This window comes from Coregonus lavaretus (genome assembly GCF_964263955.1).
Source record: "Coregonus lavaretus genome assembly, chromosome: 27".
NCBI lineage: Eukaryota > Metazoa > Chordata > Actinopteri > Salmoniformes > Salmonidae > Coregonus > Coregonus lavaretus.
This window is the reverse complement of record NC_140014.1, coordinates 20,051,141-20,176,234: the sequence shown is the minus strand read 5'-3', so window position 1 is coordinate 20,176,234 and position 125,094 is coordinate 20,051,141. Positions and strand designations below refer to the sequence as shown.

Here is a 125,094-nt window from a genome sequence, read left to right as displayed (position 1 = left end):
ACTTCTCCAGAGTTGTACAAACTAGTACAAACTTTTTTTTGTCCACTTCTGTGACTGATTTTTTAGGTCAGCGGTCCATTAAATCGAGTTTAGGAAGAAACAGACGCCTTTGCAGCCTGAATGGAGGATGTTTTATGTAAGAGCCGATCGCCGGGGGGACAGGAGTGTATAGCCGTCTGGGCACATTAAAGTCGGACACAAATGACCATAGACGGAAAAGTAATAATAGTGCCATCTGATGGCTAGTTCTAAAAACTTTTCCTCTTACTGCTAGATAAACTATATATACAAAAGTATGTGGACACCCCTTCAAATTAGTGGATTCGGCTATTTCAGCCACACCCGTTGCTGACAGGTGTATGAAATCGAGGACACAGCCATGCAATCTCCATAGACAAACATTGGCAGTAAAATGGCCTTACTGAAGAGCTCATTGACTTTCAACGTGATACCATCATAGGATGCCACCTTTCCAACATGTCAGTTAATCAAATTTCTGCCCTGCTAGAGCTGCCCCGGTCAACTGTAAATGCTGTTATTGTGAAGTGAAAACATCTAGGAGCAACAACGGCTCACTCGCGAAGTGCTAGGCCACACAAGCTCACAGAACAGGACCGCCGAATGCTGAACCGTGTGTTGCAACCGAGTCTGTCCTCGGTTGCAATACTCAATACCGAGTCCAGTGAAGGGAAATCTTAACGCTACAGCATACAATGACATTCTAGATGATTTTGTGCTTCCAACTTTGTGGCAACAGCTTGGGGAAGGCCCTTTCCTGTTTCAGCATGACAATGCCCTTGTGCACAAAGCGAGGTTCATACAGAAATAGTTTGTCGAGATCGGTGTGGAAGAGCTTGACTGGCCTGCACAGAGCCCTGACCTCAACCCCATTGAACACCTTTGGGATGAATTGGAACGCAGACTGCGAGCCAGGCCGAATCACCCAACATCAGTGCCCGACCTCACTAATGCTCTTGTGGCTGAATGGAAGTCCCTGCAGCAATGTTCCAAAATCCAGTGGAAAGCCTTCCCAGAAGAGTGGAGGCTGTTATAACAGCAAATGGGGGACCAACTCCATAATAATGCCCATGATTTTGGAATAAGATGTTCGACAAGCAGGTGTCCACATACTTTTTGTCATGTAGTGTTAGACAAAATATCACACGCGAGTAGAAATCTTTAACAATGTTGATTTTGAATTTAAGTTACACATTATCATCGACCTGTAGGCTACTCACCACTGCGGATTGTCTATATGGGCTTATTTGGAAAGTGCGGCCAGTCATGTCCACTACTTATCCAGCAGGTGTGCATGCTCAGTAGCCCTAATTATAATGTACAGTCTATGTTGAGTTGTTTAAAATATCTTTATTCGTTAAAGGTATGTGATATTATGTCCAGATATGATTAAATGTATTTGTCACGCCTACTTCCGTCCCCTCTAGCTCGACGTCGCTTGACGTCACCTATCTACTAACCACCGGTCCTGGCAACCATCATTACGCACACCTGCTCCCCATTGTTATGCACACCTGGACTTCATCATTACCTTGATTACTTCCCCTTTATTTAGTCCTCAGTAGCCTCAGTCTTCAGGCAGTAATGGTTTTGTTCACGTTCAGTACACTTCTCCTGTTTTGTTTATCTGCTTATTCTCATTATTAAACTCACCTTCTGCACCTGCTTCCTGACTCCTAGCGTATACATTACAGAATACTGCCTCTGAAAATAATGGAAACAGCAGAAAATAACACCATCTTCTGGACGGTCGAGGAACAGGGTAATCTACTCCACCAACACCACAACCAGCTGGCTCTACTGGGTAAGACCATGAAGGAGGTCCTCCGCATTCTCCTCCGCCTCGACACCACCAGCAAGGTTCTCCATACCTCTGACGGAGGGCCTCCTACCACGGGTCGTCATAGTGAGCCAGTCCTCCAGCCTACCAGCCGTCCTCCCAGGTCAGCGATGCCCGACTGTCCCTTCCGGTGCTCCATCGAAATGCCGTGGCTTCCTATTCCAGTGCTCCCCCTATTTTGCCTATTAGACGGGAGCCCCCACCACCGAGAGGTCCAAGGTTGTCATGATCATTTCCCTGCTGACAGGATGGGCGTTGGAGTGTGCTACGGACGTCTGGGAGAGAGGAGAGGAGGAGCTGGGTTCCTATGAGAGGTTCATGACTCTGTTCAGGGCTGTCTTCGACCATCCTGCAGAGGGCAGAGAGGGAGGTGAGCATCTTTTCCAACTTCAGCAGGGTGCCCAGACCGCTGCGGAGTACGCCCTCACCATTCTGACTGTGGCAGCCTCCAGCAGATGGAATGAGCCAGCGCTCCGCACTCTATTCCGCAGTGGACTGCGCGAGGAGGTCCAGACAGAGTTGGCATGTCGGGATGACAACATATCCTTGGACGCTCTCATTGTGATGGGCATCTGTCTGGATAACCTTCTTCGGGAGCGCCGGTGTCCACCTCGCCACTCGCCTCCCTCCTTTGGCTGTCCTGAGGCAGAGCCTGAACCCATGGAGGTAGGGGCCACACACCTCTCCGCGGCAGAGCGGCATTGCCGGAGACAGCTGGGGCTCTGTCCCTATTGCGGCCAGGAGGGGCACCAGCTTCAGCAGTGTCCGGTGCATCCCAACCCGGGGTCCACTAGAGCAGAGGGGCAGCCCCATGACCTTCTGTCTCCCAGGGTAGGAGTGAGTATTCCGTTATCATCGTTTTCCGCCAAACCCTTTCTGGTTCCCATTTCGCTGGCTGTCCCTCAAGTGTTGTCTCTACAGCTCTAGTGGACTCCGGTGCCGCTGGGAACTTCATCGACCAGGCCCTCGCCTCCTCCCTGAACTCAACTTCATACCCGCTCTCCTCTCCTTTTCCTGTCCAAGCCCTGGATATGCGACCATTGGGATTCGGCACAATTACGCACATCACAGCACCACTCACCCTCACCGTGGGACCCATGCACCAGGAAAGCCTTCCCTTCCTCATCACCACCGTGCAATACACAGTCATCCTCAGCCTCCCGTGGCTCCAACTTCATAACCCCAACATTTCCTGGTCGAAGATGAGAATCACCGCCTGGGAACCAGGATGCCGGAGGACCTGCTTTCCCGCAACCTGTGGTTCAACATTGGTGGAGGGTCCTGTGAGTGCACCTCCAGCCTATCAATCTGTCCTCCCGAATCGTTGGCCCCATGTGTTGGGACGTAGATGTGGACATCCATCTACGTCCCCACGGACATCCATCTACGTCCCCACTGGGGTGAGAAATTGGCTGTTGACCTGGGCGCACACATCCCTCACCGCTGGACATCCAGGTATCACCTGCATCATCCAATCCCTCGCCGATAAATACTGGTGGCCCACCTTGGCGCAGGACGTCGCCCACTATGTCAACTCATGCACCATATTATCCAATCCAAATCTCCCCGGCATGCTCCAGCAGGGAAACTACTTCCCCTTTCCATGCCTCAGTGACCTTGGTCACATCAGCGACCTTGGTCCATAGACTTTGTAACTGATCTCCCCCTTTCTGATGATTTCACCACTATTACAGTCGTTGTTGACAGATTCTCTAAATCCTGCCGTTTTATCCCTCTCTCTGGTCTACCTACTGCTCTCCAGGTCGCTGAAGCACTATTCCAGCAGGTCTTCCGGCACTATGGCCTTCCGGAGGACATCGTTTCTGACCGTGGTCCCCAATTCACTTTGCAGGTCTGGAAAGCCATTATTAGCTTTAATAGTGCAGATAGATTTTAGATTCTATCAATGTAATTGTCTGCATAATATCCAATCCCCCATATATTTTTTTTTGTGTGTGTATATATCTACCTTTTAAAAATATATTTTCTCCTAATCGGAGTAAACTAATGGATAACAACACTTCCACTTCCAGCTTATACATGCTATATACACTACCAGTCAAAAGTTTTAGAACACCTACTCATTCAAGGGTCTTTCTTTATTTTAACTATGTTATACATTGTAGAAGAATAGTGAAGACATCAAAACTATGAAATAACACATATGGAATCATGTAGTAACCAAAAAAGTGTTAAACAAATCAAAATATTTTTTATTTGAGATTCTTCAAATAGCCACCCTTTGCCTTGATGACAGCTTTGCACACTCTTGGCATTCTCTCAACCAGCTTCATTAAGTATTCACCTGGAATGCATTTCAATTAACAGGTGTGCCTTCTTAAAAGTTAATTTGTGGAATTGTTTTCCTTCGTAATGCATTTGAGCCAATCAGTTGTGTTGTGACAAGGTAGGGGGGGTATACAGAACATAGCCCTATTTGGTAAAAGACCAAGTCCATATTATGGCAAGAACAGTTCAAATAAGCAAAGAGAAACAACAGTCTATCATTACTTTTAGACATGAAGGTCAGTCAATACGGAAAATGTCAAGAACTTTGAACGTTTCTTCAAGTGCAGTTGCAAAAACCATCAAGCGCTATGATGAAACTGGCTCTTGTGAGGACCACTGTAATGCAGACGCTGGGAGACGAGAAGCAAGTACAGGGTGAGGGTTTAATAATAAATAAACATAGAACAAAACAAGAACAGCGTCTGGACATGAGAAACATAACATCAATGCTGACTGAGGAATGAATTAATGACGTGATGGAGCCAGGTGAGTCACTTAATTAAGCGCAGGTGCACGTAACGATGGTGGCAGGTTTGCGTAATGATGAGTGAACTGGTGACCTCGAGCACCGGAGAGGGGGAGCGGGTATAGACGTGACAGTATCCCCCCCCCCCAACGCACGGTCCAGCCGCAGGACGACGCCGACCAGAGGGACGGTCGAGGACCACGGGTGGATAGGTTGCTTCTCCTGAGACCTGGCGGCCAATCACCTCTGCTGAGGCGTGGGTACCTGTCGAGCCAGCTGAGGCATGGGAGCCTGACAAGCCAGCCGAGGAGCCACAGGAAGACGCCGACCAGAGGGACGGTCCCGAGGACCAGGGGCGGAACAGTCGCTTCTCCTGAGACCCGGGGACCGGACGCTTCTGCTGAGGCGCGGTAACCTGTCGAGCCGGCAGAGGCATGGGAGCCTGCTGAGGCATGGGAGCCTGCCGAGCCTGCTGAGGCATGGGAGCCTGCCGAGCCGGCTGTGGCATGGGAGCCTGACGAGCCGGCTGAGGCATGGGAGCCTGACGAGCCGGCTGAGGCATGGGAGCCTGACGAGCCGGCTGAGGCATGGGAGCCTGACGAGCCGGCTGAGGCATGGGAGCCTGACGAGCCAGTTAAGGCATGGGCGGTTGCTTCGGCTGTGGCATTTGGACCCGACGTCACCAGAAAAATCCCTGTTGCTTCCAATTGGTGAGTCAGCATTATGTAACGACAGATGCTGGGAGACGAAAAGCAAGTACAGGGTGAGGGTTTAATAATAAATAAACATAGAACAAAACAAGAACAGCATCTGGACATGAGAAACATAACAACATCAATGCTGACTGGGAAATGAACCTGAGGGAGTGACAGATAGAGAGGAGGTAATCAATGACGTGATGGAGTCCAGGTGAGTTCCATGATTAAGCGCAGGTGTGGTAACGATGGTGGAAGGTGTGCGTAATGATGAATGAACTGGTGACCTCGATGTCACAACCGCCACAGGAATGGAAGACCCAGAGTTACCTCTGCTGCAGAGGATAAGTTCATTAGAGTTACAAACCTCAGAAATTGCAGCCCAAATAAATGCTTCACAGTGTTCAAGTAACAGACAAATCTCAACATCAACTGTTCAGAGGAGACTGTGTGAATCAGGCCTTCATGGTCGAATTGCTGCAAAGAAACCACTACTAAAGGACACCAATAAGAAGAAGAGACTTGCTTGGGCCAAGAAACACGAGCAATGGACATTAGACCGGTGGAAATGTGTCCTTTGGTCTGGAGTCCAAATTTGAGATTTTTGGTTCCAACCGCTGTGTCTTTTTGTGAGACGCGGTGTGGGTGAACGGATGATCTCTGCATGTGTATTTCCCACCGTAAAGCATGGAGGAGGAGGGGTTATGGTGTGGTGGTGCTTTGCTGGTGACACTGTCTGTGATTTATTTAGAATTCAAGGCACACTTAACCAGCATTGCTACCACAGCATTCTGCAGCGATATGCCATCCCATCTGGTTTGGGCTTAGTGGGACTATCCTTTGTTTTTCAACAGGACAATGACCCAACACACCTCCAGGCTGTGTAAGGGCTATTTTACCAAGAAGGAGAGTGATGGAGTGCTGCACCAGATGACCTGGCCTCCACAATCCCCTGACCTCAACCAAATTGAGATGGTTTGGGATGAGTCGGACTGCAGAGTTAAGGAAAAGCAGCCAACAAGTGCTCAGCATATGTGGGAAATCCTTCAAGACTGTTGGAAGAGCATTCCAGGTGAAGCTGGTTGTGATAATACCAAGAGTGTGCAAAGCTGTCATCAAGGCAAAGGGTGGCTATTTGAAGAATCTCAAATATAAAATATATTTTGATTTGATAAAAAATGTTGGTTACTACATGATTCTATATGTGTTATTTCATATTTTTGATGTCTTAACTATAATTCTACAATGTAGAAAATAGTAAAAATAAATAAAAACCCTTGAATGAGTAAGTGTTCTAAAACCTTTGTCCGGTAGTGTACATTTTACGGACACAATGTATTTTAAAATAGTTATCTTTTGTTTGTTTTAAATCCCATCCTTCAGCTACCATCAACCCCTCCCATCCATCTCTGAAGCTCATCCAGTTTGATTTCTATTTTGCCATATGTTTTTAGCTGTGCTGTTTCACAAAAGTTCTGAACCTACAGTTGAAGTCGGAAGTTTACATACACTTAGGTTGGAGTCATTAAAACTAGCTTTTCAACCACTCCACACATTTCTTGTTAACAAACTATAGTTTTGGCAAGTTGGTTAGGACATCTACTTTGTGCATGACACAAGTAATTTTTCCAACAATTGTTTACAGACAGATTATTTCACTTATAATTCACTGTATCACAATTCCAGTGGGTCAGAAGTTTACATACACTAAGTTGACTGTGCCTTTAAACAGCTTGGAAAATTCCAGAAAATGATGTCATGGCTTTAGAAGCGTCTGATAGGCTAATTGACATGATTTGAGTCAATTGGAGGTGTACCTGTGGATGTATTTCAAGGCCTACCTTCAAACTCAGTGCCTCTTTGCTTGACATCATGGGAAAATCAAAAGAAATCAGCCAAGACCTCAGAAAAAGAATTGTAGACCTCCACAAGTCTGGTTCATCCTTGGGAGCAATTTCCAAACACCTGAAGCTACCACGTTCATCTGTACAAACAATAGTACGCAAGTATAACCACCATGGGACCACGCAGCCGTCAAACCGCTCAGGAAGGAGACGCTTTCTGTCTCCTAGAGATGAACGTACTTTGGTGCGAAAAGTGCAAATCAATCCCAGAACAACAGCCAAGGACCTTGTGAAGATGCTGGAGGAAACAGGTACAAAAGTATCTATATCCACAGTAAAACAAGTCCTATATCGACATAACCTGAAAGGCCGCTCAGCAAGGAAGAAGCCACTGCTCCAAAACCGCCATAAGAAAGCCAGACTACAGTTTGCAACTGCACATGGGGACAAAGATCGTACTTTTTAGAGAAATGTCCTCTGGTCTGATGAAACAAAAATAGAACTGTTTGGCCATAATTACCATTGTTATGTTTGGAGGAAAAAGTTGGTTGCTCACAAGCCGAAGAACACCATCCCAACGTGAAGCACGGGGGTGGCAGCATCATGCTGTGGGGGTGCTTTGCTGCAGGAGGGACTGGTGCACTTCACAAAATAGATGGCATCATGAGGAAGGAAAATGATGTGGATATATTGAAGCAACATCTCAAGACATCAGTCAGGAAGTTAAAGCTTGGTCGCAAATGGTCTTCCAAATGGACAATGACCCCAAGCATACTTCCAAAGTTGTGGCAAAATGGCTTAAGGACAACAAAGTCAAGGTATTGGAGTGACCATCACAAAGCCCTGACCTCAATCCTATAGAAAATGTGTAGGCAGAACTGAAAAAGCGTGTGCGAGCAAGGAGGCGTACAAACCTGACTCATTTACACCAGCTCTGTCAGGAGGAATGGGCCAAAATTCACCCAACTTATTGTGGGAAGCTTGTGGAAGGCTACCTGAAACATTTGACCCAAGTTAAACAATTTAAAGGCAATGCTACCAAATACTAATTGAGTGTATATAAACTTCTGACCCACTGGGAATGTGATGAAATAAATAAAAGCTTAAATAAATCATTCTCTCTACTATTATTCTGCCATTTCACATTCTTAAAATAAAGTGGTGATTCTAACTGACCTAAGACAGGACATTTTTACTAGGATTAAATGTCAGGAATTGTGAAAAACTGAGTTTAAATGTATTTGGCTAAGGTGTATGTAAACTTCCGACTTCAACTGTATATAAATTTTATGGACACAGTATATTTTACATTAGTTATCTTGTTATTTTTAATCCCAACCTTCAGCTCCACTCAACCCCTAACATCTATCTCTTAACACCATCCATTTTTTTCTATTTGCCATATATTTTTCAACTGTGCTGTGATGTTTCACAAAAGTTCTGAACCTACCTATTCTCATAGTTTCTACAGATTGTAAATTAAAGAAACATTTTTGCTGAAAGTATTATTATATTATTGATCGATTGACTATGACTTTTCAAATCACACAGCAGTGCTATCTGCAGAGTTAGCTCCAGGTAAATTTACATTTACGTCATTTAGCAGACGCTCTTATCCAGAGTGACTTACAAATTGGTGCATTCACCTTATAGCCAGTGGGATAACCACTTTAAAATGTTTTTTTGTTTTTTTGTTTTAAAAAATTGGGGGGGGGGGGTAAGGGGGGGGTAGAAGGATTACTTTATCCTATCCCAAATATTCCTCAAAGAGGTGGGGTTTCAAATGTCTCCGGAAGGTGGTGAGTGACTCCGCTGTCCTGGCGTCGTGAGGGAGCTTGTTCCACCATTGGGGTGCCAGAGCAGTGAACAGTTTTGACTGGGCTGAGCGGGAACTGTGCTTCCGCAAATGTAGGGGAGCCAGCAGGCCAGAGGTGGATGAACGCAATGCCCTCGTTTGGGTGTAGGGACTGATCAGAGCCTGAAGGTATGGAGGTGCCGTTCCCCTCACAGCTCCGTAGGCAAGCACCATGGTCTTGTAGCAGATGCAAGCTTCAACTGGAAGCCAGTGGAGTGTGCGGAGGAGCGGGGTGTCATGAGAGAACTTGGGAAGGTTGAACACCAGACGGGCTGCGGCGTTCTGGATCAGTTGTAGGGGTTTAATGGCACAGGCAGGGAGCCCACCCAACAGCGAGTTGCAGTAATCCAGACGGAAGATGACAAGTGCCTGGATTAGGACCTTTGCCGCTTCCTGTGTAAGGCAGGGTCATACTCTGCGAATGTTGTAGAGCATGAACCTACAGGATCGGGTCACCTCCTTGATGTTAGCGGAGAACGACAGGGTGTTGTCCAGGGTCACGCCAAGGCTCTTCGCACTCTGGGAGGAGGACACAACGGAGTTGTCAACCGTGATGGCGAGATCATGGAACGGGCAGTCCTTCCCCAGGAGGAAGAGCAGCTCCGTCTTGCCAAGGTTCAGCTTGAGGTGGTGATCCGTCATCCATACTGATATGTCTGCCAGACATGCAGAGATGCGATTTGCCACCTGATTATCAGAAGGGGGAAAGGAGAAGATTAGTTGTGTGTCGTCTGCGTAGCAATGATAGGAGAGGCCATGTGAGGATATGACAGAGCCAAGTGACTTGGTGTATAGTAAGAATAGGAGAGGGCCTAGAACTGAGCCCTGGGGGACACCAGTGGTGAGAGCACGTGGTGCGGAGACAGCTTCTCGCCACGCCACTTGGTAGGAGTGACCGGTCAGGTAGGACGCAATCCAAGAGTGAGCCGCGCCGGAGATGCCCAGCTCGGAGAGGGTGGAGAGGAGGATCTGATGGTTCACAGTATCAAAGGCAGCAGACAGGTCTAGAAGGACAAGAGCAGAGGAGAGAGAGTTAGCTTTAGCAGTGTGGAGAGCCTCCGTGACACAGAGAAGAGCAGTCTCAGTTGAATGACCAGTCTTGAAACCTGACTGGTTTGGATCAAGAAGGTCATTCTGAGAGAGATAGCAAGAGAGTTGGCTAAAGACGGCACGCTCAATAGTTTTGGAGAGAAAAGAAAGAAGGGATACTGGTCTGTAGTTGTTGACATCAGAGGGATCGAGTGTTGGTTTTTTGAGAAGGGGTGCAACTCTCGCTCTCTTGAAGACGGAAGGGACATAGCCAGCAGTCAAGGATGAGTTGATCAGCGAGGTGAGGTAAGGGAGAAGGTCACCGGAGATGGTCTGGAGAAGAGGAGGGGATAGGGTCAAGCGGGCAGGTTGTTGGGCGGCCGGACGTCACAAGTCGCAAGATTTTATCTGGAGAGAGAGGGGAGAAAGAAGTCAAAGCATAGGGTAGGGCAGTATGAGCAGGACCAGCAGTGTCATTTGACTTAACCAACGAGGATCGGATGTCGTCAACCTTCTTTTCAAAATGGTTGACGAAGTCATCCACAGAGAGGGGGGGGGGGGGGGATTCAGCAGGGAGGAGAAGGTGGCAAAGAGCTTCCTAGGGTTAGAGGCAGATGCTTGGAATTTAGAGTGGTAGAAAGTGGCCTTCGCAGCAGAAACAGATGAAGAAAATGTAGAGAGGAGGGAGTGAAAAGATGCCAGGTCCGCAGGGAGTCTAGTTTTCCTCCATTTCCGCTCGGCTGCCCGGAGCCCTGTTCTGTGAGCTCGCAATGAGTCATCAAGCCACGGAGCTGGAGGGGAGGACCGAGCCGGCCGGGAGGATAGGGGACATAGAGAGTCAAAGGATGCAGAAAGGGAGGAGAGGAGGGAGAATCAGGAGATTGGAGGGAGAAGGATTGAGCAGAGGGAAGAGATGATAGGATGGAAGAGGAGAGAGTAGCGGGAGAGAGAGAGCGAAGGTTGCGACGGCGCATTACCATCTGAGTAGGGGCAGAGTGAATAGTGTTGGAGGAGAGCGAGAGAGAAAAGGATACAAAGTAGTGGTCGGAGACATGAAGGGGAGTTGCAGTGAGATTAGTAGAAGAACAGCATCTAGTAAAGATGAGGTCAAGCGTATTGCCTGCCTTGTGAGTTGGGGGGGACGGTGAGAGGGTGAGGTCAAAAGAGGAGAGGAGTGGAAAGAAGGAGGCAGAGAGAAATGAGTCAAAGGTAGACGTAGGGAGGTTGAAGTCCCCCAGAACTGTGAGGGGTGAGCCATCCTCAGGAAAGGAACGTATCAAGGCGTCAAGCTCATTGATGAACTCTCCAAGGGAACCTGGAGGGCGATAAATGACAAGGATGTTAAGCTTAAATGGGCTAGTGACTGTGACAGCATGTAATTCAAATGAGGAGATAGACAGATGGGTCAGGGGAAAAATAGAGAATGTCCACTTGGGAGAGATGAGGATTCCTGTGCCATCACCCCGCTGACCAGATGCTCTCAGAGACTTGTCCTCGAAACCACTCCTGCATTGTCCTGGCTGTGTTTTTAGGGCTGTTTTCCTGTTGGAAGGAGAACCTTCGCCCCAGTCTGAGGTACTGAGCGCTCTGGGGCAGGTTTTCACCAAGGATGTCTCTGTACTTTGCTTCGTTCATCTTTCCCTCGATCCTGATTAGTCTCCCAGTCCCTGAAAAACATACCCACAGCATGATGCTGCCACCACCATGCTTCACCGTAGGGATGGTGCCAGGTTTCCTCCAGACGTGACACTTGGCATTCAGGCCAAGGAATTAAATCTTGGTTTCATCAGACCAGAGAATCTTGTTTCTCATGGTCTGAGAGTCTTTAGGTGCCTTTTGGCAAACTCCAAGTGGGCTTTCATGTGCCTTTTACTGAGGAGTGGCTTCTGTCTGCCACTCTACCATTAAGGCCTGATTGGTGGAGTGCTGCAGAGAAGGCTGTCCTTCTGGAAGGTTCTCCCATCTCCACAGAGGAACTCTGGAGCTCTGTCAGAGTGACCATCGGGTTCTTGGTCACCTCCCTGACCAAGTCCCTTCTCCCCCGATTGCTATGTTTGGCCAGGCGGCCAGCTCTAGGAAGAGTCTTGGTGGTTCCAAACGTCTTCCATTTAAAATGATTGAGGCCACAGTGTTCTTCGTGACTTTCAATGCTGCAGACAGTTTTTGGTACCCTTCCCCAGATCTGTGCCTCGAAACAATCCTGTCTCGGATCTCTACGGACAATTCCTTCGACCTCATGGCTTGGTTTTTGCTCTGACATGAACTGTCAACCTTGGGACCTTATATAGACAGGTGTGTGCCTTTCCAAATCATGTCCAATCAATTAAATTTACCACAGGTGGACTCCAATCAAGTTGTAGAAACATTTCAAGGATGATCAATTGAAACAGGATGCACCTGAGCTGAATTTCGAGTCTCATTGCAAAGAGTCTGAATACTTATGTAAATAAGGTACATGTCACGATTTCCGCCGAGGCTGCCCCCCCTCCTGGTTCAGGCAGGCTTCAGCATTCGTCGTCACCGGAGTACTAGCTACTGCCGATCCCATTCTCATCACTCCACTTGTCATGTCTTGTCAATCACACACACCTAGTGCTCATTCCCCTAATTAGTGTGTGTATAAGTGTTCCCTCTGTTCCCCTTGTCTTTGTGAGTGATTGTTTTGTTGTGAGAGCGTGTAGCTCGGTTGAGTTACATTTCACTGTGTTTTTGCCAGGTGGATGTTTTCACTTGTACAGTTTCATTTGATGCTTGGGGCGTTTGATTAATGTAAACGGATTAAACCCTGGACTTCAGTATTTTACCTCCTGCGCCTGACTCCTTCTTTCACACCTCGTCACAGAATCACTCACCTGATCTGATATGGAGTCAGCAGGAGAAGACCGCATGCCTGGAGTTGTGGCAAGGGTCCAGGAGCATTCCTCGATGTTGGCCAGCTTGGGAGAAGTGATGGATCGGGTTCTACAGGTGGTAGAGCGCCTGGAGAGGAGAGGATCCGATCTATCGAGACCAGCTGGTCAACCGGATCCAGCCACCTACACCCCAGTCCCTGGAGGGATCCAGATATCCCGGCCACCGGCATTTGACGGGACTGCAGCGCTATGTAAGGGATTCCTACTCCAACTGGAGTTGTATTTCTCCAGCATCAGACCGGAGCCCCGGGAGCGGGAGAAGGTATCCGTCCTCGTTTCCTGCCTTTGTGGGAGAGCTCTGGAGTGGGCCAACGCGGTATGGAATGAGGGAGGTACCACGTTGGAGAACTACGGGTAGTTTGCTCGCCACTTTCGGGCCATTTTTGATCACCTGCCTGAGGGTCGAGAGGCGGGCGAACAACTGGTTCATCTAAGGCAGGGGTCGAGGACCGCTCAGGACTACGCGCTGGAGTTCCGGACGCTGGCAGCGGGGTCCGGGTGGAACGAGCGGGCCCTGATAGACCCTTTCTGGTGCCACCTAAGGGAGGATATCCGACGGGAGCTAGCCTGCCGGGATGCCATGCTATCGTTCTCCCAACTGGTGGGCATAGCCATCCGGCTGGACAATCTGCTAGCAGCCAGAGGATGTCCTGGTAGGGGTCTGCCCGTTCCTACTCCGGAAGACTATGACCCCGAGCAGATGGAGCTGGGGGGAGCCGCCGGACGAGAGAACGCAGGAGGACAGCGACAGTGCCACTCTGGTGGCACGAAGGGACAATCCACCTCACGTCGTAGTCAACGTTCTTTTGGGTCTGGAGGCGGTAGGCAGGGTACTCACGCATCACCCCAGGTAACGAACACCCAAATGTGTTCAGAGCCCTTTGCGGCGAACTGTACTTTATCTATCTCCTTTCCAGATCACTTGGTAGGTTGCCAGTGTAAGGCGCTAGTCGATTCAGGCGCAGCTGGGAATCTTTGTGGACAGGGCATTTTCACACCGTCAAGGCATTTCATTGGTTCCCCTAACCATTCCACTCCCCATCAGAGCACTAGATAGTCGACCATTAGGGTCCGGGTTGGTTAAGAAAGTTACTGTACCAGTCACCATGATTACGCAGGAGACACATGTTGAGCAGATCCCCTTTATGATTATTGAGTCTCCTGCTTACCCTGTAGTCTTGGGTATTCCGTGGTTAAACCTTCACAACCCCAATTTCTCATGGCCGCAGAGGGTTCTTACGAGGTGGTCGCGTGAGTGTTCGGGTAGGTGTCTAGGTGTTTCCGTTGGGGCGACCACAGTGGAAAGTCCAGACGGTACCCCCACCGTGCGCATTCCCCCCGAATACCATGATCTGGTGCTCACGTTTTCCAAGACGCAAGCAACTAAATTACCACCTCATCGTGAGGGGGTTTGCGTGATAAACCTTTGGGTAGCCGCTGTACCTCCCAGGAGTCATGTGTATCCCCTGTCGCAGGCTGAAACGGAGGCTATGGAAATATATTTCACAGAGTCCCTGCGCCAGGGGTATATACGTCCCTCCACTTCACCTGCCTCCTCAAGTTTCTTCTTTGTGAAGAAGAAAGATGGCGGTTTACTGACCACTGAATAATGTGACGGTACGATTTAGTTATCCTCTTCCCCTCTTTCCTTCAGTGATTGAGTCAATGCATGGGGCCCCTTTTTTCACCAAATTAGACCTCAAGAGTGCCTACAACCTGGTGCGTATTCGGGGATGAATGGAAAACAGCATTCAGCACAACCTCGGGGCATTATGAATACCTGGTGGTGCCCTACGGTTTGATGAATGCTCCATCTGTTTTCCAGTCCTTTGTGAACGAGGTGTTTCGGGACATGCTTCGTCGTGGTGTGGTGGTCAACATCGATGACATCCTGGTGTATTCCGCTACGCGCGCCGAGCATGTGTCCCTGGTTCGCAAAGTACTGGTCCGACTGCTGGAAAATGATCTTTATGCCAAGGCAGAGAAGTGTGAGTTTTTCCAGCAGTCAATCTCCTTCCTCAGATATCATATTACCACCACAGGTGTGGAGATGGAGGGAGACCACATTGCAGCCGTGCGTAATTGGCCGACTCCAACCACGGTAAAGGAGGTGCAGCGCTTCCTTGGCTTTGCCAACTACTATCGAAGGTTTATTCTGGGTTTTGGCAAGGTCGCAGCTCCCATTACCTCCTTGTTGAAGGGTAGGCCATCCCGGCTCCTCTGGTCTGCTGAGGCTGATTTGGCATTCAGTAGATTCCAGGGTCTGTTCACTTCAGCCCCAGTACTGGCTCACCCCGATCCATCCCTACTGTTCGTAGTGGAGGTGGATGCGTCCGAGGTAGGGATAGGAGCTGTCTTATCCCAACGCTCGGGCACGCCACCAAAGCTCCGCCCCTGTACCTTATTTTCTAAGAAGCTCAGCTCGGCGGAACAGAACTACGGCGTTGGTGATCGGGAGCTGTTGGCTGTTGTCCGAGCTTTGACGGTGTGGAGACATTGGCTCGAAGGGGCGAAACACCCTTTCCTCGTCTGGACAGACCACCATAACCTGGAGTACATTCGGGCAGCGAGGAGGCTGAATCCTCACCAGGCCAGGTGGGCCGTCTTCTTCACCCGGTTTGATTTCACACTCTCATACATTCCGGGTACGAAGAACGTGAAGGCAGACGCACTGTCTCGGCTGTATGACACAGAGGAGAGGCCCAGAGACAACACCCCCATGCTCCCGGCCTCATGCATTGTGGCGCCGGTAGTATGGGCGATGGACGCAGATATAGCGCAGGCATTACGCACAGATCCATCTCCACCGCAGTGTCCAGCTGGGCTGCAGTACGTGCCTGCGCTTATCCGTGATCGTCTGATATACTGGGCACACACGTCACCCTCCTCTGGTCATCCAGGTATCGGTCGTACAATGCGCTGCCTGACCGAGAAGTACTGGTGGCCTACCTTGGCTAAGGACGTGAGGGTGTATGTTTCCTCATGCTCAGTGTGCACCCAGAGTAAGGTACCTAGGCACCTCCCAGCGGGTAAGCTACAACCTTTACCAGTTCCACAACGACCATGGTCTCACCTGAGTATTGATTTTCTCACTGATCTTCCCCCCTCCCAAGGTAACACCACGATCCTGGTCGTTGTGGACCGCTTTTCAAAGTCCTGCCGCCTCCTTCCTCTGCCCGGTCTCCCCACGGCCCTACAAACTTCGGAGGCTCTGTTTACTCACGTCTTCCGGCACTACGTGGTACCAGAGGATATAGTGTCCGACTGAGGTCCCCAGTTCACGTCTAGAGTCTGGAAGGCGTTCATGGAATGTCTGGGGGTCTCGGTCAGCCTGACCTCTGGTTTTCACCCCGAGAGCAATGGGCAGGTGGAAAGGGTGAATCAAGATGTGGGTAGGTTCCTGCGGACCTACTGTCAGGACCGGCCGGGGTAGTGGTTGGTGTTCCTGCCATGGGCAGAATATGCTCAGAACTCTCTCCGCCACTCCTCCACTAACCTAACACCCTTACAATGTGCTTGGGGTACCAACCGGTCCTGGCACCGTGGCACCAGAGCCAAACCGAGGCTCCCGCGGTGGATGACTGGTTTCGGCGCGCAGAGGAGACTTGGGACGCTGCCCACGTTCGCCTCCAGCGCGTTGTGCGTCGTCAGAAGGCCAACGCTGACTGCCACCGCAGGGAGGCCCCAGTGTTCGTACCGGGGGATCAGGTCTGGCTCTCGACCCGGAATCTGCCCCTCCGCCTGCCCTGCCGGAAGCTGAGCCCGCGGTTTGTGGGGGCGTTTAAAGTCCTGAGGAGAATAAACGAGGTGACATACAGGTTGTTAATCCACCCTGATTACCGTATTAACCCCTCGTTTCATGTGTCTCTCCTCAGGCCGGTGGTAGCTGGTCCGCTCCAGGAGTCTGAGGAACGGGAGGTTCCTCCACCTCCTCTGGACATTGAGGGGGCCCCGGCGTACTCGGTCCGTTCCATCCTGGATTCGAGGCGTTGGGTGGGGGGCCTTCAGTATCTCGTGGAGTGGGAGGGGTACGGTCCGGAGGAACGGTGCTGGGTCCCAAGGCGGGACATCCTTGATCCCTCCCTGTTGAGGGATTTCCACAGTCGCCATCCGACTCGCCCTGCTCCGCGTCCTCCTGGCCGTCCCTGAGGCCGGGGTCGACACACTGCTGGAGCCGCGCCTCGGGGGGGGGGGGGTTACTGTCACGACTTCCGCTGAGGCTGCCCCCCCTCCTGGTTCGGGCAGGCTTCGGCGTTCGTCGTCACCGGAGTCCTAGCTACTGCCGATCCCATTCTCATCACTCCACTTATCATGTCTTGTCAATCACACACACCTGGTGCTCATTCCCCTAATTAGCATGTGTATGTGTTCCCCCTTGTCTTTATGAGTGATTGTTTTGTTGTGAGAGCGTGTAGCTCGGTTGAGCTACATTTCACTGTGTTATTGCCAAGGTGGATGTTTTCCCTTGTACAGTTTTGTTTGACGCTTGGGGCGTTTGATTTATGCAAACGGATTAAACTCTGGACTTCGTTATTTTACCTCCTGCACCTGAATCCTTCTTTCACACCTTGTCACAGTACAGTTGAAGTCGGAAGTTTACATACACCTTAGCCAAATACATTTCAACTCAGTTTTTCACAATTCCTGACGTTTTAATCCTAGTAAAAATTCCCTGTTTTACGTCAGTTAGGATCACTACTTTATTTTAAGAATGTGAAATGTCAGAATAATAGTAAAGGGAATGATTTAATTCAGCTTTTATTTCTCTCATCACATTCCCAGTAGGTCAGAAGTTTACACACACTCAATTAGTATTTGGTAGCATTGCCTTTAAATTGTTTAACTTGGGTCAAACGTTTCGGGGAGCCTTCCATAAGCTTCCCACAATAAGTTGGGTGAATGTTGGCCCATTCCTCCTGACAGAGCTGGTGTAACTGAGTCAGGTTTGTAGGCCTCCTTGCTCGCACACACTTTTTCAGTTCTGCCCACAAATGTTCTATAGGATTGAGGTCAGGGCTTTGTGATGTCCTTAAGCCATTTTGCCACAACTTTGGAAGTATGCTTGGGGTCATTGTCCATTTGGAAGACCCATTTGCGACCAAGCTTTAACTTCCTGACTGATGTCTTGAGATGTTGCTTAAATATATCCACATACGTTTCCTTCCTCATGATGCCATCTATTTTGTGAAGTGCACCAGTCCCTCCTGCAGCAAAGCACCCCCACAGCATGATGCTGCCACCCCCGTGCTTCACAGTTGGGATGGTGTTCTTCGGCTTGCAAGCCACCCCCTTTTTCCCCAAATATAACCATGGTCATTATGGCCAAACAGTTCTATTTTTATTTCATCAGACCAGAGTACATTTCTCCAAAAAGTACGATCTTTGTCCCCATGTGCAGTTGCAATCCGTAGTCTGGCTTTTTTATGGCGGTTTTTGAGCAGTGGCTTCTTCCATGCTGAGCGGCCTTTCAGGTTATGTCGATATAGGACTCGTTTTACTGTGGATATAGATACTTTTGTACCTGTTTCCTCCAGCATCTTCACAAGGTCCTTTGCTGTTGTTCTGGGATTGATTTGCACTTTTCGCACCAAAGTACATTAATCTCTAGGAGACAGAACGCATCTCCTTCCTGAGCGGAATGACAGCTGCGTGGTCCCATGGTGTTTATACTTGCGTACTATTGTTTGTACAGATGAACGTGGTACCTTCAGGCATTTGGAAATTGCTCTCAAGGATGAACCAGACTTGTGGAGGTCTACAATTTTTTTTTCTGAGGTCTTGGCTGATTTCTTTTGATTTTCCCATGATGTCAAGCAAAGAGGCACTGAGTTTGAAGGTAGGCCTTGAAATACATCCACAGGTAAACCTCCAATTGACTCAAATGATGTCAATTAGCCTACCAGAAGCTTCTAAATCCATGACATCATTTTCTGGAATTTTCCAAGCTGTTTAAAGGCACAGTCAACTTAGTGTATGTAAACTTCTGATCCAATGGAATTGTGGTACAGTGATATATAAGTGAAATAATCTGTTGGAAACAATTGTTGGAAAAATTACTTGTGTCATGCTTAAAGTAGATGTCCTAACCGACTTGCCAAAATGATAGTTTGTTAACAAGAAATTTGTGGAGTGGTTGAAAAACGAGTTTTAATGACTCCAACCTAAGTGTATGTAAACTTCCGACTTCAACTGTATTTATGTTTTTAATTTTTTATAAATGTGCAAAAATTTATAAAAACCAGTTTCCGGTTTGTCATTATGGGGTACTGTGTGTAGATTGATGAGCCACTTTCTAAAAATCCATTTTAAAATAAGGCTGTAACTTAACAAAATATGGAAAAAGTCAAGGGGTCTGAATACCTTCCGAGAACACTCTATAACATTCTATTGGTTGCAAAATTGTTGTTTTGAATCCGCCGTTGTTTTGCATATCAGTTCATACACCTTGTGTCATGGAATCGGTACATCGCAAATCTCTTCCGAACTATTTTGCCATCTATATGGCACAACTGTCCATTTTTTGGTGCTTAAATGAAACTTGTATACTTTTTTATTTATCACAATTTTCTTTAACCAATGATGGTCTTTAATGCAGGGCCAACAGACAAGTTCCTTACTTTTTCCCCCTTCCACTTGCCTCATCCATTTTTGCGGTAATGCTGCAATTATTTGGTTGTAATTTTGGGTAGAACAGACATTTCCATATATTCTTGTTATCTGCATGTGTGACATAACTCCACCAGTCCTATTTATGATATCATTTACAAAGATTATACTTTGTTAAACATATTTTTTTAAAGATACTGTTTAAAAAAAATCAATTTGTATATTTGAGTTTAACCAAAATATTTGTTGTATTATTTGTTCTGTTTTTTCTGGTGCAAAAAACTGAAATTACAACCAACTTTCTATGGAGATTATTTTATTTTCAAATTACCCAAAAGTGAGAGGTTGTAATCTGAATAAAGGGGAAAAGGCCATTATTGAACATGGGGTGAGACATTCTTACTAATCTGCTAGAGAACCAGTTTGGATTTAAATATAACTTTTGTATGACTGATGCCTTTAGTCTAATGCTTTAATATATTTAATGATTTCTGCCCTCTGAATTCATATTCATTATATAAATAGGCCCGTTTAATTTTGTCTGGCCCACATTTTGGTGTTGATTCTTACTATTCATGTGCCAGTATTAAGACACCAGTCTATTTCAGGGTGTTTTGGGTATGATTGCAGTTTTACATTGATGGCATTGGCATCAGTACTTTTATCTTAGCAAATAAAATGAAATACGTTTTGCTCATATCATTTTAAAAACAGGTCGCTGGGTGTAGGCAAGACCATAAGCAAATAGGTAAACTGGGATATGACTAAAGAGTTAATCAGGGTGATTTTTCCACAAGTTGACAGGTATTTTCCTTTCCATTGTAGCAAGATCTTATCTATTTTTGCTAACTTTCTATTAACATTTATTGGAGTGAGTTCATTTCATTCCTTCGGGATATGTATACCGAGTAAGTCCATATCACCATCAGACCAGGAAAGCCTTTATGGAGAAGCTGGGGTCCATAGTCAGCCTCACATCCGGGTACTGGCCTCAGTCCAATGGGCAGGAAGGAGAGGACCAACCAGGAGCTGGGGAGGTTCCTAAGGAGTCACTGTCAGGACTGGCAGGGGGAGTGGGCCCGGTTCCTTCCATGGCGGTATACGCCCAGAACTCACTTCGTCACTCCTCCACCGGGCTGACCCTTCCAGTGCATCCTGGGATATCAGCCGGCCCTCCGAGCCCTGCGAGCCAGACTGTCACGCCTACTCCTGTTCCATCTCTCTGGCGCTTGACGTTGCCGGTCTACTAACCACCGGTCCTGGCAACCCACATTACGCACACCTGACAACCATCATTTTGCACACCTGCTCCCCATCGTTATGCACACCTGGACTTCATCCTTACCTTGATTATTTCCCATTTATTTAGCCTTCAGTAGCCTCAGTCTTCAGGCAGTAATGGTTTTGTTCACATTCAGTAAGCTTATTCTCATTATTAAACTCACCTTCTGCACCTGCTTCCTGACTCCTAGCATATACGTTACAGTATTATGTGTTCACCAGAATATTTGCCATTTAGATTATTGTTTGTTATTTATTACATTTTGTAAGGCTATAACCTCGTCCCCAGGCTAATTGCAATTATTTTGGATCCACTTTTTATTCACCTTCTGCAACTGTAAATAAATCCCACCATTTGCACCTGAATCCTGCCTGACTCCTGATGCTTTGCACTGCACCGCCCTGACCAGACAGTAAGGTCCATTATTTTACACACTCATTGAAGTATAGTCTAATTTACAGGTAGGCCTACCGTAGTACAAATCATCATAATTGTCTAAATGCATTCATTTTAGGAGGAGGGATTCAACTTTATATTCAAGTAGATATAGTTTACCCAATAGCAGTTTTGAATTTTTACAGGAAGTGGGTAAAGTTGGTAATCATTTTATGAGCAGAATGGTATGGTCGGGAGGAGAAGCTTCATTTCCAAAAGTTAAAGCGGTCAAAACCATTCATTTTTGAGACAGGGGTGTCACCAAAGCTGTTTTGTATTCATTAGGTATGTCATAGCTAATATTCAAAGATGCATTATGATGCATTACAAGCATAATTTTGTTTTCAACAAAAATAACAATTATGACAATAACCATAACCATTCGCATGAAAATTAATCGTCACCCAAAATTAATCGTCACAGCCCTAAATTCTGTATAATAAGGGAATGGTTGCTGGTTAGATCCCTCTCTCAACATGGTTATTATTTGCCATTTTGTCAAAGTGCTGGTTGAGTTGCCTACTTTGTGTATCAGAGGATAAAACTGATCCATGCAGGGTTCAGGGAGAGAATCAAGTACTAAGCCCACAGTTTATTAATTTGATAAAATCCACTTTTAACTCATTCTTAGCCACAATGTGACTCATTTCACATAGCCTAGTAATATGACTCCTCCTTATACACCTAAATAGTGACAGTAATATGAGACCTATTACCATTTCATATACCATAGCCTAGGGGTCACATGGGGGTCACTTATTCAGAGTGTTGAACTATAAGAGAATGTACAGCCCTGCTTGTCCGCCAAATTCGAATTGGCTATTTTGTTAGCGTTTCTTATCATTGGTGTACCTGAGAACTTGCCTGGCTACCCAGACTCCTTGCTCCAGCCGAACACTATGCCACACCCACAGACGTTATTATGTAGCGAATGACAGAGCAGCGGAATAATTGAGAAGGGTGCAATTGCAGCCTGTAATTCAGGGCGTTCCTGCATGTGGACATTCCTACATCAACGGTAGCTAGTCCTTCGTCCCTGCCTATCGGGCAATGTTTTCACGCAGTTCTGTTAACATTTACATTACATTTTACATTACATTTACATTACATTTTCGTCATTTAGCAGACGCTCTTATCCAGAGCGACTTACAAATTGGTGCATTCACCTTATGATAGCCAGTGGGACAACCACTTTATTTTTTCTCTCTTTGGGGTGGGGTAAGGGGGGGTAGAAGGATTACTTTATCCTATCCCAGGTATTCCTTAAAGAGGTGGGGTTTCAAGTGTCTCCGGAAGGTGGTGAGTGACTCCGCTGTCCTGGCGTCGTGAGGGAGCTTGTTCCACCATTGGGGTGCCAGAGCAGCGAACAGTTTTGACTGGGCTGAGCGGGAACTGTGCTTCCGCAGAGGTAGGGGGGCCAGCAGGCCAGAGGTGGATGAACGCAATGCCCTCGTTTGGGTGTAGGGACTGATCAGAGCCTGAAGGTACGGAGGTGCCGTTCCCCTCACAGCTCCGTAGGCAAGCACCATGGTCTTGTAGCAGATGCGAGCTTCAACTGGAAGCCAGTGGAGTGTGCGGAGGAGCGGGGTGACGTGAGAGAACTTGGGAAGGTTGAACACCAGACAGGCTGCGGCGTTCTGGATGAGTTGTAGGGGTTTAATGGCACAGGCAGGGAGCCCACTCAACAGCGAGTTGCAGTAATCCAGACGGAAGATGACAAGTGCCTGGATTAGGACCTTTGCCGCTTCCTGTGTAAGGCAGGGTCATACTCTGCGAATGTTGTAGAGCATGAACCTACAGGATCGGGTCACCGCCTTGATGTTAGCGGAGAACGACAGGGTGTTGTCCAGGGTCACGCCAAGGCTCTTTGCACTCTGGGAGGAGGACACAACGGAGTTGTCAACCGTGATGGCGAGATCATGGAACGGGCAGTCCTTCCCCGGGAGGAAGAGCAGCTCCGTCTTGCCGAGGTTCAGCTTGAGGTGGTGATCCGTCATCCACACTGATATGTCTGCCAGACATGCAGTGATGCGATTCGCCACCTGGTTATCAGAAGGGGGAAAGGAGAAGATTAATTGTGTGTCATCTGCGTAGCAATGATAAGAGAGGCCATGTGAGGATATGACAGAGGCAAGTGACTTGGTGTATAGCGAGAATAGGAGAGGGCCTAGAACTGAGCCCTAAGGGACACCAGTGGTGAGAGCACGTGCTGCGGAGAGAGATTCTCGCCACGCCACCTGGTAGGAGCGACCTGTCAGGTAGGACGCAATCCAAGAGTGAGCCAAGCTGGAGATGCCCAACTCGGAGAGGGTGGAGAGGAGGATCTGATGGTTCACAGTATCAAAGGCAGCAGATAGGTCTAAAAGGACGAGAGCAGAGGAGAGAGAGTTAGCTTTAGCAGTGCGGAGAGCCTCCGTGACACAGAGAAGAGCAGTCTCAGTTGAATAACCAGTCTTGAAACCTGACTGGGTTGGATCAAGAAGGTCATTCTGAGAGAGATAGCAAGAGAGTTGGATAAAGACGGCACGCTCAAGAGTTTTGGAGAGAAAAGAGAGAAGGGATACTGGTCTGTAGTTGTTGACATCCGAGGGATCGAGTGTAGGTTTTTTGAGAAGGGGTGCAACTCTCGCTCTCTTTAAGATGGAAGGGACATAGCCAGCGGTCAAGGATGAGTTGATGAGCGAGGTGAGGTAAGGGAGAAGGTCTCCGGAAATGGTCTGGAGAAGAGAGGAGGGGATAGGGTCAAGCGGGAAGGTTGTTGGGCGGCCGGCCGTCACAAGTCGCAAGATTTCATCTGGAGAGAGAGGGGAGAAAGAAGTCAAAGCATAGGGTAGGGCAGTGTGAGCAGGACCAGCGGTGTCATTTGACTTAACAAACGAGGATCGGATGTCGTCAACCTTTTTTTCAAAATGGTTGACGAAGTCATCCACAGAGAGGGAGGGGGGGGGGGGGGAGGATTCAGTAGGGAGGAGAAGGTGGCAAAGAGCTTCCTATGGTTAGAGGCAGATGCTTGGAATTTAGAGTGGTAGAAAGTGGCTTTAGCAGCAGAAACAGAGCCCTGTTCTCTGAGCTCGCAATGAGTCGTCAAGCCACGGAGCAGGAGGGAAGGACCGAGCCGGCCGGGAGGATAGGGGACATAGAGAGTCAAAGGATGCAGAAAGGGAGGAGAGGAGGGTTGAGGAGGCAGAATCAGGAGATTGGAGGGAGAAGGATTGAGCAGAGGGAAGAGATGTTAGGATGGAAGAGGAGAGAGTAGCGGGAGAGAGAGAGAGAAGGTTGCAACGGCGCATTACCATCTGAGTAGGGGCAGAGTGAGTAGTGTTGGAGGAGAGCGAGAGAGAAAAGGATACAAAGTAGTGGTCGGAGACTTGGAGGGGAGTTGCAGTGAGATTAGTAGAAGAACAGCATCTAGTAAAGATGAGGTCAAGCGTATTGCCTGCCTTGTGAGTAGGGGGGGACAGTGAGAGGGTGAGGTCAAAAGAGGAGAGGAGTGCAAAGAAGGAGGCAGAGAGAAATTAGTTAAAGGTAGACGTAGGGAGGTTAAAGTCACCCAGAACTGTGAGGGGTGAGCCATCCTCAGGAAAGGAACTTATCAAGGCGTCAAGCTCATTGATGAACTCTCCACGGGAACCTGGAGGGCGATAAATGATAAGTATGTTAAGCTTGAATGGGCTAGTGACTGTGACAGCATGGAATTCAAATGAGGAGATAGACAGATGGGTCAGGGGAGAAAGAGAGAATGTCCACTTGGGAGAGATGAGGATTCCTGTGCCACCACCCCTCTGACCAGATGCTCTCTGGGTATGCGAGAACACATGGTCAGACGAGGAGAGAGCAGTAGGAGTAGCAGTGTTTTCTGTGGTAATCCATGTCTCCGTCAGCGCCAAGAAGTCGAGGGACTGGAGGGTAGCATAGGCTGAGATGAACTCTGCTTTGTTGGCCGCAGAATGGCAGTTCCAGAGGCTGCCGGAGACCTGGAACTCCACGTGGGTCGGCCTCCCTAACTTACGTTTCACTAAAACACTCAAATATAACTCTCCCAACTTCCACTTTAGAAATTATAATTGTTGTAAACTACAGTGGTTCAATGTTTCTAGGAATAGACTAACTTAGTTTATTCATCTAGCTAACTTGGTACAGTATTCTTCCGTGAAAACCGTTCAGGGCACCGAATCCTATGACGCCATAGCCAAGTAGCATGCCAGCCTCCAAAAACACGGTTTAGCACCAATACTCGGTTACAACAAACCACCAGTGTGTCAACACGCCAAGCAGATCATTTGTGTCCGTGTCTAATGTTGTGTAAAGTTTTGGGTTAGTTTTGACAGTTTGATTGAGTCCGTCGTCAACTTGTTCAGCCAGTTAGTTAGCTAGAATAGTTAGCATGCTAGCTAGCCATTGCTCTCTGCCAACGAAAAACCCCTCCTTCCACGGCTCGAACACACAGAGAGAGCCAAGCTAACGTTAACTAGTCACCCATGTCCCGAATTCCCTTGAACGACTCTGGTTACCAGTATGTAAAAACAAAACACAAATGTAGGTTATAGCTTACCCTTAGTAGCTACTGTTAGCCAGTTAAGTGCAAAGCTAGCCACTGAATCGATTCAGCCAGTTCGCATCTGTTCGCTAGGTCGTTCCAGCTATTGTTTAGTTAGCTATCTAGGTAGCAACAAGCTAGCTACATTTCGAGTACAGTAGCTACTAACTATCTAACGTTAACACTTCAGATAATGATGTTATAAAAACAGCTGAATGGTAGGCAGCTAGCTGCCATAATTACAGGTACTCTTAAGCGTGAAATAACATTGGAAACAACTATCCACAGTTGCTAATAGTTACCAGTAGCTACCCGCTAGCTAGTCCAGCTAGTCCAGGTAGTGGGTTAGCTAGCCTCGTGCTTCACCGGGCTCAGCCGAATACAATACAATACAATACTTACCTACAATAACCTACGATAACTACCTAGATAAACTACCTACAATACCGAACTACAATCTAAATACATGGTTTAAGCTTTACTCTACACCATATAAGCCAAGCTTACCAAGCCTACCATTCCCCATATGTACCACCAGCCTGTCTATGTTAACAGCGGCGAGTCCGATACACAGCAGCCAGCTAGTCCGGTACACAGCAGGCAGGAGGCGACACCGTGTGCTAGCTAGCTAACTAGCGTTCTAGCTAGCTAGCACACGGTGTCCCTAACTAGCAAGATAGCTAGTTAGCTAACACACAGTGTCGCCCCAGCCTCCCGCCTGCTGTGCAAGCGGGAGGTGGGGGTGGTGTCATTCGCCCCTGCCTGTCGGGTACTGTTTTCCCGCAGTTCTGTTAACGATGGTGAGGGCAGGCGAGCGAAGGACACTGTCCCGCTAGCTAGTAAGGAGGACTCTGATAATACTTGTATTTCTCTTTAAACCCACATTCAAAAGTGTCACAAGCATTAAAATGTGTTCGAGGGCATGCAGGAACCAATGGGGTGATCGAGGGGGGTGTTCATGAAGGAAGCAACGGGATGCTCGAGGTGGGTGTAGGAACGCCCCGAATTGCGGCCTGCAGTTGCACACTATTGGAATAATTCAGTGTGAGATGTCAGGCTACCTGAGAACTGCTGCTGCTCAGACTCAGTATGCTAGGGCGGGACTGTCCCAGTGCACAAATAAGAGAGCGTCAAAGAAACGCTGAGCTCTCCAATTGGCCCAAACGCTTGTCTGTCACTAAGGATAATCGCTGCTATCCGTTGGCTGCGGTGGTCGCTGGCTGCAGTGAGGAGAGAAGATGTAGAGAAAATATTTGCGTTGCTTTTGCTTTTGACTGTTGAATAAGGACACTGGAATCCTTCCTATTGGAGAACATTTAGAGGAGAAGCTCAACTTAATGCCATACTGTTTTCCCTTGGGTATGGAATTTAATAACGTAAGGCATAATGGAATAGTTTATTTTGAGGATATATATTGTGTATAGTTTGTGAAACAGGATAGAGACGCATGTATTAAATGGCTTGCTGCTTCAAGGTGAAATCCTACGGAGGCGGTGATGTAAATAGTTAAGCTCAGAGATGTACAGTACAGATACATTTATTTAGTGGGGACATTATCACTCTTTTATATAATCATGTGCTACTAACATATTGCGTATGCCTGTGACTCTTATCTTCACCTTGTGGAACATCCTTGACGCAGCTTGTGAAATGTTGATGGGAATGCCTTTTAGTAGGGTTGTCAATGCTTCAATAAACATTATAGTTTGTTTTGATGATGATGATGATGATGTGGGTGAAGACTTCAACAATTAAATAGAGTAGTGATGAGAAATGTCTGTCTTTCTAGGAATCCGTCAAATAACATGCCATTTTTGTTGGTAGATTACGATTACATTAGTTTGGAAGGATGGCACCGCGAGACTAGGATTGCATTGGTATACAATACTTAGTCAATAGATCCACTGTCCACTATTGACGAATTTCTACGATGTTAATTTACTAGATCCTGACTGCTTTGTACTCGTGAATGAGCCCACTTATTTGACCAGCAGCCTATATAATGCATGGCCCCATGCTATGATCTGATCTAATGTACAGTATGGTGGATATCAGAATGATCTGTGTTACACTAGTTAAAGACAATCATCCATGAGTTTGCTGTAGGTGCATATGTAGGGTATACTGTATATCTGATAAGGAGATTTATCTCACAAACCCCTCATCTGTGGAAATGCTTAGCCTAAATGTAAATGAAGTACATCCATATTCAAGGTTACATTCAAGACTGCGGCAGTGGGGTGCATTAAATAATGAAACTAAGATGTATTACTTGATGTAATGCCAAATATAGATATTTTGTTTAAAATGGTCTGGCTTATGTTGCTTATTTGTCAGAAGCACAGACTTCTGTTGTGCTAAGCATTTCCAATGGTGCACCTGTTATTTTCAATGGAATAACAAAGCCTTAAAGATTTTGTTCTTTCTTTTTGTCCTTTTGTTCTACCTTTATGTTGTATTCCCTCATAACAAAGCAATGTTTACTCTGTAAACACTGGCCCTGTAGGACATTTAAAAAATACTTATTTCTGCCCTTTGTCTTGAGGGACCTTTGATGGTAATATTAGGCTCTTGTATTGGTGGTACTTTAAATATAAAAGACAACCTTTAATTTTAAATGTCTAACAAAACGCATGAATTTTGTATCATGACTTGTTTTAATTGACTTGAATTAATTGACAGCTGTTACTGCATAGTTATTAACATGCTTTACATTTACTCAGACAGATTTATGACTGTTTGTCTCAATGAAAGCCTCTTTTTCTTTGACAGGAGTTCGATCAGCCAGGTTATGCACACCCAGAGCTCCTCAGACTCTTCCTCTGCAGTCCAACTCCAAACACACCAGCATCTGGGGACAGCAGTCCATTTAATTAAAGTGCTTAAGCGATTAGCATGGCGCCCATAATGGAGGACAGGCATACTGTCCTGCGTCTCTACGAGCCCATCCACGAGCTGTGCAGTATCAGCCTCTATCTCCCCAAGGGGAGGGCCCCAGGGTTTACATACAAGAGCCACGCCCCTCTGTGGGCCCAGCCCAGTAATGACCAAGACCAGGGAGAGGTGGATCCCACGGTAGCCAAACAAAGAGGCCAGTCTTATGAGTCCGCAGGCGAACTCCTCAACTCCTACCAGGCAACAAAGGAGGCTGTTGCTGAGCTCTGCTGGCTGGCCGCGGAGCACCACCAGTTGCTGGCTGATCTCTTATCTCTGTGCGGAGACTGCGCCAACAAAGTCAGGATGGGTAATCAGGACGGGAAGCTCCAGGGTCACAGGGAGGGTCGTGGGAGCTTCTCAGGACATGTCCTCAGCAGCAATGCTCAACATGCTCTCTCCATGTCCCCAGAGCACAAGAGCGCCTCCTCACGGGGCAGAAAGCTGAAGAAGCTGGGTGGGAAGAAGTTAGACAGTGCAGAGGAGTTCCTGCACAGCAAGATTAAGAAGAAAGTAGGGCTAGGGAGCACTGCAGTCCAGTCTTTATCTGTCCAGTCCTCGGCTCAGACCCAGGATCAATCCAATCTTGACCCAGTGGTGGAGGAGCAGAGGATTCCTGGGACCCCAGCATCTCTCAGAGCTCCGGACACACCAATGTCAGGCTCCTATGTCAGTGTGGCCAGCAACCCCATCCTCCCTATGGAGAAGCACTTCCATATTGCCAGGGAGGGCTGGGACTTCATGGAGGATGACTCTCGTGCCTCTGAGCCAGACCTGGACTGCCCTGACATGTCTGAGTATGACAGTGAACTCTGCTTGGGCTACGAAGCTTCGTCCTGTAGTTTATTAGAAGACGTGCAGGATCATGTCCAACGAGAGCATATGCTGAGTGGGAACAACATTCGTCCAATGTGGTCTGAGGACAAGTCAGCCCACCAGCTGTATGATGAGATCAACAGAAGGGACACAGGGGTTAGGGTGGTGGCCAAGGTGCAGGAGGTTGAGGGCACAGTTCAGCGTGCTAGCCATATAAGCCCAAACAGGTCCAAAGAGTTCTATCCAGAGGCTGAATCAGCTGTACCTCAGCCGAGGACCAGCAGCTATCAGCAGGAGTTTGGGGAATGGAGGAGTCTAAATGGGGACATTAGGGATACGGTAGGGAACAAACCTCCAGAGGGGCTAACGCTGCCTCTCTCACACCCTACTGAGGCCTCCTCTGCCAAATCCCACAGTAAGAGCCCCTGTTCACCCTCTCTGTGCGGGGTGTTCAACACCTCATACCCTGCCACCAACAGTCTGCAGAGCATGTCTCCAGTGCTGTCCCCTCTATCGACCAAGCTCCCCAGCCCCCAGCTCAACCACCGCATCCTGCTCCTTTCTGATGAGGACGTTGGCCAGGGTACGGACAGTGACAGCCCCCGGACTGGATTCAAAGAGGAGCCCAAAGTCACCACGGAGGTCATAGATAAGAATGGCAACAAGCGGACCATCACACGGCTGGACCTGAACCTCAGCAGACTACCAACGACTTCCAAATGGAATTCCTCCAGCCTCTCCACGACAACAGGTGAGTTAGTGTTATTAACAATCACAACAATCCTCCTACCGCTCACATTCTTTCCTGACACTAACATTGACATGTGGTCCTCTGTAGCTCAACTGGTAGAGCACGGCGCTTGTAACGCCAAGGTAGTGGGTTCGATCCCCGGGACCACCCATACACAAAAATGTATGCACGCATGACTGTAAGTCGCTTTGGATAAAAGCGTCTGCTAAATGGCATATTATATTATATTATTATTACATCAATGCTTCACTCCTCCGTGTGACGTGTCTCTCAGAGTTTGTCCTTGATCTGGCTTCAGTATAACACTGTAATAGAATGGCTGTTATGTTTACTTAGCTGTAAGAGATATTATAGAATGATTGATGTGTAGAATACAGCATCTGAGCACTATATCTGCAGTTTTTCACCCAGCCTATACAGCCTGGGGATGTTTTGTAAATGGTCTGTTACTGCAGTGTGGTAGCTGTCAAACAGCAGTAACTGTTTCTACTAAACACTGTGGGAGTTTTCGGACTGACTCAAGCTATTTGCTCTCTGTATTTCCCCCCTCTAGGAGACAGAGTAAACAGTGTCCCAGTGCTAGCTGTCGCAGTCATCCCTTGCCAATCTGTCTAAATGATTTCTGATCGTCCTGTTTTGGTTGTGACTGACCTGATGTGCTTGCTTTGTCCTTGGCATGTGACTCAGTATTAAAAGATACCCAACAGACAGAGAGAGAGAGAGCAAGAGAGAGAGAGAGAGAGAGAGAGAGAGAGAGAGAGAGAGAGAGAGAGAGAGAACAGAGCCTGAGACTGATTTGATTTCTATCCCATGCTGATGAGCCTCTCTTAACCATTTCATCTCCGGGGGGCAGGAGTGGCTGTGATGGGGTCCCAGATCAAAGGCTCAGGGTTGACATGCAGTTCAAATCCACTACCGCTGTCATGAAAATAATGTTAACTGAAGCATTGCCAATTTGTCCTCTCAGTGCTCTGCACCTCCTAAACCACTTCCTACCGAGTTCACAGGCTGCCAGCTGACAAAGACTCACCCTCAACAGGCACATGGGTTATAGAAAGAATAATTAGGATTAAGAAGCAGAAGTGCAGCAGAACTTCAGAATTGCCTGACCGTCTCTTAGTTTTGCCCTAATAAACTGTATCTCATGTTTACATTGACAAGCCTTGGGTCGTTAAATAATGTGACATTGACTGTTAGCCATTGCACCTCATATGCCTTGTCGCTGCAGCAAAGAGTTGCCTGCTCTTACATTGTACACTGAGTGATCAAAACATTAGGAACACCTGCTCTTTCCATGACATAGACTGACCGGGTGAATCCAGGTGAAAGCTATGATCCCTTATTGATGTCACCTGTTAAATCCCCTTCAATCAGTGTAGATGAAGGGGTGGAGATGTTATACCCTTGAGAGAATTGAGACATGGCTTGTGTATGTGTGCCATTCAGAGGGTGAATGGGCAAGACAAAATATTTAAGTGCCTTTGAACGGGGTATGGTAGTAGGTGCCAGGCGCACCGGTTTGAGTGTGTCAAGAACTGCTGGGTTTTTCACACTCAACAGTTTGTATCAAGAATGGTCCACCACCCAAAGGACATCCAGACAACTTGACACAACTGTGGGAAGCATTGGAGTCAACATGGACCAGCATCACTATGGAACGCTTTCGACACCATGCCCGACTAATTGAGGCTGTTCTGAGGGCTAAAGGGGGTGCAACTCAATATTAGGAAAGTGTTCCTAATGTTTTCTACACTCAGTGTATAACCAGGATGTCTGGTAGTGCCATTTGACCTCCAATCCTTTGATCAGTGTAAGAGTGCTGTAGCGTGACTCTGGCTTAGTGTTTGGCTACATTCCATCAGTCCAAATTGGTAAGGGAAGATACAGAGGTCATGAAACAAGTTGATTGTATCAATATTTGCCTGGTGCTTCCATTAGAGCAGTTACATCATTATTGCATTAACCTGTAACTACATTGTAACTACATTGATGATATTTACCTCACCTATGTTGCTCGTACTCTCTCTCTTTTGCTTTTTTACTGTCCACGTAATTTGTTTATAGACTGTGAAGAATGGTTAAGAAGCCTTTCTTAGACATGGATTTTGGGCCAGTAAGCAGTGTTACTCCTATCCTGTCAGGATTCCACTACAACGCAGGGAAACTATTTGTGGTAAGAGACACAGAATAGAGGGCCAATGTTCAGCCCAGTATAGTCATGGCTGGAGGGAGGCTGGTGTATGCAGGCGGATAGATAGTGTTACTCATGTGGGAATAATCTGTAATGTCCCCCCATTCTCACACACACACACACACACACACCACACAATTTCCTGCTGAGCCGGCTTAAGTCTTCACCTCATCCATTTTTTATTAATCTTGTGAACCTCGATCGCCAGGCTTCCCAGAATGCAAGACTACAGAGACTAGATTCAAACAGACAGAAATCCTATTTTCGCTTAAAGCTGCAATATGTACTGTAACTTTTTGGGCAACCCAACCAAAGTCACACAGAAATATGAGTTATAGATCTGTCATTCTCATTTAAAGCAAGTCTAAGAAGTGGTAGAGTTTCGTTTTTGTGTCTTTTACATTTGGTTTTGTACAGCAGCTTCAAACAGCTGAAAATATAATATTTTTGGTTATGGAAAAGATATTTCACAGCGTTTTAGATTGTACAATGATTCTCCACATGATGACTGCTTGTTTTGTCACATAAACTGAAAAAAGGGCGAACTATTAGAAGTTTTGCAACCAGGAAATGGCAGAGCGATTTCTGCGTATTGTACCTTTAAAGGTCAAAATTGGCTTCTACCTTTAAAACAATACGAGAAATATGATGTTGATATGAATTCAAAGCAGTAGAATGTTTTGTCCCTGTCAGCCTGTCGGTGTGCTGTTGAGGCTCATGATTAATTGATATGAGTTCTGTAAATAACTCTTGTTGGCCTCTAAGGACTAAGTGAACAGGATAAAGTTTCATCTACAGGCATAGAACACGAAGACTGGCTGGGATTGCATTACATGAACCATGTTGCAAATCGTCCCTTCTAAACCTCCCCTTTGATAGAGATGTGAGAACAGTCTCACTGTTCATTTGGCAGGATCTCAGTGGGTTCCGAACCATCCTTTGTCCAAGTTCAATAATTCATTACACTTGAACAAATGGACAACCGAGGGGCTAGAATAGATACTATCTGGGTCAGAATGAAGGCTGCCTTCATGGTTTGGCCTGCCAATAATATCCTAATTTAGATACGATCTCTGTCATCTCTGTTGTCTGTGTGACGTTCAATCATCAATGTTTAATTAGAAGAAGGAAACCGTACATTGGGGAGAGTGTATAAATGAAAGTTCAATTTAGAAACCTATTGTCTTGTGTTTCTAAATACTCTGTTTCTAAATACGCTCTATGTTTAACACTTAAAGTTAGTTTATGGATTTACAATCGGGAATATTTAAGAATCACAGTACATTTGACATTTACAGTGAGGGAAAAAAGTATTTGATCCCCTGCTGATTTTGTACGTTTGCCCACTGACAAAGAAATGATCAGTCTATCATTTTAATGGTAGGTTTATTTGAACAGTGAGAGACAGAATAACAACAAAAAAATCCAGAAAAACGCATGTCAAAAATGTTATAAATTGATTTGCATTTTAGTGAGGGAAATAAGTATTTGACCCCCTCTCAATCAGAAAGATTTCTGGCTCCCAGGTGTCTTTTATACAGGTAACGAGCTGAGATTAGGAGCACACTCTTAAAGGGAGTGCTCCTAATCTCAGCTTGTTACCTGTATAAAAGACACCGGTCCACAGAAGCAATCAATCAATCAGATTCCAAACTCTCCACCATGGCCAAGACCAAAGAGCTCTCCAAGGATGTCAGGGACAAGATTGTAGACCTACACAAGGCTGGAATGGGCTACAAGACCATCGCCAAGCAGCTTGGTGAGAAGGTGACAACAGTTGGTGCGATTATTCGCAAATGGAAGAAACACAAAATAACTGTCAATCTCCCTCGGCCTGGGGCTCCATGCAAGATCTCACTTCGTGGAGTTGCAATAATCATGAGAACGGTGAGGAATCAGCCCAGAACTACACGGGAGGATCTTGTCAATGATCTCAAGGCAGCTGGGACCATAATCACCAAGAAAACTATTGGTAACACACTACGCCGTGAAGGACTGAAATCCTTCAGCGCCCGCAAGGTCCCCCTGCTCAAGAAAGCACATATACAGGCCCGTCTGAAGTTTGCCAATGAACATCTGAATGATTCAGAGGAGAACTGGGTGAAAGTGTTGTGCTCAGATGAGACCAAAATCGAGCTCTTTGGCATCAACTCAACTCGCCGTGTTTGGAGGAGGAGGAATGCTGCCTATGACCCCAAGAACACCATCCCCACTGTCAAACATGGAGGGGGTGTTTTTCTGCTAAGGGGACAGGACAACTTCACCGCATCAAAGGGACGATGGACGGGGCCATGTACCGTCAAATCTTGGGTGAGAACCTCCTTCCCTCAGTCAGGGCATTGAAAATGGGTTGTGGATGGGTATTCCAGCATGACAATGACCCAAAACATACGGCCAAGGCAACAAAGGAGTGGCTCAAGAAGAAGCACATTAAGGTCCTGGAGTGGCCTAGCCAGTCTCCAGACCTTAATCCCATAGAAAATCTGTGGAGGGAGCTGAAGGTTTGAGTTGCCAAACGTCAGCCTCGAAACCTTAATGACTTGGAGAAGATCTGCAAAGAGGAGTGGGACAAAATCCCTCCTGAGATGTGTGCAAACCTGGTGGCCAACTACAAGAAACGTCTGACCTCTGTGATTGCCAACAAGGGTTTTGCAACCAAGTACTAAGTCATGTTTTGCAGAGGGGTCAAATACTTATTTCCCTCATTAAAATGTGGTCCTCTGTAGCTCAGCTGGTAGAGCACGGCGCTTGTAACGCCAAGGTAGTGGGTTCGATCCCCGGGACCACCTATACACAAAAAATGTATGCACGCATGACTGTATGTCGCTTTGGATAAAAGCGTCTGCTAAATGGCATATTATTATTAAGTCAATTAATAACATTTTTGACATGCGTTTTTCTGGATTTTTTTGTTGTTATTCTGTCTCTCACTGTTCAAATAAACCTACCATTCAAATTATAGACTGATCATGTCTTTGTCAGTGGGCAAACGTACAAAATCAGCAGGGGATCAAATACTAAAATCAGCAGGGGATCAAATACATTTTTCCCTCACTGTATGCTCTGATTATCTATGTCTGTTATGTTGTAGTTACTCTGCTTTAATCTCCTCTCATTGCAGGGGAGGTTTGTTCAGGAAACATTAGGTCTCGCCCCCATCCTAAATCACATTTTAAAATTACTTTCAAGAATGCCAGAGACAGCATCAACTGACACAAATAGAGCCTGAGTATCAGTGAATGTTCCCTACTCAATCTGAGAGACCGTAAATAATATCTTAATGACATAAACCAATCAAGCCCCAGGTCATATGAAACTGATCACTACAGACCGGGAGTCAGTCAGTTGACATCTGTCTTTACTTCCCTCTCATAGCGTCCAACACAAAATGCCGGGCATGCAACATTGCTCTTCTCACTGAGGACAAGGGACAGCTCTATTCAGATAATGAAATAGATTGTGCCAAGAGTGTGTGGGTAGGAGGGTTTGTGCTCTGCTCTCACGCTGCCTGTCTAAGCTGCATCACAGCCAGAGGAATAGTACTGCACAAAGGCCCCTCTTTACTGTGGAACTTATTTTCCTTAATAAGTTACTGTAGGAGCTCTTGAGAACAATCTTACCTGCACATGCACTGCATCATAGTCATATTCATGTAATTTTAGGTTTATGTTATCTGTTGAAAACCTATTTGATTTGATTTATATTTGTTTTGTATCGTACACCAATTGGTGCCCAGCCTGTATGGGCTTATTAGACACAATATTAAGTTCAAGTATGAGTGCACAAAAGATATATATATATTTTTTACATTAAACAAATTAAATGCACAATTAGGAAATGATAACAAATTACAGTTTTCACCTAGTCACACTACACAAACAACACACTTCTGGTGGATAAACTGTATATCGACAACCAAATGTTCAGAGACACAAAGACTACTCCATGGCTATTCTAAAAGTTGTAATAGAGGAGTCGAATAATGGAGCACCCAATACTAGCAATGATAGGGATTGTAATATTAAAGAACATTTATAGTAAGTATAGTATTTTATAAAAGGATAAAACGATATAACAAGAAAAGATAACAAGCAGAATAATACATCTTTAAATACAAATAATTAGAACATGGCTTTTTTGGCGGGCGGTTGTTGTTTTGGCGGATGGTTGTTGTGGTTGGTCCTATGTTCTCTCTGGCGTCCTTTCCCCCTTGCGGCAGGTGTGGATGCGGGTGCATTTGCACGCTCGGCCCCTTTCTTCCGCAGTCAACCATGTGGTGTGCATTTTTGTGTTTGAAAAGGTGCGCCGTTAAGTGAGTGAGAGGGGAAATGGTTGCATATCCCAGAGCCGACGGGGGTCTATGAGCAGGGGTAGTGAGAGAGAGCTTTCAATTTTGTGTAGATGAGGGATATACATTTTTAAATATAGTATACATCTAATCTAATTTTTTATTGTCCTATCATGATGGAAAGATCCCTAACGGTATGGAATGGACCGCAGGAATTATTTGCTAGGATAATAATTGCTTGTCAATAAATGAAATGTAATACAATGGCAATCCGGGTTATATGTTAAAATCCTACGCATGAACTGCTGACATTATTACGCATATTAATTGATAATGATGGAAAATAGGATATGCATTATTTATTTTTTTATAGTTATACAGTGGGGGAAAAAAGTATTTAGTGAGCCACCAATTGTGCAAGTTCTCCCACTTAAAAAGATGATAGAGGCCTGTAATTTTCATCATAGGTACACGTCAACTATGACAGACAAATTGAGAAAAAACAATCCAGAATATCACATTGTAGGATTTTTAATGAATTTATTTGCAAATTATGGTGGAAAATAAGTATTTGGTCACCTACAAACAAGCAAGATTTCTGGCTCTCACAGACCTGTAACTTCTTCTTTAAGAGGCTCCTCTGTCCTCCACTCGTTACCTGTATTAATGGCACATGTTTGAACTTGTATATGTATAAAATACACCTGTCCACAACCTCAAACAGTCACACTCCAAACTCCACTATGGTCAAGACCAAAGAGCTGTCAAAGGACACCAGAAACAAAATTGTAGACCTGCACCAGGCTGGGAAGACTGAATCTGCAATAGGTAAGCAGCTTGGTTTGAAGAAATCAACTGTGGGAGCAATTATTAGGAAATGGAAGACATACAAGACCACTGATAATCTCCCTCGATCTGGGGCTCCACGCAAGATCTCACCCCGTGGGGTCAAAATGATCACAAGAACAGTGAGCAAAAATCCCAGAACCACACGGGGGAAGCTAGTGAATGACCTGCAGAGAGCTGGGACCAAAGTAACAAAGCCTACCATCAGTAACACACTACGCCGCCAGGGACTCAAATCCTGCAGTGCCAGACGTGTCCCCCTGCTTAAGCCAGTACATGTCCAAGCCCGTCTGAAGTTTGCTAGAGTGCATTTGGATGATCCAGAAGAGGATTGGGAGAATGTCATATGGTCAGATGAAACCAAAATATAACTTTTTGGTAAAAACTCAACTCGTCGTGTTTGGAGGACAAAGAATGCTGAGTTGCATCCAAAGAACACCATACATACTGTGAAGCATGGGGGTGGAAACATCATGCTTTGGGGCTGTTTTTCTGCAAAGGGACCAGGACGACTGATCCGTGTAAAGGAAAGAATGAATGGGGCCATGTATCGTGAGATTTTGAGTGAAAACCTCCTTCCATCAGCAAGGGCATTGAAGATGAAACGTGGCTGGGTCTTTCAGCATGACAATGATCCCAAACACACCACCCGGGCAACGAAGGAGTGGCTTCGTAAGAAGCATTTCAAGGTCCTGGAGTGGCCTAGCCAGTCTCCAGATCTCAACCCCATAGAAAATCTTTGGAGGGAGTTGAAAGTCTGTGTTGCCCAGCGACAGCCCCAAAACATCACTGCTCTATAGGAGATCTGCATGGAGGAATGGACCAAAATACCAGCAACAGTGTGTGAAAACCTTGTGAAGACTTACAGAAAACGTTTGACCTGTGTCATTGCCAACAAAGGGTATATAACAAAGTATTGAGAAACTTTTGTTATTGACCAAATACTTATTTTCCACCATAATTTGCAAATAAATTCATTAAAAATCCTACAATGTGATTTTCTGGATTTTTTTTCCTCATTTTGTCTGTCATAGTTGACGTGTACCTATGATGAAAATTACAGGCCTCTCTCATTTTTTTTAAGTGGGAGAACTTGCACAATTGGTGGCTGACTAAATACTTTTTTCCCCCACTGTATATATATATATATATATATATATATATATATATAGAGAGAGAGAGAGAGAGAGAGGTGACAGCATTGGAAATGCTTTTGGCGGTTAATCTGCTTCTGTTTTGTGGGTGGCACTGTGTGCTGTTTACGATGAATGGGTCCTGGCCTCTCTGGGGCTTAGGGATCCGGAGGGACGTGGGTGGGATGCCGATCACTGGGATGACGGCTCAACTTGGGATGGGGAGGGGCTTTAGCGGGGGAATTAGTGGAGAACAATTGAAGGGTTACTCAGTAGCAATGCAAATATCACGGTACAGCTATATGGACACTCAATCATTACGGTATTTTTTATTAGTAAATTTACAAACATATATAATGATAAATAGACTTGAAACTTGTATCTCATTATGGTGTATGGTGAAATAAGTATAGCCAGTTATAATTGTAATGGCTTAGCTGATAATAACAAAAGAAGAACAATATTTACATGGCTCAAAGAGAAGGAATATAATATCTATTGTATACAAGAAACTCATTCAACAATTCGAGATGAAGTTGCATGGAAAAGGAATGGGGGGGGGGGGGGGGATATAATTATCCCATGGGCAAAGAAATTCAAAAGGGGTGATGATATTAATTAATAGTAATTTCGATCCGAATGTGCAAATTGTCCAAATAGATACGCAAGGTAGATGGATTATTTTAAATATGTTATTGGACCATAAACAGATATGGCTCATTAACCTTTACGGACCAAATAATGATGATCCACACTTCTTTGACAATATATATAATAAATTATCAACCCTGCAAGCAATTCAAGACAATATTATTATGGTGGGGTATTATAATACTGTTTTAAATAGCTCAATGGACCGTAAAGGAAATCACACCACAAACAATCACCCACATGCTCTTAAGGAAATTGTGAATGTCATGGATACATTAGAACTAGTAGATATATGGAGGCTTAAATATACTGATCTAGTGAGATATACATGGCGGAGACTCAATCAAGCTAGTCGTCTTGACATCTTTCTGATCTCATTCTCGTTGGCACCAAAAGTTTAAAAAGTGTTGATAGGGGACAGAATGCGGTCGGACCATCATATAATTGGCCTAAACATTACTCTTACTGAATTTCCACATGGGCGAGGATATTGGACATTTAATCAAAGCCTATTGGATGATAATTTATTTATAATTAGAACAAAGGAATTTATAACTGACTTTTTCTGACATAACATAGGTACAGCAAATCCCCTTATTGTATGGGACACCTTTAAATGTGCCTATAGAGGCCATGCAATTCAGTACTCATCTCGAAAACAAAAGCAATTTAGGTCATACTAACAAAGTTTATACTAACAAAGGAGTTTATACTAACAAAGGAAATAGAAAGATGGCAATAGATGGCAATAAAAACTGTAACATAGATGCTCAGAAGAAATTGGAGGAAAAACAAAAAGAAATGGAGAAACTTATTCAAGAAAGATCAAGTGTAATATATTATAAAAATAAAGCAAACTGGATGGAATATGGGGAAAAATGCACAAAATTATTTTTTAATCTTCAACATAGGAATGCTACCAAAAAGAACTTAATGAAACTGGTTACAATTGACGGAGTCACCCATGATTCACCAAATAATATTTTGAAGGAGGAAACAAAGTACTTTAAGCATATGTTTTCTTTTCAGTCGCCTCCATCTCCTCTAACTGAAGCTAATTGTAGAGATTTTTTTTCTATTGATAATGTAAAATTAACAGTCATACAGAAAGACTCATGTGAAGGTGAAATTACAGAGGAGGAACTTCTGGATGCAATTAAAGACTTTAAGTCCGGGAAAACTCCAGGGTTGGATGGCATACCAGTCGAGGTATACCAAACCTTTTTTGATATACTAAGAGGACCGTTATTAGCATGTTTTAACCACTCCTATGTAAATGGTAGATTATCTGACACTCAAGAAGAAGGTCTGATCTCATTATTACTGAAACAGGATACAAGTGGAAAATATAAAGATCCAGTCCATTAAAAAAATTGGAGGCCCCTTACACTTCAGTGTTGTGATGCAAAAATTCTATTAAAATGTATAGCACATAGAATTTAAAAGGTATTGTCGGATATTATTCATTCTAATCAGACAGGTTTTTTACATGGAAGATACATTGGAGATAATATAAGGCAAGTATTGGAAACAATAGAACACTATGGAAAATATGGGAAACCAGGCCTGCTATTCATAGCAGACTTCGAAAAGGCATTTGATAAAGTATGACTGGGGTTTATATATAAATGCCTGGAGCATTTCCATTTTGGAGAATCTCTTATAAAATGGGTCAAAATCATGTATAGTAACCCTAAGTGTAAAATAGTAAATAATGGCTATTTCTCAGAAAGTTTTAAACTGTCAAGAGGAGTGAAACAAGGTTGTCCACTATCGGCATATCTATTTATTGTGGCCATCGAGATGTTATCTATTAAAATCAGATCCAATAATAATATCAGAGGATTAGAAATCCAGGGCTTAAAAACAAAGGTGTCATTGTACGCTGATTATTTATGTTTTCTTTTAAATCCACAACTAGAATCCCTCCACAGCCTCATAGAGGATCTAGATATATTTTCTAACCTCTCTGGATTACAACCAAATTATGACAAATGTACTATATTACGTATTGGATCACTAAAAAATAAAATATTTACATTACCATGTAGTTTACCAATAAAATGGTCTGATGGTGATGTGGATATACTCGGAATATATATCCCAAAGGAAATAAATGATCTCACTTCAATAAATGTTAATAGAAAGTTAGCAAAAATAGATTAGATCTTGCTACCATGGAAAGGTAAATACCTGTCAATTTGTGGAAAAAATCACCCTGATTAACTCTTTAGTATTATCCCAGTTTACCTATTTGCTTATGGTCTTGCCTACGCCTAGCGAACAGTTATTTAAATGTTATGAGAAAAAAATATTCAATTTTATTTGACAAAATTAAAAGGGCCTATTTATATAATGAATATGAATTCGGAGGACAGAAAATATTAAATAATAAAGCATTAGACCTATCACTAAAAGCTTCAGTCATACAAAAGTTATACTTAAATTCGAACTGGTTCTCAAGCAAATTAGTAAGATTGTCTCACCAAATGTTCAAGAATGCCCTTTTTCCCTTTATTCCGATTACAACCTCTCACTTTCAGTTATTTGAAAAGGAAATCATCTCCCAAATATCACCATTTCTAAAACAAGCCATAGAAAGTTGGTTGCAATTTCAATTTAATCCTCCAGAAATGACAGAACAAATAATGCAACAAATATTGTGTTTAAATTCAAATATACTAATTGACAAAAAACCTTTATTTTTTGACAGAATGTTTAAAAAAGGTATAATCTTCATAAATGATATCATCGGTAGGACTGGTGGAGTTATGTCGCACATGCAGCTAACAAAAACATATGGAAATGTCTGCTCTACCCAAAATTACAACCAAATAATTGCAGCCTTACCGCAAAAGTGGAAGAGGAAAGTGGAAGGGGGAGAAAGTAAGGAACTTGTCTGTCGGCCTTGCATTAAAGAACATAATTGCTTAAGGAAAACTGTGATAAATAAAAAAAGTATATCAGTTTCACTTAAGGACCAAAGGATTGACAGCCGTCCCATATAGATTGCAAAATAGTTGGGAAGAGATTTTTGACGTACCGATCCCATGGCATAGTGTTTATGAACTGACACGCAAAACGACACCGGATTCAAAAATTAGAATCTTTCAATTTAAATTATTATATAAAATTCTTGCTACCAATAGAATGTTATTTATATGGGGGATACAATCTTCCCAGCTCTGCATATTTTGCTGTGAAGAGACAGAATCATTAGATCATTTGTTTTGGTTCTGTCCATTTATAGCTTGTTTTTGGACACAGGTACAGGAATGGCTAAAGGATTGCAATATTTACCTGGAGCTAACCTTGCAGATAACATTACTGGGTGATCTGAAAAGTCATAGTCAATTGGTCAATAATATAATAATACTTTTAGCATTTTTTTTTATTTTTTATTCACAATCTGTAGAAGCAATGAGAATAGAAGGGTTCAGAACTTTTGTAAAACATCACAGTACGGTTGAAATATATATGGCAAATAGAAATCCTATATGGATGGTGTTAAGAGATAGATGGGAGGTATTGAATGGAGTTGAAGGATGGGACTAATAACAAATAACAACAAATAATAACAAGATAACTAATAATGTGAGCATACTGTGTCCATAATAAGTATATACAGTGGGGAGAACAAGTATTTGATACACTGCCGATTTTGCAGGTTTTCCTACTTACAAAGCATGTAGAGGTCTGTAATATTTATCATAGGTACACTTCAACTGTGAGAGACAAAATCTAAAACAAAAATCCAGAAAACCACATTGTATAATTTTTAAGTAATTAATTTTAATAATTTTAAAATACATAAGTATTTGATACATCAGAAAAGCAGAACTTAATATTTGGTACAGAAACCTTTGTTTGCAATTACAGATATCATACGTTTCCTGTAGGTCTTGACCAGGTTTGCACACACTGCAGCAGGGATTTTGGCCCACTCCTCCATACCTTCTCCAGATCCTTCAGGTTTCGGGGCTGTCGCTGGGCAATACAGACTTTCAGCTCCCTCCAAAGATTTTTTATTGGGTTCAGGTCTGAAGACTGGCTAGGCCACTCCAGGACCTTGAGATGCTTCCTACGGAGCCACTCCTTAGTTGCCCTGGCTGTGTGTTTCGGGTCGTTGTCATGCTGGAAGACCCAGCCACGACCCATCTTCAATGCTCTTACTGAGGGAAGGAGGTTGTTGGCCAAGATCTCGCGATACATGGCCCCATCCATCCTCCCCTCAATACGGTGCAGTCGTCCTGTCCCCTTTGCAGAAAAGCATCCCCAAAGAATGATGTTTCGACCTCCATGCTTCACGGTTGGGATGGTGTTCTTGGGGTTGTACTCATCCTTCTTCTTCCTCCAAACACGGCGAGTGGAGTTTAGACCAAAAAGCTATATTTTTGTCTCATCAGACCACATGACCTTCTCCCATTCCTCCTCTTGATCATCCAGATGGTCATTGGCAAACTTCAGACGGGCCTGGACATGCGCTGGCTTGAGCAAGGGGACCTTGCGTGCGCTGCATGATTTTAATCCATGATGGCGTAGTGTGTTACTAATGGTTTTCTTTGAGACTGTGGTCCCAGCTCTCTTCAGGTCATTGACCAGGTCCTGCCGTGTAGTTCTGGGCTGATCCCTCACCTTCCTCATGATCATTGATGCCCCACGAGGTGAGATCTTGCATGGAGCCCCAGACCGAGGGTGATTGACCGTCATCTTGAACTACTTCCATTTTCTAATAATTGCGCCAACAGTTGTTGCCTTCTCACCAAGCTGCTTGCCTATTGTCCTGTAGCCCATCCCAGCCTTGTGCAGGTCTACAATTTTATCCCTGATGTCCTTACACAGCTCTCTGGTCTTGGCCATTGTGGAGAGGTTGGAGTCTGTTTGATTGAGTGTGTGGACAGGTGTCTTTTATACAGGTAACGAGTTCAAACAGGTGCAGATAATATAGGTAATGAGTGGAGAACAGGAGGGCTTCTTAAAGAAAAACTAACAGGTCTGTGAGAGCCGGAATTCTTACTGGTTGGTAGGTGATCAAATACTTATGTCATGCAATAAAATGCCAATTAATTACTTAAAAATCATACAATGTGATTTTCTGGATTTTTGTTTTAGATTCCGTCTCTCACAGTTGAAGTGTACCTATGATAAAAATTACAGACCTCTACATGCTTTGTAAGTAGGAGAAACTGCAAAATCGGCAGTGTATCAAATACTTGTTCTCCCCACTGTAGGTTGTATGTTGGGAGCTTTTGGGAAAGAGCACAGTTAGAAAGATATGGCATATAGAAGCAAACCGGATGGACATCATGAAAATGATCGGAGAGGTTGAGAGTAGAAGAAGTTCAGGAGCAAAAACAAATAAAATAGAATTATTGTAAAATTGACTGTGTCCATAAGGTGTAGATAGTAAGTATAGGCTGGAAGTAGAGGCCTGGGCATTGTTGTTCACTAATTTACCCCAAGTAGGGAAAGGATGGCGAGGTTGAAAAATAATAAAGGGGAGTATATATATAAAAAACATGGGGGATTGGAAGTGATGCAGACAATTACATTGATGGAAGTTACAATCTATCTGCAATAATAAAACTTTTTTTTTTTTTAAATACACTACTCCGTCTCCCCCAGGCTTTGTTCAATATCTAAAACTCCCTTTCGGAGAAATAACTCCAGCCTGTGTTCATCCTGTAGCCAGAACACTTCAGGGTGAGCACCAAAAAATTGACCAAACCGAACATGTCTTAAGTCATCATACAGAGGGCAAGAAAACACAAAATGGACTTCACTTTCTATTTCCCCAAGATCACACAATACACACAATCTTTCCTCTTCAGGGACTATGTTGAATCTACCTGTCTCTAGTGTCAGAGGGAGGGGGCCGGATCTTAGCTGTGCACAAGCTGACATTTGGCCTATTTTATTACTGGCATCTATTATTACAGTGGTTGTTTAGCCTCTAGTTGGTGTGCTTCATGTTGAGAGAGAGCTCTCCAGTCTCCATGTTCCACTACTGTATGTCATGTACAGCCTGCCTCTGTAGAACAGGGCCCAGACAGCCAACCAACCAACCAACGGCCCACAGAGAGCAGGGGGAGCAGGGCTAAACCATGCAGGACAGACAGGAAATGAACATTTACAAAGCCTGCCTCCAGCATAGAGATCAAGCACATGGATAGAACCACATGGCTCAGTCTTTATATTAGAATAATGAGTTTATAGATTTTTGTTTAGTAAAGTAGAAGTAGGGCACTGGGCACCACTGTGAGTGGGTGAAAGCGAGGAGAGTGTTGAAGAGGGAGAGAGGGATTGAGAGAGACTGCACTGTTTATAATGAATGTCTTCAGCCTGTTCCTTCAAAAGAGGGTCGTTCTTGCTCACCTTGAGTGTTGAGCAGTGACTTGCATATTATCTCTAGTAGTAGTCATTTATCACACCTGACACGCCAAGATTAGCCATGAGACGACCTCTCAGCACCATGTGACCTAACTAACACAGGCCCTGTTCTTTTAGCCCCCCACTCGCACTCATTCTCACTGTCTGTCTGACAGCTGCTCAGTTCACACGCTCTGATTTATACACTGTCACATCACAGCCCTGTCAATCAACACCTGCAGGTCCACAGCATTTCCCACCTGGCCTCCACCAAGGGGGAGTCTTTGGCAGAGTAGCTAGAGCAGAAGCACTATATAGTATGAGTGAGTTTTGCAAGGTAATCATATTCTCTTAGGTTCAGTCTATAAGAGGGTGTTGTTATCATTTTTAGAGCAACTTACAGTAAGGAATGCAGACATTTTCGTATTGGTCCCCCGTGAGAATCAAACCCACAACCCTGACATTGCAAGCACCATGCTCTATCAACGGAGCCACACGGGATCTGTTATCAGAGCTCATGTCATCATTAATAAAGAGCTGTGTGTGATGTGTATCTGTCTGGGTTTTCAGTGAACTACAGGCATCGATTCAGCCTCCCTTGGTTTTGGAGATTAAATAGCAATGAGAGCAGTTTCCCCCAGTGCCAGTGAACTGTTCTTCACCCAGCATAACACTGTGTGTGTGTGTGTGTGTGTGTTTGTGTGTGTGTGTGTGTGTGTGTGTGTGTGTGTGTGTGTGTGTGTGTGTGTGTGTGTGTGTGTGTGTGTGTGTGTGTGTGCGTGCGTGCGTGCGTGCGAGTGTGTGCGTGCGTGTTTGTGAGTGCCTGTGTAATGAGGTAACTGCCAAGTGATCTCAGAGCACAAGCTAATGAAGTGGATTCATTACCTAATGCAGCAGAGTGCTTTCTAAATCATATTCTAGTCATCACTTTCTCTACGAGTTTAACTTTCTATTATTATGTTGGATTGGAGTCTCATTCCTAACAATGAACTTGTGAATGTACTATGTCTAAAATATTTACAGTACATTAAACTAGTCCAAAGTATTTTCTCAATGTTGATATTGAAAGCCTTTGCTTGTGTTAATATATATTTAATATAATTTAATATAATATATTTTCCAGTGCACGTGTATTGTGTTATTCATCTGTAATACACAAAAGTTAACTAGATTAAAGTAACATGTGATGGCATATGTATCATTTCAGAAAAACACATAAGATCCTCCGACATTCATTTTGTGTATTTGTATTTAGTGTGGTCTTTCTCAGAGCCAGAGAGAGAGCCAGTCAGAGCTGCACTGCAGTGTCTACAGGGACCCAAAACCTCTCCACCTATTCCTGTCCAGATGGTGGCAGCGTGGCCCTCTAAATGCATTTTAACACACTGCTGCCTGTGTCCTCAGCTCAGAACATGCTGCCTGTGTCGTCACAGTTAGAGTAGATGTGGACAAACTAGTCTCAAAGCTTAGTAAATGTTTCATATTTCAGGGATGCAAAAATGAAAGAGTGCTATTCTTCTGTACTCTATGCAATTGTTTCTTGAGCATTGAGAAAACACAGTAATAAACTGTGTCTTAAGGTCTTGTATGCTTTGAGTTGTCATAGTTACACTCTCATTATGCTCACCACCACCCTGCTAACAAGATGCCAAATACAGCTGAAATTAGAGTAGATTTGCTGTAGTTGATCATTACACTGGAATACAGCTGGTGCAGGGGAGAATACAGCATTTGCTGCAGCTGGTCCTGGAGTGGGCTTGACTGTGTATTTGGACTCATCCCAAACAGCCCGCAGCATTACCAGGCTGGTGTTGAGCTCTGCAGTGTGCTGCTGCATTATCTTAATGAAATGTGATTTATCTAATCAATCGCTCCCTGCAGAGACTTTTCCTCTCAGTCTCTGCCGTGTGGAGCCGAAGTGCTGTCTGTCTAATAATGATTTATTCTGTTAAATACTGAGGCTGAATACAAATCTACAGATGCATGTATATGTGTGTTCTCATAACTGCATTGAAACCATTTGTCCCAGACCTAAACTGGGGGTTGAGGACACTGTAGGATACCCAGTATTTTACTGGGTTGCTGCTTCAGTTTAGGAGGTTATAGTGTACCTAGCTCAAGGGTGTGATGACACTACATTGAGATGTGATATTTGAGCATCTAATGCAACAGGAGGTGAGATTCCTCTCAGTTTAACCTTATTATTTAGCCAAACAACAGGTTGAGGTGATGGCAGTGTGACCCTCCTGGGAGGTGTGGTATTACAGCATGAGAAAACCCTGAATTGGGGTCGCTGAGCATCAAGTTCAGTGTGAGCTGCTTTGCTGTTTCTCTTTCTCCTCCACCACTCTGACTTTATTTATCTTGCATGAGTGCTTCTCCCAAGGGGAAGAGTGCAGGCATATTTTTGCTGTGTGTGAGAGTACCACGTGTGCAAACTTGTACGCGTCAATGTGGATGTGAGAGTATTTATAGTGAGATGTACTGTTGTGTTAAGTTTTTTTGGGGGGAGCGCACTATAGTAGCCTACCGTTGACATTATTTGTACTCAGAGGCTGGAGGGGTGATGGACTATGGATGAGGTTGTCTCTGAGCTCTGAATCACAAAGCTCATATGGAAGTGAACAAACTGAATCCATCCTCCCTATGAAATGTTAACCTCTACTTACATTAGCCCTGTTCTAGCTGCTCTGTTCCACCATAGCTTGGCTAGAACATAGCCTTCTCCAGTCAGATTTAGTCAGGCTTAGTCTCTCTCTGAGGGGGCTAGATGTCAGCTCCTCTGCTCTCCAATCCATGGCAGCGTCACCCTCCACCACAGAATCGATTTGTTACAGTGAGTGAACAGAAACACACAAGCTGTCGGCCTGGTTTCTTTAGCCAATTGTTTTAGAGAGAGTAGTACCATTCCCTATGGCCAATGCATTGACTCATATACATAAATCCATATTGGATATAGTGGTATTTGTTTATCAGATCAGTGCGCGTTTGGCGGTCCTCAGGCTGAAGCAAGGCTAGCTAAGGACAGTATATAAATAGCCATCTGTACCCTGCAGCAGAGATGGGCTTTCTCTGTGTCTTTTAAAAGGTACTGATGCCTGCTTTCTACCTCCACCCACTTGATCCATTCAGGATACATAATGGCTCTGTTGCTTTGTAAAATCCCCCACTAACAGATGGTGTGCTTCAGTCTATCTTAATACACCTGTTATTACGCGTTACAATTCACAACAATTCATTATTGTGTGTGTGTTTGTGTGTGTAGAGGATGCCGACATCTGGATGCTGGACGGTGATGATGCCATCTCCCAGACCCAGGACTCCCTGAACCCCGCCTCCCGTCCTGACCACCTGGACATCCTCAGGATCACGCCCCCAGAGGATGACATCATCGGAGATACCCCCTACTACCCTGGACTGGAGTGCACGGTGAGAGCTGCTGCACCCACACAGTGCACTAATAGCAATACATCATACTTAGAAAAAAAAAGAAACTGGCCAAATTGTAACTAGGGCCTAGAGTATTCCCTGGTCTGGTCACATGGTCAGGAACAACTCTGTTCAGGTCACATAGTCAGGAACAAATCTGGGCCCTAATTGATACTCTATGAAGGCTACTACACATTAGCAGTAGTTATCCTTCATTATGCATCTGCTCTCAGAGCAGTGTAGCATGACATTGTTGTTCCCTCAGGGCTCCAGGCCAGCGTGTACTCCACTCTACTGAAGTGCTTAACCACCTGATCATGAATTCCTCCAGTTGCATTAACATTAAGAGATCTGGGATGTGGTGCTGTGTGCCGTGGCGGTACCCAGAGCCCAGGACTTACTGTAGCCACCCTGCTAACACCTTCACATTCCACAATTTCTACACTCTTTTGAAAAAAGGGTTCTAAAAGGGTTCTTCAGCTGTTCCCTCAAGGGAACCCTTTAAAGAACCCTATTTGGTTCAAGGTAGAACCCTTTTTGGTTCCATGTCGAACCCTCTGTGGTAAGGGTTCTACATGGAACCCAAAATCATTCTACCTGGAAACAAAAGGGTTCTACCTGGAAACAAAAAGGGTTCTTTAATGGGTTATCCTATGGGGACAGCCGAATAACTCTTTTAGGTTCTAGATAGCACATTTTTTCTAAGAGTGTAGTGCCCAGTTGTCAAGTCACTGTAAACCATATTAGAGTGGATTGATTGTGTCATGCACAGTATTTAGCTCCCTTTCTCTTAGTTTGTGTGTAGAGCTAAGAAGCTCAGCTATGTGTTTGCTACAGGCCAGGGCACCTGACTTGTGCGGGTCTGCCAAACACACAAACACACATATAAAACCCTACTGTTGGTACATTGTGTCTCTAGGTGTTTTCACTCTGTACTGAAACCAAACAAACAGACTCTTCAGAGCTTGCCAAACATCTCTACTGCTGAGAGAGAGATCCCACCAACAACAGTCTACATATTTAATCTACCCAATCACCAGCTGTTTGTCACAGGCGGGGTAGTGTTGTCATGTTTCAATGTTTTACCTAGGATGGTACATCTACTATTAACATGGTGACCCAGTATCACACTGTCATCAAATTAAACTAGATTGATTTACCAACACCTCTCACCTGCATAGCACATCTATTCTTTTGGGTAAAGTGTCAAGAGAAGGTCATATAAGTTGTAACAAATAAAAAATTACTGTGTCTGTCTGTCAAGATTCCATCATGCTGTTTGACTAGTTTAAGCAACAGTAGATTGTTTTGTGTGGATGGGTGTAGTTGTGTGTCAGACAGAGTAGCATAGCATAGTGTAATCAACAGCCACTCCTCGATCTCTGTAGCAGCCAGCATATCATAACAAAAGTAATCCCTGTTGTGTTTTTCCTCTAGTGGTAGACTGTCTCAACATAAAGAGACCGACAATCTGTGGTGTGGCCTAAACTGGCATTGTAGTCATAGACTCCATTGGGGTGACTTGTTTTTCAAGTCACGTGTTACTTGATTGACAGACTGCTTTTCAATCAGTAGTGATCAGTGTGGGATTTGTAGAAGGGCCCTCTTCTAGCTCTCTGTCACTGTGACTCAGCTCCTCTCAGCCCACAGTACAGGGTGAGTCCTGCTGAGGCCTGGCTATGCGGCTAGCTGATATATTTACACTGAGTAAATTAAACACCAATGCTATTACATAATGGGTCAGGGCTCAGGGTGCCTCGCTCCAGGCTTGACAGAGAACCTCTGACTGACTATCTGTGGATTTATTTGAATCCCCAGAAGATCAGGGAATAACACTTACAACTACAGTGTTAGAGACATTATGTTTAAATACAATAGTATTTTCTAATACATTTTTGACATTTTAGTCATTTAGCAGACGCTCTTATCCAGAGCGACTAACAGTTAGTGAGTGCATACATTTTCATATTGGCCCCCCGTGGGAATCGAACCCACAACCCTGGCGCTGCAAGCGCCATGCTCTACCAACTGAGCTACACGGGACTATAATACATTAGACATATGATTATTTAATATCTAATATATTATTAATGATTACAGAGATGTATTATTAATTTCAAACGTTTTGTCTTTGAACACTAACCTCATGTCTGATTTGGTATGGGGCTCCAAATCACCTTGACAACCATTTGTCGTTCTTAATCTTCCTGTGTCTGGAGAAATGCATTGAGGAGTGAACTTTGGCTGCTAAGGCCAAATATGGCCTTAATAGGGCTTTGAGTTCCCTCTGAAAGCTCAATGAACAAGTAGCCCTAATTTCACTAAGTACTTTTCAGGCCTATGTGCTCTGTTTTGTGCTAAACTCTGTCAAGTGCACATTGTGTTCATATAAAGGGTGCATGGTACTTGAAAGATTTTTGAACCCATTGTATTTGAAGCAGCAGGTTTTGTAGACTGCAGACAGAGTACAATGATACTTGTCTGTGTAAACTTACTATAAACTCACTGTACTGGAAAACGAATGTGTGTATATGTATGTGTTCAGTTTATGATTTAGTGTAAAGACAACCTTAATCTATTCTAATGACATTCACACTCTGAGATTAGGGAATCAAAACCAATTTTCCTCTCAGCAAACTATAGCAGTGTTAGCCCCTTGGCGTTAGCGGAGCTACTGACGACAACAGATTGCAGTGTTGGAGTGCTGGTCAGGGCTGGGCAGCAGCAGTTCCAGACTGACTAATCAGCACAGCTTAAGCTCTGTGCTGTAATAGTATAGAGAGCACTGTCAGCTGTAACACTGGGCTGGACCTCCTCCGCCGTCCACCTGACCAACCAGGAGATTAGCTATCTAACTAGCTAGCAGCCCCACCCGGTTTACACTGCAGTCAGAAATGACAGCGCTAAGCAACAGAGAGCTCCAGCTACCTGTGGCTGCCATTTTGCGGAAGTAAGATGGAGTAACCGGACACCTGTTCTGCTTGCCGCCACAGTTCCCTCCTAGGCAGGGCAGGGGAGGGTGGGGGGGGCGGGGCCAGACTGGGTAGACCAGTGAGATGCATTTTTTTCCAACCTGGAGGCTTTTCTCAGGAACACAGAGCTCTCCTGTACGCATACAGACACAGGGAAAGAGGGGAAAGAACCACGCCAGGAGGGAAACTCAGACAGTTGCTCTGAATCAGGTCTCTGTACCTACACATAAAGGGGAAGTGGAACCTACCGGACCACTCTGAAATAACTTTTCTAACTTTTCAAACTTTGTTCTGATGTTTTCCTGAGAAACTGAAAATGAGTTCCTCCTGGATTCCCAGGGAGATTATTCCAGGACATGCTTCCTGCCTCTGAACAGTTTGACTTGACCGGGAAAGTCATTGGAATTTCACTCTGCTCTACATCACTGGAAGTTCTGGAACACTGAAAAAGTTATCTGTGACATTTAACATACAGTAGAGGAGATGCTGTTTTTAATTGGAGAACGTTTTCTATATGCAGCACAGCAGGGTCTTGTGTTGCCATACAATATTACAGGATAGCAGGGGTTATACCTGGAGCCCTCCTGGAGAGGTTAAGAAGAGCTAGGGGATTTGTCCTCACAAAGGCCTTTTGTTCACTGGAACCAGTAGAAGTGGAACACGGCTTGGCAGGTTGAGAGTCCTGGAGGTGTAGAGATGAGCCTTTTGTGACACTCTGAATGGACACACTGTGCTCGGGTAGCCTCTACCTGGCTGGCTGGCTAGGAGTTCACAGGCCTAAGTACATGCTACATGACAGTTAAGGGTTCTGTGAAAATGGACAGTGTAAGTAATAGCTCTGATGGTCAGGAGAAGCAGCAATCCAGTTCGTTCCGCAATAAGATCTCCACTATGTTTACACGTGGGGACAAGCCTGAGCCTCAGAGGCTAGCGGGAGAGACTGCGGTGCTGATGGCTTTCAGAACCCTATCTGAAGATAACTATATCACAGGGGTCGATGATCAAAGTGCTCTGGATGTTATCAGTGACGACAGACTTAGAGTGGGGGGAGATGTGAGGGGTAGGGGTGAGGTTCTTCATAATGGAGAGGCCACCTTCCTTGATACGGAGGACAGGATTGAATCATGGGAGAATGAGTCCAGTAGGAAGAGTAGCTCTGTGACCTCTCCTCCTAACCCAGGCCAAGTGTCCACGGCCGACCCAGATCTGGTCCAGGTCACTATGGTGGAGATCTGCAGCGACACAGAGATGGAAGATGAGGAGGGGATCAGCAGTCTCAGCCAATCAGACAAGCATGCCACCCCTGGAATGTCCCTCCCACCTGACGATGACCAGTGGACAGTGGGCGATGATAACAAGGGTCAGCTGACACCAGCTGGCCCAGTGAGAGGTACCATTGATACAGACTTAGAGCTGCCTGTGTTAAAGCCACAAAGTATTGTGGAAAGATCCCTCAAAGACACCTCTGTTCTGTACTCTGCAAGGTTTATGGGCAGATCTCACAGCGGGACAGATCTTGGTCTCTTCTCCTCTGTCTCCAAACCACAAGTGCCTGGAGACAGCTGCAGCACGTACCTCTCCACTGATCCCAGGCCTGTGGAGGTGGGTGTGGATGCAGAAGCCATGGGTGCAGAGGGGTCCAGCCATTATCACCACAAAGTAGCCAAAGGCTTCAGCATCAGCCGGGAGTTATTGGGCCTTACTGACGTGTGTGCTGGAAACTCTGCAGTGGCTTCACCTCTTAACCTGTCTTTGACCTCTGAACCCCAGATATCAGAGGCAGCAGCAGACGACACTGCCTTGCCGTCAGGACAGCCAGAGGACCAAGATACTGGACAGTGGAAGGAGATATTGTCGGAAAACACTAGAACTGAGGAGTGTAGAGAGCATGTTCCTTGCCTCGACTCCCCTTCCACCCTCTCTGATTCCAGGCCACCTGAAGCAGCAGAGCCATCTTCCCCCAGCCTGGAGGAGCAGCCTGACACGCCTGTTCCTGGAAAGTCCCCAGTTGACAGTCAGCCAAGTGCCATTCCTGTCTCTGTCTCGCCCAGGGGCCAAGGCGACATGCCTGCCACTAGGAGGCCCGAGACAGACCCGCCATCCACCACATTGTCTCCCTCCAGGGGCACAGTTTCCTCCCAGGCCCCCTCATTCCAAATTCCTGCCCTGTTCAGCGGGCTGCGGGTTCTGAAGAAGGGGGCTGTGGGGGAGGAGAGGGAGACAGTGTCTGAGATCAAACAGAGAGACACTGACCTGGCCCTGCTGAGCCTGAAGAAGAGCATCAACAAAACCAAGAACCTCCCTGAGCAGATCACCTTCAGTAGCAGCACCCCCAAGAAACGACCCGAGCCCAAACCTGTGTCTGAGACCAAGAGTAATCTCTTGGGGCAGATCAGCCAGCTGTTCAACCTAGACGGGACCAAGGCCGAGGACAAGCCGGACCCACTGCTAGAGCTCAGAGACAGGGAGCCGGAGAAGAGGGAGGAGGGGGTGACAGACAACGGTCTAGAGGACATCCCTATCACCCCACCAGCAGACAGCAGGAAAGCTTCAGACACAGCGCTTGACACCTTCAAGAATCTCTTCAGCTCCAAACCGGCTAAAAAGGATACAGAAGAGGATGTGGATTTAGAGGCTGTCAAGAAAAAATACAAAAGTGAGAAAGAGCTGCTAAAATCCATCTTTGAGAGAACCTCCAAGTCTCCTAGCAGCAGTGAGCAAAAAGGTCCAGCAGAGTCTAAAGTATGTACTGTTTGTGTCTAACTCAAAGCTGTATTCCTTCTCTATGTTGTATTTTATAGATCACTATTCATTGTTGTTTTTTCTCTCAGATCACCAAGGTTTTGACATTTATGAATGTAAAGCTATTTGAAGTGTATGTTGTGTTTTCTTGGGCATATGCAATGCAGACAGGACAAAACCACTATGTTTGTAACTTTAAAGTGACATCTCATAGGGTATTAGCTTTGGGGATAGTCTTGATTTGAGATGGTCTCATGTCTTATCACGTGTTGACTTCTCAGTCAGATTGGCCACCGACTGTACTGTAAACCTTAGGGAGTGTGTACAGTTTCTATGTATGTTCTGTGTTAACTGAGGTATCATCTGCTGTCTTTCCTCCCAGTCTGAGGTCACCTCCCCTGCAGACAGTGAGGACCGGACCCCCGGGCGGCTCCAAGCCATCTGGCCCCCGCCCAAGCCCAAGGATGAGGAGGAGAAGGTGGGGCTCAGGTACACCGAGGCAGGTAAGGACGTGCTCCATACTGGAGCTCTCCACTTACTCTACACCGCTTCTGCAGTATCATACAATCTCCTGTTGAGAAACACCTGTATGCTGTTATCTGTCTTACAATAAGATAGACTTGATACAAATCTACTGATCATGAGTGCCTCCACCCTGTTTTATCTGGGGCAGGCGCTCTCCTTACTTACCCTGACTGGTTAATCTAATTGAGAGGTGACACAAACAAGTAGTGCAGCCCTGCTGGTATATTTACAGCCAGCTGAGCCCAGTGGCAGGGTGTAAGAAAACCCTTTAAATCCATTTAAAGCAGGAACGCACTGAAACCTTCCCTCCACAGTAATGCTGCTGTCTTTTGAGATGTCTGCTAGCATCACAGTGTATAGTGGAGCTTTGGGAGGTAGTTTGGAGATAGGCTGGGGCTGGACAGCCTGCCACTCTCTCAGCCTGGCTATGCTTTCTCTGTCTCTCTGTCTCTCTGTCTCTCTGTCTCTCTGTCTCTCTGTCTCTCTCTCTCTCTCTCTCTCTCTCTCTCTCTCTCTCTCTCTCTCTCTCTCTCTCTCTCTCTCTCTCTCTCTCTCTCTCTCTCTCTCTCTGAAGAAGAATACTCACACAAATAGGGTAAAGGCCCACATGACTCTAAATAGGCTGATCCAATTACATTACAGGGAGATGTTAATTTCTCTTAATGTGTTGGATGCAGAGACATTGTGCAGCCTAGAACCTGTTGTACTGGAGCAGAGACCGTATGTGGCAGGTATATCAGGCCATCTCACAGCTCATGGACTTTGGAAGGCTGAGCAAAGGTCCAAGCTGATAGGTGGCTAGATTAAAACAACAAAGAGCATGCTTATGTGTGTGCGCACATCCATTTACTGTAGGCACACACTCATGCTGTTCCACACAGCACACACACAGCAACACACACCATTTACCATGAGCCGTTAGCCTTCCATTAACTCTTGTGCTTTTACTCTCTCAGAATACTAGCCTTGAAACAGCATAATTATTGGTTTGTTCTCAAAGAGGATAACACAAATTGCTTGAAGACTTTAAACCACCAGACAGCATACTGTAATATCCCCTTTGCAGCAGATTGTTTATCTCTAATAGCTTTACTGCTGAGGTATCTAACTTGTTCATACTTCCAGAAGCTATTTATATGGTTCACTGCACAATTATTATTGTCAGATGTTACTATTGCCTTACAACACAGAATGATGTCCTTCATTGTTCTTCAGGCGGTCCGTCGAGACAAAGGCATGACTCTGTCGTCCCTCAGCAGCAGCCTAGCATAACATGGAGGAGGAGAGGATCATGTTTCCCTGCCATATTACTTATCCCTGCAATCACATGTTAATCTTGTGTTTGTTTCAGTATTTTACTAATTCATGTATGATGAAAGAGTGAATGGTCCCATGAATGTCCTGTAAAGTTGGTTGCTATTGAAAATGTAATCTCTTGTGTACATTGAAATTATCCTTCCAACTAATGTGACATTTGTGATGGTTTATGCTGTGTAATTGTATTTATGTATAAATATTAATGACATTATCATGTGTTCTAGCTATAGCAAGTGGATGTCTCTTTTCCCTTCCAGAGCACCAGGCTGCCCTCTTGCAGCTGAAGAGAGAATTCAAAGAGGAGGTGGAGAAATTACATGTAAGTTAACCTCCTTGTTTTAAACAGTTCACTACATATCATTCTTACTGATTTCAGTGCTGCGGTTTGTTTCAACCAAATGCAGTCGCCTCACCATGTCCTACTGTCCGCATGTAATAAGAAAGTAACTGATAGTTAATGAACCCAGGACACTGCAGTTTTCTTCAGAGACACTAGATGTCGCCAATCAACCACAGAAGCAAAGCAAACTATCGTCTATAGTGACTGGACTTTCCATGCTTGATGTCTGAGCTTGTCTCAATGGCCCATAGTTACACACCTCTCTTCATCACCATAGTAAATAGACAGCCTTGCGTTTCTATCTAAACATATTATTGGCCTTAAGTGGGTCTGGTGTCGTTTTTTTTTACTCCTTCAAATGGTCATTTCAACCAAAGCATCTCATTAATTGACTCACACTTCTGTGGCATAACACTGTTGTCAGGCACAAGGTTAAATGTGACATCCCAGTCACATTTGATATGAGGTCAGCATTGAGAGAGGAAGCTGTGATGTCATGATGTGTTCCAGATGTGAAGCTCCTGCCAGTTCCTCATATGAAATAAGATCACCATTTAGAACATGGATGCACCCAGAGATCTCATTTATTGACCTGTCTCTTTCCAACTGGAAATGTCTCCATTATTTCTTGTATGATCTAGTTTTGAGTTCACCCTATGAACTCAGCAGATTCCACTCTGTTGCTGAAGCACTATAATGCATTGTTTGTTCAACTGTGCCACCAGTGCCAAGGTGATGCAATTGAAAGCAGTATTTGAAATTGTTTCTCACAGGTCTCAGTGGAGTAGTCACATTGATTTGTTAAGAGCAGCCTGAGCTGAGTAAGAGGACAAGATCATAGAGCAGACTGTTAACCTTATTTATGGAACAATTTCTCTGAACAACAACCTTACTTGAGCAAATTGTCTCTGGAAAGTGTGTCTGAAAATTACAATTATTAAAGCAGTGCTGATTCAGCAGATATAGATGACTTCCTCTGCCTGTAGAGGTCTTCCTCTGCGTGTTACCCTGCCGTTTGTCTCTGATCCCTTGCATCAGGCCATCATATTGACACTCATAAATATGTAGTTAAACCATGAGAAAGGATAGGAACGTGCCTAATTCATTTTCCTAGCTGACCCCCATGCTAACAAGGAACGTGTCAGATACATTGCAAAATGGTTTCCTTTTCACTTTTCCTCAAGTTTGGCTGGATTGTGTTGATGTTTGAAACGTCGAATAAACATCCAGCTTATTAGCTCTTCATTATGTTGTCAGTTATTGTACTTTTCTGTTGGGGATGAAAGATCGGAATGAAAATTAGTGGGCATGATGTTAGAAATCACTTAATTTCATTTAATGAAGGTAATGATGGCCATTTTCTCTCACATGCTCTCATTGAGTCACCCAGGGGTCTTTGTGGAGCCCCACATTAGGTGATTCTGTTTCATATGGCTGAGTGGGATGTTTCTGACTGATCTCTGTACTCCTGCTCCACACAGACGGACTTTGAGATCCAGATGTTCCAGGTGCGAGGGGAGCATGCTGTGTCAGTGTCCCGACTGGAGGGAGTCATCGGCAAGATGCAGACAGACCGTCACCAGGCCTTTAGCCTGGGCCTTGAGAGGGGCGAGCTCCGTGAGGCCTGCGTGTCCACTGAGGACGACCTGACCCCCAAAACTTTCCGTAACGTCTGCATCCAGACAGACAGGGAGACCTTCCTCAGGACCCCCGAGGGCGAGGACGAGGCCAGCCGGCCCGGTCTCAACCCCAGCCAGAATGGGCCTAAGAAACTCAACCTGGACTCCATCAACCTGAGTCTGCATGGAGGAGCCTCAGGACTGCCTGGCCCACCTCCTCCTCCTCCTCCTCCTCCCCCTCCTCCCCTCCCTGGCCAAACAAGACTGCTTCCACCTCCTCCTCCTCCCCCGTTTCCTGGCAACATGGGACCACCTCCTCCACCCCCCCTCCCAGGTTTTGGTCCCCCACCTCCCCCTCCCCCTCCTCCTGGGTTACCTGGAGTTGGCCCTCCCCCTCCTCCCCCTCCACCTGGGTGCGGCCCACCCCCTCCCCCTGGGGGAGGCTTTGGGTTTGGGTTCGGCCAGGCAGCAGAGAAGGCCCCAAGGAAGCCTGCGTTGGAACCTGCCACTCCCATGAAGCCTCTATACTGGACCAGGATACAGATCCAGAACAATAAGTACCTACTTCTTCTATAGCCCATTCACAAGATGTATTATCACCTCTGTCTCCCACTCCTCACTGTGCCACTTCCATCAGGTATACAGACACTAATACAGTAAAACATCCGGCTGGGTTGACCACCCCTGCGCTAGTACCCTGGATGAGGACAGGCGCCCAAGTGAGATGTTTCAGCACATTTCCAGTGGCTGGGGTTTGTGCTGCTGGATTCCAGGCTCCCAGCTTTATGGCCTTGTATTTCTATGCCTGGGTTAGTAGAGGAAGTTGACTTGTGGTTCACACTCTCTGGTCCTGGCTAATGGTGGAGGGTTGAGTGGGGCACAGCGGTAACATGCCTGCTATAAAGTTTACAGTTGGACAGCATTAAACAGGACTCTTAACTGTAACAAGTTTCTGGGCTGATAGACATTATGAAGGGAAATACAGTACACTTTGAAAAAAGGCCAGGTCAATGAACAAATGTCAAAATATACACAATTTCACTATATATACAGAGCAGGCTTCATGAGGAAGCTGTAATAGGGAAGACATAGTTAACTGTGCTTTACAGGGATTACATGTCAATATAGGCACAGTCCAGTCAATTATAAATGCTGTCTACCGTGGAATCACAAAGGCTTTGTGGAGTTTGCATAGATTTACAGTGGGGAAAAAAAGTATTTAGTCAGCCACCAATTGTGCAAGTTCTCCCACTTAAAAAGATGAGAGAGGCCTGTAATTTTCATCATAGGTACACGTCAACTATGACAGACAAAATGAAAAAAAAAAATCCAGAAAATCACATTGTAGGATTTTTAATGAATTTATTTGCAAATTATGGTGGAAAATAAGTATTTGGTCAATAACAAAAGTTTCTCAATACTTTGTTATATACCCTTTGTTGGCAATGACACAGGTCAAACGTTTTCTGTAAGTCTTCACAAGGTTTTCACACACTGTTGCTGGTATTTTGGCCCATTCCTCCATGCAGATCTCCTCTAGAGCAGTGATGTTTTGGGGCTGTCGCTGGGCAACACAGACTTTCAACTCCCTCCAAAGATTTTCTATGGGGTTGAGATCTGGAGACTGGCTAGGCCACTCCAGGACCTTGAAATGCTTCTTACGAAGCCACTCCTTCGTTGCCCGGGTGGTGTGTTTGGGATCATTGTCATGCTGAAAGACCCAGCCACGTTTCATCTTCAGTGCCCTTGCTGATGGAAGGAGGTTTTCACTCAAAATCTCACGATACATGGCCCCATTCATTCTTTCCTTTACACGGATCAGTCGTCCTGGTCCCTTTGCAGAAAAACAGCCCCAAAGCATGATGTTTCCACCCCCATGCTTCACAGTAGGTATGGTGTTCTTTGGATGCAACTCAGCATTCTTTGTCCTCCAAACACGACGAGTTGAGTTTTTACCAAAAAGTTATATTTTGGTTTCATCTGACCATATAACATTCTCCCAATCCTCTTCTGGATCATCCAAATGCACTCTAGCAAACTTCAGACGGGCTTGGACATGTACTGGCTTAAGCAGGGGGACACGTCTGGCACTGCAGGATTTGAGTCCCTGGCGGCGTAGTGTGTTACTGATGGTAGGCTTTGTTACTTTGGTCCCAGCTCTCTGCAGGTCATTCACTAGGTCCCCCCGTGTGGTTCTGGGATTTTTGCTCACCGTTCTTGTGATCATTTTGACCCCACGGGGTGAGATCTTGCGTTGAGCCCCAGATCAGGTATTTTATACTGATAACAAGTTCAAACAGGTGCCATTAATACAGGTAACGAGTGGAGGACAGAGGAGCCTCTTAAAGAAGAAGTTACAGGTCTGTGAGAGCCAGAAATCTTGCTTGTTTGTAGGTGACCAAATACTTATTTTCCACCATAATTTGCAAATAAATTCATTAAAAATCCTACAATGTGATTTTCTGGATTTTTTTTCCTCATTTTGTCTGTCATAGTTGACGTGTACCTATGATGAAAATTACAGGCTTCTCATCTTTTTAAGTGGGAGAACTTGCACAATTGGTGGCTGACTAAATACTTTTTTTCCCCACTGTATTTTCCCCAAATTGTTCAACTTTGATTCACTGCAGTTTTCTGGAGTCTGTCAGAACCCATTACGTGGAGTTATTTGAGTTGGTCCCTGTGAATGCAGTATGAAATTAAAGGGAAGATTTTCGGGAGTATCATTATGTTCTTGGTTACAGCCTCTTGGCTGTCCCAGACAGATACTTTCACCACCGCTGTGGGTAGCCAATAGCAAATTGGACCCAATTGGACTCACTTGACTCTAATTGAGTCTCTGTCTATGTGTTTGATTGCTGTGGTATTTCAGCTATGACCAGCTGGCCAACCTTTTAGTCTGTTTGTTGAGTTCACTTCGTCTCCACTGTTGTAAAATGTCTCCTTTCTGGTGGAATCAGCCTGGGCCGGCCAAACCCTGACCTCATGACTGGACAGTAGCGAGAGACCCATGAACACAAACACAGATAAGGCATATCTACAGTCCATACAGTATGGATACAGTGCATTAACATACACCACCGTTCAAATGTTTGGGGTCACTTAGAAATGTCCTTGTTTTCAATCGAAAAGCACTTTTTTTGTCCATCAAAATAACATCAAATTGATCAGAAATACAGTGTAGACATTGTAAATGTTGTAAATGGCTATTGTAGCTGTAAACGGCTGATTTTTAATGGAATATCTAGATAGGCGTACAGAGGCCCATTATCAGCAACCATCAGTCCTGTGTTCCAATGGCACGTTGTGTTTGCTAATCCAAGTTTATCATTTGAAAAGGCTAATATCATTAGAAAATCCTTTTGCAATTATGTTAGCGCAGCTGAAAACTGTTGTGCTGATTAAAGAAGCAATAAAACTGGCCTTCTTGAGACTACATTTTACATTTTACATTTTAGTCATTTAGCAGACGCTCTTATCCAGAGCGACTTACAAATTCCTCTTTCTATTCTGGTTAGAGCCAGTTTGCGCTGTTCTGTGAAGGGAGTAGTACACAGCATTGTACGAGATCTTCAGTTTCTTGGCAATTTCTCGCATGGAATAGCCTTCATTTCTCAGAACAAGAATAGACTGACGAGTTTCAGAAGAAAGTTATTTGTTTCTGGCCATTTTGAGCCTGTAATCGAACCCACAATTGCTGATGCTCCAGATACTCAACTAGTCTCAAGAAGGCCAGTTGTATTGCTTCTTTAATCAGCACAACAGTTTTCAGCTGTGCTAACATAATTGCAAAAGGGTTTTCTAATGATCAATTAGCCTTTTAGAATGATAAACTTGGATTAGCAAACACAACGTGCCATTGGAACACAGGACTGATGGTTGCTGATAATGGGCCTCTGTACGCCTATGTAGATATTCCATTAAAAATCAGCCGTTTACAGCTACAATAGCCATTTACAACATTAACAATGTCTACACTGTATTTCTGATCAATTTGATGTTATTTGAATGGACAAAAAAAATGCTTTTCTTTCAAAAACAAGGACATTTCTAAGTGACCCCAAACCTTTGAAGCAGTGTAAGAAAGTGGCAAACAGTAGGCCTATTACATTTTACAAAGGGATCCTTTATAGAAAGTTCTAAATCATGCAACATTACATATTGCTGTCAGTAGATAAACTCTCATTGAAAAGTTAACATGACCTGTGTTATACATACAGTAAGGCTGCCTCACATGGGTGGGTCCTGATGAACCTGTCTCAGTGAACCTGCTGCCTGTGAGGCTGCCTGACCTGGCCTATATACAGGCTGAGTTATGGTGGACTTCATCTTCCTCTCCCTGCGTTATCAGAGACTAGAGGGCTGCATCACTTATCATCCAGAGCCTGAGGCTGCCACACTGTCTAACCCAGGGGATAGTTATCTTCTATGATTTAAAAGAGGAATGGAAAGTAAAGGTAGCAGAGCAGGGCTGAACTCTGGGAGGCTCCTGTACAGAGAGAGACATCATCAGACTCCCTCTCTGTTTGCTTTCAGCGTTACCCAGCAACAGCGGAAACAGAATACCTCCTATCTTCCTTGTAGTTTATTTGAAATGCTCCTTTAGTGCTGAAATCTCATATCTCAAACCCAGTGACACTTGAGTCATTTGATTTTCAGAAGCCTCAGTCATAAATGTAATTTTTTATTAAAAAGCGGAAATTCAAGTCGGTTTTCTCTGCATTCTGCAAATTCTCACCCCAGCAAACGTCTGCCCTAAATCAAAAGATGGAAGTAAACACTGCACAGCCCAAGTAAACATCAAATAAACCGCTTCACAAATTGTTTATCTCTGGCACAGGACAATTTGTACTGAGAAGTCCACTAGCTATTCCACTTTTACCAAGAAGTCACCCCTGTAACACAGTCTCCTGTCATCACAGTAACACCGTTATTAAAAAGGGTTTTATGTTGAATTGTGGTGCTCCTCAGCATATGGACGTGTATCTCTCCCCCAGTCCCAGACTAAAAGTATGTCTCTTGTTTTTTTTACGGGGTAGATCAGCTTTAATATTGCAGATAGATTGTAACTTCCATCAATGTAATTGTCTGCATCACTTCCAATCCCCCATATGTTTTTTTTCTCTCGCAAATATATATATATATATATATATATATATATATATATATATATATATATATATATATATATATATATACACACACACATACATACATATATACATACAGTTGAAGTCGGAAGTTTACATACACCTTAGCCAAATACATTTAAACTAAGTTTTTCACAATTCCTGACATTTAATCCTAGTAAAAACTCCCTGTCTTAGGTCAGTTAGGATCACCACTTTATTTTAAGAATGTGAAATGTCAGAATAATAGTAGAGAGAATGATTTATTTCAGCTTTTATTTATTTCATCACATTCCCAGTGGGTCAGAAGTTTACATACACTCAATTAGTATTTGGTAGCATTGCCTTTAAATTGTTTAACTTGGGTCAAACGTTTTGGGTAGCCTTCCACAAGCTTCCCACAATAAGTTGGGTGAATTTTGCCCCATTCCTCCTGACAGAGCTGGTGTAACTGAGTCAGGTTTGTAGGCCTCCTTGCTTGCACACGCTTTTTCAGTTCTGCCCACACATTTTCTATAGGATTGAGGTCAGGGCTTTGTGATGGCTGCTCCAATACCTTGACTTTGTTGTCCTTAAGCCATTTTGCCACAACTTTGGAAGTATGCTTGGGGTCATTGACAATTTGGAAGACCCATTTGCGACCAAGCTTTAACTTCCTAACTGATGTCTTGAGATGTTGCTTCAATATATCCACATAATTTTCCTTCCTCATGATGCCATCTATTTTGTGAAGTGCACCAGTCCCTCCTGCAACAAAGCACCCCCACAGCATGATGCTGCCACCCCCGTGCTTCACGGTTGGGATGGTGTTCTTCGGCTTGCAAGCTCCCCCCTTTTCCTCCAAACATAACGATGGTCATTATGGCCAAACAGTTCAATTTTTGTTTCATCAGACCAGAGGACATTTCTCCAAAAAGTACGATCTTTGTCCCCATGTGCAGTTGCAAACCATAGTCTGGCTTTTTTATGGCGGTTTTGGAGCAGTGGCTTCTTCCTTGCTGAGTGGCCTTTCAGGTTATGTCGTTATAGGACTCGTTTTACTGTGGATATACATACTTTTGTACCTGTTTCCTCTAGCATATTCACAAGGTCCTTTGCTGTTGTTCTGGGATTGATTTGCACTTTTCGCACCAAAGTACGTTCATCTCTAGGAGACAGAACGCGTCTCCTTCCTGAGCGGTATGATGGCTGCGTTGTCCCATGGTGTTTATACTTGCGTACTATTGTTTGTACAGATGAACATGGTACCTTCAGGCGTTTGGAAATTGCTCCCAAGGATGAACCAGACTTGTGGAGGTCTACACATTTTTTTCTGAGGTCTTGGCTGATTTCTTTTGATTTTCCCATGATGTCAAGCAAAGAGGCACTGAGTTTGAAGGTAGGCCTTGAAATAAATCCACAGGTACACCTCCAATTGACTCAAATGATGTCAATTAGCCTATCAGAAGCTTCTAAAGCCATGACATAATTTTCTGTAATTTTCCACTTGTTTAAAGGCACAGTCAACTTAGTGTATGTAAACTTCTGACCCACTGGAATTGTGATACAGTGAATTATAAGTGAAATAATCTGTCTGTAAAAAACTGTTGGAAAAATTACTTGTGTCATGCACAAAGTAGATGTCCTAACCGACTTGCCAAAACTATAGTTTGTTAACAAGAAATTTGTGGAGTGGTTGAAAAACAAGTTTTAATGACGCCAACCTAAGTGTATGTAAACCTCCGACTTCAACTGTACATATACATTTCCTTTTTTTAAATATATTTCCCTTTATTACTTTCCAACCCCACCACCCCTTCCCTAATTGGAGTAAACTAGTGAAAAACAATGCTTAGGCCTCTACTTCCAGCTTATACAGACTATATACATTTTATGGACAGTCTGTCTCTTGTTTGCAGTAATAATACACTGTGGGGTTCTCTGGAGGAGCCAGACATCGTAGACACCAAGGAGTTTGAGGACCTGTTCTCCAAGGCCACTCTGCAACCAAAGAAGAAGCCCCTTTCAGACACCTATGAGAAGAAGGCCAAGACTAAGAAGGTTGGTTGAAATCTCATCCATTCTATACTCTCCCCGTGCTGTTGTTATTTTATTGTCTTTCTTCTCTCAGGAGGAGAATCTCAAGTGTCTTGGGTTTGGAAAGTGATGAGGGCTACTAGACTTTCCATGCAGGGAACCATATACTGTAGCTTTAAAGCTGTCATCAGAAACGATGACACACTCCATTTGGCATGGCACGTCGTATTTCTCAGACCTGTCTTGTCAAAAGAAAATGCTTTGTCATCATAATGTGTCTCATTGCTACCACACAAGGGCCCTAGTGGCACATTTTAATTAATATTTCCTCGTCAGGCAATTTTTGAGGACGTTATTACTATGTTACTCCAGTAAGAGCATCTGCTAAATGAGTACAATGGTGTCAGCAGATGCTCTAACCCTAGACCACTTACCTCTGGACCATTCCTTTAGGAGGTCTGCTGAGTTAGCCCAAGTAGAGCCACATTAACAAGGATCCCAGCATTACATGGAGTCTAATCTAGAAACAACACAAAGTTTGCCAGGAGTAAATCACTCCCCTCCCTTTTCTCGTCTTCCTCCTGACTGTCCAATTCCTGGTGATTGGTGTAGCCAGCTCTTGTGCGATGTCAAACCAGGCTATCAGGTGGCAGTGAGTTCAGTTTTCCTCTCCTCTCCCTAGCCCTGTGTATAGAAGCACAGCTGGGTAGGATCCACCTTTAGCAGACCTGCTGCTTACACTTCACAATCAGCTGCAGACTAAACTGTCCTACTCCATGATTTGGAATCTTCTTTTGATTGTCCTTTTGACTAAGTTTGATAGTTATTTTCTTACAAAACCTGGTCATAGTTATTGGTTGAGAGAAATCATTTTAAAAAATTGGTCCTGTCCAGACCAGACTTCTTTTTTTGGTGCAGTCCGGACTGGCCTTGATTTCAACGTCCAGACCAGACCAAATCTGAACCAATTACAGACGTCTATGTTTGGGCCAAATAAAGGCCAGTCCAAACCCGACCAAATCTGGACCAATCATAAACGTCTATGTTTGCTTCAGATTTGGTCCGGTCCGGACTGGCCTTTATTTGGCCCAAACATAGACGTCTATAATTGGTTCCGATTTTGTCTTGACCGGACCAAATCTGAACCAATCATAGACATCTATGTTTCACACGTTTGGAAAGCACAGTAAAGCACAATACAGTACAGTAGAGCACAGCAGAGTACAGAACATTACAGTACAATACAGAGTACAGTAAAGAAAAGCAGAGCAGAGGTCAGTACAATACAGTACAGTACTGTACAGTAGAGCACAATACAGCACAGTGCAGTACAGTGGAGCACAGCACAGTACAGTACAATACAGTAGAGTACAGTAAAGAAAAGTAAACAATAGTGTACCAGTGTTTTAGTACTCGAGTCCAGGACTTTCATGACTTGTGACTCAACCTGGACTTGACCATTGGTGACTCAGACTCTCCTTCTCGTGACATGTATTTGCACTTGGACTGGATAGGCTACTATGATAAGCAGAATATTAGCAGCACTGGGTGCGAAGAGCAGCGAGGGTTCTGTTATCTAGCAGTGGGAAGGATGCGCCACACCTGGCACATGCAGTGATTGTGGGCAGGCAGGCTCCTCTCTGGCTCTGCCTCCAATCATAGGCTACGCATAGCGCAAGCGACTTTCTTGCTTCCCTGTAACCACCAGTCACCAACCTTCTATTTAGATTTGCCTGGTTAAGAAACACAATCTGCTTTACGAAACTGAAAACAATACTAGTATTGAGTTTAATAGTAAAACAGTCTAGCTATTTGTCTCTCTCTCCCCTTGAGTATAGAAAAGTAGGCTGTCTTTGAATTTGTCGTCTCCATGTTCACTCCCACTTTACCCCCTGCATCCCATAGCCAGGTTCTGACAAGTCTCCCTTTAGCTTTTACTCTGCAATAAAACACCTAAACAAATATCAGTGGGCGATTACAAAAAAGTAGCTGAGAGCCTGACTTACTATTTATTTACGTAGTAAATAAGTAGTGAAACACAGGTATTGAGTAAAACTTGTGAGGTAGTGATGAATAATAAATGTAGTCGCTTTTTTTTCATGAAGGAGTGGCGATATACTGCGATATGTGGACTCCACTCAGACTTCAACCATAGGGACTCGTGACTCAACATGGACTCAAGCACAGGGGACTTGGGACCCGACTTGAACTCGGAAGTTTAACAACTCGACTACAACGCTGAAGTGTACTGTATTTTACCCTACTTTACCTTAATGTAAATCAAATCAAATTTTATTCGTCACATGCGCCGAATACAACTGGTGTAGACTTTATCATGAAATGTTTGCTTACGAGCCCTTCCCAACAATGCAGAGTTTAAAAATAAAATATTAACATCAATAGGAATTAAAATAAAATACACAAGAATGGAGCTATATACAGAGAGTACCAGTACCAGATCAATGTGCAGAGGTACGAGGTATTTGAGGTAGATACTGTATGTGCATGAAGGCAGGGTAAAGTGACTAGGCATTAGGATAGATAATAATAAGACTAAAATAAAGAACAGAGTAGCAGCAGCAAATGATGAGCATAAAACTGTGTGTGTAATGTGTTTGTATGAATGTTTGTGTTGTGTCAGTATGCGTGTGTGTGTTATGTGTGTGCGTATGTAGTGTATGTGAATGTGTGTGGGTTTTGTGTGGGAGTGTCAATCGGAAAGTATTCAGACCCCTTGACTTTTTCCACATTATGTTACAACTTTATTCTAAAATGGAATAAATAAAACATTTTCCTCAGCAATCTACACGCAATACCCCATAATGACAAAGCGAAAATAGGTTTTTATACATTTTTGCAAAAACATATAATAATAATAATAATAATAATAATAATAATAATAATAATAGAAATACCTTATTTACATAAGTATTCAGACCCTTTGCTATGAGACTCAAAATTGAGCTCAGGTGCATCCTGTTTCCATTGATTATCCTTAAGATGTTTCTACAACTTGATTGGAGTCCACCTGTGGTAAATTCAATTGATTGGACATGATTTGGAAAGGCACACACCTGTCTATATAAGGTCCCACAGTTGACAGTGCATGTGAGAGCAAAAACCAAGCCATGAGGTCGAAGGAATTGACCGTAGAGCTCCGAGACAGCATTGTGTCCAGGCACAGATCTGGGGAAGGGTACCAAAAAATTTCTGCAGCATTGAAGATCCCCAAGAACACAGTGGCCTCCATCATTATTAAATGGAAGAAGTTTGGAACCACCAAGACTCTTCCTAGAGTTGGCCGCCCAGCCAAACTGAGCAATCGGGGGAGAAGGGCCTTGGTTAGGGAGGTGACCACGAACCCGATGGTCACTCTGACAGAGCTCTAGAGTTCCTATGTGGAGAACCTTCCGGAAGGACAACCATCTCTGCAGCACTCCACCAATCAGGCCTTTATGGTAGAGTGGCCAGACGGAAGCCACTCCTCAGTAAAAGGCACATGACCGCCTGCTTGGAGTTTGCCAAAAGGCACCTAAAGACTCTCAGACCATGAGAAACAAGATTCTCTGGTCTGATGAAACCAATGATTGAATTCTTTGGCCTGAATGCCAAGCGTCACGTCTGGAGGAAACCTGGCACCATCCCTACGGTGAAGCATGGTGGTGGCAGCATCATGCTGTGGGGATGTTTTTCAGCGGCAGGGACTGGGAGACTAGTCAAGATCGAGGGAAAGATGAACGGAGCAAAGTACAGAGAGATCCTTGATGAAAACCTGCTCCAGAGCGCTCAGGACCTCAGACTGGGGCGAAGGTTCACCTTCCAACAGGACAACGACCCTAAGCACACAGCCAAGACAATGCAGGAGTGGCTTCGGGTGGAGTGGTCCTTGAGTGGCCCAGCCAGAGCCCGGACTTGAACCCGATCGAACATCTCTGGAGAGACCTGAAAATAGCTGTGCAGCAACGCTCCCCATCCAACCTGACCGAGCTTGAGAGGATCTGCAGAGAAGAATGGGAGAAACTCCCCAAATACAGGTGTGCCAAGCTTGTAGCGTCATACCCAAGAAGACTCAATGCTGTAATCGCTACCAAAGGTGCTTCAACAAAGTACTTTGTAAAAGGGTCTCAATACTTATGTAAATGTGATATTTCAGTTGTTGTTTTTCTATAAATTAGCAAACATTTCTAAAAAACTGTTTTTGCTTTGTCATTATTGGGTATTGTGTGTAGATTGATGAGGGGGAAAAAACAATTTAATCAATTTTAGAATAAGGCTGTAATGTAACAAAATGTGGAAAAAGTCAAGGGGTCTGAATACTTTCAGAAGGCACTGTATATAGTGTGTATATATAGACTAGTGAGTGAGTGTAGGGTCAGTGCAAGATAGAGTCAGTGCAGGTAGTTTGGGTACCATTAATTTACTATTTAGCAGTCTGGCTATTTAACAGTCTTGTGGCTTGGGGGTAGAATCTGTCTTGGAGCCTGTTGGTCCGAGAGCCGATGCTCCGGTACCATTTGCCGGATGGTAGCAGAGTGAACAGTCTATGGCTTGAGTGGCTGGAGTCTTTGGCAATTTTTCGGGCCTTCCTCTGACACCACATGTTATAGAGGTCCTGGATGGCAGGGAGCTTTTGAAAAAGCTAACATAAGTGACAGTGGGAGCAATAATACATATTCTGTTGCAATCTTCAGTTGGCTCCTCTTTCCTATATTAGGAGACTTGAAAAAGTAGTATTGTGATATAATGCTTACTTCATTGTCAATGTAAATATGCAGTTGATATTTGGCCATAGAATCAATGACTGAAAAATACGTATTTTCAACATCTGTAAATTACGTATTTTCAACGTCTGGAAAATACATATTTTTTACATCCTGAAAATATGTATTTTCACCTATCATTCAGCATGTAAAATGCATCGGATTTCAACATCCGGAAAATACGTATTTTCGACGTCTGGAAAATACGTATTTTCACCTTTCAATCAGCACTTAAAATGCACCTGACAACAATGTCTAAAAGATGCTTACTGGGAAAGCAGCTCAGTCAGATATCAACGTGAGCTAGGAGGCTGATTTAGGGGCCAGCCAGTCCTGCAGGCAGGGTCAGGGAGACAGAAGACAGTTGGCTGAGCTTGATCAAATATTGGGCCAGTTTGTGGGTTCAGAGTGACCAGACTGGATGGAGAGCACTAGAGATGGAGACACACTCACCCACACTGAGGCCTCTAGAGTGGACTGGAGCCTTGACAGATTGATCAGAATGTGTATGGATTGGGAAGGGGACAGTCTGGTACAATGGAAGATTTTATCTGCTTGGACGCCACACTTAGGGCCATGTGGGAGCGCTGACACACACGGCTGCGGAAGTGCAGAGTTGCAGCATTGGACTTGACAACAACATGGGCCCTGAGAATTGGCCTGAGCTGTGCAGACACAATGGCACATAACCCATTAGATAGGGGGATACTTCTCCTTCATGAAAACTAAATTAACTAACATTTGATTTTTTCATTCTTATTTGAGATGGTAGATACAATATGTGGTATAGATATCCATTGTGATTTGTGCCGAATGCTGATAGAAGAGCATCTTCTCCACCAGGGGCTATACTATACTCAGTCCAGCTATGATTATTGGGAGACGCTACCACAACTGTGGAAAGGGTTGGCTACAGCCCCTTGGCACTCCAACACTTTTAGAAAGGTCAGATAAACAAAAGTAACTTGTTTACTTCTTCATCTTTTATCCCTAAAAGTTTATACTCCAACGTTCAAACTCTCTGAATCATCATTTGCTGATAGGTTCCCAGAACTACAGGCTCTGACTGGACAAAGGAGGAGGGAGGAAACGGGGATGGAAAGGAAAGTGTAGAGGAGGGTGGGGAGGTGGAGAGGGGGATGGAGAGGGAGGAGGAGAGGGGGGCTGGTGAGAGGAGGATGGAGGGAAAGAGGAGAGGGGAAAGGAGAGGGGGATAGAAAGGAGAAGAGCAGACTGTCATCCAGCTAGCTAACAGACAGAGCCAGACTGGGCCTGCGGAGACACAGGGTCAATCAAGAGCACTGTCTTGCCTTACTCTGCAATATCTGCCCCAGAGGAGATCTGACAAGCCAATAGTCCTGTCCCGGCCTCACCACCACACCGATACGACACAACACAGAGACAAGTCAGTTAATCTCTGCCCTATAATTGTCTCTATCAATTTATGAAGAGCAGCTACACTGCACACATGATGGTTTTCACTGTGCTAAGCATGTTGGCTGTAGGGCACAATGGTGTGTGTGTGTGTGTGATGACAGTACAGCTATACATGCCTGACGCACTTGTTACTTGTCTAGAAAGTGTTGCCAGATCAGCTAATGCCTGTGGGCCCAGTCAGGGAAATGACTAGAATGTGTGTGTGCATTATGGAGATTAGTCATTTCACTCACCTCCCTCGTTAAGCACAACTCCACACGCAGGACCCTCAGTGTTGGGGAACAGGGGCTGGTGGAATGAGTCCGCACAGGGCTAATCTGTATCATGTGTCCAATACAAATGAAAGCTGCTGTTTACTCTGGATGCCTTTCCTTTCGCGCCACTGATTATCATATCAAAGCAGCAGAGATTACATGCAGGGGAATAAGCTCCCTGTCAGCCTCCACACTCCACAGCCGCCCAGGCCACACTACACCAGACTGGAGGTAATTGTAGGCATGTGGCTCCACTCGGTTCCACACTGAGGCGGGAGGAGAGCAATGGAGAGGAGAGGACACCTGTGAGGGCGTTTAAAGTGGAGAAGAGAGGCTGCGCGTGTCGCTGCATTTTGGATGTGAGGATATGAGCTGCAGGAGCGATGTGTAGTGCTACAGAGATGAGATGAGGAAACCCAGCGATCCACAGCGTGGGGGCTGTTTAGATTACACCCTGACAGGATTTACAGTGCCAGGACCGGCAGGCCGTCCCCCTCACCATACCCCCCCACCCACCGCCCCGCGTGTACACCAGTAATACAGGCTGCGTAAACATTACACAGCAATTCCCACCACCCACATGAATCAAGCTCCTATCCAGTTTGTACACCATGGATCGCTGTAAAACAAACAGTGGCTTTAATTTGTTCAGACGCTATGTCTTTAGAGATGACTTATGATCGTTCACACTGGGGTTTATTAAAAGCATATTTTGAGTGTTGAGTGTGACGTGGGAGAGTGGGTGTAAGATTAACACATGGAGAGTGCAGAACGTTGTGTAGAGATGTTGAGCGTTCATTGGAGGTGGTAATTTATGAGCTCTCTTGATCCATTTGTTATTTTAACCATCTCCAGGGTGGGTGAACTCAGACATGGTTGGTTTCCAGTCACCCGTATAGCTGCCTGCCCCCTCAGCCATGGCTGTATAAACTATCAGCTCTCTGTTGAACCTGGTGCCCTCTCCCCAACACCAGCCACCTGCAACTCCTCAAACTACTGTCTCTTCTTTTTGTTATTTCAACCTTAATTTCAATGTCAAACCAATGTCTACAGTCTATTTCAAGTGGGGTTTTTTTGGTCTGCTGTAAGGACTTCAGTTTGGCTTGGATTGGTGGGTAGTTCTCCCAGTGTCCACTGGAGGTAGCTGTTATCTTTTGAGACATACTTGGATTGCGAACAGAGACCTCTTAGCATCAGCATCGGAAGGTTCCTTCCTTGCGTGTCTGAGAGTAAGCATACAGGCTTGTTCCTCCAGATCAGTTGTCTTTTCTTATTAAGTTAACTGGTCGGGCTAATTGGTGCTTCTGGAGCCACAGCGAGTGGCCAGGGTTCCTGGAAGGCTTTTAGTGTGGACCGACCAGTGCAGTTCATTAAAGGTGTTGGAAAAGCCTCTCACTCTGCCTGCTCCCCTCTCATGTCCCTGTACAGGGAGATCCCCAGTGTGATATTAGTAATGGACGTCAAAGCAGCATGCACTCTTACCTTCTGTAATGCAATACTCACTTCTAACGCTTCTGGTCCTTGGTTCCCACTGGATGGCCCAGTAGCTGAGATGCAGTAATAACGGCCAGTGTTACCTAATGAAGAAGGCTGAGACATTAAGTTTTAGAGCTGGGCTTTACCTTGCCAAAACTGTTTCTAGCTTTATGGGTAATTCAGTCATAAGTAATTGTGACCATGTGTAGGCACAAATAAAAATCCTGTGAATTTATAGTTTGTTATAAAAAACCCTTGCCTGCTCTTCCACACTGACAATGTCCTTTTATGGTTTACTTTTTTACTTTTTTACTTTCCTGCGACTTAATATTTTTGTGACGATACCAGTATTGCGATATTTTTTTCATGGCAAAAATGAAAACACGAAGCAGATCGAACTCTGTGGTCCTTTAAAAATCTGCTGTATGTAAAATATTGTGTGCTATAGCTTGGAAAATAAATAAATGTGACTCTGGATGACAACATAATGATGAGTGTTTCCAACATTAGGGCTGTTTTCCTAAAGAAGTTAGATCCGCTTTGTGTTTTCTTCTTTGCCACGATACAAATGAGGATCGCAATACTGATCTTGTTCCGGGCCCTACTACATCATTAATGCACTTTTAAAGGGGAACCTTTTCTCTGTACTCTGTGCTCTGCACTGTTAAATATGTCATTTGATAAGGCCTGCTGTCTGTAGCCTGTGGGTCTCTATCATCTGTCTCTCTCTCAGCCGCCTGTTATCACGGACCGGGAAGGATTATGACACTGTGTAGATGAGTCTGGCTTTAGGGTCAATCCAGACACTCCACAGAGATGTTAGAATGATTCTTCTTTAGAGCACCTCTTCTGTCCCTTTCCAGAGTCAATATATCTTCAAGTGGTTTGGCTCTGGGAAGTGACTAAGTGATACTTTCCTCTGGCCTCTCTGGGAAAAAGACAGTGGATGACTTACAGTGTGTACAGTATATCAAATTATAATATTCTAGTAAAATAAATCTTAATTGCATTTTAAAAAATGAACTGTTGGTCTGTATCTTATCAACTGTATAAATGGTGCCACTTGAATCAAATGGATATGGTGATCAAATAAAGGATATATAATGTAAATATTATTCTCGCTCTCCCATGTAATCACTGTGATTAAATTATGATGTTTACCGGTATGTCTCTTCTGCAGATTATCAAACTGCTGGATGGGAAACGTTCCCAAGCAGTGGGCATCCTCATCTCAAGTCTGCACCTGGAAATGAAGGACATTCAGCAAGGTGAGAGCAAACAATTAACGATCTGTGTTAAAACCAAGCTGTTTGGCAGCTTATTACAGGAGGATTTTGTACTGTTTCTGAAAACCATTAATTTCCTGTCTGTTAAACAAGGCCGTTCTTTTTTCGATTAAACAGTAATAAACTTCAGTTACAATCCTATTTTCACTAGATTAGAAAAGACACTTGATAAATGGCAGATGTAAGTGGTTATTTTTAGTAAAGAAATGTCGAAGCCTGGCGCAAATTGTTTCCTGCTTCTTGACAGTTCCTAATGTGTGACTAGTTCCACTTTTATAGATTAATTTGTGTTTCATGTGGAACATGGAAGATTACCAAGTTTTCCAAACTACTGCATAATGTTGTGAGTGAACAGCATTGGAATGACATTAGACATTTTTGCTGAGAATTCTGTCTCATCAGATTCAAACCTTCCTGCACTGGTCAAAATCACATAGATACTTTCCCTTTGGAGCTAAAGAGGAGTGGAGTATTTGGTTGTATATGTGTATTTGACTGTACATGTTTATGTATGTGAATGGTGCGGGGAATGTCTGATACAGCGGTTAGGAGTGTGTAAATTGTAGCCGTTGGGGACAGCCAGGGTAGAGGGCTGCATTCCCGCGGGATGCCCGCAGGATCTGCGGGTCTGATAGAGATCATTGTGCGGTCAGCATTTTTCATGCTGCGGTTGGGAGCGGGCGGTCAGACAGACAATTTTGGGATTCAAATATTGTTGTTGTCCTGCAGATTATTTGGAAACGGTCATCTTTCTACTTTGTATGTGTTAGCCTACCCATTGTATTAAAATCACATCTTTGTCGCATTATTCAAACACTCTCAGAATTCGCTGCTTCAAGTTAATTAGCCTACCTCTCCTCTTCTAGTTGGGTGTGTGAGATCAAGTGCGCCTAGTATACAGTGGCTTGCGAAAGTATTCACCCCCCTTGGCATTTTTCCTATTTCGTTGCCTTACAACCTGGAATTAAAATGGATTTTTGGGGGGTTTGTACCATTTGATTTACACAACATGCCTACCACTTTGAAGATGCAAAATATTTTTTATTGTGAAACAAACAAGAGATAAGAGAAAAAAAACAGAAAACTGGAGCGTGCATAACTATTCAACCCCCAAAGTCAATACTTTGTAGAGCCACCTTTTGCAGCAATTACAGCTGCAAGTCTCTTGGGGTATGTCTCTATAAGCTTGGCACATCCAGCCACTGGGATTTTTGTCCATTCTTCAAGGCAATACTGCTCCAGCTCCTTACATTTACATTTACATCATTTAGCAGACGCTCTTATCCAGAGCGACTTACAAATTGGTACATTCACCTTATAGCCAGTGGGATTAACCTTTTTTTTGGGGGGGGGGGGGACAGTTTCCCAGTCCCTGCTGATGAAAAACATCCCCACAGCATGATGCTGCCACCACCATGCTTCACTGTGGGAATGGTGTTCTCGTGGTGATGAGAGGTGTTGGGTTTGCGCCAGACATAGCCTTTTCCTTGATGGCCAAAAAGCTCAACTTTAGTCTCATCTGACCAGAGTACCTTCTTCCATATGTTTGGGAAGTTTCCCACATGCCTTTTGCCGAACACCAAACGTGTTTGCAAATTGTTTTCTTTAAGCAATGGCTTTTTTCTGGCCACTCTTCCGTAAAGCCCAGCTCTGTGGAGTGTACGGCTTAAAGTGGTTCTAGGGACAGATACTCCAATCTCCACTGTGGAGCTTTGCAGCTCCTACAGGGTTATCTGTGGTCTCTTTGTTGACTCTCTGATTAATGCCCTCCTTGCCTGGTCTGTGAGTTTTGGTGGGCGGCACTCTCTTGGCAGGTTTGTTGTGGTGCCATATTCTTTATTTTTAATAATGGATTTAATGGAGCTCCGTGGGATGTTCAAAGTTTCTGATATTTTTTTATAACCCAATGCTGATCTGTACTTCTCTACAACTTTGTCCTTGACCTGTTTGGAGAGCTCCTTGGTCTTCATGGTGCCGCTTGCTTGGTGGTGCCCCTTGCTTAGTGGTGTTGCAGACTCCGGGGCCTTTCAGAACAGGTGTATATATACTGAGATCATGTGACAGATCATTTGACACTTAGATTGCACACAGGTGGATTTATTTAACTAATTATGTGACTTCTGAAGGTAATTGGTTGCACCGGATCTTATATATGAGCTTCATAGCAAAGGGGGTGAATACATATGCATGCACCACTTTTCCGTTATTTATTTTTTAGAAACAAGTTATTTTTTTCATTTCACTTCACCAATTTGGACTATTTTGTGTATGTCCATTACATGAAATCCTAATAAAAATCAATTTAAATTACAGGTTGTAATGCAACAAAATAGGAAAAACGCCAAGGGGGATAATACTTTTGCAAGGCACTGTACGTGTGGTCTCAATGAAATAGAGTAGGCTGCATATGCATGCGCAGAGATTCAATGGCAGTTTTTTTTTCATTGTAATCCAATTAAATATGATTAGACTACAGTTTACTACAGTGTCTGTAAATAAATATTGATAATGTAAAGAAGTGGAGGGCGTTCAACCAACGTGAGTCGAGGTGCAATAAAAAAAGGTGATAATTGAAAATGAAAATCCGCAACCCACGCATAGGCTACCATGGTGAGCGAGAATGTATTTGTCTGTGCCTGCAAATCGTCCTCCTATTAAAAGGTAGGTTATATCCTATATGCAAAACGTAGCTCAAGAGAAAGTGCAAGTATCCGCTCTCATCATTCTTTCTGATTCAAGTTCAGTAGCCATACATGCGAGATCATGTGCGCATGTGGTCTCAATTAAATAGAGGAGGCTATAGCCTATGAATGGCGGAGAAGCACGGGGCAGTTATCTTTCCAAGGAAATGTACTTTCTATATATGATTAGGCTATAGTTTACTACATTGCCTAGAAATACATATTGATCATCCATATATTTGTCTGAAAATAGTCTCACTCCTAAAAGGTAGGCTATAAAACGTAGCTCAAGATAAAGTGCAAGTCTCTCCAACTCCGTTCTCTTCAAACTATGTCTAATCTATTGGCTGATATAGCCCAGTAATAGCCTAATATAATTGGCCACGTGAGAATCTCTGGTAATTAAACCTCTTAGGTTATTTTAGCGCATTTTGATATTGCCTGTAGGGCTTAAAATTGCTGGGACCATGGCATCCAAGTGAGCTGCGTCACATACCACTAAAATAACATTGCAGGACTGCGGTTGGGGATCGGGACCAGTACTTGCGGTAGCGGGTGGGAGTCGGACAGAAAGCCAGCGGTGTTAGCGGGGTGTGGTATGAAGAGCGGGATGAATAAATCCGTCCCGCTCATACCTCTAAACCTGGGTGCACTGGGTTGATACTGGGAGTGGAGCGTTTGGCAGTCTTTGCGGCACGGCGGATCTGTTTATTGTTGCCAGTGACGGTTTCCACAACCTAATGGGAGCGACACCCTGCTAATGATCTGAGTGTGTATAAATCCACGTTTGCAGTCAGCGGACACCACACCGCCACATAAAAACGGCGGCCCAATGCAAGCCAAACAACACATTGGGCCAAGCTGCAGTTTTTGGTTTTTTATTTGTTTTGTTCTCTCTACTTCTCCTTCTGTCGGTGTCGAGGTAAAGAACCCCCAATAAAAGAGCCTGCTCTCTCCCAGCGTGAGCCTGCTTCCTACAGCCTTAATGGGAGGTGTAGGTGAAATGGACAATTTGAATCTGACAATGCAGCGGAGTGGCTTAATAAGCACTTCTAAGGGCCCTGGTCCCTGGCCTCGCCTGCTTGCCTGCCCTTTGTTGGCAAATTAAAAGGACATGGGACATGTAATGTAATTACATCCACTAGGGTGGGGGGAGTGAGGGGAGGGGGGCTCTGGTTACCCAGTGCAGGGAGAGGGGGCCGACGGAGGGCCTGAGCCTGGCTGGGGGACCTCCTGGCCCACCGCAGTTCAAGGCAGAGGGGAGGTTCCCCCACACCTCACCACACACACCACACACACCCTGAGCGATGAGTGAGAAGTGGAGGGAAAGGGAGTGAGGCGGTGACGGGGTTCCTTTGATCTCCCAGTGTGGAGAGATATCCGGGCCCTGGCCCCCTTGGCTCAGAGCACTGTGCTGCACTGCGCTGCTGCCCTCCTTTGGTGTGTGATTGACGGTTGCATGGGGGGCATGCTGAGGCCTTGAGTAATCCACTCTAATAAGAGGTAGGAAATGGCCCTCCACCTCCAGCCTGCTCTCCAGCCTGCTCTCCAGCCTGCTGCTCTCCACTCTGATCCAGCCTCCGGGGCTGCTCTACTGCCTCAGCTGGTCGTAGGGGCTTGGGGAAGCTGTGGATGTCAGTGGAAGAATGCTTGGATTCTGGGACGCAGATCTTTTTCTTCTGATTTGGAGGCCTTGTGTGGAGATAGAAGGTAAAATGCTTAATGAATCCAGGGGTGTCACTATATACAGTACAGTCATGTGCTTTTGGCTCGACTTCACTGGTGGCTCTTTGCTAGTCATGCCACTCTGAGACATGACGTGGCCACAGTGACATGGAGAGGGGCTTGTTTCCTCTCATATTGGGTCTGTTCTAGGCTGATCTGACAGCAGGCGTCACTCTGCAGTCTGCAACTGACAGCACACAGATCCATATCAGCTATGAGATGAGGAGCCATCCCTCCCAGTCTGCTCCCTCTTCTCCTCCCTGACCTGCACCCAGCCATAAAGCCGTGAATCCTCTATCTGAGCCACTGAGCAGAGCTCTCCCTCTCTTACTTTCTCTCTCACACTTTCTTTCTCACTCTCTTTTTCTCTTGCTGATAAGAGACTTGCTTTCTCTTTCCTGCTCTCCTCTAGCCTCCTCTCTCTCTCTCTCTCTCTCTCTCTCTCTCTCTCTCTCTCTCTCTCTCTCTCTCTCTCTCTCTCTCTCTCTCTCTCCCTCCTCTCTCTCTGCGGCCCCCCTTTAGAGATCATTACTGGAGACTGTGGTGGTTCTGGCTGCAGGTCCTGGGGTTAAACAGTTACAGGCTCTCTCCTGTGACCCGTGGCCAATAGGCTTAGTCCTCTGCATGTCGGCCTGAGAGGAGAGCCCCCGTGTGAGCTGGGCTCTGCTCTGCTCTGCTCTGACACCACGGCTGCCCTGGCCTGCCTGATCCCACTCCCAGATACCCCACCACTTCCTAATACTCTCATTCAGTCACTTTAAAGTGATAGTTCACTCCAAAATCAAAGTTTGTCAGACATTTCAGACCTCAAAAGTTGTCTATAGTTAAATTACTTAACAAAATAGTAGACATGCATATTATGTATTTAAAGTGGATAGTTAAGATGATCCGTGATGTGTATGTTAGCATCTGAATGATACTAGTGTTTAGTTGCTTTCCAATCATTTTGTACATAGCATGTATAAGCATTTAACCTCCCTGACAGGTTGGGCTCCAAACCCAGGAAGCAATTGAGACAGCATGCTTGCCCAACATTTCCATCTTTATAAGAGAATGCCTCTAATAAATGAATGTATTGTTCCAGCTGTTTTGACTGTGGATAACTCTGTGGTGGATTTGGAGACCATTGAGGCTTTATATGAAAATGTGAGTATTCAGAAGTGTGTTGTAAAGTCATCCAAAAGCATGAGAGAAATGTGAGATGCCAAATTCCTTTTTAAAGGTCCAATGCAGCTGTTTTTATCTCAATATCAAATCATTTATGGGTAACAATTAAGTACCTTACTGTGATTGTTTTCAATTAAAATGGTCAAAAAGAAACAAAAATAGCTTCTTAACAAAGAGCAATTTCTCAAGCAAGAATTCTGCAAGGACTGTCTGTTAGTGGTCTGAGTGGGGAGGGGAAAACTGAAAATTAGTTGTTATTGGTAGAGAGGTTTGGAACTCTCTTTTTAATTGGTCTATTAACTAATTTACCGCCGAAACAGGCACCAATTTCCGGTGGTCTTTTCAAACAGCTCTTACACTAAAAGGGCATTATCATCATTTTCACAATTTCATACAATTATTCCAACCTCATAGTGTGTAAATATATATAAAACGCAGGAAAATCACGCTTTTGACTGCCCTGGGCCTTTAAGTATTTTTCTCAGCATGCATTTGTTAAAACTACACCAGGGTTCCATAACATCTGCTAGCCTACAGCTCATTTCTCAATGATGTCACACTCAACATTTGTCTATTGTTATTCTGTCTTGTTTTGCGTTGACTATGTCTAAATCGTTCATTGTTACAGCTCTATTGTTGTCCTCTAATCTGTCCTGTTTGTGTGTGATCACAGAGAGCCTCTAGTGATGAGCTGGAGAAGATAAAAAAACACTATGAAACATCCCAGGAGGACGAGGTGAAGCTACTGGACAAACCTGAACAGTAAGAGTACTTCTCCAGCACCCAAGGGTTCAGGGAGAGGGGTAGTAGAACACTGGACCCTGAATTCTACTGCAGTCAGAGAACTAGAACCTGATACACACAGAGAACCGTCCCCTCCAGTGAATTCACCACGTCAACACAATTTCAGAGGCAACTTTGATTTTGGCTGAGAGGTTTTTTAGAAATGCATCATGTGGTTTTTAATGTGTACAGCCAGAGACAAACAGTTTGATTTTGAAACACTTTAGTATTTGGCAGCCTGAGGCTCACTCGTCATATCGAGTGGTTCTTTAGAGCCAAACCATTATAGGGAGATATTTAACAAAAACATAACTTAGAAAAGGTGGCATCACTTTTGTGTTTATTTCTCTTTTAAGAAGTAAATAAACCAAGCTCCTTAGTGTTGCTCAGACAGTAAATATGTGTTCCTGGTCTGTTTTGCAACCTTTGTGTATTTAGCACTGAGGGAATGGGCTTCTCCATGATCTGAAAGCTCCATGGCTGGCTGACTGACTCGAAACATGTGCATGTTTGCGTGTGTGTTGAATGTTTGTGTGTCTTACACAGCGTGTGTGTGTGCATGCTTGTGTCCACATGTGTGTGTCTCAGAGTGAAAGAGAGAGATAGATGGCTGCTGGCTCTCAGGGAGGCGTCCCTCCCATGGGGGTTAAACGTAGCTGGCCTGTTAATGACTTGTCACTGTGGGGTTGACGGCCATGTTTGAACAGAGCTGTCACTAGACTGTGAGTCATACCCACTCAGTGTCTGCCTCCATCAGCAGTCTGATCACACAGGATATTACTGCTCTCCTCGGATATGTCCCTGTTTACATGAGTCGGCCTGATGCAACCTTTGATCAATCAGCGCTCTGGCCCTCCTTCAGTTGACCCTGGACCTATCAAACTATCAGAGCAGGACGACTCATGACTATCAGCTGCTAGTTGAAAGCCATACTGACTCAGCCGTGTGTGTGTGGAAGCAGCGCAGCCAAGGATTAAAAATAGTTCTTCCTGTCGGACATTTTGTTTAATTTTGTCATAACACATTATTTCCCCTTGTGCAGGTTCTTGTATGAACTCTCACAGATTCCAGACTTCTCTGGCCGGTCCCACTGCATTATATTCCAGTCTATCTTCCTCGACTCCATGTCCTCCATCCACCGCAAAGTAGAAATAGTCTCCACCTTGAGCAAAGTAAGACATGACATGACTTCAATCTTATTGGTTTGTCAGTGTATGAGCTTATAACATGCTGACCGTGTGTGTGTGTGTCTGTCAGGATCTGCTGGACTGTAGCAGTGTGAAGGATGTGATGGGGCTGGTCCTAGCCTTTGGGAACTACATGAATGGAGGCAACAGGACGCGAGGTCAGGCTGATGGCTTTGGACTGGAGATTCTGCCCAAACTGAAGGACGTCAAGAGCAGGGTACACTCACCACACATGAACACATATTATACTGGTTTTATCTACAGTATACTTTGTGTCTGATCTCTGTATCTTTTAGGACAATCGTATCAGTCTGGTGGATTATGTGGTTGCATACTATCTGCGCAATTTCGACGAGGTACAATATTTATGAACACATTTCCTACAATGGACTAAAAGCTAACGACTTCTGTTTTTTACTGATGTTTTGTCATTTATGGGTTGTCTGTTGGTTTACAGCATGCAGGAACAGACAAGAGTGTATTCCCACTTCCTGAACCACAGGATTTCTTCCTGGCCGCTCAGGTCAAGTTTGAAGACCTCACAAAGGACATGAGGAAGCTGAAGAGAGACCTGACTGGTAAGATGTGTCATTTCACTCTTTTATAACCAACTCACAGAACACCACCAGGCATGCAGAGAGGCATCCTGACTTATATGTAGTAGGATCCTTATTGTAGATTTTGTCTTCTCCCATGTTTCAGGGTAGATTCAGGATCTCAGACGCTCTGAAGCATATTTTATTTGTTTCCAGACATCGTGTCATGCCTTATCACTCCCCCATATCCCCCAGCCCTGATCATGCTCTCTACTCTTATGTGAGAAATGTCAGTGTCTTCATATTGGCCAAAGCAAGTCTATCTCTCTGAAACGTTTACAGATGATACGAAAGCTGGATGGAAATGCAGTAAATGAGCAACACTCTCATGAGAAACGTGTTCATGTGGCTGGTATCGGGCTCGGTGCTCGCCGGCATGGTCTGCCCAGTTCGCCAGCCAGCTAGTCAGTTAGCCAGTCAGTTAGTCAGTGAGTCAGCCAGCCAGCCAGTAAGTCAGTGGTCCGCTGGGCCGTCCGGGGGTTAAAGGCGTTGCCCCCCAGCGCCTTGGTGTCTGTGATTATTTAAATCCACCAATAATACGGCATATGAAAGCAATTAGATATGCTCTCCACTCTCCCCTCCTAGTGCAGATTGCTGTTAAACCCTGATCCTCTCTGACCTGGGGGAAAATACTAAGAGTCTACAAAAGAGCCCCAGACCCACCTCAAGCTGTCACTCATTTATTAGGAAAAATGGAAGACTTAAACACAATAAATGTAACATAAGGGCCCTCTTATTTGATCTCTACTGCAGGAAAAAAATGTAACAGTCTCGCCCGGGAGTCCTCGGGGTATTGGCAGGGAGTGGTGAGCGTGAATTCTCAGTGTTTGGTGAGGTCCACCTATGACTCCCATTTTTATCCTCCCCGACAGCCGCCAGGAATAAATATTTATGCTGCGCTATTATAAACCACCCTAAAGAAACCAAATGGTCTTAATTATATCAGATCACTTCCATTCACATCTTAATGGTGTCTAACTCAGAGTGGCTGGCGCTAACACTGGATCACACCTCCATGGACTAGAGAGTGTACTGCTGAGAGGAGAAGAGGTTACCGGGGCTGAATTCTACATATGAAAGCAGCTCCTTATCCATGCAGCACTATGGCTGGGGAGTCTCATGATGACTCCTGTTTTACTCTTTGATGCCTTAGTAAGGTTCAGGGATGTTCAGGCAATAGATTTCTCCCTCCATATTCCTCTTCTCCAGAGTGAGGCTCTCCTAAGTAGTCAAGCAGATGTATGTATGTGCGTGTCTGGTCCGAGACGATGCACGGGAGCAGGTCAGACTCCTTGGCCTAGCGGCAGCCCTCTCCTTCACTCCACCGTGCAGAAACATGATCCTCATTTGATCTGCCTTCCTGTTTGGGCAGGAGGTGATGACCTCTCTCTGGGTCTCTCTCTGGGGATAGGGGGGTGGGGGTTAGGGTGAGGGTGCTAGGATCCATCCATCCCTTCTCTCCTGCACAAGGAGCAATGCTACTAAGACCTGCATGTTGCACTGTGTTTTCCCTAGAGTCTTCTGAGGCTGTCCCTTTCTATGTGTCCACAGAGGTGCCTGTCCCTTTCAATGTGTCCACAGAGGTGTCTGTCCCTTTGGGGGCTACAGTACATGTAGATGTTCCTGGAGAGTATCCGTAGTTCACCCAGTCCCAGGGCTCATGTGGGGACAGAGAGGGACCTTTCCTCCCATCAAGGGCAGCGGAGGCCACGGCCACGTAAAGCTCTCTTCAACTGCTGGGTAATTGGGGCGGACAGTGGGGCGGACAGTGAGCCAGGGACGCTACTGAATGAAATAGTATCAAATAAAATAGAACAGTCAGAGCTCATTTACTGCCCAGGGGAGTTTAGTGTTTCACAGAAGGCCTGTGCGGGGTTAGGCATTCATCACCATGGCAAATCAGACAGTGTCTTTATTTTAAATGCCCCTTAATGTCAGGTCGAGGCAAGGCCTTTACCCTGAAGCCAGTTTTACGACAGAGGCTCCAGTTGGAATTCCATGTGTGGAGTCGTTGGGGTAGAGTACCGCCACCTCTCCTCCCCAAACAACAGTTAAATATAGGCTCCTCAGCTTGCTGAAATACAGGCGCAAGATGCAGGGAACATGCGGAGGGTGGAGAATACATTTACTTTTTTTAAGGGGGGGGGGGGGGGGGGGGTAGATCATCTATGAAATTAGTAGATAGAATTTAAGTCTATCCAGTAACATTACTTGCATCATTTTTAATCCCCTTTTTATTATGTCCCTACCCCCTCTCCCCTGGTTGGAGCACTTGGTGGAAAACATTACAATTCTAGAAATATATATATCAATCAATCAAATGTATTTTTAAAGGCATTTTTACATCAGCAGATGTCACAAAGTGCTATACAGAAACCCAGCCTAAAACCCCAATCAGCCAGTAATGCAGATGTGTGTGTGTGTATATATATATATATATATATATATATATATATATATATACACTACCATTCAAAAGTTTGGGGTCACTTACAAATGTCCTTGTTTTTTAAAGAAAAGCATTTTTTTTGTCCATTAAAATAACATCAAATCGATCAGAAATACAATATATTGTTAATGTTGTAAATGGCTATTGTAGCTGGAAACAGCAGCTTTTTTATGGAATATCTACATAGGCGTACAGAGGCCCATTATCAGCAACCATCAGTCCTGTGTTCCAATGGCACATTGTGTTTGCTAATCCAAGTTTATCATTAGAAAACCCTTTTGCAATTATGTTAGCACAGCTGAAAACTGTTGTGCTGATTAAAGAAGCAATAAAACTGGCCTTCTTGAGACTAGTTGAGTATCTGGAGCATCAGCAATTGTGGGTTCGATTACAGGCTCAAAATGCCCAGAAACAAATAACTTTCTTCTGAAACTCATCAGTCTATTCTTGTTCTGAGAAATGAAGGCTATTCCATGCGAGAAATTGCCAAGAAACTGAAGATCTCGTACAACGCTGTGTACTACTCCCTTCACAGAACAGCGCAAACTGTCTCTAACCAGAATAGAAAGAGGAGTGGGAGGCCTCGGTGCACAACTGAGCAAGAGGAAAAATACATTAGAGTGTCTAGTTTGAGAAACAGATGCCTCACAGGTCCTCAACTGGCAGCTTCATTAAGTAGTACCCGCAAAACACCAGTCTCAACGTCAACAGTGAAGAGGCGACTCCGGGATGCTGACCTTCTAGGCAGAGTTGCAAAGAAAAAGCCATATCTCAGACTGGCCAATAAAAGATTAAGATGGGCAAAAGAACACAGACACCGGACAGAGGAAGATTGGAAAAAAAGTGTTATGGACAGACGAATCGAAGTTTGAGGTGTTCGGATCACAAAGAAGAACATTTGAGAGACGCAGACCAAATGAAAAGATGCTGGAGGAGTGCTTGATGCCATCTGTCAAGCATGGTGGAGAATATGTGATGGTCTGGGGGTGCTTTGGTGGTGGTAATGTGGGAGATTTGTACAGGGTAAAAGGGATCTTGAAGAAGGAAGGCTATCACTCCATTTTGCAACGCCATGCCATACCCTGTGGACGGCTCTTGATTGGAGCCAGTTTCCTCCTACAACAGCACAATGACCCAAAGCACAGCTCCAAACTATGCAATAACTATTTAGGGAAGAAGCAGTCAGCTGGTATTCTGTCTATAATGGAGTGGCAAGCACAGTCACCGGATCTCAACCCTATTGAGCTGTTGTGGGAGCAACTTGACCGTATGGTATGTAAGAAGTGCCCATCAAGCCAATCCAACTTGTGGGAGGTGCTTCAGGAAGCATGGAGTGAAATCTCTTCAGATTACCTCAACAAATTGACAACTAGAATGCCAAAGGTCTGCAAGGCTGTAATTGCTGCAAATGGAGGATTCGTTGACGAATCGAATTGTGAAGGACACAATTATTATTTCAATTAAAAATCATTATTTCTAACCTTGTCAATGACTACATTTCCTATGCATTTTGCTATATTTCCTATTCAAACTCATTTCATGTATGTTTTCATGGAAAACAAGGACATTTCTAAGTGACCGCAAACTTTTGAACGGTAGTGTATATATACACTACAAGTCAAAGGTTTGTACACACCTACTCATTCAAGGGTTTTTCTGTATTTTACAATTTTCTACATTGTAGAATAATAGTGAAGACAGCAAAACTATGAAATAACACATATGGAATCATGTAGTAAAAGGTGTTAAACAAATCAAAATATATTTTACATTTGAGATTCTTCAAATAGCCACCCTTTGCCTTGATGACAGCTTTGCACACTCTTGGCATTCTCTCAAACAGCTTCACCTGGAATGCTTTCCAACAGTCTTGAAGGAATTCCCACATATGCTGAGCGCTTGTTGGCTGCTTTTCCTTCACTCTGAGGTCCGATTCATCCCAAACCATCTCAATTGGGTTGAGGTCGGGGGATTGTGGAGGCCAGGTCATCTGATGCAGCACTCCATCACTCTCCTTCTTTGTAAAATAGCCCTTACACAACCTGGAGGTGTGTTGGGTCATTGTCCTGTTGAAAAACAAATGATAGTCACACTAATCCCAAACCAGCTGGGATGGCGTATCGCTGCAGAATGCTGTGGTAGCCATGCTGGTTAAGTGTGCCTTGAATTCTAAAAATATCACAGACAGTCTCACCAGCAAAGCACCCCCACACCATAACACCTCCTACTCCATGATTTACGGTGGGAAATACACATGCGGAGATCATCCGTTCACCCACACCGCGGTTGGAACCAAAAATCTCAAATTTGGACTCCAGACCAAAGGACAAATTTCCACCGGTCTAATGTCCATTGATCGTGTTTCTTGGCCCAAGCAAGTCTCTTCTTCTTTATTGGTGTCCTTTAGTAGTGGTTTCTTTGCAGCAATTCGACCATGAAGGACTGATTCACACAGTCCCCTCTGAACAGTTGATGTTGAGATGTGTCTGTTACTTGAAATCTGTGAAGCATTTATTTGGGCTGCAATTTATGAGGCTGGTAACTCTAATGAACTTATCCTGTGCAGCAGAGGTAACTCTGGGTCTTCCTTTCCTGTGGCGGTCCTCATGAGAGCCAGTTTCATCATAGCGCTTGTTGGTTTTTGCGACTGCACTTGAAGAAACGTTCAAAGTTCTTGAAATGTTCCGTATTGACTGACCTTCATGTCTTAAAGTAATGATGGACTGTCGTTTCTCTTTGCTTATTTGAGCTGTTCTTGCCATAATATGGACTTGGTCTTTTACCAAATAGGGCTATCTTCTGTATACCCCCCCTACCTTGTCACAACAAAACTGATTGGCTCAAACGCATTAAGAAGGAAAGAAGGGTCAACACTGCAAATATTGACTCTTTGCCTAAACTTAATGTAATTGTCAATAAAAGCCTTTGACACTTATGGAATGCTTGTAATTATACTTCAGTATACCATAGTAACATCTGACAAAAATATATCATAACACTGAAGCAGCGAACTTTGTGAAGACCAATACTTGTGTCATTCTCAAAACTTTTGACCACGACTGTATATATGTTTATTACCCAATTGACTGGACTCCAAGTGTATCGGCCAATCAATCAATCACTCCAATCTTAATTCCAACCCTCAGATGTCCACAGACTAACCCATCTTTCCCAGTACACTACCATTTTACTCTTTCCTTTTGCAATACTGTACATCCTTCTATGGTACTGTGATGTATTATGAGGGTCTTGAACCTCTCTATTTGTACCATTTATACCGAGATTGCCCTAAAAATAAATACTTTACCTTAGAGTATAATCATATTCCCATTGATTGATAGTGGTTTTTCAGATCTCCTAACAGGACTGTTTCTACGTCCATCTGAACACAGACATTATGACTTAACAACCACTCCTGGACCTGACTCCAAGAGCGACCCACCGAAGGGCAATAGGAGAATACAGTCTTTGTAAACTCAAGACCCACACGTAGGAATATTAAACAGTGTTCAATGATTTATATTATTGAGTCTTGGTAGCAGGCCATACATTGAATGATGATGATGCCTTTTCAACAGATATGTCCATACATTTCTTCACCTTAAGATGAGTACCTTTTTTCCCTCTTAGATATGGAGCCAATTGAAACCAAATATATTGTCTATATATTTGTATGATTTCCTCAAACTATGACCTCACAAGCATTCCCTTACAGCGGAACAGAGCCCAGGGGTGCACTCTAGCTGACACCCTGGACCTTGGAGAACCATGTCTTACAACAATGATTAGTTTCCAGGGCTGTGTGTACACAGTATGTCAGCACTGTGTTCTCAGACAGGCTCTATGTAGGAGGTGGGCCAGGGTTGGATTCTGGATGGGTCCAGGCTGATAGAGATATATTTATCTTAGAGGGAGGAGCTGGTGTCTTACCTTTACAATAAGCCTCCTGGCTGGCCCCATGTAGCATGGGGTTTGGGTCTGGCAACCCTTGAGAATATGGGCATCAAATCATCCTGCCATCATATCTGTCTAATATCGCCACTCTAAACCCAAATAAACCTGTACGGACATCACAGATGTAGAAGTTTTGAACTAGATTCCTCTACATGTATTTGGATACTGAGAATATGTGTGGGCATTTCATGTATTGCTTACATTTCATGATGAGTAATTCTGTGAATTAAGATTAATTTGATCTTGATTTACACATATCAGTCACTTTCCACAATAATTCTGAATCCACTGTCTATGTTGGCTGACCCTGGCTGGAAATGGTAGGGAGCTTCTGTCTGTCTGTCTCCCAGCATGCAGCATTGTGTCTGTGGTGGGAGACAGGTCCCCTGTGACCTGGTGACTGGACAGAAAGCCAGACAGGACAAACAACGCTGACGGCAGCAGTACGGTCAGCTTCTGTCTGACCATGATGTGAACATAGGGTGCCAAACACAATCCTTATAAACTGCTGGCTCTGCTATTTGATACTGTGCCTCAGCAGTTAACTGGTTAATACAGGTCACCGATAGGAAAGCAACCCCCTTGTGGCAGTCATTTGCGACAGAGTTTTTTCCTCTGAAAGAAGAGCCTCAAGTGCAGTCTTTCTCTCGCCCCTTCTCTCCCCCTCTCTCTCCCCTTCTCTCCCCTTCTAAATCTCTCTCTCTGCTGCTGTGCCCACAGAGAAACTGATACGGTTGTTTGGGCACAGAGAGCCCAGATGAACACTCACTGGCCAATTAGAGAACAGCATGGACATATTTACAGTAATGGGATTAGGTGGCTCTGGGCAGAGCAGGCCCCTGAGAGCAGAGCGGGCTTCAGTTGGCCTGTTACAATGTCATAATACTGTTAAACTGTATATCCCCAGGTGACTTCTGCATTAGAAAGAGCTCACTCCCTCCTCCGCCTCTTCCTCCTACCAACCCGCCGTGATTATGCATTGTCACTGTAAGACAATGTCCTAAACCAAAGGCCCACTGGGTTTTTATTTCATGCAGCTGCTGATGTTTTTTGGGCTTCCTTCTTGTGGCCTACGCTGTCTGACCATATTTTGGAGGAGAGCCGTCTCTAAATTTTAGTCTTGCTGTTTTGAACACCCTTTAATGTGCCCACTTGAGACGGGGGTTTTAAGGAGAGGGAGCGAATACTTTTTAAAAAGTAGGATATTTTCAGTCATGTTAGAGCTGTCTCACTTGATCAGGTGTGTGTCATGGTTGCCCCTCAGCTGTGGATGATGTGATTGGAATAGTATCTTTGCTTATTCAAGTAGTGTGCGGTAGTTCAAGTTCCTCAGCTTTCAAGAGCAACTATTCCTCCGACCCTTTAAAAGGATAGTGGGTAACTGGGCATATTCACCTGTTCTTAATACATCCCTCTGGATTGTTCTGGAAACCAGTGAACCAGTCTCAGACTCTGACCAAACAGTGTTCCTGTTGTGTTGTTAAGACATTAAGCGATGCAGTAATAACCAACAGAAGTTATTTACTGCACTTCTTTATGACTTACAGCTTTGAGTAAGTTATTTTGGCAGGCGGCTCTGTATATATCATCCCACATTGATTGTTAGGAGGAAATGAAATAGTTTGGCTCGCGCTCCGTCAAGTCATCGGCCGTTTCCTTTGAGTCCGTGTGAGCTAGGTGGTTTGGCAGGACAACAAAGGCCCATCCAGAGCAAACAACAAACAAGGATTCCACATTCAGCCATCACCCACATGTACAGTTCCATGGTGGAAAGCCAGAACAGGACAGGGCGATCTACTGCCAGCATGTCCCATCTAGCTAGTGGGCCATACACTCAATATGTTACGTGGCTGTTCCAGTATCTGTGGCTTCAACATATTATGTCTTATCTCCTCTCATTTTTTCAGAGTAACAGATTGAACACCCTGCTCCCATGCAAAAGTCTTTGGACAATTGAAGTACAACTATATTTCCATCATCTGTCTATTGAATGTGTTTATGAAGATTTATAATCAATTTCTTATTTTTGCCCCCAGAAAATGGTGTTAAAGCCCCTTTAAAGACTATTACTTGGCTTTACTGATAATGAAACATGATCTCTGTTTCCATTTTGAATGCAGACCAAGCTCATTTAAAGTGATTGCCAGTTCTCTTTAATAGCCATCTGGTTGGGATGTTTTGGAGTAGATTCACACACGTATTTTCCCTCAAATGTTTCCCCTCGGCAGGCTTTGGTTAACTAACTTATGAAAGTGTTGGAAAGGTGATACCCACTCTCACATGTCATTAATTAATGTGCTACATTTGCTGTTTGGGCACGCTAGTTATTGTTTTATACCTTAGCCCAATGATGAGGCTCTGACAATAAAAAACCCATGCCAATTTCACACAGTACACCATAGTACACATTCTACTCTCTCACACTTTCTCTCCTCCACCCACCCCAGGCCAGAGCTTTTTTAATCCATTCCTGCTGAGAAATGTTCAATATTGAACATTTCCTATTTCTCTCTCCCCCAGCGTGTGAAAAGGATGTGCAGAAGGTGTGTGCTAACTCCTCCGAGGAGAACCTCCAGCCCTTCAAGGAGAAAATGGAGGCCTTCGTCTCGACCGGTGAGTAAAACAAACCAGAACCGAAGAGAGGAGGAGACAAGGCCCCATGTGTTGACTACCAGGGGGTGCTATATGTTGTTTTAGTAGATGTTGCTCCAGCAGACTCAGGGGGTTGAAAACATTGCGTGTCACCTAATCCAGGCAGGCAGGGCAGCGAAGGCTGTTTGATCCCCAGTAAGCGAGCTAATAAAGCCAGGGGCCAGAGAGGCTACACTGGGTCTGGCCTGATTGGGTGTTTAGATGTGTTTACACTCCCCTTGGCCTCCACAGGCCACTTCTTCTCTACAGATTGTAATGACAACTCTTGGAAATGAGGATCCTTGAATGTTTGATATCACTCACTGCACCTGAGGCAAGCAGAGGCCTGTGTCAGAGCCCATCCACTGGACTGAGTGATGAGACAACCTTCCCCCTTCTCCTCCCTCCAAATCATGCTCTGTGACACACTCCCAAATTCTACCAGTAGATAGTGATGATATATATTCACCCCCTCTGTCATGTCTCTAAGCCAGCCTGTCACCTCTCTGAATGGAGAATGAACCCACTGTTCTCCAAGTCTGTCTTCAGATATGAAACATTCTCCACATAGACTATTTATTGCTGAGGAGAATGTCAAGTAAAGAAACCAAACTCAGAGAGAAACTAGAGAGGTCCTTTTTTCCTTCCTCCAAAACATTGAGAGGAACCATTAAAGCCCAAAGCTGTAATTTAGCTCTTCTATATATTTTTTTGCCCTGTCAGGCGGTTAGTTGGGTCGTGGTGGAGCCTAGGCCCAGCGTTAGTTAGAGGGGGCTGCCTGTCAGACAGCACAGGGACAGGAGTCTAAAGCCTAACCCTGCAGAGAGGATCACATTGCCCTTAACATGCTGCCTGTACTCATGGCTGCTATAAAGCTGGCAGGACATCTCTGGCTGAGGGCTCGTAAAGGCTGGCTGGAGTCAGTGGGACATTTTGGGGACCACCGTGGCAGCCAGGGACACACTGCACCGAGACAGAGACACTCTGATCCCCTCCACCTCTCCCCCTCCACTATACATCTTTACCCCAGAGCCTTCCCTTCCCACAGCCCCCTCCAGTGCCCTGCAAAGCCAGTCAGTCAGCTAGTAGAGCTGCTTCCATAGAAAACATAAAGCTTATCTACTTCCATCATGCAGAAATTGGCTCCTGTTGTATGCAGCATGAGGAAGTACAGATGTCATAGTGTTCCAATAGAGAAAGTGACATCGATCTCGGAGTGTTCCTCCGTTGGCCAACATGTTCAACTGTGATTACTATTGATCATGGGGATGTGTAAGGGAGAGGAAAGGAGTTTACAGAGACACGCTGTAATCCTTGATTTACTGGAAATGACTGTGTAAATATTCCCAGGAGTTATTGTTCACATAGCAGCAACACATCCGCTCCTAACATGCATTACAACGTGGCATGCAGACAGAGGGAGAGGTGCCTTGTCAGGCTTATACATAGCAGGTACCAGGCTCGTGTCACTAAAGCAACATAATGCACACAGAACCTCTTCCCCATTTGAATGAGTGCCAAATAGGACTCTGCATTTTGTCCCAAACAGTACATAGTGGTGCTTCTGCCAATGTTCTCACAATATTGGACACAGTTCATTGGCTTTAAACGATTAAGATCTCATCACTCTCGCTGTGGGTAAACATAAGTGCAACCAAACAGACTCCAACTCAAAGCAACAACCACCTGCATGCAATCTCGCCACCTTCACCAATTTTACACAGGCGAGGCGAGGGCCTTCACACATTTCTGCATACCACAAAGGGCTACAAAGAGCGGGCTATTAACAAAACACACTGCCTCAGGTCTATAGACCGCTATAGGTCTGATAGAGCATCAGAGTTGGCTTAAAGGGGAGCCACCTCTCTCTCCCTGCCCAACATCTTCAACAATCTCTTATCTCTCCAAAGTACTAGTGACAGACAAAAGTGTCACAAGGCAATCTACGTTTAACTACATTAAAGGGCAAATTACACACATTACTTGCGGCGGACAGAGAATATTGGGAAACAATAAGGTCTTTCTATAAAATATGTAAATGAGGTGTCTCAGAGAGATTGCATCCATATGTCAGGAGGTAGAGAGAGAACTGGAGGCAGGGCAGTGTTTTCAGCATCGAGACGTTTCTAGTTCTGTATTCATTGCAAACAAAGTCTGCCTTGGTATGCTTGTCTCCTAGTTACATATTGCAAACGGAAATGTATTATATACTGTTTATTCCTTTTAACATTCCAGTGTGTCAAACCTGTAGTCTTGGTCAATATCACAGAATATTTGAAAGGTCTTTAAACCATTGTAGTTGCCACTGGCTACAAAATGGTATTGATTTACAAAAACACATCTTGAACAAACTTTCCAGTGGGAAACGTATAATCCATTCTTAATAAACAGAGCTCCTCCAGCAATTGCCCTTACTTGTGAAGCAGCGGGGTTTAGTGCTGGAGACATGTCCATTCCATTGTTCATCTCCTGAGGATGGTACCATGACTTCAATACACAGAACAAAGCAACAGTTATCACACAAAAGGGTTGGGAAGGCTCTCAAAATATTTTATTGGCTATGGAAACAATATTAGTGTTGGCCAGGCGTGCATGGCGTGTCGGTATGCTGGTGGTAGCAATGTCGTCATTGGTATTGATGGACAGCAATAACCATAAGCAAGCATGTGTAGGAAGGGAGCCAGTATGAATTATCTCATACATACTGTATACTTTTTTAATGGAGGAGGGACAGTCTGTTGGTCATAGTGCACTCCATGCTTGCTCCTGTGCGAGGCGGGGGAGCAGAGCAGCTCATGTGACCGTGTCTGTGGAGCGCTGACCCAGAACTGCCTGGGAGGCTGTGTGGAGGCTGTGGGGGCCGGCAGGCTGCTCCCTCTCAGCAGGGCCCACAGCTGAACCCCAACGCCCTGGGCCCTGCCTCGCAAACCGGCTTGTGATCTCACAACACTCCTACAACGCTCCTATAACGCTCCGACAGCTCAAACTCATTGATCCTTTGTCTTGTAAGGCATTACTCTCCCATTACCCGTGACCACCGCTGCTTCCCTTCCATATGTACAGTACTGCTTTTGACGTTTTTGATAGAATGCTGAAATGTTGAGTCCCTAACTTTCAGCAGCACTCAGTTAGCCTATTTATGCAATGCTTCAGCAGTTTGGGAGCAAGTATTTTTCCTCTCCTTCAGAACTGTTTATTAGCGTTGAAACAATGTTTTGTTAGTTTCTTCAAAAACAATGAACCAACCCACCTTTCTGTTTTCACTTTAATAGAAACTCTTTGAATCCTTCAGGGACATTTTTGGGAACATTTTGAGTAGTAAATGCACACCATGACTAATTTAAAACAAATTTCCCCACTTGAATCTTTAGTTCTGTCATGTTTTATTTGTCTAGTGTTCTATGGGCTTTTATGTGTTGTTCAATATGAATGCAATTTCATCCTCAAGCTCTCTTTGTTGTCAATGAATCAGAACCCAGTTACTAATATTCAACTCATCCAAATAACTACGTGTTGAGTGGAAAGTGTCTGTTTAACATCGCATGCCATGTAATCCTTTAACGGCTGAGTTATCCTCATGGGTTGGACTAACTGTGAGGTGTTTTCCTTTATGTTTACTACTGAGAGGTGTCTGGCCCAGGGAGATGTTCCTCCCTCTGGTGTCAACGCCCCAGGGCTGTGACAAGGACACTGCCCTGCAAAGGGTGCAGTCCTTAATTTAAGATGTCTGTCACTGAAGATCTCATTGCACACTGGTGTCCACCAGGCTTCCCAAGTTCCCAACCTTTCCCCACCAGACTATCATGGTCATAATCATCTGGTTGGTCATATTTACACAATCCTGAGCTCTTCACTGTGTTGGCAATCAATGATTATTATGTTGTCTTGGGCAGAGGCTTTGACAACCAGTGTGCTTGTTTGTGCCATGGTAATATATGAAAACCAGCACAACTTAACAAAGTTCAAAGATTAGGGCTGGCAAGGAACAAGGTATATTTATCGTTTCCGAGAACGAGAGATTTATCGACACACACACAAAAACTTTCACACGTACACGTTACAGCTCCTTTTGATGTTTGATTGAGTATGTATAGAAATGGCATACACACATCAAAACATTTTTATAGCATGGAGCTGTAGTCACTGATGCAGTAAAGATTGTGTTTTTTTCCCCAGTAAGGTTCCAGGTCCTTAACACAGCTTATATATGTAGTTTCCTAGCACTTTGTTATCTGACTGCTTGGTAAACCAGTGGTTTGGAAAAGTGTGTCAGAGTTTTAAAGGCCTAATTTATTGTCCTTCTCAGCAGGAGCGTCTCATAACTTCCTAGTTAGCCACTACTGGTTTCATGTTTACACAGGGAGCGGAGGAAGAGAAACTTCACACATCCTCTTTCTCGCTCTCTCTCTCTCTGTGGGCCACTCTCTCTCAGAGCGCCGGCCGGCCTGGTGCCACCTCTACACAGAACCGCACCAGAGAGGACCTCAGGCGCCAGCCTGACCCCCCCGCTGGGACTAACGCCATTGCTCATGGCTCTCCCCCTTCTCCCCCATCCCAGCCATGGCCACCCCTTCCCTTCATTAGGTTTACCTCAGACAATCAGCCTGCTTATGTAAAAAAAAGCAAAGCAAAAGGGGTGGTAGCAGCTTAAGCTGACCCTCTCCCAAAAGACCCCCAAACCTGCCTTTGAACAATTTTTTGGAGACTTCCCCCTCTTAAATCTTCAAGTGGGAAAGGTCCCCCATCATTGTAAAAAGGATGAATCTGGAAAATGCAATAAATCTGAGATCACAGGCACTCTCTGGCCCTAGATAAATTCTTGCACCTCGCCCTGGCCCGCCGAACACATCTGCCTTGCATTTAGACACTTTTACATGGCAGGAGTCCACAGGAGCCTCCAGTTCCCAAGCCTCATACACTCACTCCTCAGCCCTGCGCTGTGCTGTGCTGCCTGCGCCCCTGCTACGCACCTCTGCCCCTCTCCCCTCCTCAACACACAGTCCACACTGAGACCTCTCCTACACCCCCACCCCAGACACCACCACCTCACACTCCTCATCAACACACTCACTCACAAACATCTCACCTCTTACAATTCCCCTCAGTGAAATCCATTGACATCTCTACCACATGCTCCTCCACCTTAGACATGTTAACCTAATGACCCTCCACCCTGACACTCCTCCTGGGAGAGGATAGGTCTGTACCCACAGGACCCCCACCTGTACCAGCGGGACTGAATATAATGTCATTGTTGTACCTCAGCTTACCTCCATTTGAAAATATCTATTCCCACTATTGTACAGTGGCTTGTGAAAGTATTCACCCCCCTTGGCATTTTTCCTATTTTGTTGCCTTACAACCTGGAATTAAAATGGATTTTTGGGGGGTTTTTATCATTTGATTTACACAACTTGCCTACCACTTTGAAGATGCGAAATATTTTTTATTGTGAAACAAACAAGAAATAAGACAAAAAAACAGAACTTGAGCGTGCATAACTATTCACCCCCACACCTTTTGCAGCAATTACAGCTGCAAGTCTCTTGGGGTATGTCTCTTTAAGCTTGGCACATCTAGCCACTGGGATTTTTGCCCATTCTTCAAGGCAAAACTGCTCCAGCTCCTTCAATTTGGATGGGTTCCGCTGGTGTACAGCAATCTTTAAGTCATACAACAGATTCTCAATTGGATTGAGGTCTGGGCTTTGACTAGGCCATTCCAAGACATTTAAATGTTTCCCCTTAAACCACTCGAGTGTTGCTTTAGCAGTATGCTTAGGGTCATTGTTCTGCTGGAAGGTGAACCTCCGTCCCAGTCTCAAATCTCTGGAAGACTGGAACAGGTTTCCCTCAAGAATTTCCCTGTATTTAGCACCATCCATCATTCCTTCAATTCTGACCAGTTTCCCAGTCCCTGTCGAAAAACATCCCCACAGCATGATGTGTTCTCGGGTTGATGAGAGGTGTTGGGTTTGTGCCAGACATAGCGTTTTCCTTGATGGCCCAAAAGCTAAATTTTAGTCTCATCTGACCAGTGTACCTTCTTCCATATGTTTGGGGAGTCTCCCACATGCCTTTTGGTGAACACCAAATGTGTTTGCTTATTTTTTTATTTAAGCAATGGCTTTTTTCTGGCCCAGCTCTGTAAAGTGTACGGCTTAAAGTGGTCCTATGGACAGATACGCCAATCACCGCTGTGGAGCTTTGCAGCTCCTTCAGGGTTATCTTTGGTCTCTTTGTTGCCTCTCTGATTAATGCCCTCCTTGTCTGGTCCGTGAGTTTTGGTGGGCGGCCCTCTCTTGGCAGGTTTGTTGTGGTGCCATATTCTTTCAATTTTTTAATAATAGATTTAATGGAGCTCCGTGGGATGTTCAAAGTTTCTGATATTTTTGTATAACCCTGATCTGTACTTCTCCACAACTTTGTCCCTGACCTGTTTGGAGAGCTCCTTGGTCTTCATGGTGCCGCTTGCTTGGTGGGGCCCCTTGCTTAGTGGTGTTGCAGACTCTGGGGCCTTTCAGAACAGGTGTATATATACTGAGATCATGTGACACTTAGATTGCACACAGGTGGACTTTATTTAACTAATTATGTGACTTCTGAAGGTAATTGGTTGCACCAGATCTTAATTAGGGGCTTCATAGCAAAGGGGGTGAATACATATGCACGCACCACTTTTCCTTTATTTATTTTTTAGAATTTTTTGAAACAAGTTATTTTTTTCCTTTCACTTCACCAATTTGGACTATTTTGTGTATGTCCATTATATGAAATCCAAATAGAAATCCATTTAAATTACAGGTTGTAATGCAACAAAATAGGAAAAAGGCCAAGGGGGATGAATACTTTTGCAAGGCACTGTATGTACTGTGACCTCAAAGCCTCTAATATTGCCTCACACATCGGTCTGTTTACTCCATGTGTATTCATCTAATCCATGTTGTTGTTTTGTCTTTTCCAGCTCAAAAGGACCACACTGCTGAGGACGACCGGCTCAAAGCTGCACAGAAAAGGTATGAATCGTCTCTGTCCGTTCTAATATAACACAACACGATTAACCTAGAGGTCTTAGACCAAACAACGTGTCATATCTGTATAACAGAGGAGCTCTGTATTTCCTGACCTGGCTGTTTGCATACCTCTGTAGTACTCTAATGTTGGCTTTTATAAAACCTTCTGACATACAGAAGGGAACTCAGCCAAGTATAATGGATGGTGGATGTCATGTAGCCATTATTGTTTATTTAGCATGTTCACATAGATAACATGGCTCACATCAGATTAAAGTAATGCAGGTCATTTGTAAAGGTGTCTGTAGTAATTAGAGTTGCTGATAAGGATTGTGATAAGACAGACCCACTAGGCACAGACGTTAATTCAACGTCTATTCCACGTTGGTTCAATGTAATTTCATTGAAATTTGGAAACAATGTTGATTCAACCAGTGTGTGCGCAGTGGGGAGGCTCCAGTACTGGGCCCTTCCAGTATCCAGGCTCTTCAGTCATTTAGTAGAATCTCCAGGTCATGACCCGGCACACTGTACACTAGCCCCGAGATAGGGGAGGTCTGCCTATGGAGACACACACAGACACTATGCTTACATGTTCACATACACCCACCAAACTCACATACACTGCGCCCACGCCGATAACCCACAATGCTCACATACACACACTGTGTTCACTCCACTCCAGTTGTTATCAGGACTTATCTTCCGTGTTTGGTACTGAAAACTCCAAGAGTCACTGTAAGAAGGCCCATCTTATTTATGGAGAAATGGTTAACTGGCAGACGTTTAACTAGTGTCAGAGAAAAACCATATCTGGAAAATGTCATATTGGAAAAACACACTAGAAAGAACAAACAAAGCAAATAGATTATTTTTCCTTGTTTAGATAGAGACTAGAATTGTTTGCTTTAAATCGTAACTTTCCAGATTCCAAAATAAATCATGAAAAGCACATGAAGGAGAAACCAAATGACGCTTGACGCTGGAAAATGGAAACTATAAACTGTAAGATGTTGATTGCTTTGGACAATACTACAACTCAGCCAATGTTTCCATTTCAAGCCAAGAGAAGCACTCAGATTGGCAATGGATGGGTCTCTCCATCTCTCTCTCTGTGTCTCTCACTCCATCTCAGTCTCTCTGCCTTCTTTCTCTGTCTCTCTCTTTCCTCTCTCCCTCCTTCTCTCTCTTTCGCTCTCTCCCTCTCCCGGTGGTATTGTGATATCTCTGTCTGTGGCTGTGTGACTGACACCAGTGTAATGAAGGTCTTGAACTTGGGGATATTGATCAAAAGGATCCCGCAGCTGACAGCCCCTAGCCTTTAATGAAGTTTGCCTTTAATTTCATCCAAACGGGCTGGGGCTGCCTGCCGCTGGGGGGGCCTTCTCAGGTTCCCAGGGACGCACCTCGTAAAAGTGACACGCTGGTGATGAATATGGGCGGTGGGCCGTGGTGTGTGTGTGCTGTAGTGTGTGCCGTGTGTTCTGTGGGGCCTGGGTGGGCCCCGGCCCTCACATCTGTCCTGGATGAGGCATCTACCCCACCAACACAGCCACACATTAGGGCCCCGTGTTAATAAGGCTCATAGACATCACATCATCACTGCTAGCTACTGAAACACAAGGTCAACCCCTCAAGGAGTGGGAATGAAGTCGTCTGTTATGGCCTGAAGCCAACCATCATCATAGGAAGGACCCGTTGCTATGACATTTGGGTTGTAGAGAATTTACATGAATGTTGTCAATTGGTTGGCAAAATTACTTTATGGAAATCTGATATGATACACAGTTTATGACAGTTTCTGGTATTTAGTTTCAGTTTCTTGCTCAATATCCTGGGTACCCTATGCAGTGAGCAATGAGGTCCTTTCCTGAACATGCAATCCTAATTAGTTTCTTTTATGTTTCAGTGTCCCTGAGGTTTCCTGATACGTCCACAGTTAATGGACCATTAAGTTTCCCCTCCCTCATCATGCTCAATTTCATATGAAACGACTGCAGCATGTGTGCTGCTTACATACGTATGTGGTTACAGGGTGGTTAGCTGGAGGGATATTTGACCTGTCACAACTTCCATTATGCACTATCCAAAGTATATTGAAGATGTCTCGCCACCATTAAAGAAACATATTTTGTAATGGCTGACCACAGCAGTGTGTTTACCATTCTAATCTGTTGTTGTATGGAATGTTATCTTAGCGGTCCAAATATCCTTGTGATATTCCCTGTTGCCCAGGCTTTTAGCCGTCAGTGAGGAATGCTGAACATAGGTACAGTAATAAACCGTCTCATGGCAGGTGCATCATAGCCCTCCAGAAGTGCGTGGTATGTGCTTGTAGGACTCGGAGTGGGCATGTATGCATGCATGTATGTGTGTGTGCGTGTGGTGCGTCTTTGTGTGTGTGTGTGTGTGTCTTTTTGTGTGTGTGTGTGTGTGTGTGTGTGTGTGTGTGTGTGTCTTTTTGTGTGTGTGTGTGTGTGTGAGAGAGAGAGTAAGGAAAAGAGCTAAGCTTACCACACTACAGACTGCGTGTGATTTGTGTGAGCTCTGACACCTGACCCAGGGTCAGGGAAGGAGCCAATACAAAAGGGGCCTAGTTAATCACGCTGGACCGTGCTGGTCGGGTCTACAAAGGCCTTCAGAATGGATGTCAATTTGGTATGCCCGGCCGTCCATTCTCTGTTCTGTTCCTCCTGGGTTCCGCTGGCCTGGTCTGGTTGTGGAACGAGTCAAGGCGAGGATGATCTACTGCACCATCTTCCCCAGCACTGGAGCATCGGAGGAGCACATGACGGATATCTGGGGAATGGGAAGCGGCTAGTCTGTGGGAGCAGCAGTCTGCCGCGCACATTGCCCCGTCCCCCAACACTCCCCTCCCAACATGTCTTACATTAGCGTCGCAATAGCCACCTACCATCTGGAAGTCAAAACCTCTGTGTCAATCTGGGAGCATCTCCTGAATCATGGTGCCTCTATATCAAGCGCTCGACAGGCAGGGAAAAACATTTTTTTTTCAATGTTTGGGTTAGAGAAAGCCCCAGAGGAGCAGGCTGCTTTTCAAGCCCTGTGAGCACTGCTGAGAGCCTTCTGGACAGTTTAGATTTGGTTACAATTGAATTAGTCTGAGGATCTGCCATACACAAGGATGTGGATTCTCTTCTCGTTAAGGCTGAGAATCTTAAATGAGAATCTTGAATCTCTTCTTGTCTTGGTCGTCTGATGTGTCCACAAGCTGTAGTCTCTACTATTACTGGATTTGAAGTCCTAATCCACAACATGTTTGAGTCAAGCATGTCTCAGATAGCAGGTTGGATTAACGTTATCTGTGTGTGTGTCTGTGTGTGTGTCTGTGTGTGTCTGTGTGTGTGTGTGTGTGTGTGTGTGTGTGTGTGCGTGTACAATACAATACAACTTTATTAATCCCCAAGGGGCAATTCATTTGTGTGCGCGTGTGTGTGTGTGTGTGTGGGGAGCAGCAGCCAGCTCTTGGCTGGGTCCCCTGGCACTGTTCCCCTACAGGCTGTAGTAGAGGTCAATGTGATAATGGAGCCTCCGCTACCGGCTCTCCCCTGTGACCCAGTGAGATGTTCTCTCACTGCCCATCTCTCTTCTCCCACTGTCTCTCCCACATAGCTTCTTGGACATGGTGGGCTACTTTGGGCTTAAGCCAAAGTCTGGGGAGAAGGAGGTGGCCCCCGGTTACGTCTTCATGCTCTGGTACGAGTTCTGCAGCGACTTCAAGAACACGTGGAAGCGGGAGAGTAAGAACATCTCCAAGGAGAGGTGAGTGGAAGAAACCATGTCTGCATCACCATTCATCAGCGCTCATATTAAATCACACAGCTAATGACGAAAGGGAAAGTTCTAGAGCTCTTTGCCAACTATCTATTTCTAGAAACATGAGTGTTCTTTTTTTGATTAGATAAAAGGGGGATATGTTATGACCGGGCCAAAGTTCAGTCTTCACACATTAAATATGTTGAACAGCACCTTTAGTCGCTCTTTTCTTACACATCTTTAACACATAACAGATTGTTGGTGTCCCTCACGTTCCTGTGTGGTACAAAACACCCTGAACGGGGAATGATGAATTCTGTAAACAGTGTGGAGTGGAGCTGTTTTTACCAGTTATTAAAGCACAGGGGTGTCAAAGAGAAGGTAGGCAGGCCGGGCCCAGGGCCTGGTACAATGTCAAAGCCTGGGGCTGGATTTACGATGTTTCATCTGACTCGAGGCGTGGTGTCGTGGGGGAGTCCCACTGCGGGACAGCAGCTCTCCTGGAGGCCTTCTGGCTTTACTAGCAGGGGATGGGGGCCTGTTAAAGACTGTGTGTTCTGTGAGGACTGTTAAACATTGTCATGATTTGACCAGTCCATAGGGCTGCAGGCTTACTGCACATGGAGAGATGCAGCACTGGCCTAACCTGTGCCAAGTATCTGGTGTCAGGGCTGCTGGAAGGGACTTTGAGGGGCCAGACGTGCGTTAGGCTATTTTGGCATCATGGTACTAAGCTCTTAGGGGCCGATTCCAACTTAGGAATTTACAACTTTCCTATACACTACTCAGTATTTGGTATTCAGACTTACCTTATTCTGTCGTGTAACACGCTCTGCAGGTGTGGCTACCTTGCACGCGCTGAATACATTTCATTCAACCGCTGAAAACAAGCCGAAGAACTCCATCCCAACCGTGAAGCACAGGGGTGGCAGCATCGTGCTGTGGAGGTGCTTTGCTGCAGGAGGGACTGGTGCACTTCACAAAATAGATGGCATCATGAGGAAGGAAAATGATGTGGATATATTGAAGCAACATCTCAAGACATCAGTCAGGAAGTTAAAGCTTGGTCGCAAATGGGTCTTCCAAATGGACAATGACCCCAAGCATACTTCCAAAGTTGTGGCAAAATGGCTTAAGGACAACAAAGTCAAGGTATTGGAGTGGCCATCACAAAGCCCTGACCTCAATCCTATAGAACATTTGTGGGCAGAACTGAAAAAGCTTGTGCCAGCAAGGAGGCCTACAAACCTGACTCAGTTACACCAGCTCTGTCAGGAGGAATGGGACAAAATTCAGCCAACTTATTGTGGGAAGCTTGTGGAAGGCTACCCGAAACGTGAGCCCAAGTTAAACAATTTAAAGGCAATGCTAGAAAATACTAATTGAGCGTATGTAAACTTCTGACCCACTGGGAATGTGATGAAATAAATAAAAGCTGAAATAAATCATTCTCTCTACTATTATTCTGACATTTCACTTTCTTAAAATAAAGTGGTGATCCTAACTGACCTAAAACAGGGAATTTTTACTAGGATTAAATGTCAGGAATTGTGAAAAACTGAGTTTAAATGGATTTGGCTAAGGTGTATGTAAACTTCCGACTTCAACTGTATAATTTGTTAACTTGTTAACAAGTTAATAGGCTATTTATTGTATTTCAAACGTGCTATTGATTGTGTTTGGTTGTCAATACAACCAAATATCAACATTTAAAGGAGATTTGTCTTCTGCTTGGATAGTTCCATCTGTGCCACTGATTTACAGTAGTCTGGTTTTAATTCCAGTTTTTCTATGAATAAAAGTTAAAGAATAAAACCAAATCAAACTTTTTAAATGCACATTAAATAAAGTTTAATTTGATTTAGTCCTATTCTTTAACTTTGATGTTTGGTTGAGATGGAGACGTGAATAGACAAAATTAAATTAAAGCCAGACTAAGTCAGTGGCACAGATGGAACTATTACATTTACATTTACATTTTAGTCATTTAGCAGACGCTCTTATCCAGAGCGACTTACAGTTAGTGAATACATTTTTATTTTTTATTTTTTTATACTGGCCCCCCGTGGGAATCGAACCCACAACCCTGGCGTTGCAAACGCCATGCTCTATCAACTGAGCTACATCCCTGCCGGCCATTCCCTCCCCTACCCTGGACGACGCTGGGCCAATTGTGCGCCGCCCATGAGTCTCCCGGTCGCGGCCGGCTGCGACAGAGCCTGGATTCGAACCAGGATCTCTAGTGGCACAGTTAGCACTGCGATGCAGTGCCTTAGACCACTGCGCCACTCAGGAACTATCCAAACAGAAGTTACAGCTTCTTCAAATGTGACATTTGGTTGCATTGACAAGGGCTCGATTCAATCTGTATCGTTGAAGTTCAGCGTTAGCGGAGACTGCATTCACGGTAAATCAAACGTTATTACACATATTTTGCAGATGTTATCGCAGGGGCAGCGAAATTCTTATGTTACAATCTCCAACAGTGCAGTAATACCTAACCATACAAAACAATACACACAAATCCCAAAAATATCAGAACAAGCTATGTCAGAGTCCAGAATATAAATATATATGTATATGATGGTGTTTATAGACATTATGGACAGTATATGAATAGAAAAAGGTGTGTACAGCAGTAGTTACATTGCCTTGCAAAAGTATTCATCCCCCTTGGCGTTTTTCCTATTTTGTTGCATTACATCCTGTAATTTAAATGGATTTTTATTTGGATTTCATGTAATGGACATACACAAAATAGTCCAATTTGGTGAAGTGAAATTTAAAAAATAACTTGTTTCAAAAAATTCTAAAAAATCAATAACAGAAAAGTGGTGCGTGCATATGTATTCACCCCCTTTGCTATGAAGCCCCTAAATAAGATCTGGTGCAACCAATTACCTTTAGAAGTTACATAATTAGTTAAATAAAGTCCATCTGTGTGTAATCTAAGTGTCACATGATCTGTCACATGATCTCAGTATATATACACCTGTTCTGAAAGGCCCCAGAGTCTGCAACATCACTAAGCAAGGGGCACCACCAAGCAAGCGGCACCATGAAGACCAAGGAGCTCTCCAGACAGGTCAGGGACAAAGTTGTGGAGAGGTACATATCAGGGTTGGGTTATAAAGAAATATCCGAAACTTTGAACATCCCACGGAGCACCATTAAATCCATTATTAAAACATGGAAAGAATATGGCACCACAACAAACATGCCAAGAGAGGGCCGCCCACCAAAACCCACGGACCAAGCAAGGAGGGCATTAATCAGAGGCAACAAAGAGACCAAATATAACCCTGAAGGAGCAGCAAAGCTCCACATCGGAGATTGGAGTATCTGTCCATAGGACCACTTTAAGCAGTACACTCCACAGAGCTGGCCAGAAAAAAGCAATTGCTTAATTAAAAAAATAAGCAAACATGTTTGGTGTTCGCCAAAAGGCATGTGGGAGACTCCCCAAACATATGGAAGAAGGTACTCTGGTCAGATGAGATTAAAATGTTGCTTTTTGTCCATCAAGGAAAACGCTATGTCTGGCGCAAACCCAACACCTCTCATCTCCCCGAGAGCAGCATCATGCTGTGGGGATGTTTTTCGGCAGGGACTGGGAAACTGGTCAGAATTGAAGGAATGATGGATGGCGCTAAATACAGGGAAATTCTTGAGGGAAACCTGTTTGTCTTCCAGAGATTTGAGACTGGGACGGATGTTCACCTTCCAGCAGGACAATGACCCTAAGCATACTGCAAAAGCAACACTTGAGTGGTTTAAGGGTAAACATTTAAATGTCTTAGAATGGCCTAGTCAAAGCCCAGACCTGAATCCAATTGAGAATCTGTGGTATGATTTAAATCCCAGTGGCTAGATGTGCCAAGCTTATAGAGACATACCCCAAGAGACTTGTAGCTGTAATTGCTGCAAAAGGTGGCTCTACAAAGTATTGACTTTGGGGGGTGAATAGTTATGCACGCTCAAGTTTTCTGTCTTATTTCTTGTTTGTTTCACCCAAAAAAGTATTTTGCATCTTCAAAGTGGTAGGCATGTTGTGTAAATCAAATGATACAAACCCCCCAAAAATCAATTTTAATTCCAGGTTGTAAGGCAACAAAATAGGAAAAATGCCAAAGGGGTTGAATACTTTCGCAAGCCACTTCAAAGGCACATAGGATGACCCTTGAATAGAATACAGTACAGTATATACTGTACATATGATGTGGGTAAAACTGTCTGTTAACATTATTAAAGTGACCATTGTTCAATGACTATGTACAGTGCATTCAGAAAGTATTCAGACCCCTTCGCTTTTCCACATTTTGTTACGTTACAGCCTTATTCTAAAATTGATTAAATGTTTTTCCTCTTTAATCTACATACAATACCCCATAATGACAAAGCGAAAACAGGTTTTTATAAAAATGTTGCAAAAACATAATAATAATAATAATAGAAATACCTTATTTACATAAGTATTCAGACCCTTTGCTATGAGACTTGAAATTGAGCTCAGGTGCATCCTGTTTCCATTTATCATCCTTGAGATGTTTCTACAACTTGATTGGAGTCCACCTGTGCTAAATTCAATTGATTGGACATGATTTGGAAAGGCACAAACCTGTCTATATAAGGTCCCCCACAGTTGACAGTGCATGTCAGAGCAAAAACCAAGCCATGAGGTCGACGGAATTGTCCGTAGAGCTCCGGGACAGGATTGAGTCGAGGCACAGATCTGGGGAAGGGTACCAAAAACGGTCTACAGCTTTGAATGTCCCCAAGAACACAGTGGCCTCAAACATTCTTAAATGGAAGAAGTTTGGAACCACCAAGACCCTTCCTAGAGCTGGCCGGCCGGGCAAACTGAGCAATCTGGGGAGAAGGGCCTTGGTCAGGGGGGTGACCAAGAACCCGATGGTCACTCTGACAGAGCTCTAGAGCTCCTCTGTGGAGATGGGAGAACCTTCCAGAAGAACAACTATCTCTGCAGCACTCCACCAATCAGGCCTTTATGGTAGTTGCCAGACGGAAGCGACTCCTCAGTAAAAGGCACATGACAGTCCAATTGGAGTTTGCCAAAAGGCACCTAAAGGACTCTCAGACCATGAGAAACAAGATGATCTGGTGTGATGAAACCAAGATTGAACTATTTGGCCTGAATGCCAAGCGTCACGTCGGGAGGAAACCTGGCACCATCCCTACAGTGAAGAATGGTAGTGGCAGCATCATGCTGTGGGGATGTTTTTCAGCGGCAGGGACTGGGAGACTAGTCAGGATCGAGGGAAAGATGAACGGAGCAAAGTACAGAGAGATCCTTGATGAAAACCTGCTCCAGTGCACTCAGGACCTCAGACTGGGGCGATGGTTCAACTTCCAACAGGACACAGTCAAGACAATGCAGGAGTGGCTTCGGAACAAGTCTCTGAATGTCTTTGAGTGGCCCAGCTAGAGCCCGGACTTGAACCCGATCGAACATCTCTGGAGAGACCTGAAAATAGCTGTGCAGTGACGCTCCCCATCCAACCTGACAGAGGTTGAGAGGATCTGCAGAGAAGAATGGGAGAAACTCCCCAAATACAGGTGTGCCAAGCTTGTAGCGGCATACCCAAGAAGACTCGATGATGTAATTGCTGCCAAAGGTGCTTCAACAAAGTACTGAGTAAAGGGTCTGAATACTTATGTAAATGTCATATTTCATATTTTTATTTTTAATACATTTGCAAAAATGTCTATAGAACAGTTTTTGCTTTGTCATTATGGGGTATTGTGTGTAGATTGAGAAAAAAAATATGTAATCCATTTTAGAATAAAGCTGTAACGTAACAACATTTGAAAAAGGTCAAGGGGTCTGAATACTTTCTGAATGAACTGTACATAGGCCAGCAGTCTCTAAGGTGCAGGGTAGAGTGTCGGGTGGTAGCCAGCTAGTAAGTGAATAAGTTCAGGGCAGGGTAAACGCTGCATATGTCGGCACAATCGGAAATTACCTTTTTAAATTTGAATCGTGTATTCTGTAACGCTTCCCGAGTGGTGCAGCGGTCTAAGGCACAGTATCTACCTCAAATACTCCGTACCCATGCACATTGATCTGGGACTGGTACTCCCTGTATATAGCTTCATTCTTGTGTATTTGATGTGACAAAAAACATTTGATATGTTTGCCCCATACGCACCACACATACAGTAAAGCCGGGCTAGCTATCTTTGAACTGGTGAGTTATGGACAGAGTTAATGCTCTCCCAGCCATTCCATGGATCCATGTGCTCTCTCTTAATTGTTTACTAGGCAATCATGTCCCGTATTACCCACAGCTGATTGTGCTTATGTACAATTAACTTTATTTTAAATACTGTTCGCACACCCATAAAACCCAAGTGTTTTTAAGACTAGCTCATTATCTCATCGACCCACTGTCATTCTCCCTGCTTTCACCAGTGGGTTTCACTACCTGCTAACTCCAGAGAGGGTTAACAGAACAGAGTGGGGCTGTGAGGGAGGATGAGGACTCTCCATGCCACATACAGTAGTGCCCAGGGGGGATACATACTGTGGTGTGTACATGTTGCTGTTACAGTACAAATAGGTTTTCTGTCTTAGACATGGCAGTGTTGTGCCACATGGTCAGATATGTGACACAATGTAAAAATATGAGGGAGCTGTTCTGGTATACACTGAGTGTACAAAACATTAGGAACACCTTCCTAATATTGAGTTGCATCCCCTCAATTCGTCGGGCATGGACTCTACAAGGTTTCTAAAGCGTTCCACAGGGATGCTGGACCATGTTGACTCCAATGCTTCCCACAGTTGTGTCAAGTTGGCTGGTAGTGGATCTCTACTCCGAATAGCTAGTTCCATCTCATCCCACAGATGCTCAAATGGATTGAGATCTGGTGTCTGGGCAGGGCACTGCAGTAAGCTGAATTCACTGTCATGTTCGTGGAACCATTCCTTGACAATCCTAGCCTTGTAGCATGGGGCATTATCCTGCTGAAAAAATCAATTCGCAGATGGATACACTGCTACCATGAAGGGATGCACCTGATTGGCAATGGTGTTCAGATATCCTGTGGCATTCAAACATTGCTCCACTTTTATCAAGGGGCCCAATGTGTGCCATGAAAACAAACCCCACACCATCAAACCACCACCTCCAGCCTGCAATGTTGACACGCGGCAAGATGGATACATGTACTCATAGGGTTTTCTCCATACCCTAGTCCTCCCATCAGCTTGAAACAGCAGGAACCGGGATTCATCAGACCAGGCAATGTTTTTCCAATTCTCCAGCGTCCAGTGTTTTCGTTCCTTAGCCCACTGCAACCGCAGTTTCTTGTGGAACTCTGTATGGTCGTCGGCTGCCATACCCAATTCGTGTCAAGGTACGACGAGTTGTGCATTATTTTATGGGTCTTTGGGCACCAATGTTGTACTAGACTGTCAGTTGACTAACTGTAACCTGTCTGTTGCTCTGCACAATTCGTGTCAGCCTCCTTTATCCTCTTTCATCAATAACCCGTTTTCGACCACTGGCCTGCCGTTGGCTGGATGTCCTTTGGGTGGTGGACCATTCTTGATACACACGGGAAACTGTTGAGTGTGAAAAACCCAGCAGCGTTGCAGTTCTTGACACACTCAAACTGGTGCGCCTGGCAACTACTACCATAACCCGTTCAAAGGCACTTCAATCTTTTGTCTTGCCCATTCACCCTCTGAATGACACACATACACAATCCATGTCTCAAATGTCTCAATCAAGGGTTAAAAATCCTTCTTTAACCTTTCTCCTCCCCTTCATCTACACTGATTGAAGTGGATTTAACAGGTGACATCAATAAGGGATCATAGCTTTCAGCTGGATTCACCTGGTCAGTCTATGTCATGGAAAGAGCAGGTGTTCCTAATGTTTTGTACACTCACTGTATGTACTACCATCAAAGGTTATTTTAACCTGTATAGATAGAGACATTTTGTAGTTTCCTGATATGATTGAGGTTGATGTTTCTTTTCTTCCAGGCTGAAGGAAGCACAGGAGAACATCAAAAAGATCACAGCTGAGAAGAGGGTGGAAACCAAGAAGATCAATGCCAACAGTCTGGTAAGAACTGTACTCCAACCCCCCTCAAATATTTTGAAGGATAACGTTGTTGCTATTATCTTGGCTATGGACGCAGTCAATCATGGTGGATCATATCAAATAACACAATGCTATAAAGCTCAGCTCCCTTTTTCTCCTCTGTCAACAGAAAGAGAGACTGCGTCAGAAGGAAGCCAGCGTGTCCTCCAGCTGAAGAGGATGATCATTGAAGAACAGAGTGGAGAGAGAGGAAGTGTAGAGAGGAGATGATCACTTCTTCCCTTCACCACCTGCCTTTTACCCAACATCATACCTCATATAGCCCTCCGTGCCCCCACACTCTGGACCTCTCTACTACGGCCCATTCTACCGTCCTTACTGACTGGACCATATTCACTGCTCTCAATGGGGCACCCCTTTTCCACCTCAACCTCTTCCCCAGATGAGAGGCACCTTGTGTGGGCTTCTATCACTGTGTATCCCTAGGACCACCATCCAGACCAACACTTACACCATGGGAAAGAGGAAACGGTCTGCCTGCCACCCTGCTGCAGATATGCAGGCTGCTAAGTCTACACAGAGGGTCCATGGCTGACAAAACAGCTGATATGATGAGACTCACAGGGGTCAAAGGTCAACCTCATTCATCCAGACTGGTGTGACCTTTGAATGGCCAGCCTGTAGAGCCTGCTCGGAGGCGTGCTGGGGGTCAGGACAATGAGCACTCCAGCTGACATATCTACAGTGATGACCCCTGACCTCTAGGCTTCCTAGGCCTGCTGGAGCTGAGGATCTACATGCATCCCTTATTCTGGGTTTCTTTCAGGACAGCATCACACATCGTGATGACATATAATCCAATGTATTATAGCTAGGTTATGCAAAAACTACAGACGAGGCCTCATTGTTGCTGAGCTATGTTAACAAATATGGTGATCGTCACTCAGAGAAACTATTACGATTACGTAAAAGGCAGTAAGACATTCAGGAGTTGTTATTCTAACAATGATTTAGAATATGAAAGCAGTATACAATACTTTAATGTAAAGAATAGCTTTCATCTGCTGTGGCCCATCCATGTTTGAAGTGTGTCTTGTAAATGTATTTCAAATGGTGTTTGTTTTCAAATGAGCAGGGACTGAAACGTTTAACCTGATGTTATATTATGAAGAGAATCGGTAGCCTTTATTGGGGCGGCAGGTAGCTTAGTGGTTAAGAGCGTTGTGCCAGTAACCGAAAGGTCGCTGGTTCTAATCCCCGAGCCGACTAGGTGAAATATCTGTCGATGTGCCCTTGAGCAAGGCACTTAACCCTAATTGCTCCTGTAAGTCGCTCTGGATAAGAGTGTCTGCTAAATGACGTAAATGGAATTGGACTGAGAGTCCTGTTGAAGGCATAGCGATGTGGGTCCTGGTCAAAAGGTAGAAACAGGTTGTCATACCAATGTTGACTTTCTCACTGCACCAGACTGACCCCTCCTGGGTGATAGCCAGAGAATGCCAGACCTTGGCAGCAACGCCTTGCTCTCAACCCGAGTCACACATCACGCTCTGAGATGAACAAACAACCCCGCTATACACTACGCTGAGGAAAGCAAAAGGTAATCTGATTGTGGCTGCCCTGACACATTTTTTAAGTGTATATGATAGAATAGTTTTTGTTCCTAATGAATGTTGTTTATGACATATGTATGTCACAATCCTAAGCACTTTCCTGCTTGCATCAGCTGTATTTAGTAGCTACATCCTTCTGTTATTGTCAGAATGGTACTTAATCAAATGTACTGCACTTTTAGCACCTAAATTTGAACTCCTATGCAATTATATGGTTCCCGCGCTATGATAACATTTGTGAATTAACACATGTTGTGATAAAAATTGCATCATCCATTTATTTTTTGGAGAGAACTATAGTATATTTATTTTTGAACTCTGGAAGATTTCAACTTTGTCTTGGAAAACTATAAATGATAGGGGTAAACCTTTATTTATATATTAATATGAAAGATTTATGCCAAAACATTAATTGTTTTCTCTTTGAAGTTGTATTTTTGTATATTATTTTGATTCCTGCCTTAGCTTGAAGAGGATGCATGAATGGCTCAGTAGTCAGGTGAAAGAAGTGTTTAGTTTCATATGGATATGACCTAATCATTTACCCCAAATGGTCTTGTTTCATACCCGTCCTAAACTGATATGGAGAGTATAATTTGGCTATATATATTGCCTTTTGTTTATTTTAAATCAAGACCATTTTTACTTTGTTTAAAAATAGAAACAATTACTCATATCAAGCCATGTGTAGGCCTATACTTTACCCTTGTCAGAACCTATAGTGTCAAAATAGCACCTTTGTTTCATAATCATATGAATGTGCCATTATTTTTTGTATGAAGACATTTCATAATCTTACAATTGCATTTTATGTTTACTTTAAAGGTTTTCAAAACCAAATTAGTACGCTAGAATTTGAATTTGATAAAGGCCTATATGTATATAATGTATATGCTGATTCATTTAGTAAGAGGCCTACTCTATGTTCCCACGTGTTTTAGGTGTTTTATCGTTAAAAATGAATTTGCGCGAGGTCAAAGTAATAGATTGCAAACAATTCAGTCACCAAAGTCTTAACTGGAGTCTAGAGATGAGGAAGCCTTGCGCGCATGGAAACGGATGTTTAACCCTGTCTGTTGTTTCTCTACTTTCAGCACTCCCTAATAACATTCAGGCTCAGTAATGATGCAGTAGCCAAATAAAGGTGAAAATGACTATAGCCTAATTGTTTCATTGATTTATGTGCAATGATTTATTAATTTGCACCTAGTTATCTCACAATGCACATTTTCATTATAAATGAATAATTTGAAAATGTTAGAAAGCACGATAATAATGAGAGAAAGTACACCTACGTTAAATCGATAGAAATTGATAGAAACAAGCAACTTCTCTAAACATGACTTGTAGCCTATTACACTTGGCTACATGTGCCAATGGAGGTGCAAACTTGATTATGTCAGCACTACATTCGGTAGAATGAAGACATGGCAAGGGTAAATCGAAGCAGAGAGACGCAACTGACATGTTCGTTGCCTAAAACTCTGAAGTCCCAGCTGGATGCATCTTTACTGCATGGGGCGGCAAATTGCCAAATGTGCAAGAGGCTTAAACAACTCGACAATAAAGAGTTGATAAAGAAAACTGATCGGTGTTCAATTTTTAGAGAAGGCTATTGATTGGTTGATGTATCTATTTTTAGAGAACCATGTAGGCCTACACCATCTGAACAAGAAACCTTAATGGAGCAATGGTTTTACAAATGCGTTAGCCCGGTTTAGCATCAGATTGTCCCCACAAAAACATGGGCCTGTGACAGATTTGCGAGCCAGGGGAGATCCTATTGTAAACTTCGATAACATCGTTTGAAGGGGTTATTGAAAAGGTTGTTGAGTCTAACATGTAATGGCGTTTCTTGTGGTCTTTTCTCATAAATGATCTTCGTTTTACGACGGAATGTATCCAAGGGTTTAAGGAACGTATATAAGTCCCAGCAAGAGGTTGGCTCCAAGCAAGAAGAAAATAACCCATCGCTAGAGAATATGTTTTTATTTGGTGTTTAGGGTTAACCTGATACATAAAATGCTCTGCATGAAATCGGAGTCTTTGCAGTTTGGGTGTGGGTTAATTAACGATCCATTTCACATCTGCTGTGTCTGCCCTGCACCCTGACGCTGAAATGTTCAGACATGAACAATGTAAGCAAAAAGCAAACAGGTTCAGTGACCACTGCATCAATGTCAATATCTGTTTATTTTGTTTTGTGGATCACTTGCTCTGATAGAATTATCAAACTGGTTGCATATACAATTCGTGTATGAATAACATTTTACAACTAAAAGAAAAGCTTCCATCTACAGCATTATAAACAAGTATGTAGGCCTACATCGAACATTTTCATTTCCATGTCCAACTAACACAGATATTTTGTTTGTTTCGATTTATAGCATCGAACCTGTTGGTCCTAGCCTACTTTACAAAAGCTCTCCTTTCTCCACTATAATACTGAACATTGGAGTCACAGAAATCAGTGGAGCATTCTTGCCACATTAAATAGTCGTTACTTTTCTTCAAATTCCACATAGTGGAAACTATCTAGTAATCAACCATTAATTATATAAACGAATTATCCATCATATTTCCCCCATTGAAATTGGTTTTGATAGCCTATTGCTGTTTCTATCCAAAATAGTGTAAAAACATTGTGTGAAAAGGTTCTGCAGTCCTATTTGCGGAGGTTGGAAAAGCCGTGCGCTTGGTTACAAGTCAATCAGCTGCTTGTTGTGTTCATTCCATGTCATTATACCATGCAACGTTGCTTGCCACAGGCTGCTATTGCAATTTGATTAATAGGAAATTATACGCATAAGAATATGTCCAAGCATATCTACAGAAGCCTAGAACATGCTGCACATGTCTATCTGATCTTACGTTCCTTGCAGATAGACATTTTTCTCATATTTGGAATAGGGAAACATGCTCCAAGTCATACGGTGATTATCCTTCATGTGAACAATCCAATAAAATTGTTTGATGAGTAGACTAATTGGCCGCATCCCAGCCAATCACAGGGCTAGTCCAAGTCTATGGAGATGCAGCGGCACTGCTTTACGCGCTGGATGCGCTTCTTCTTGGTGGACGGCTGCTGGTCCGGACAGTTCAAAGTGAAAGTCATGGTAGTAAATCGTTTCGGCTTGCAGAACGAACAAGACTGAAAGGCTCCCTCTTCCCTGCGGACATGTCTGGGGATGTAAAAAGAATTACACTGTCCATAGCAGAACCGGTTAATGATGGTGCGGCTGATGCAGCCCTCCTCGTGGATGGTCTGTTTGAGTGGCTGGGTCTTGCACCAATCGCGTTTCAGATAGCGGCGCTCCGTGACATGCAACGCTTCTTGGCTGGACTCCAGCACCTCCTCAGCCGGTGCAGCAGAGCTCTTTTCCCGCCGTCGGGAACCAGAGCCCGCCTGCGGTGTCTGTGGTTGCTGCTCCGATTCATTTGGGTTGTTTTTGTCAGGATGAGGGATGGCGCCTTGGGAGCCCCTGTTCCTTTTGGAAGCCACTGTATATGAGAGCAGCCCCAGGATGAAAACCATGCCACAGATGATATACGCCGATCTGGCCATCCTTGAGGGGGAAAGATAAATGAAGGTTGAATTATCATCCATAGCCTAATCTCGGTTACTAAAATCTCGGGTAATTTGGTAAACTGGTTAACGCATAGATATCTATCCACGAGAGATTATCCATAGCATCATTTCAACGCTGTTGTTGTAAACGACAGCCCAGGTTTACCCTGCATAATGAACGCATGTGCTTTCTCGCCTGTTTTTTGTCCTCACGAAACATTCCGCAATTTACGATTTAAGAGGAATAGAAACATTAAACATTGCCTTTAATGACCATATTGATTTTTTTTATCGTGTTTTTATATTGAAAATATAGTCCACATGACCTAATTCAATAGACAAATCAGATGAAGATATATCAGAATGCAAATGGATATTTCATGGATATTGCGGTAGCCAAGCCATTGCGTAAAACAGAAAAAATAAAAACAGTAACCTTTACGCATGAGAATAATCATTACATTTAACATGTATATTTACAATAGGCTACAATAATCATTGGGACATGTCGTCTAACTACAGAATAGGTATACATACAAGCAGAGATTACGCATAAGGACCACCTGCGATATGATGATAAGGAATCTAATAAGATAACATGTCCATGTTTTACGCACGTACTTTCTCAGATGTTAAGCGTTAAATTTCACTAACCTGTCAAAAGCTCCAAGTAGCGCAAATGAAATTATCTGTGGTGGGTGTTCTTTATGAAGTGTCCGGAGGCAAGAGGCAGCTAATGGTGGAGACTGTAGTACAGCAGAGGGGGCGCGCGCTGGTGGGAGTCTGGAGTCGCTAAGGATTCCATAGAAAGAGGCTGAGGTTTTAATACAAATTGCAGCAGCGCCGGACTGTCTCCTTTTTAAATGTCTGCCAGCTGAGAGGTGCACAACAGATCCTTCCACATTATTGGCTAAGCACGATGAAGGAAAATCAAAACTATCCGCCCCCTCAACACTTCCCTGAACCCACTTTAAGAATACCATGGGGGAGGGGGAGTAGGAGAACTTTGGCACGAATTTCATGGAAACCATGCAGACTTCAGTGCTATACTGGGCACACATTTGGGAATGTTATGCATGTCATAAATATAAAGTAGGTCTAGCCTATTTTGCTCAACTGCATGTTAACTCTTTTATCTCTAATTGTCTATAGGCTAGTTTAACAGAGAGGGAGAGAGGGGCCAGTAATGATTTATTTTACAGTCTGCTTTTTACATGACATAAATTACATGGTACTGATCTTTACATAATGGTCCCGGATAATTACTTTTGGGAATGCCAATTGAAACAGTGCCAGGTGATAGGACTGTATAAGAAAATGTTACCACAAATAAACAATGCATGTGACCCAACTGAATTAAAAGCTACCATTTATTGGCAATATAGGCTATTTGTGTGACTTTGCCTAAAAATGTAAAATACAGATGTAATACAATTATTACGTTTAATATCATAGGCATAGTTCCACAAAACGTAGGGCCTAATTGTATTTTAATGACGTTTTCAATAGAATGCATTTATTGAATTATTCAGAATTTCCCTAATGCCTAGGTATTATAGGCTATGTTATTGCGAAATTGATGATGTTCTTTATCCTGAAATTACAATTTTAGTAAGCTGTTTTCGATTTGGAGAATAACAAAATAAAAAATGGATTTTTTTTTTACTAGGATGCATTACTTGACCAAATTAGGCCTACTAATATTTACGATTGGGAAACGAATAAGCCATTTAAATTAAGAGAAAATATGTTCTGAACCAAGTCTTTATATCACCTGTCGCGCCAAATTGAGTAGGCTAATAATGCTTTATTTAAATTAGACTTATGTTTAATAGAAAATAAAGTGTTCCAATTTTCTAATAAAATAAATAAATAAAGAGTTCTTGGTTAGTGCGTAATTGGTTGGAAACTGTTATGGAAACATTTGTGCCGGGAAGAAATGTTGAGAAATTAGCATGACGTTTGAAAATATATTTAGGGTAAAAGCCCAAAACACTTTTATTGTTTAGAAATTAAAACATAAGCCCCACAAGACAAGTCCAATTCCATTCCTGACATTTCCGCATAGGCTCCTCTGTCTCACTTCAGTTCATTCCCGTCCATTCACACTTCTTAAGTGTTTTTAAGACCGTTTCATAAACAGAAGTTCTACAATGGATACAATCTTAAAACTATTTGAAGCATCACTTGTTTGGTTATGGGCTAAAGACAGTGCGTCAATATGTGTTCTGTTTAGGCAAAAGTGATAGCCTATCACAAGTGTGTTTAGGCTTCAGTAGGCCTAGCATATAAATTAGCCTACTTGTTTCATAGGACAACGAACGAACCCTAATCCTATGTTATTTCATCTTGGCAAATAAACTCATGACCTGCTATATATCTTCAAATACAAAACATAAAACAAAATCGTTTTTCTATCGGATAAACCAGTCACAGTATTCTACACCTTTGACTATTTTAGGCTAGGCTACCTCATATTCGGTAGTCAGGTGTTTTTCCTGAGGTAGCCTATCAAATCCTCACCCGCATGAAGGTCTGCATAGACTATGTTGAGTTCTGAAAAGTGTGGATTTGGTGACCTGGCCATGTTTGCAGTTATAACCGTACATCCTGAGTCTCTCCACGCTGTTGCTTGTTTGAGTCCAGCATTATTTGTAGGCTTACTGGACTACTCCCCATCTGCGCAACACATGGTTGGCGGCCAATCCTCGCAGCAACGTAAACATAATGCAAAGCCATAATATAACGGGTTTTCAAATAAAGATGCATGCAGAGCACGTCTACGGTTGTGCACAGGAGTGTGATGAGTGTGGTGTGAAGGGAATTAATTGAGGTGCCAGCAATGGGATATTATTCATATTGCTCAATCAATTCAATTAGTTGATCATTTTTAACAGATTGAACACTCCATCATGGCTTGATAGCCTACAGCTAATCTTAGTATTCATAAATCATTAGATAGCCTATATTAGGCCAATATTACTTCAATTGTCTCAAATAAATACAACATGACAGTCTACAAACCTCTATGTTTAATGGGATAACTAGGGCCAGTTGTTTTGGTGGGTTTTTGTGGTTAATTTATTTGACCAGTATTTCCAGCATTATTCACTAGGTTTGCTGCAGGTAGAAAATCCTAGGAAATGTTCTTTAAATTACAAGTTGTCTCCAATCAATCAATCTCTTGTTGCGCGTGAATGTTTGGTGGGGGGATTGCCTAATTAGCCAGGGGAGGCTAATTAGCACTACGAATCTAAAATGCACAAAGCCTATTACTTGGCAGGGAATACTATTTGTAGATTACTGATTATACACCTTACTTTGCTCAAGCTGATCCTCACCAATGGACTCAGAAGTAAAAAAAGAAAAAAAAAAGGGTAAATTAGGGGCAGTTTAATAGACTCAGCGAAATGACACTGGCCGTGTTCCACATCGCATCCGACAGCGCAGGCGACTGCAGACTAACTGATCTACAAAGAACTTTGCAGCATAAACTACTCACACTCTTATAAAAAAAAGGTTCTGGATAGAACCTAAAAGGGTTATATGCTTGCTTCATATATGGCATCCCTAAAGGTTCTATATAGAACCCTACTTGGGAATTGCCACCAGCAGCACAGCAGATATTAGGCGAGTTCGAGTGGATCACAGATCACTTTTGTCAAGATGTTGACCAACGTTGGTCATCGCCTTTCAAAGTGTTTTGCATTATGGGTATAAGAATTGTCCGACTTGCACTACATGTGGACTGCATGATCTTTACAAACATGATGTGATGAAGTCACCTTCAAGTCGCTGTAGTTGCTTCTCACCAACTGCACCATGAAGCCATCACCTTCATTGTGGGAGGCACAATTTGTCAACCAATCATTAGGGTGTTTTTGTTTGACCCATGCAAACTTGGCCAAAGAAGTGACTGAAACAGGAACCAACTTTGCAGCATTTCTAAAGCTACTGGGGATACAAATGAAAGTGATATTTGGGACATCTCTCTGACCAGTGGTGTAAAGTACTTAAGTAACAATACTTTAAAGTACTACTTAAGTAATGTTTTGGGGTACCTATACTTTACTATTTATATTTTTGACAACTTTTACTCCACTACATTCCTAAAGAAAATATGTATTTTTTACTCACATTCATTTTCCCTGACACCCAAAAGTACTCCTTAAATTTTGAATACTCAGGCAGGACAGCAATATGGTCCAATTCATAACGTGTTGCCATCCCTACTGCCTCTGATCTGGCACTCACTCAACACAAATACTGTGTTTGTAAATCATGTCTGAGTGTTGGAGTATGCCCCTGTCTGTCCATACATATGTTTGACAATTTTTTTGCTTAATATAAGGAATTTGATGTATAGCATTTACTTTTACTTAAGTATGATGATTGAGTACTTTTTCCACCACTGTACTTTTAGACATTTAGTCAAGTAGTATTTTACTTGGTGACTTTGACTTGACTCATTTTTGATTAAGGTATCTTTACTTTTACTCAAGTATGACAATTTAGTACTTTTTCCACCACTGACCACACATTAAGTTTTCAGTGAGTGTGTGATACGGGGGTATGGAAAAGTTTATTTCGACATTTATACAGAAAAACTTTTATAAACAATAGCAGCTATGTTGACACTGCCATGTGGATCTGAGCCTTGCTGTTGGAAATCCACTACAGTGTCCGACTTTCAGCTGTTGCAGATGCACCTCCCTGGACATCACTCTCCAACTTTCGTCTACAGTCGGCTTTGTTAGGCTTACCGCTGGAACACACCCATTGAGATGTGCAAGATGCAAGACTTCACTCTCACACAGTCAAACACAGTATATGCGCACACTGGCGGACTTACCATTAGGCAGAAGAGGCAATTGCCTCAGGCCTCACATCATCAAGAGGCATCATGAGCTGGGCATAAAAAAATTTTTAAACAAAAAAATATTATTATTATTTCTCAGCATGCTCCGCTCAAGGCATAATAAATAAATAAATACATAATCCCCATCACGGGCCTCCCAAGTGGCGCAGCGGTCTAAGGCACTGCATCACAGTGCTAGAGGCGTCACTACAGACCCTGGTTTGCTCCCTGTATCACAACCGGCCGTGATCGGTAGTCCCATAGGGCGGTGCACAATTGGCCAAGCGTCGTCCTGGTTAGGGGAGGGTTTGGCTGGGGGGCTTTACTTGGCTCATTGCGCTCTAGCGACTCCTTGTGGCGGGCCAGACGCCTGCAGGCTGACATCAGTCGTCAGGTGAACAGTGTATCCTCTGACACATTGGTGTGGCTGGCTTCTGGGTTAAGTGGGCGGGTGTTAAGAAGTGCGGTTTGGCGGGTCATGTTTCAGAGGATGCATGACTCGACCTTCACCTCCCGAGCCTGTTGGGGAGTTGCAGCGACGTGACAAGATTAAAATTGGGGAGAAAAAGGGGGTTAAATAAAAAGAACATCCCCATCAAAATCTCGTTTTTTTTGCATGGGCTGCATCTCAATCCACTGCATCCGCCGATGTCGGCCTTCCGTATCTGTGGTGGAAGGTGGAGGAGCTACAGTTGTGTTTGTCAGACCAGGAGACATCTCGAAGATCGTTCTTCTCACAAAAACATCTGTTTGGCCTAATAATTAATTTGACCCTCTACAATCTCCGCAAGCGACTCCTCTGAAGGTACCATGTACCGAGCCAAAACATTTATGGAAGTGATTAGGGCATTTCCACGTCAAAGGTATACAGGTAATTCCATGGTACCTTACAATTTTGACAATCTGTTTTTTCATGTATGAATCTGTTATTTAATGCGTTTCTATGGGCTAATAGCAGTAAGGCCAAATTCAATGTTTCATCAAATCATTTTTTAATATATTTTTGTGACCTACAGGGGTCCTAAAATTTAAAATCAAATAGCTAAATTATACTTGATATGACGATCTTAAAACAATTCCATGTTAGTTTAGTAGTAGTCATACCTCCAAAATCACGTCGCTTCACGCCTCCCTTGCAGTTCTGGAGAATGTTGTATTGCAAAAATAGTTTGAATGGTCCGCTGACTTCTAACAGCAAGATTTTGATTGGATGTTACATTTCAAGAAACCTCCCCCCACATGCCCGTTGGTGCTACGTGTTATGTTAGTCACTGTTTTCAGACCACGAATGACACATTTTGCAGAGAGTTGTTCCATATGCTAGTTTGCAACATTGCAGAAAATGGAAGAAAACCTGGAGGAAAAACGTAATTCTGTTTTATACACAAAATCGACATACATCAACATACACTGCTCAAAAAATAAAGGGAACACTAAAATAACACATCCTAGATCTGAATGAATGAAATAATATTATTAAATACTTTTTTCTTTACATAGTTGAATGTGCTGACAACAAAATCACACAAACATGATCAATGGAAATCAAATTTATCAACCCATGGAGGTCTGGATTTGGAGTCACCCTCAAAATTAAAGTGGAAAACCACACTACAGGCTGATCCAACTTCGATGTAATGTCCTTAAAACAAGTCAAAATGAGGCTCAGTAGTGTGTGTGGCCTCCACGTGCCTGTATGACCTACCTACAATGCCTGGGCATGCTCCTGATGAGGTGGCGGATGGTCTCCTGAGGGATCTCCTCTCAGACCTGGACTAAAGCATCCGCCAACTCCTGGACAGTCTGTGGTGCAACGTGGCGTTGGTGGATGGAGCGAGACATGATGTCCCAGATGTGCTCAATTGGATTCAGGTCTGGGGAACGGGAGGGCCAGTCCATAGCATCAATGCCTTTCTCTTGCAGGAACTGCTGACACACTCCAGCCACATGTGGTCTAGCATTGTCTTGCATTAGGAGGAACCCAGGCCAGTCCATAGCATCAATGCCTTTCTCTTGCAGGAACTGCTGACACACTCCAGCCACATGTGGTCTAGCATTGTCTTGCATTAGGAGGAACCCAGGGCCAACCGCACCAGCATATGGTCTCACAAGGGGTCTGAGGATCTCATCTCGGTACCTAATGGCAGTCAGGCTACCTCTGGCGAGCACATGGAGGGCTGTGCGGCCCCCCAAAGAAATGCCACCCCACACCATGACTGACCCACCGCCAAACCGGTCATGCTGGAGGATGTTGCAGGCAGCAGAACGTTCTCCACGGCGTCTCCAGACTCTGTCACGTCTGTCACGTGCTCAGTGTGAACCTGCTTTCATCTGTGAAGAGCACAGGGCGCCAGTGGCGAATTTGCCAATCTTGGTGTTCTCTGGCAAATGCCAAACGTCCTGCACGGTGTTGGGCTGTAAGCACAACCCCCACCTGTGGACGTTGGGCCCTCATACCACCCTCATGGAGTCTGTTTCTGACCGTTTGAGCAGACACTTGCACATTTGTGGCCTGCTGGAGGTCATTTTGCAGGGCTCTGGCAGTGCTCCTCCTGCTCCTCCTTGCACAAAGGCGGAGGTAGCCGTCCTGCTGCTGGGTTGTTGCCCTCCTACGGCCTCCTCCACATCTCCTGATGTACTGGCCTGTCTCCTGGTAGCGCCTCCATGCTCTGGACACTACGCTGACAGACACAGCAAACCTTCTTGCCACAGCTCGTATTGATGTGCCATCCTGGATGAGCTGCACTACCTGAGCCACTTGTGTGGGTTGTAGACTCCGTCTCATGCTACCACTAGAGTGAAAGCACCGCCAGCATTCAAAAGTGACCAAAACATCAGCCAGGAAGCATAGGAACTGAGAAGTGGTCTGTGGTCACCACCTGCAAAACAGTCCTTTATTGGGGGTGTCTTGCTAATTGCCTATAATTTCCACCTGTTGTCTATTCCATTTGCACAACAGCATGTGAAATGTATTGTCAATCAGTGTTGCTTCCTAAGTGGACAGTTTGATTTCACATTAGTGTGATTGACTTGGAGTTACATTGTGTTGTTTAAGTGTTCCCTTTATTTTTTTGAGCAGTGTATTTTGACATGGTTTTATATCGGCAACTTCCCAGCCATCCTCAACACTAGCTAGATTTTCATCCAATTGGCGACAGATTTTAATGCAAATATTCTAGAATACCCATGTTTCCACCAAACGGAATCGTTGCAGATAAAAATCAGTGGTTGATGACATGGTGCACACAAAATGTACTTTTCTGCTTAAGTTTTCATGTACCGAATAAAAATCAAAAATCAATGTGTTTTCATTGCATTTTCAACTCTACCAATAGTTTTGTGACAAAAAATAGCAAATGTGCCTACTCTGGTCTATGCACCTACGCTCTAGCCAACGGGTAGGATGTGCGGGTTGACTAGTCTACATGATGAGATTATTATGGATAAGAGCAAGAATATTTTTATTTGTCAAACGATAGTCAAGCATTGATCATGTCACCAGAATAAGAACCTCAATATTTATTGGAAAGTAGCATCAAGCTCATCACCGTGCACTTTCACCACCCTGTGAAGTTCATCATAATTTATTTAATCTGTAGCCTAATAAACTGCATGGTTTCCGAGTCGTAGTGACCACTATATGATGGTTATTGTATCAATATTTGTGCATAAAGGCGTTTCCACCGCCATTTCCTGCATAATCAATTTTACCGACACAAAAAGATCCCACCATGTCAAACAAACACATTTTCTGTTGGCATTTATACAATTCCACCGAAACGTCCTTTAAAAAAATAAATACAATATGACTTTACTTGCATAAAAACTGTGGATGGAAATATGGTTATAGACTGCAGAAACAATTGTCACACACTGTTGCACCTACAACACTAATCTTGTGAGCACTTTTGGAACTCCGCCCAAGCAAG

General features: G+C 44.2%; 3 protein-coding genes across 3 annotated transcripts; 2 read left to right on the top strand and 1 right to left on the bottom strand.

The window, feature by feature from the left end:
• Nucleotides 1-28,703: 28,703 nt before the first annotated feature.
• Nucleotides 28,704-50,659, top strand: LOC311102621 (uncharacterized protein; the record flags this gene model as incomplete). The annotated part of the gene is made up of 3 exons (XM_084143987.1): nt 28,704-30,309; nt 49,053-49,216; nt 50,654-50,659. 3 exons carry the CDS (start codon nt 28,704-28,706, stop codon nt 50,657-50,659), a joined length of 1,776 nt encoding a protein of 591 aa, XP_084000113.1.
• A 1,600-nt stretch (nt 50,660-52,259) lies between these two features.
• LOC311103054 (formin-like) lies at nt 52,260-113,894 on the top strand. The gene is made up of 17 exons (XM_084144570.1): nt 52,260-54,930; nt 55,313-55,433; nt 57,030-57,091; nt 58,594-59,288; nt 65,759-65,900; nt 74,984-75,071; nt 80,580-80,641; nt 81,336-81,424; nt 82,488-82,617; nt 82,703-82,849; nt 82,929-82,988; nt 83,090-83,210; nt 92,152-92,244; nt 99,226-99,277; nt 102,908-103,057; nt 111,066-111,147; nt 111,296-113,894. The coding sequence occupies exons 1-17, from the start codon at nt 52,981-52,983 to the stop codon at nt 111,338-111,340; spliced, it is 4,089 nt and encodes a 1,362-aa protein (XP_084000696.1). The 5' UTR covers nt 52,260-52,980; the 3' UTR covers nt 111,341-113,894.
• A 1,858-nt stretch (nt 113,895-115,752) lies between these two features.
• LOC311103055 (gremlin-1-like) lies at nt 115,753-116,304 on the bottom strand (the record flags this gene model as incomplete). The annotated part of the gene is made up of 1 exon (XM_084144571.1): nt 115,753-116,304. The coding sequence occupies one exon, from the start codon at nt 116,302-116,304 to the stop codon at nt 115,753-115,755; it is 552 nt and encodes a 183-aa protein (XP_084000697.1).
• Nucleotides 116,305-125,094: the final 8,790 nt, after the last annotated feature.

Coding starts and splice junctions, on each gene's coding strand:
- LOC311103054 (XM_084144570.1), top strand. CDS start 52,981: ATGACAGTTAAGGGTTCTGTGAAAATGGACAGTGTAAGTAATAGCTCT. Junction 59,289..65,758: donor ATACAGATCCAGAACAATAA/GTACCTACTTCT, acceptor TCTTGTTTGCAG/TAATAATACACTGTGGGGTT. Junction 83,211..92,151: donor GCTGAAGAGAGACCTGACTG/GTAAGATGTGTC, acceptor TCTCTCCCCCAG/CGTGTGAAAAGGATGTGCAG.